The 113941-nt window shown below is 40.7% G+C and overlaps 4 protein-coding genes across 6 annotated transcripts; 1 reads left to right on the forward strand and 3 right to left on the reverse strand.

The window, feature by feature from the left end:
* Nucleotides 1–20144: 20144 nt before the first annotated feature.
* CPM (carboxypeptidase M) lies at nucleotides 20145–50561 on the forward strand. Of its 2 annotated transcripts, XM_063396497.1 has the most exons (9): nucleotides 20145–20276; nucleotides 20375–20531; nucleotides 35605–35702; nucleotides 43155–43327; nucleotides 44791–44975; nucleotides 45224–45394; nucleotides 46214–46366; nucleotides 47413–47561; nucleotides 48211–50561. In XM_063396497.1, exons 1-9 carry the CDS (start codon nucleotides 20157–20159, stop codon nucleotides 48448–48450), a joined length of 1446 nt encoding a protein of 481 aa, XP_063252567.1. In that variant the 5' UTR covers nucleotides 20145–20156; the 3' UTR covers nucleotides 48451–50561. The 2 variants fall into 2 exon arrangements, with proteins under 2 accessions (XP_063252567.1, XP_063252568.1); XM_063396498.1 differs by lacking the exons at nucleotides 20145–20276; nucleotides 35605–35702 and having other exon boundaries at nucleotides 20391–20531.
* On the reverse strand, nucleotides 50144–68386 carry MDM2 (MDM2 proto-oncogene). Of its 2 annotated transcripts, none has more exons than XM_063396495.1 (12): nucleotides 68071–68386; nucleotides 67798–68012; nucleotides 67205–67277; nucleotides 64575–64649; nucleotides 64079–64212; nucleotides 63870–63919; nucleotides 62557–62624; nucleotides 62315–62408; nucleotides 59595–59755; nucleotides 58450–58605; nucleotides 57029–57106; nucleotides 50144–55532 (listed from the first exon to the last, which is right to left on the reverse strand). In XM_063396495.1, exons 3-12 carry the CDS (start codon nucleotides 67271–67273, stop codon nucleotides 54963–54965), a joined length of 1455 nt encoding a protein of 484 aa, XP_063252565.1. In that variant the 5' UTR covers nucleotides 67274–67277; nucleotides 67798–68012; nucleotides 68071–68386; the 3' UTR covers nucleotides 50144–54962. The 2 variants fall into 2 exon arrangements, with proteins under 2 accessions (XP_063252565.1, XP_063252566.1); XM_063396496.1 differs by lacking the exon at nucleotides 68071–68386 and adding an exon at nucleotides 67369–67450 and having other exon boundaries at nucleotides 67798–67848.
* A 15278-nt stretch (nucleotides 68387–83664) lies between these two features.
* Nucleotides 83665–89990, reverse strand: SLC35E3 (solute carrier family 35 member E3). Its single transcript, XM_063396500.1, has 5 exons — nucleotides 89515–89990; nucleotides 89316–89426; nucleotides 87603–87761; nucleotides 86618–86700; nucleotides 83665–86167 (listed from the first exon to the last, which is right to left on the reverse strand). The coding sequence occupies exons 1-5, from the start codon at nucleotides 89902–89904 to the stop codon at nucleotides 85981–85983; spliced, it is 930 nt and encodes a 309-aa protein (XP_063252570.1). The 5' UTR covers nucleotides 89905–89990; the 3' UTR covers nucleotides 83665–85980.
* A 799-nt stretch (nucleotides 89991–90789) lies between these two features.
* On the reverse strand, nucleotides 90790–112372 carry NUP107 (nucleoporin 107). The gene is made up of 28 exons (XM_063396501.1): nucleotides 112228–112372; nucleotides 111417–111502; nucleotides 110325–110414; nucleotides 109482–109597; nucleotides 108495–108630; nucleotides 107850–107953; nucleotides 107252–107379; nucleotides 106880–106928; nucleotides 105607–105678; nucleotides 105042–105130; nucleotides 104206–104284; nucleotides 103162–103275; nucleotides 102162–102252; nucleotides 101055–101131; nucleotides 100477–100536; nucleotides 99982–100127; nucleotides 99822–99870; nucleotides 98655–98724; nucleotides 98097–98215; nucleotides 96439–96477; nucleotides 95850–96000; nucleotides 94745–94851; nucleotides 93753–93855; nucleotides 93413–93573; nucleotides 93095–93220; nucleotides 92313–92426; nucleotides 91862–92029; nucleotides 90790–91141 (listed from the first exon to the last, which is right to left on the reverse strand). Exons 1-28 carry the CDS (start codon nucleotides 112233–112235, stop codon nucleotides 91034–91036), a joined length of 2760 nt encoding a protein of 919 aa, XP_063252571.1. The 5' UTR covers nucleotides 112236–112372; the 3' UTR covers nucleotides 90790–91033.
* Nucleotides 112373–113941: the final 1569 nt, after the last annotated feature.

Below are 113941 nucleotides of genomic sequence, written 5' to 3' on the forward strand. Positions count from 1 at the left end.
ATCCCATAAAACCATGAACTTGGTTTTATACTGATGAACAGGGTTTTGACACTGTAAAAGAGCCCTGGTAAGAGTGAGGCTCAGGAGTTTTATTCCACCCAGATCAATAGCTTCTACAGAAGGATGATAATTAAACTCACAGAAGCTAAGGCATGAGTTTCTGTTTTTTATTAATAGGAAACTCATCTGAGAATAAAGCTGATGATTTTGTATGAAGCACCCCTCTTTTCTAAGTCATGTAAAGGGGCCATGAGAAGACGGGTGGGTCTGACATGGACAGTCTCTGCCTGCTACCCTGCACACCCTGAGAGCTTGCCTGACATCAGTGCTGTGTGCTACAACTCTAGTCTGTCCTCGAAATGCCCTTTGCACTGTGATTTGGTGGGATTACTGGAAAATGGTCCTACAGCTGTTTTCCTGAGCGCCTGTCTGTGCTCCAGAAACCATCTCAGTTACAGAGTGTTTAAGACTCTTCCAAGATACTTTTCTTTTTTTTTCAGGGTGTAAAAGTTTTAGGGTGCCAGTGAAGATCTTGTGACAAAGTAAATCCTAATATCCTTCTTCAGATGTCATTTAGATCTGACTTAGTCAAAACTCCCACTGAGCCATTTGAGATTTGGCGCTGGGACATTAGCACATTGCAATCAGCTATGAAAGCAGCAACAGAACTGAATCCCACAGAGAAACATCAGAGTAACATACATTATTTCCATCCAAGTAAAAAGGTCTTCCATGACTTCCTTTTCTGGCCAAATCTAAATCTAAACACATTATTCATCTGTGCACAAGTCTGTTTGCTTTCCAAGCCAAAACTCACTAGAAAAACAGGAAATAAGATATAAAACTAGGTTGCTCTGCTCTGTTAATTTGTCAAAGCCACAAAATGTGTTTTTCATTAGCTTTCAAGTATGGGGTGAAATGTTTAGTGCATCTGTCTGCCCATCCATCCATCCATCCATGCATGCATTCATCTTATTTTTTCTGAGCAGAGCAAAAGTTCAGCAATGTTTTCAGCTATATTGCTTAGCATCTTTTGTTTAGAGAAAGCAACTGTTTTTGATTGTGTTTTGATCTTACAAATTAGTTTCTCCTTGTGAAAGGGGTGCAAAACAGAGTCAAGAAACTCCTGCTGAAATGTGTGGATTTGTTGGTGCCAGTCTCAGTGGTTCAGGAGGCACAATCCTTCCTAAACACCTTCCTGAGGGCAGCTGAGAGCAAAGGAAAGTCATCAGAAAAATCCCATCCATTTCCAAGTGCACAGCATTATTCCCTAGAAAACAATGTTCACCATTTCCACACCCCTTAACTTGCAATCCCTTACCAAACCTCCATGCAGTAATACACCCCTCTATCTCTTCATCTTCTTACTGGGTTTTCAAAATGGAATGAAATTATTTGGTGGTTGATGACTTTTGGCAGTCTCTTATAGAGGTTGTAAAGGTATGTGTACTACATTTAAGCCTTGGAAACTGTGGCAACTTTGGCAGCCTGTGCTGAAAATGGAACTCCATAAATTCAACATTGCTGTTTAATTTTGTAAACTCCAAAATTGTATAGATGTGGGAAATGCTCATCACCGAGTCTCAAGACACCCTAATACTCCAATTTTAAACAACTAATTTTACTATAAATATGTAGGGATGTTCCACTTATACATCTATATTCACTATGTTTGTAAGGACTATATGTGAGAGTTCAGAAAGTCCCATTTACTTGTAGGTATATTAATCCTAACTATAGACCGAGGCAACTCTAATTCAAGTTCTCCTCTTAATTTACTCAACTGTGTGTTGCTAAATACCATACACTCCAAAGAGTGTCCAAAAGTCTTAAGCAATTCCACTATTCTTCACAGAAGCAGAGTTTCAGGATAGAACCCAGGAGCAAAGCCAAAAAATATCCCAAATTGTACCTAATTTCTGTGACAGAAACATATTCTTTCAGTCATAATTGACATGAGTCCAAATGTGGTCTTGTACTTTGCCCTGGATTTTTCAAATCTGAACCATCATCCATTGAAGACCACATCTGTTCCTAAGGCTGGAGGACCAGATCATGTGAAGAACTTTGATATTCACAGTTGACCATGAGCACCTGCTAACCCAAAATTGTTACTCTTCAGATCAGGGCTCACATATGACCTCAGCTGGGAGGCCTCTAAAATCCTTGGCTTTTCAAATGTTCTGAAGGTTCAGCCTCTGGACACTTGCAGAAACACTTCAGTTGTAACAGAGCTCAGCAATTTGTTTTCTGTTTCATGCATGAACTACTTGTACCTCACCAGAATTCAGAAACAAGAGTTTCTCTGTCTGGTGGTCTGCTCTCAAAGCCTCCTCTCTCATGCACCAGTAGACACAGTCTTGGCTTCTATTTCCGCTTAAATCATGGTGACACCATCACCCCTTTTCCACAGGACTGCCCCAGAGCAGCAGTTCTCTCTTGGGAGTATTAGCAAACCCCTGTTTCACATCTCTTTTAGAGACTGCCTAACCACTAATCTGTGACTTACTCCACCTTCCAGTTGAGTCTGTATTCCTGTGAATATAAGAATTAATAATTTCTGATGCCTAAGAGAATACCCAGACAGAGCCTGGCTTTGTGGGCAGGATGCAACTTGTCTGTCTGTTGGCTGTACATGAGCAATACAGGAGCCAAAACAAGGCCAGCATGAGAAGGGAACCTGCCCTGGAGGCGACTCCTACGATACTGGAGAGAGACCAGTCCTTGCCAGCTGCTGTTTCTCCAGACAGTGGCTGAGACTTGCCACCAGCAGCAGTGGGACAGCTGGAGAAAGCTGGGAAGAAGGACACTGAGGGGTGTGGGAGGATGGGGGGTGGGCACCAGCATCAACTGGAAGCAACTTGAAGAGGCTATAAGGAGACAGAAAGTGTACCAGAGGCACGAGTGTGCCCACCTTCCTCCCCATCCTCTGCTCCTTGCAATCTCTGTAACAAAAACAACAATCTGGTTGAACCTGCTGACTAGGGAGGAAGGATATCAGAGTCTTGCATGTCAAAGAAGGCAGCATTGGTGAAAGCCACTTGCTGTGGCACTGATTAAACCACAAACAGCTTTCTGGGAGCAGCTATTGGAGCTGAGGTGGGTGCCCACCTGGGCAGCACTCCCCCTTTCCACTGGCATTTTTACTGCCCCTGGATGCTTTCTGCCCCATTGGATGCTGAGCACTCGGGTGGTGAGCACACTGTGCAAATGCATCCACACTTGTCAGGCATGCTCCCTAACTGAGGATGTGCCTGGCCATTACGTTGTCCCTGTGATTTATCATTTTCCAGACTGAATACCCTCATCAACATCGTTGTGTTCTCAGTGAGAAGTTATGTGCTGGGGGATTGGGAGGCTTCATCAGAATCCTTCTTCCACATTCTTCATAAACAGGCAGCCTCTTTCCTTTGGCCATGCAAAACAAAGGTTCAGCTATCAGGGGAAAAATCTAACTTCTGGGATAAATTGTAAACTTTTGCAGCAAAAAGCATGGACAATTAAGTCCGTGACTGATTCTTTATTACAGACTTTTCATTCCAGGTTCATGCATGGGAGGTCTGGATTCATGTGGTGCATGAAACTGAGCAAAGAAGCATAGAGAATTAGGGATTAAATCAAAGGGAGGGCAGGGTGGTGGAAACCGTGGGAGGGAAGAGCATGTGGGAAGAAAGAAGGGAGAAAGAAAGAGGAGATAGGAAAGTACAAGCAGTTGAAGAATAGAAATAGGTTATTAGGTGATTGTACAGATGGTGTGAATCATCGTGTGCTGATCTCTTCTTCCACTGTGTTGACTGCTGGAACTGTCATTTAACGTTGCTTCATGATGTCTTACTGAAAATAGAAGTAACTCTCCTGTTTCCAGAAGGTGAGCTGTTGAAAGTTAAAGACTAGAAACCAGTAGCTTTTGGAAGAGATGCAGCTCCTCACTGATCTGAAAGTAGAGCTGAACTGGAAAGTTCATTACAAAGTTTAAGTCCCTGCCACCTGGCAGATTTCCTAGTTTTTAAAGAGGTGATTACAGTCCCATAATGTGTTTTGCTAAATTGAAGGAAATTATTATTTTTAATGTAGTGTCCCCAGAAGAATTCTTTTGACTGATTTGTATTTTTTCACTCTCATAATTTGAGATGTGAAAATATCAGTACATGGTATTTGCAATTGGAGCCAGGTGCAGAGCTTTTCCTGATTTAAATTCACCCTCTACAAGGCATCTGAGCAATTTTGTAAGGAACAGGAAGACAAGCTTCAAGGGTTTGTCTTTCCTTGTGGGCTGCGGGATTTGGCTAGTTCAGAGGATATATCTGTCTGAAGACTTTTCTGGGTCTGGGCACGGACCTCTTGTACTTCATTTTCCACCACAAACATCCCCCTTGAGGTTCATTCCTCTGTCCCAGTAGTGTTGCCAAGAAGAACTAATTGAAGTAACGTCTAACAGCATTGTTGGACACTGTTTTTTAAGTTCCAAAGTGACTACAGTAATTTTTTTCAGCTGGGCCTTGCTGCTCTTGTTTGCAGCCATCTTGTTTGAAATGATGACTCCCCATTCTTCTTGTTGATGGTATTCTTAAGTCTTGAGGCACCAGCTGTTCTAGTTTGGAGGATTTAGATGCAATCTTTGGAGGTAAATGGGTATCCAGAGGCATCTGACCCAGGATATGTCTCTCAAGGCCACACAGCCCACCTGGAGTTCCTCCAGCTGTGCATTGAACAGAAAGTGGCTTTATTTTGCTGTAGCAGCAGCCTAAAGGCAGGTTTTACTATGTGATCACATAATTTCCTGTATATTATCATTTAGAGGAAGTTCTCTTTACCTCAGTTTTGCTGATGAACCACCAGAGTCAAGTCAGGCACTACAGAGAGAAAAAACCCATCCACTAGATCACCATGACTGTATCCATAACACAACCATGTGTTAGAAGGAGCTATATATGTACACTACAGGGAGATCACCAGGAAAAGCTCCTGGACAAACCAAAACAAGCCAAGCCCACCCAGGTACTGCTGGTAAGGCAGAGCAGAAACAGCCTCCACAGTCTGTGTGTGTCACATTTACCTCCTTGACTTTGGAAGGGTTCCGGAAACCAAAGAGATGTGTGATCACAGAAGCACAGTTCATGGCATATTTCCAAAAAACACAGAAGATTCATCACATTAGAGAATTTACATTATTTATGTCTTCTTCATCAAGTTAGTTTCTCTAAGAATACATTTGATCTGTATCTCATTAAAAAGGATAAATAACCTGTAGTCATGACTGGATGCATAATGTTGCATGGGCAACATTCTCATGACTCCAACATCAATATGTAGAACTGCTGTAATCCAGACCTGGAACTGTTCACTAAACAAAAACAGGCCCTGACTTTGTTCTTGGTTTTTAAACCTGATTGCAAATCTTTTTTTTTTTTTTTCCCTTAATGCTGCTCATCATTCCAGTAAGACTGGAAATCTTAATTAATTTATCAGTTATAATTTATCTCCTGGGAACAGTTTCATGCTGTGAAATTTAGTTCCAGGGAACAGTTTTACAGTTATGCCTGCTGTCAGAACTTCTCAAACTGGAGATGTATCAACTTAAATGATAACTTATGTTCCTGATAACTGGGTGTGTTGTGACAAAAAGATAAAATAGGAAGATTTATTGGAAGAAGATTGCCAGATGCTGTCCAGAGAGTACAGAGAGCCATTAGCTCTGAGCTGGGTGAGCCCCTGTTCTTTACCAAGCCAGTGAAGTACAGGCATTGTAACAAATGCTGCACATGTATTTGAAGATCTGAGAGGGAGACAATAAATAATAAAATATCTTCATTGAATGGGGATAGAATTAGCTTTAAAAGTCAAAACATAAGAGTTTGGGGGGATTTTGTCAAATAAAGCACATCTCATTATATATTAAAAATATATATATGTGCACCTAAAAAGATCTTCAGCATTCTTATTATATATTAAAAATGTCTTTCATAATTTAAGGAGACTGTGAGTTTTAGAAATCTGTTTCCCATTTATCCCCTTGCTGCTGCTGGAATAAACTAGAAACTTTGAGTTCCCAGGTAACAGCTAGCTAGCGATCAGCTAGTGATCAGTACAAGTAGTTCACATGAAAGGCCAGGCTTGTTCCTGAGCTGACAAGGTTGCTGTCTTCCACAAAACACACAGACCTTTAAGGACAAGAAAATAAATTTTCTACTCCCTATTCTTGGAGTAAAAGGCACAAGAGGGAAACCCTGTGAGAAACTACCAACAGGAACACAGAAAGCTGTACCAGCCTGGAGAAATATGAGCATGTAAAAGAAAACCTCCAGAGAAAGGAATTATCTAGAATTTGTATGAAGAGTCTGCCAGGGCCTTCACAGTAAAAATTTAATCACTGCTAAGCGTCACCATTCTAGTGGAATTTTGGGGTGAAAAGTGAACAAGAAGTTCTTGGAAGCTGCTGCAAATCAGGATTTTTTTCTATTAGCTGCCAGATATTGACTTATTCAGCAGCATGACGAAGGAATCTGGATACAATACATAGATTCTGATCTCCAAAAGAAAAAAAAAAGAGGTAGATGAAAGAAAGAGAACCGTTTACTTTTACTGGGGTCTTTTTTTTTTAATCTTTGCATTTGCTCATTTATTTTTGCATTCATAGAGTTTGTAACATGGCTTCCAAAAGGTTTTGGAAGAGAGAGCAAAAATGTTCCCACTTGTTAGCAAATTGCAGGCAATTAAAAAGAGAGGTTCAAAATAAGCAAATCTGAGAGCTATCACAAAAAAAAAAATTGTTCAGGCTTAATGACAGTAGTGTTATGAAAACCAGTAATATGTTTTCAATTAAATATGTAAATACATGCATAAATGACATCTGAGGGGAGTGTGTACATCAGCTACACAATAGCCAGTAGAAAGGCAAGAAAGCGAGACATTTAAAATGAGAACCCAAATAAATGCTGTTGATACTGTAGTGGTTAAGAGCTGAGAGGACCGTGGGGATAGCACTATGAAAAAGAGAAGGTGACTCAGTTATAGAAATGCTGATTATGGTAAAAAGTGCTTGGTGGAGCATCATGTGTAGTTTTGTAGTATTGCAGTTAGAAAAGAAAGTCACTTTGTACAGGGCTATATTGGGGTTGTTTTAAAATGTTTATGGGAGGAAACTGATGGAAATATATGATCAAAACCAGAGTCTGTGTGTTTTGGAGGATTTTTTTTGGTTTTGGTCAGTTAATTGGTTTGGGTCCTTGTTGTTTGGTGTTTTGTTTTGTTTTTTGGGTTTTTTTTTTTGCCAGAAGAGCCTAACTGTTGTTAGAAATCTACAACAATATTAAAAGAAATGTATGTTACCATTGAGGTCATACAACTGAGAATTGATCGCTCGCTCAGGGTGTGGTAACCCAAAATATGTATTGTTTTAATGTTATTGTTTATCTGACAAGATAGAGCAAGAGAAAACTTTCTGGATGGTTTTACTATCCAGATACTGCTGTCTTAAATTGCAAATCAGTGTAGAATATCTGTCAAGTCCCATACCTATAGCTCTCAGATGATTGCTTGTATTTTAGCTTAACTATATGTGGTTTTATAGATTGTTCAGAAATGGATGAGTAGTGTATGTCAGTCTTTGCAATGCAAAAAGTGACAAGTTTTTTTTTATTTGTAGGCTAATCTCCATGAAGGATCATGATTACAGTTACAATAGGAATAGAAATTACCATCAAACTCCATCAGGTAAAGGCAGTTATTTGTTAACTTTAATGCCTTTGCATGCCTACTGAACTCCTGAGGTACGTGCTAAAACATCCTACTTTTACTGGATTCATCAACTAGGTAGTTTTCCAGAAATTATGGATTACTCATATTGCGGCCATGGTGGGAATCCCTGGAATCTCTCCTAATGGTGGCTTCCCACAGCTGCAGACATTTTCAAATGGAGCTTTTTCTTTTACAGTTGTCATTTTAATTGCAATAGTGACTTTGTTAACTGTGCAAACTGTTTTGATGATGAGAGTGGAATGATAACAGTGGCAAAAGGAGAAGTTGATTTTGATGCACCGAAGCTCTTTGTTACGGGCCATCCGCAGGTCAGTGACATCATTACAAGACAGGACCAAGCTGGAAATAGCAGATAACTCCTGGGAGATCCTTTGCTCAGTCCTCATCAGAAGCTTTTAGCTAAAATGGTGTTTGCAATATCCCTTCTGTTCTTGTGAGTGAGAAAGCTTGCAGTTTGCAGACTACCAGAAGGGGAAGCTTTGGTTGCCCTTACTAACAGTGTGTGTGGAATGTTAGAAATAATGCCTGCTCTCAGATGGGGAACAGTGAACCAGGTGTCATGGGCTGTCCCTGCAGCGGTTTCTCTTGGAGTCACAGACTTCTCTGATCATCCTCACTTTTCAGAGCAGCAAGTTTGTGATGCAACAGGACAGATTTTGTAGAAATTTCTCTTCAACTGAAAAAAAATTTCTAAGGCCAAATTCATGTGTACCAGAATGGAAAGACAGTGATGGTGGGAAACAGTATGACAAAGCATATAGTCAGAGAAATTGAAACAAAACTGCAGTGTCCCAGACCTCAGAGCTGTCCACATAGCATCAGTGAAAGGACAAGATTGGCTTGGAGTGATGCGCATCCCAGGAAGACAGGACAAAAGCCCTACTGTAGCTTATTTCTGTGAGTACAGAGGACTAACACAGTAACAGCCCGTACCAGAAGGCAATAGTGCTGTGTTAGTGGCTTACAGACAATATTAAATCTTTCAGAACAGAGATAAATACCCCTGCAGAGCAGGGTGATTTTGAAAAGGCAGCTAGTGAAGGGTAAGGGAGCCTCATGTGTTGGTCTTCTCAGGAAATTTGTTCAAAAGGCTATCTCGAGAGTCCTCGTCATTACAAAGATATGCAATACCTAGGATCAGCTTGAGGCAGCCCACAAGCCACCACAGATAGAGATGATTATTTTGTGATGAGGGACAACTGTTGTGTGCCTCTTCACTCAATGTGTTCATTATTCAGAATTATTTGCACCATAGTTTGCAAAAGCCTGGTGTTGCCAAGTTATTTTCAGCAGTCTTAGCATGACATAACAGTGGATTTAACAGTCTGTTTCACAGGAAAATTGAAGCACCACCTTAAAATTCTGTGTCAGGGCCTTATCCTGTACTACTGGGTAAATAGCCTTCTCAATTGTGGCAACACTTTTTGGCAGTTGTAACAATATTTTAAAACTAGTAAATCCTCCTGATTGATATGTTCATACATTTTAAATCCCCTGTCTGCATTTTTCTTTCTTTGCCTTACCATTTGTTGAGCTACAGTAACATCAGCAGGGCTACAGCATTCATTACAGAATAAAATACAGAGTGTCTGTAAGAAAAGACCAAATTGAATATACTGCAGTTTAGGCAAAACAGCAGCATTTTCAGCTCTTCATGCAGGGCTATAGTAAACTTACTCTCTTCTTCTGTGTTTGTTTGCAGGATGTCAGAGTCACTCTATGCTTCTTGTGTATTATAATTTAGTGTCTCATTTTCCCAAACCATTGGGCAGATAATTTTCAAATGTTCATAAAACATGCATTTTAAGCAAACAGAGCAATTTTGATCTTTGCTTAAATCTACAAGTTAAAAGAGCCAAAGGTGAAACAAGGCTGCTTCAAACTCTGTTCTGTGCCCTGGAGCAATCTTGCACCTGTGGGACAAGCAGTTTTTCTGATGATTCAATTTAAAGTCTTTTCTGAGCACAATGAAGTGACAGTATCATTCTGTGACAGGAGAGTTTGTTATAGGAAATTTTAATGAAAGGCTCTTTTGTTCTGCCTTTCCTATTTGCAAAATCTGTCAATTTACTTCATGCACAGCCTGAGTGTTTTAACTAGAGATGAATCTAAGGTTCTGTTTTTTGAGTCTTTTTGAAGTATGATGTATTGAGTTTGATCTTTTTACAGAGAAAAGGATGAGTCAAGATAGCCAGTTCCAAGAATGCATTTAGTCTCAGGGCCTGAATTCCATGACTTGCCAAAAAATTTATTCTATTTCCCTTTAATTTTAACATTCTATTATTTTTCATTCATTAATATTTACTTTAATATCCTGATGTCATTTTTCCACATACATTCAGCCATTCTTTATATTCTAGTATTTAATATAAATACTTTCTACTCCAAGTATCTCCTTCTTTATGAAACTTATGCCTAATCTGTATCAATTTACTTCAGGCCTTACATAAGTGTGTGTTATGTTTGAGGAACTTGGGGACTCTTGCTTTCATTTATGGAAACTTGAATTTGACCAACTGCTGTCTTTGCAAATAAGGAATAAGTAACAAGGAGCTTAGGTTATTAGTCATGAACCATGTCATCACAGGGTGAACTTCACAGGACAGAACACCTGTTCCTTGTTTTGGATTTTTTGTGTGGAAAATTAGATTAAAAGTCCCTTCACTAAAAAAGTAACATTGAACACTAAAGTGTCTATGCAGCCTTTTCATGGACTTTCCTTCACACTGCACAGGAGCCATCTCCCAAAGGCTGAGGACTTGTGGCCCTTTGCCAATTGCCTTGGAAAATTGTCACCTTCCTTAGAAGGTGATCCCAGCTGCTTGGTGTCCCTACCCTCCAATTCCAGGCTCCAGCCCTGTTACCCACCATCCAAGCAGCCAGGTGATCCCCTGCTCACCTGGCTGATGGCTGAAATCTTTTGGCATCTCACACAGCTCTCTCAGGGATAGGGACTGAGTGGTTCCCTCCTGTTCTGCCTCTTCCTCCTGTCCTGGTGATGGCCCTGCTTTGCTCTCCTTTACTGAACAAACTCTCTTGTGTCCATTTCTCTGGTGAAAAGGGGTGACTGATACTGGCAGGGGTTGGTGCTCTGGTCCAGCCTCAGGGCCTGGGGCCAGACTGGAGCAGCTGCAGTGTCTGTCACTTTGTCATCAAATCCAGGGAGATTCTTTTCCCTTGAGGATCCTGAATAGTGTTGAACTGGGCTTGGTAGGCCAGGACCCAGCATGTTGCAGTGATTTGGGTCTCTGTGGAATTGCCAGGCCCATGGCATCTGTTTCCAAGTATTTTCCCAGTTTTTCTGGATCTTGCTCTTGCTCAGGGGGAGGTTCCAAAAAGCAGGAGGTGTCCCCTGTCCTAGGCACTTGCCCACACCATCCCACACACCCATCCACTCAGAGCTGTCTGATCTCAGCACAGATCTCTGGGTGGTTTTTTAAAGTAGTTGTTCAACAAGTCCTGGAAAAGAGTCAGAAGACACAGCAGTAAAACCGTGCTGCTTTGAACATCCCAAGGATATTTGGAATTTGCAGGAGTTGTAGTAATTAGACTGGAGGAGAAGGGAGAAATCTCCCCCATGGATTAAGTCCCCCACAGTGGGAAGGAGCGGAGAATTAGTAAAAAGGTAAAACTTGTGCATTGAGGGAACAGTTTAGTATTTGCAATGAAATAAAAGATTGATGATGATGATGATGATGATGATGATGATGATGAAGATGATGAAAAGGAAGATAAGAAGAGGGAGAGGAATAAATCCCAAAAAGACAAGTGATGCACAATGCAATTTCTCACCACCCATTGACCAGTGCCCAGCCAGTCCCCCAGCAGTGATCAGCCCTGCTTGTCCAATTTCCCCCAGTTTATATACTGAACTAGACATTCTGTGGTGTGGAATATTCCTTTGACCAGTTCAGGTCACCTGTCCTGGCCATGCTCCCTCTGGCTTCTTGTGCACCTCCTCACTGACAGAGCACAGAAAACTGAAAAGTCCTTGACTTAAAGTAGGCACTGCTCAGAAAGAGCTAAAACATCCTTGTGGAATCAACAATATTCTCATATGAAATCCGAACCACAGCATTGTACCAGCTACTACTTGGCCATGGTCTTTGCAGAATGCCAAATGATAGGTAGACATATTCTCTGCCCAATCAATAGATCACTGCCAAATGAATGGAAAATGCTGATTTATCACTTTTGCACACTCTTCAATTATTCTATATACATAAATTACAACATAGGATAAGGCAACATCGAGTCTAGAGACTCTAGAATCTTGAATGAAGCAAAAGAAAAATCTTTAATTCTCAAAAGAGACTGGATCAAGATTTTTTTCCATGTTAATCAGTTTTGAATAGAACATAAACAGAGAAAAGAAAAAAAACCTTAAAACAAGAGTAAACTATGATATTATATTTTAATCAGATAGTATGTTCCTATGAGACACCAAAAGTTCATAAATCTCTACTGGCCTAGCCACTCACTAAACTTTTGTTTCAAAAGAGTATGGGAGAAAATAACGGTGATCAAAATTGTGAGCCCAAATCATTAAAAGAGAAATAACAGAAATTACAGATGCCTACGTCCATGGATCCTCTCTGTTTTAATATAAAACTATGTAAACTTTACAGGAGGCAGACGTTTCTGAAACAGCAGAAGCCCCAACTATGAAAGCTCCCAAGCCTATTCCATCTCCTACAAGATAGCACATATTATCTTAACTGTGATTGAAATCAAGACAATCTTGGCATAAGTTTAAAGTTGTTGAACATATGGTTGCTTGATTTACTGGCTTAGTTCCTCTATTTACAGCTGGGTAAAGGCTGGACAACACACAGAGACAGAGATCTTTTTTGTAACTCTAGATCTAGACAAAAGTACCAAAATTACCAAGGGTAATTAGGACAACACTGGCTGGAGAGGAAGAAATAAATTTGGGTCCTCTTATAAGGAATCATGTCCTAGATATAAATTTACACAAGGGATAATATATTTTGTGTTTTCACAGGCAGTGAAAAGAAATAATTCTTTTTTTAAAGACAAAGACAGAAGTGACCACACATTTTGATTACATTTAGACTACAAGACAAAATGCAGATATCCAGCCTCATAAGTTATGAATCTAAGGGAACCAATAAAAACAGAAGAACTGATTTTACATTAATATAATTTACATCATAGGATCAGGAAAAATGCAAGTTCTGTCAACTGAGATTTTCCTATAAGTTTAGTCTAGTTTTTAAAATTACTATAGTTAAAACTAAAACAAGAACTCTCTTCAGTTCACATAAGAACTGGCTAACATTCCTGTAAAATATCTATCTGCCACCATGAATCCAAGATTATTACTGTGACTCTGTAAACCAGCAATCACATTAGGCTTTTATTGTAATACATTTGTAATTGTGAACAGGTACTTTGCAATAATGCCAAATTCTGGAGCACAATGGATCTATGAATATTAGGACAAGGTGAAATAATTGATGTTCAAAGAAGGCAAATATGGAAAATGTAATTTTTAAAATAATAAATATCCATATCCATGGCAACCTGTGGAAATGTTTGTAATATACAATGGAATTTGAAGTATCAGCCCACAAGAAGATAGTTTTAAAGACCAAATACTTGCCTCAACAGTTCAATCATTGATCAAAGACAATCACCCATTAAGTTAGGCTTGCATGGGAGCAGCCATGCAGAGGAGAGGCTCAAAAAAGCTACTTTGTATGTAATGAAAACAGCAGATCCAGGCTCCATAAATATCTATTAAAAACTCTGTAGGATGAATAATAATGAAAATTATATTTAAAACAATCAACTACTGAAAAGGTTTTTGTCCATCTTTGCAGTCCATGCAATACTCAGCCTTGCCATCGTTAAAGGGATTTGAATACATGCCTTGAAATGAGGATATCTTTCCAGTTATCTTAATTTAGAGATCTCCTTACAGGCTCTCTGGGGAATTAAAGTTTTTCTTGTGTATTTTCAGGCTTCCTGTGTGTGAGACTGCCAACAAAGAGTACTAATGGAAATGAGATGAGTCTACCCTTTCTTAAACACTTGAAATCCTCATTCCCAGGAGAAAATCTTATATTTACACAGCCATATATTAGCAGAATAAAAATGAAGACACTGATACCCATTGAAGATTTTTTTCCTCCTGTAGCTGGTTCCAATCTGGGGCTTGCTCAGATGTCAGCTTGATGCCTGATGGCTCTGCTTGAGCCTGCTGTAATGTATGTTGTTTTGAAACATCCATTCCAAAGATGTACCAAAAATGCTGAAGCATCCCTTATCCTATATATCTTCTCTGTGTGTGAATTTGACAAGAAAAATTGCTGAGGGGTTACTTTTAGGAAAGCATTGTTGTAAAAAAGTTTTTTTTTTCATGATCTAGTTTAAGTACAAAGCATTCTAAAGCAAGAAAGCACTTAAAAGCATTTGTAAACCAATAACATTGGAAGTTTAATTGTATACAAATTCAGTGAACCAAGACAAAATTAAAGCTTACCTGGTTCTTTCTTTCTTCGTATCAAATCTTGCCTACTTTTTATATTTTTCTAATAATTCTGTAAAAGATGAACTAGCAGGGAAAAAATTCTCTGTTGTCAGCAAAACAACCTTATTCATCCTGATTTTGGATTTTCTGATTAAGATATTCATGACCTCAAATAAACTACCTTCAAATTCTTAATATTGAAAGATCCTTGCTCTACAGGTTCTGTCTTGATAAGGGCTGCTGTTTAGCCAGCCTCCATAGCCATCACAGGAGCAGCTTTTCTTTCACTTTTGAGTGTTTGTGAATAAAAGTTATTATTTCCAGTGCTATTTATACAGGCTGTTGTGTTTGTAAATACTGGCTGTATCAAGATAACCTTAATAAGGTTTCTGTCACGACAGTTGCCTTGGAAAGCTCATGTAGATGGAGCAGCTATTGATATAACATCATCATTTTATATGCCAAACAGGCAGCAGTATCAGACTAAAGGTAGCAGAGGTTTCCACATCTGTAAGAGGGCTCTCTTTCTCAAATTTCTGTTTAATTGGCGTTACAAGACTGTTTGACAAGCACTAATTAATCTAGAGTTAAATTCAGCATTAATAATCCCATATCATTAGTGGGGGAGGAAAGTAACTTCATATGTCTCTAGGGAGTGAGCCATTGCCAGAAGAGAGGCAGAGCACCACAGTCTCTCTCTTATAAGCTCAGCTTATTCTTCCAAAGAGACTCTCTTTTGACCTGTGGCATCCCACAGGTACCTCCCCTTAGCCAGCAGCTCAGTTCACTCTCCTTCTCCAGGAGCCATCTGGCTCTTCTGCTCCCCCAGCAAAGCCAGTGCCTGTATGGATTAGGCAGCTAAGCCAGGTGAAAACAGAGGTTCTTTCAATGCTGTGTGTGTGTGTTTGGGTTAGCTTCCAGACGCACCAGTACCCCAGTCCAGCTGACCACACAGCTGCTCGAGTGCTCACACTGGCAAAAGGGACACAGCAAGGCAGCCTCTCTCAGGGACAACTCAGTTTGAGGTTGCTTTAAGCTGGTTACAAACCCATACCCTTATCTTCAGAGAAATGGAGCCTATACAGAGCAATATGGTTTAATAAATGACAGTCTAACCAGTGCACAGCCAGTACAGACTAATCCAAGAAATCTTGCCATCTGCTTTCACTATGGTCAAAGGAGTGGCATCTTTGTTTATTGCACCACTAAACATTCATTTTTAAACTGCCAGTCAGCAAATTCATAGCTATTGTATATCTGGAAAGCTCCCATTCATTTCTTTCCCAGAAGAAAAAGGTTAGTGCAAAACATCGTAATATGTACTTTTCATTGACAGGAGATTTCAGTGCACACTGTTTACTCAGTTGTCTGTGTAAAGGCCCATTATACATAAATCAGTGCAGAGAAATAAAGGATTGTTTTATTACACAATGAAATTTTCCAAAAAGGGTCTTAAGTTCCTGTTCAAGAAATGGCACCATTGTTTACTTGAAACAGATATGCTAAGTGGTCTGGAGGAATTTTGTTTTTAGGAGACAAACTTGCCATCACTGTGAGTAAGAGTGTTGCATTGTTCTTGACAATGGCAATTAAAACACATTTTGATTTGAAGGTAATTAGCAAAAATGGCAAAATGCTATTTCAAAACTTGACAAATTTTCCAAATGGCTAAAGCTGAAATGATTCCACTTCTTGAGATAATTTTCAGATTGCTCAAAAGTATTGCTTAATATCAACAAGGAATCAGCTATGAAGAATCTCTGTAAATTCCACAGCATTAAATGCAATGCATTTCATATACAAATTAGCAGACCTGACAAGCTGCAATGTCAACATCTTAAATCCCTCAAATTTTGTTACCCTGAGATCAAATTAGTAAGATGTCAGTGAGCAGAAAGACTACTCTCTATCTTTTTCCATATGAACTCACCTGCCAAATCTTCCCAGTTGCTTTTTCTCAAACACAGTATCTGTGACCCTTCCACCTTCCAGGCCACTCTCACCTCCTAAAGATCTCTATGGCCATTCCTCACTCTCCTTCTTTTTGTTTACTTCCCTGAGATACATCTGTCCATAGGCCACTGAACTTCCCACCAAACCCTTTTGACTTTCCCTATTCTTAGTCTCATGCTCTTACCTACCCAGGGACACGTAGTGCCTCAGGTACAGAATTAGGTCATGCCATTCCAAAGATAATTTATTTTCAAATGACGTCTAATTCTGTGTGGACTGTTGACAGGTCAAGTATAAGCCAATTTAAGAGGAGAAAGATAAAGCTGAAAATATTACAATTGTATTACAATATCCAAGACACAACACTCAAGAACTTTGTCTTGAATGAGATCATGTTGCCATTTTTCAACCCTGTGTGGAGCAGAACTGACCTGTTCTACCATAGCACATGACAACTTGTTGTCACACAGTAGCTCAAAATCTCTGCTGCGTGCAGATTTTGCTGTTTGCAAGATGGGATGAGTGAGAGGATTATCAGGCAGCTGGTTGTGGTTCCAGATTCTCCAGCTGAATCAGTGCTTGTCTGGACAGCTCTAAACAGTACCAGCTGCTAATAGTTCCCCTTGGGATCATATTCTAATTGCAGATTACCAGACACAGCAGGGCATCCCTTTCTTCTCCAAGGGTAATTCTTATGCTGGGATAGAGGGGAGGAGATTTATGAACCAAATATGCTGAGAACTGTCAGTGTTGTAAAGACAACTAACCAGTTGGTCAATGAGAGATTTCTGATACTTCAGTGCTCTCTCTTGCAGGGAATCTATCTTTTGCCATACTAATATCAGCCTGTTAATTCATCAGTGCAGATATTATACACCAGAATGGCTTCACTGATGTTTATTCAGGTGATTTGTATCTGGTTTTATGCTAATCCAGGATTGTCCTATCAAGTTCCTGTGTCTGTGTCATCACTTGTACTGAACTCACTTGTCTGGTCCATCTCACTTGAGCAAGCCTTTATCTTGCGATTTTCCCCCAGAGAAATCTGATTGTCAGGTCCTTAATGTTACATCAATGTAAAAAACACCTCGCTGTAGTCTGTATGCCCAGGACATGATTTCAGATAAGAGTTTCAATAGCAGTGGTGATTCTTCAAAGCTTAATCTTTGTTAGCGACCTCTTTTTTAATTTCTAGCCAAAAATATTTTGACACTTCAGTTATAATGTGGTGCACCTATTTTGTCTTACTGATCTTTGGAAAGTGCAGGAATCCTGCATGAAAGATGACAAAAAAACTGATTAAGATTTCAAATTCCAAGGTCTCCTCTGTGAATGGCTCTCCAAAGCCACAGAATTTTCCAGAAGATCCTTTTGCTGCCATTACCTATCTCAGCTGCCTCTGTGAAGCCCTGGTGTTGGGGTGGTGCCCACCTGTTGCGTGAGTTGTTTTTGGTACCGAGGCTTGCGGCAGGGATCTCCGTGCCTGTCACTAGAGGGCAACGCGGCCGCGCTCCGCACGGCAGCGGCGAGCCCCGGCCAGCTCCTGCTGAGGGCACCGCTGCCGAGCTCGCATCAGGGCTTGCGGGCTTTTCTCCACAAATCCCATGCTCAAGTGCTAACCCAAATAACGAATACATTTGAGTGGGCTATCCAGAATGACGCTGGGAGGAGAATAATGCTTCTTACAGCAAAAGGAGTTGGCTTCTCTGTGTTTGTCACTTCCTCATATGGGTCACTGCCAAGCGCAGTGCTGAGAACCACTGCAACCAGTTTCAGACACGTAGTCCCTGATTTTGAGCTGCTGATGCTAAGGGGAGGTTTACTGCTGGTTTAGTTTCATCCAGGATTTGATCTTTGGTACTGACTTTTACTCACAACTGTGTTTACCAGACTATGACTAGTCCAGGCTGGCTTAAACTGACTTTGTGGAAGGCGATTCAAGTTTATCTTTGAATTTTGTGCAGGTTGGAGAGGAAAAAATCTTTTTTGATTCTGTCACATGTAACTCAAATATTGCCAAACAGGCTGGCTTGTTTTAACTTGCGAGCACCTGGCACAGAAACAATCTATCATTTTGAACACTCCTATATGCAATAATGCTCTCATTTAGCCATGACTATCCTGGCTACATTAGAGGGTGGTGTAATTTCCAAATGAGATAACACTGTGTGATAACCCAGTATCAAAAATTACTTTAGCTATTTCACCGAGATTAAGTTTTTACACCCCTTGTGATTTTTACCCTGTTGCCAACACCCTACTCTGTCTTGAATTCAGAGCTCTCTGATTTCATGTGATTATCTTGGGAAGGTTTCCAGGTATGTTTATGTGGGATTACCACCTGAGTGTGTTTTCTTCCCTGCTTACTCAAGTGGTGTGTCCAGATCATCTTTCAAGGAGCCTATAAATATGAATATTATAGCCAAATGAATTCAAATAGGAAGCTCACATACTTGAGACTTCCCCCTCCTGGTTCTCTGCAGATATATTTGCATTGTAACTCCACAGTTTCTTTCCCATTTCACACAGTAAGTATAACCAAAATTACCAAAATCAACTATCAACTTTTTTACTTTTTTACAGAATGTAGGAGACATTCATGTTTAAGTCTCACAAGAATTTTGTTTTGTGAATGGGAGAGAGAAGGTTTTTTAAGTTATAAGAGTTAAAATGAGGTGGAGTCAGTGTATGGGAGAAAGGCTCTGGATCTGTCCCCTCCTCCAGAATACCATCCTGGACCGAACCCTATGCAATGGAAATACAGATCTCTTTTAGTCAAGAAGCCTCATAATTTGCATACATCCCTTCTTGTATGTCATATATGATATGGAAATCCTTCTCATGAACTAAGAGGGTTCTGGATGTGGACATTTAGCATTTTTAGATATATATGCCTCTGGTACAATGGGATACTACAGGTAGTTGCATTAAAATACAGTCTCAACATTTTTTTCTCAAAACTTCATGTTAAAAAAAAAGGTACTTTTAAATTTAACAGTAAGTTCTTGTTTAACAAGAACTTTTGTTAAATATGGTGTATTCTATTTGGAATACAGGACTTGTTATTTGGGACTGACTCATAGGTTAATTTCCTTTAACATCCTTTTCTGACATTACCCAGCATAGCAAATTTCAGAAGAAAGCAGATGAAATCCCACTAGTGGTTATAACTTTTTTCTTAGTAGAATTATACAGAATTTACCAGAAGCTGTATTCTAATACACAGCTATGTCCACATTCATAGTTTAAAATAAATGCAGACACTATCCTAATTTTTGTTGCTGCAAGCCAGCTTAACTTTCTTTCTCTTAATTCTTTTCAATCTTCAAGACAACAAAAGGTGATGAAAAAGTCTTTGTGGTGAATCCCAAGACCAAGATATATCCCCAAGGCAATGTGGTTAGTGGAGAACCAAGAAAAGCACTTAATTCTGTAGACAGAATCCAGACCTTTTAGTATGTGAATACAAGCCTATTAAAAACTCATCTTTAAACAAAACAAGCCAAAGCAAAAATAGCGCTAGGTGGAGATTTTGTTGGATTTGCAGATAAATTCTCTCACGGCTCATGCAGCAGGCTTTGTCTCTGGGCCCCAGGTGTTGCCGTCCTGAGCACACGCCAGGACCACACGGGTGCTGAGGAGGAGCTTGGCTTTTATTTAACAACCCTTCTTGTGAATCGGAACAACACCAAAGGTCAGAACATGAAAATTTGCACCCCTCCCCGGTTTGTTGTTTGGGGTATTTTAATCCCTACAGACCGCTCACGCCCTCCGGTAAGAAAAACGAGGAAAAACCAGCAGGGACTGACGAGAAGAGGGCAGAGCTGAGGGCCGTGCCCCGCGCAGGTGAGAACCTCCGGCGAGGCGGGAAGGAGGGAGGGACAAGGGACAAGGGGAGGGCCGTGTCCCCCCGGGCCCCGACCCCTGGGCGGGCCGGGGAGCTGAGTGGATGGAGGCGGCGTCAGGCAGGGCGGGGCGGGGCGAGGCCGCGGGGGATGGCGGCCCCCGCCCGGGCGGGCGGCAGTGGCGGCGCGGCGGCGGCGGCGGCAGCATGAGGGCAGCGGCGGGGGTAGGGCGGGCAGCACCTGCAGGGCGCAGGCTGGGGGCCAGGGAGGGCTCTTCGCGGGCCGGCCGGCCGCGGAAAGAGCCTCATCTGTTTCTTTCCAGGACGTGGTGGGCATCCTCATCCTCTGCCTGGTTTCTGCGGGGGCCGCGCTGGACTTTAAGTACCACCACAGCGAGGAGCTGGAGCAGTACCTGAGGGGGGTTCACGCCGCGAACCCCTCCCTCACACACTTGCACAGCATCGGGCGATCGGTGGAAGGTAAGGGCGGCGGGACGAGGGAGGAAAAGGCTTTTTGTTCTAATTAAATCGGGGCAGGTGTGGGTAAAGGTGGCGTTTTGTGGGCTCTTCCTGGCTGCGGGGCTGCTCTAACAAACCTCTGTGAAGTTTCGTCTTCCTCTTGCTTAAGCGTGAATAACACACTCTGGCTGAAGCATCATCCCTGTCATCAGGGAAAAAGTTCTCCCAACCCTTATATTTCTGAGAACTGGAAACGTCCTGAGTGGCAATTTCAGAAAGAGGGCCGTCTTTATGGAGCGTAGATATGTGGGACCCCTTTGCCAAGTGCCCCTTCTGGGTGGGACTACGATTAAAGACGTGTGTTTTCTAACTTGTGGTTGTGTTAAAAATACCTTTGCGATACAAGGTGCTGTGCTGTAGATGAAGAACAGGATTTCAGTCTCAAACCTTACAGGAAAATGTACTCAAATCAGTAATCACCTTTCTAACCTTATACTGATATTTTAATTTATCTCTCTATGATTGCTACTTTCTTACCATAAATTTGGGGGGGAAGTGGCTAACTTTTAAAAAGAGATTTTAAAGATTAGTGCTTACTAGCATATGGACTTTAATGTACATCTGTTTAATCTGTTTATTTTTAAGCAAAAAAAGAAAAAAAACCGAAAAAACCAACACACCCAAAAACTCAAACTGCTTTATTAGATTTTAGTTCAAAAAACTAAATCACTCTGAGAAGAGCTATAAAGCTAGATAGAAAATCCATTCTTTAGAAACATCGTCTGTTCCTCTAATCCCATTTCTTACCACTGGAAGGAGACACTTGTAGCATCTATTATCAAATCCATGCTTGTGTTTAAAAGAATAAAAATCTGTCTTCTTCTTGCTAGGTGATCATGACGACATTTTCGTGCCTTCTGCCTTGAGACAGACAGTAGACAAGGAGTCTTAAAGTTATATAAACTGTGTTGGTTTTGGTTTCATCAAAGGCAGAATTAGACTGGATTATGTTATTCATCCATGCAAGAGATTAGTTCCTGTAAGTACAGTTCCCTCCAGTACAAACTAGCAATTATCCACATCCTCATTTTCATACCTTTAGAGAACTTAGCTGGCGTTGTGATGACAGGACTAGATTATGACTTTTCTGCCAGGAGCTCAGCTGGCTTATCTTTGTGCGGGTAGGCAAAAACCTTTCATCCAACCTGAGAGATTGAAACTCTGGCTTTTACATATCTAGATACCTGAAAGCTGATAACAGGAGGTGTTCAACTTGTCTGAGTCCCATCAGCATGAAAACTGGAAAAGCATCATCTCTTGATTGTGATTGAGCTATGCACTGAAACATCAATCAGATTTTGATATATTGCCTTCTGCTTTGCCAGACTGTGAAAAGAGAACTGTGTGGGCTCTCCTTGTCATTATTCTCAGTGCCATGTAAAGCAGAATGGCAGTGAAAAGTGTTTAGTGCTGCTCTATTCTTTCAATTTTTTCTAAATATTAAGATATTTCTACCTTTGTTGAGACTTGAGCCTTCAGAGTCACCTGGAATGAGGTATGGGACAGTATTGAATTACAGTCTAATTTGAGGGGGTTTTTTTGCTCATACTAAAAGAAAGTCTTATGAAAACAGTAGTTATAGAATTTTGGTGAAAATGAAGTTTCAGTGTTGGTCCATGGGTTGAAGTTCTGTTCCTCTATTCTCAGTTAAGCTGACGAAAGTGAGACTGTCTGTATGTGCATGCACTTGTATGGGTTTACTAGTGTTGTCCTCCTGCCATTTAGCTAAATTGTGATAGCAAAATGTACTTCTTGATGATGAGAAACAGAAATTAATTTAAGTATTATAAAACTGAGATCAATGTGATGTAGTAAGCTGATATTCCTGATATGAAAATTCTTGATGAGGAATACAGTATCCCATGGATCAAAGCAATGCCTATAAAGCCAACAGACATTATTTTACTACTACCATTAATGGCTATTGTTCCCATGTTACTTGTTAATCTGTTTTATTCCGATTTTATCTAGCAATCTAGTAATTTATACTGCCATGTAGGCTTGGACTATGAAGAATGTGAAGTAAAGGCCTGAGTTTTGGTCATTATGTGTAGACCCAGAGCTCTGCAAAGATACAAAATTCCACTCTTAAAAGCCCAATTGTGGAGGGTGATAGGGACCTGTGTATTACCTCTTCAGAAAGTGATTGCATGTAGTTCTTTAGGAGAAGTATCTAAATGCTCTTCATGTCAGAAGCCTCACCTGCTTCAGGCAGATAGTAAAGTCATTTAGGTCTGCAGGCTATCAGTCCTAGTTGCTGTTCAAAGCCAGGCTCACTTGAAAGTTAATGATGCTGCTCAGAGCCCTCTCCTCTCTCCTTCTGAATATGGGCAAGGGTGGAGGCTCTACAGAGCCTCTGGGTACCTGAGCCACCTTGCAGCCCTTAGGCTGCACAGCTGCAACCCGGCCAGTCTGCAGTCTGTATCTGCATGGGGTTATTTTCTTGAGTTGATAATCCAGTTGTGGGGTTCTTCTGTTCCAGGTGCAGGATTTTGCATTTTTCTTGGTCAAACTCCTTGAGTTTGCTGTCAAGAAAATCCTTCATCTTACCAGGGGACCTCTGAATGGCAGCCCTGGCTCTGATGAAGATATTAATCAGCATCAGGCCCAGTACTGACCCTTACTGACACTGAGGAATGCTGCTAATAATCTTTAGTCTCTTGAACCACCAGTTGTTCAGTCCAATCAGCTTCTGACCTTACTGTACTCTGTTCCTCTAATCCATATGTTCCCAGCTTGTTTTCAAGGACACCATTAGGTTGACTGGACACTGGGACAGGCTGCTCAGGGAACATCCTTGGAGATGTTCCAGAGCTGTCTGAGCACAGTCCTGGGCCGCTGCCTGTAGGTGGCCCTGCTTAAGGAGAGCAGTTGGACCAGGTGACTTCCAGCAGTCCCATGCAATTCCTGAATCTGTGATTCTGTCGAAAGCCTTGCTAAGGTCAAGACTAAAGAAGTGGGGTGCTTTGCTCCCTCTCACCAAATCAGTTATTTCTGCATAAAACTCAAACGTCAAGTGTGATTTGTTATGGATAAATTTGAAGTGAGATTTACATAATGTGTTTATTTGATGCATGTAGACTATAATAGCAGTGTGCACAGCAGAATCTGTACCACGATCCTCAATGGAAAACAAATGAAAATACACCCTACTTGTTTTGTGGTGGTTTGCATCACCATAAGGAAATTCCCCACTGCCAGGTTACTTGGAGCATCTCTGCCAAATTACTGGGAACAGTGTGTTCTAGACTGGCAATGGCCTGTTCAGTCTCCAGATCTGATTTGGAAGCTATGATATTTAATTATGTATCTCATCTGCTAAGCTATTATCCTTAAATGAGGGGAGAAATGAACTTAAAAGATGTAGCTCATTGGTTGACAACACTGAGTGTTACCTCTTGGTCTAATTTAATAGGTATCCTCAAATCCCTCAAGATTTATAGGTGATTTGTCTGTGAGAAATCTGATAGGGTCTTAGCAGCAGATAGAGATGTGTGATGGTCCAGAAAATACCTTAATTTTTTTATATTGTTTCAGGTGTGTTGTTGAATAAAGTTATAAAAGCTTTTTGTCAGGAGTTCAGTTTTCTAACATGTCCAACATCCAACCTCAGCACAGTGTGTGCACTCTATAATAATAGAGGAATCTGCAGAGCTGCATCAGTCTGGGATGGGAGAATGGGACCTGGTGTAATCATATGAACACGTCCTGCCTAATGCCACCCCAGTGAAAAACAGACTGACTCTTCAGCAAGCAAATCTTAGAGTGCATTACCGAAAGGAAAATAGTCAACGTACGTGTAAGATCTGTGGCTTTTCATTGCTCAAGATACAGTGCTGCTGTTATTCTCTGAAAAGAAAATGAAGGTGGTGGGAAGCTGACTTAAGGATTCTAACAGACCTGATGAACTCCTTAGGAGGACAAAAACAGCCAGGTACTGGAAGAGTGGAGTAACTTTTGTAGTAGATCCACACTCAAAAAAGTCTTTTCAGATACACTCTGGATTGAGATAAAGTGATAGCATGCTAATTACAGCTTGGTTTAGATAGATTTTCTGGAGGCCAGTCTGCATTTTTAGCATTCCAGTCAACTTGGGACAGTTGAAAACATCCTCAGGCCAGATTCTGCTCACTGAGGGAAAGGTTGTGTACGGTAAAAGTCCCCCCTGTCTTTACCTAGTGAAGTTTCAAAGTCAACTTTATATATTAATATCCATTTGGCAGATTTTATCACTGGAGAGACAAAAACCTAAAACAAACTGGCCAGATTTTGTTCTGGTTCCACTTGAAGTTCTTAGAATTACCTTGCAAAAGAGGTGTCCTGAAAGCTTCTTTGGTTGAGAACTATGTGGCTTAGTTATCCGATTCTGATGCTTAGTGACCACCAACATTCAGTTGCTCTCTCTCTTGCCCTTGAACGGACACATTCTATCCATTAATCTTAAACATTTTGCTAACTTCAGAGGAAATTATTTTTATTTGTTTTTAAGTAGTGAGTCTTGCTTATCAGCATTTATTATTCCTGCTCTGTAAACAAGAGAGGCTGAAATGTGCAGGGTGTGTGTGTGGTTGCTGTGGGTTTTATAGTTCATGCAGGACTCACCCGTGGCTGTGTGCATGGGTTGTGCTGTGGACTACAGGGAAGGTGTGCTCAGCGGGGCTCCCAGCAGGCCAGGCTTCTCAGTGACTCAACTGCCTGTTGGAGCACATTATGCCTTCTTCCTGCCTGCGTTCATGTGTTCTCCTCCTTGGAAAACAGGAGGGAATGAGCATGCCCAGGTTTCCATCTGATAAGCAGCTGTGACTTCAGCAAAAGGGTGTGCTAGGGATCAGGACTCAGGTAGTGCTGTGTGCAATGGGTAATACAGTCAATAGAAAACCTAGGCAATTAACCTGTCCAGCATTCCTCTCCAACATCAGTGGAATGCGTGCCCAAGATGTGCCAGAGGTCAACTTAAATCTTATGATACAGTGTCACTGATACCTTTAGGCATTTATGAGTGGCTGTTGAAGAGGGGAGCACTGATTTAAGGGTCACTGCACTTCCGTGAAAATATTTAATAATAAAAGGCCATTGTACTTGTGTCACCTACACATTAATAATCTGTGTATGTAGCTGGGAAAAAATAGGAACTCATTTTAAGTTATTTATTGTGACACAGTATGGAAGAAGCCTGAGTTACTACCGTCAATAGTAGAGTGCAATTTTATTGAATTTACATTATAGACCTCTATATTTTGGATGTTTTTACTTTGTTTGAAGTACTAGAAAACAAGTTTTACAGCTGGAGAAAGCAAAACTGAAATATGTTATCCATAAAATGTTTGTATTCTACTGGAATTATCATTGGGTTGGCTCAGGGGTTCTGGTACTGCACAAAAATAGAATGAGAAGGTTGTATACAACCCACTGTACTTCAAGGTAAGTTTCTCAGTGTTACCCGTTATTAAATGCTAGTACCAGTGTTTATGAAAGAAGGAAGAAGAGTGAAAGGTAATAGGATTCTTTTTGTCTTAAAAATAAACAAATTATCTAGATGAAAATCCATAGCAAATATCTTTAAAGACTATATTGTAGTTATTTTTTCTGTGGTTACATTATGTGAGATATATTTTTGTAGAAGATCATTACCTTAGGTTTGTTCCATTTGACTGCTGCAGATGAGTTTCCTCCTGTCTCCAATCCTCCATATCTCTTCCCTTCTCTCTTCCTTATCGCCCGCCACAAATTTCCTTACCGGATCATCATGCAAGTATGGTGTATATAGATAATATAAGCATTAAGGTTTTTCAAAGTTCATTTTTAGAAACAAGAATGAATGAGACATTTTCCACTCTGAGGGCCCCATGTTTCAAATCATAGTAAAGTTGCTTGGCTCCAGTCCAGCGTTCCATGTAAAAATGGGCATTCTAAAACTTATTGTGATAGTCAAATTCTTATCCTTGCTTGCCCACTTCTGAAGACTTTTTCCTGTTAAGTGTCACTTGTTCTTTTTGCGTCTTTCCTCATAACTATCTTTGTTCTTGTCTTTGACAGTATGCGTGGCATGTAAATATATATTAACAAGATTCTAAGTAGGTTTACATGTTCGTGTTGTTATTGAAAGGTGTTTGGGTTCACAGGTGGGCTTGATAGTAATAGCCTTGTAAACTCTATTTGCAGCACATGATGTGAGTCACTGGGATGGAAAAGGGAAATAAAACAGAGAAGAAGTACAGGCTCTTTCATGGTTTATCTAGTGAAAGCTGAATCATGACGTTAAAAACAAGAAGTGTTAGCTTGTATTCTTTAGTCTTCAGCTCCCAACTGAATTTTGCTCTAAATCATGTGTTTAAATAGAATTCACCATTACTGTATTAGCCTTAAATTCTAGGTCTATTTGTTCTAACTGAAGATAAAAATTCTTTCAGTGCTGAAATATAGATTCATATTTCATATAGATTCATACACTGCATCCTCTAGCAGTTTGAATCCTGTGATGTGACACAAGTAGTTTGTGTGCAATGAGTCCTGCAATAGCCAAGTACTAAGATTTTATCTGATGATAATGATTTAACTTTGCTTTCCTGTCAGTATAACTATGATTTTTACATTAATCATTTATAAAAAGTGTGTTGTTTGGTCAGTGACAGATGGTAAAAAGATTGATAACCTTAGACATTAGTCTTGGAGATGCAGTCACTGGCTCTGAGCACATTGCTATTTTCTTGCAGTGAAAGTAAAATTATTTGCTTAAACTTTCTTTTCTTTACACTTGCTCTGAATTGGTCAATCATTTTTGTCCTGCCTTCTATGATCTCTCCTACTTAAATACATTTCTTGAAGAAAATTTTGTGGGAAAGTTTGTTTGTTTTTTCCTGTGGAACATGCTGTATCAGAGATTTCTGTCCCAACCTAAATAAATAAATAAATAAATAAATAAATTTAAAACAAACAAACAAAGGCCTGAGGGGAACCTATCCTAGCAACATAGATCAAATGTTTTTCCTATAAACTGTTATCTAGTATTGAAATTGTCATGTTATGACTTCAAAATTGAAAGATCTGATCTGTTTAAAAATAGTACACTGCTCATGTGAGTAGCGTTTATTTAGAATCAGACTTATGGGAAAAATCTCTGTTCTCCTGCTTCCTCTCTACCTTTTGCTTTGTAGTTGTCTGGTTGAAGCATATATTTGTCAACCTTTTTTTCAGAGTAATAAAGGTCTTAATGCTGCAGCCATCCTGTTTTCCATCAACAAGACTTCGCAGCTTTTTGTGTTTGTTTAGAAATAGGCAGAATTGATTACTGGGTATTGTAATTCACAGCAGTGAAGTCAGAAATGCTCTGGAGCTCCTGTAACATAGAATCAGCAATTTCAGCTGGTGGATGCAGTATCCATATCCTTTCCTGGTGCTGAGGAAGTAAATATATAAGAGATTTTATGTTTGGGGGTTTTGTTTGTTTTAAAACTACCTAAAATACAGAGCTCAGGATACTAACAATAGTGCATGATGGACATAAATGAATGATTTCCTCCCACCCCCCCCCCCCCCCACTGCTTGTAGGATTCTGCATTTTGGAGCATTGTGCATACATTTTTAGCCCTGTAAATGAAATATGATCCTAATCACAAACTTACTTAAAGGAATAAAACTCCTATCTTGTGCCTCAGTTGTACCCAGACGGTCAATTTGTCTGCATTCTCCTTTTATCTTGAGGAGAACTTGGTAACACATCCCTCCTACCACTAAAGACAATGAGACTTTTTAGTAGAAAAAGTAGAAAAGTGTTTCTAGTAGCTTTCCAGTCACTTCCCATGAAAGAAGAGCAGTGTGCCCTGCATCCCTTCCGCCCAGCTTTTCTGCCTAGGACCTCTGGCTGTAGATCCTTGAAGGAACCAGCCCTGCTTATTTTCAGAGATACCTAATTAAAGGTTTGCTGTATGTAGCTGTGGCATATTGTGTTCACATAAGTACATGGAGACCTACTTATAATACATTAATTAATTGTTTGCAAGACTTCTTACAACGAGGCATTTGTTCATTAGACAGTCGTTCTGTACATGTTTTTATGTAGAAGAGAGATCTAGATGGATTTTAGGGCTGGGACTTTTCTTGGAATGAAATCTGAATATGCACATGATTTCTAAACTTTCTGAAAGTTCTGCTTTTGGAACTTTTTATTAATTAGAAGATTAATTTTATAAAATGGACGTAGAAAAAGATAACGCATTGGACTGGCTGTAAATCTCTTCCTCTCACAACTGAGAGAATATCCTCCCTGTAAAACTGTTCACTCTTATAAGCTATGCAGTGGCTCAAATGTGAGAAAGAGGTTAGAGGATGTTTCTAAGCAGATGATTCTGCAGTTTGATATCTAGGACTTGTTGTTATGGGAAAGGTCAGACCATGGCAGTAGGAGTTACTCAGTTAAATTACTGTAGCTAGTATGTAACATGCTGAGCTCACAGTGGATTTAGGACAGTTGAGCTACATTTCCTGTTTGTCCCTAGCCAGTGTGTTCTACATCCGTGGTCTTGCAGTTACCTGGGGCATTTAAACAGAGCTTGAGCACATCTGAAAAGGTAACACTTTCCTAAATCTAAAATAAAAGCTATTTCTGTTCTCAATAAGAAATGTAGTTCTACTGTGCCAGTTCAAAAGTTCAGTCTGGTCCATTATTCTGTTTTCCAAAGAACAGCTAGAGAAAATTACAGAAATAAGGTAGGCACAGGTGCCTTCCCTGGTATGCACTTCAAGCAATGTGCAACCAGGATGACTCTGATTAAGCACGTTTCCTGATTGTGGAGTGCCTGAAGTACAAAACTTGCTTTGATACATAATTTCATTAGGCTGATCTCAAAATCCCAAGAACAAACAAAGGCCGTGGGAACATGTTTGTTCAAGAGACTAAGGACCAAATTACTTGTAGGTAGTAAGTAACACAGCCTGCTTCTTAGTTGTTGCCTTGTGTCTTTGTTACCTTTCCTGGAAGCCAGTTGCTTATGTTTCTACAGAGACATTTTGTTACCTGTTTTAGGAGACAATTTGAAAACAACAGGTCAGACTAGTGTAGCTTGTTAACTAAATCAGAAACAGATGATCACGACAGAGACTGGATTATTTTTAAAAAATTAATCTAGCCTCCATTTTTTCCTCCTTTATTGAGTTAAAAACAAACAAACAAAGAAAAAAAATCAAAAAAAAACACCGGAAAAAATAAGGGTGGGGGGAACCACTCAGTGTCTGGATTTGTAGGAGTCTGCTTGTCAGTGTTGAGATGTGTATGGTTTTGAGCTTCCTATTCTTGAGGCAAACATAATGTCTAAGATCTGACAAGGATTTTTACAGGGTAGGTGTAGCAAGTCTCTTGGTGAGGTGCTTCAGTGAACTGAAATCCTCACAGTGCACCAGCAACTTCTCAGCCAGGTATGAACCACAGCCTGTAGTGTAACTCTGTTACCTTCAAGTGGCAGAAATAGTTCTGATGTCCTCTGCCTCTGGAGATAAAAGCATGGGCTAAACAAAACTGTTAAATCTGGATAAACAGCGCTTTAAAACAAACCACTCCTCTCCTTTATGGCCAGCTTGTGTTACAAGCAATCACTTTATTCATGATGAGTCAATGGTACTGCTGTGAAGGCTAATATTTATTACTTTCATGTATACAATAGCTTTTCTGAAAATTACTAAATGCATACCAGTTTCATAGCTTTCTCAGAAAATGAAGTACACCTTTTTAGAACTAGGTTTAAAAACCCTGTGGTGATAGAGACAAGAGTTAGTGGAAAGGAAAAATAGTCTATTTGGTTTCTGGGTGTAAATATGAAACCAGTCAGTGTAAACAGTAGAAAAAGCCTGCTCAGACTGTTCCTATGTGTCTATGGTCTTCTCATCTTCTTATGAGCAATACTGAATAAGGTTAGCATACCTTAATTTAAAACCAGTATTCCCTCTGGTTTGTTTTTCTTTGGCTTTTACAAATTTATTTTTATTTCTTGATTTTTTTTTTTCAAATAACGTATAAGGTACTGTTGTAGATACTGTGCTCTGCATTGGCAATTTTTCATGGTTTTGTGTAAAGAGTGTGTTCAAATTGATTATGAGAACTGGACATAGTACAGTGATGACTCACATGTACATAGGAAAGAAAGGGTTGCTGTTCTCATAAGATACAAGCCTTGTGAAAGTGTCCAAAACAGCTATGGATGTCCCAACCAACCAAAGGTTTGTAAACCTTTGGGAAGATAAGCAAGCATGTGAACCATGAATTGTTTTGACTCCCTTCCTTTCTCAAGTGCTTTGAATACAAATAAACAGTGTCTAGTGGTTTTTAGAGTCATTGTTTATTCCATCAGTTCTGCTTATATGGTGCTGACTCTAATTTAGAGTGACTGGTACAATCTCTTGGAGTAGATAGGAACTGATTAAATAGTGGGAAAATGATACTTCTATTTACTTTTTGCTGAGAGAGAGTGCCTTATGCCTGTAATAAGGGATCCGTGGGAGGAGGCCAGATATTGAGTTTAGCAGTGGCCCCACATAGTGACTCAGTGGCTGTGATAGACCTGTAGCTGAATGTTACCTTGGCTTCTTTTGGCTTTTTTTCTGCTTACCCAAGCACCATGCTGAATACTGGCAGATATGCCTGGTGGATATATGTGATTGATCTATATCTATTTATTCTTTAAAGTACCTTGAAGACTTTCTTATATTTAAAGTGTCCTAGCTCTTCTTGGCATATCAACTTTTATTCGTTACGGTCAGTGGACCGTGGTATACCTGAAAGTAAGGATAAATGCTCACAAAAGAGTTTGATGTACAGTTTTTCTTAGAGATGTTTGTCTGATCTCAGCTTCAGGTATGTAGCTTATTTTGGAGGTGTTTTACTCAGTCTGGCTAGATTAAAATCACATATTTATTCATATTTGTAAGGCTACTTCTGCAGTACTGCTGTATCAGTCATTCTGATTAACCATTTCTGGTTATACAAATAATGTACTGGAACTTCAAATTCTGTTAGAATCTGAATCAAGCCATGTGTGTTGTTGGGCAGTCCCCTTGCAGAAGAAAAGTTCCAAAATGGATTTCGATTTTTCACCTTGAATAGGGGATGACAAATCAGAGTGCCTCAGGGCAAGGGTGCTGCTGGTGATAGCTTAGCAAAAGGAATTACTCTTGAAGTCCTTCATTGGCTGTGGTAGTGTTTTACTGGAAAACAATGTTGCCCCGAGGAGGTTCATCTGCCTGGAGAAGAGAATGCTTAGGGGAGAATCTTATCACAGAATTCTAGTACTTGGAGAGTGGCTACAATGAGGATGGATCCTCTCTCTTTGCAAGGAGCCACGTGATAAAAAGCAAGGGGTAATGGGTACAAGTTGCACTATGAGAGGTTTCCTCTCAATATGAGAAAATCTTTTACAGTGAGAATCATTCACTGGAATTACTTCCTTAGAAATTAGGCAGAGTCCTCTTCACTGGAGGTTTTAAAGATGCAATTGAACAAAGTGCTAAATAATTTTACCTAGGTTTCCTTTCCCATGTAGGGCTGGATCAGATGATCTCTTGAGGTTGCTTCTGACCTGGGCTGTTAAATGATTCTGAGATTGGTTCTATTCAATTGCTCTGGGACCTTGCATTCTAATAAGAATTAATCTCTCCCCCTCTCCTCTGTCCTACATCTTTCTAGGTAGGGACTGCCTCAACACAGATCAGCATTACTGCAGTTGCTGCCTGTGTGCAACTCATGGCCAGCCCAGGAGGACTGTAGGCACTCTATGGCTTTTTCTTGGTCAAAGTGGTCTTCCCTGCAAACTCCTCAATCAGTACTCTGGCCTGACTGGTACTGAAAGTTGGTCTGAGCCATTCCCCAGTCATTTCCCTTCATTTTCTAGCCATAACTTTCTTTGAAATGACAAGTTTTTCATAAATGAAGCTCTAAAGAACAAAGTGAAGAAAAGCAGAAATAAAGTTCAGAACAAAGACAGGGAGCACAATCCAGACTCCAACATCTACAAATTGATCTGGTTTCTTTCCCACTAGATCTGAAGGTCAGTTTCAGATCTTCATTTTAATTACCGTGTTTTGTACATCTGTTTAGAATACTGACACTTGTTGCAAACTAGTGGCAATGCTAGAAAACATCTTAAAAAGTTAAAAAGGCTTCTCATTCCCCTAGAAGTTGTGTGGTCTGGCTCTGCTCCAATGCAAGTCTTGTTACTCGTCCTGAGACACACAGTTAGAAACACACGTTTGTCTTCATCACTTGAAATATAATTCACTAATTAGTTGACGTCAGTTTTGGTTTGGCAATTTGGCAGTGAGAAATGGGTTTTCAAAGCATGAGAGGAGGCTTAGCTATTTCCTTCAGGTACCAAACTAGAGTTTATCTAGGCTTTGCTGATTAAAGGAAACTGTCCATATGCTGAAACTTTTTATATGCAGTTAATTACAGCCGTATGGAAAGAAATCTTACATCATCCCTCATAGATACACTATCCAGTACTGCAGGCTGAGCAGACCCAGGAATGTATTTTAATTGTTAATTGAAGGTTTAGTACTTCTTACAAGCTGGAAATGCCAGGAAATAACAGGTATCTCAGCTCATGGGAGTGTTTATCGTGTAGATGGTCCTCACACAAACCCTAAGCACTTAACACTAATGCAGGAAAGACCAATTTACATAAATACTTAATGTTAGTCTATACTTAGCTCTTCCCTGTGTTTCCCATGAGTGTAACTCTCAGTGAGAGCAGTACGAATGAGTACTGCTGATGGCAAGACACTGCCAGTATTGTTTTTAAATCTGAAATCAGAAGACACTATTATTTGTAGAAAATCTTAAATGATGGAAACATCTAGAGCACTTTAGCCCTACTTGGACTCTTTGCTTGAGTACATACCATGAGCTGCCACCTTTAGGTTTGGGCCGCGGCGGAAAGGCTGCAATTGCTGCTGCAAGCAGGTGTGTTCCTCCTGGTGCAGAAGCCCACATGGCAACTGATACCAAGGAGGGATGTCTGAACTTGCCTTCCAGTAGAGGGAATGAGGGCTGGGAAGCAGGGCTTAGAGGGCATAAGGACAGAGAATCATGGGAGCGTTCTGGAAGAACTTTCTTGGTAATTCATTGCAAGTTGCCCCAGGATACAACTGTAGAGAGAATGACACATTGCAGAGTTGGAAAGTAAGTTGAGTTTGTTGTCCACATTTGATTATGAGTAATAGTTTTTTCACTACTAGGATTGTTTTCAGTTCCAAACATATGCTAGTACAGCAAGACTTGTCATCTCTTTTCACAGAGCTGCAGGATGGTTGAGATTAGAGGAGACCTCTGGAGGTCTCGGGGGGGAGAAGGGCTAGGATGATATGATTTGTGTATTCTCTTTCTTTCCATTTTGAAGAAGAATGTGATTAAAAGCTAGTATCTTTGGGTTCTCCACCCTGCAGCTTCTCTAGGCTTACAGAAATCAAGCTTTTTCTTTTTTTATGAAAGAGTGGCTCTACATAGAACAAGGCCACATAACTAGCTTTCTTCCCAATCAGTTGCCACAAAATTCTTTTTAAAAGTATGAATTGCTTGCCCATGTTGTTCTTTAATGAAAGAGTCAGTAGCATTATCTCACAGCTTTGTGCTTAGCATGGTTACAGTGGTTGAACAAAGTCTTCAAGAGCAGATGTAAAACCAGGGGATACTGAGATCACTCTTTGTTGAATCTGTCCCCACTCATCACTGTCTTGCTGCTTCTTGATCCTAAGACTCTGATTCTGCTAACTGAGAATTTAGTTTGGCAATATCTGTCTTCAGTTTTACCTCTCTTACAACTATTTCAGTGCATCTTGCAGTGTTGCTTCAGTCCTCTTCAAGTTTTTCTCCCATTCCTGAAGTCATGACCCTTGTGGTATAGCTGCTGAGAGTTAGTCACATAGCTAGAAAAGAAAACAGAAATGCTGGGGCATGTGCATGACTACAGGGGTCGTGCCTTCAGGAATGGGAAGATGATATGAAACAGAGTTTGTTTACTTCAGATTTGATGATCCACAGAGATTTAGGAAATAAGACTTTTTATAGTACTGCAAATAGCACTTCCTACATTCCTTGTTCCTGCAAGTAGCAGTGATAGCTGGGCTCCTCTCAGACAGATCCCAACAATCCCCAGTGGAGCTGGGGACAGGTAGCACACTTGTGAGGTCTGGGCATTAGCAATCTATAGCCTGACACTGCCATTATCAAGGAACTGGTCCAGTTTCATTGCTGCCATCTACTGAAACTTGAGTTTTCCACTTCACTGAGCCGACTAGTGGGAAGCACAGATTTGCAGATGAGGTCTGAAATGCCACAGTATCACTAAAAATAGTAACAAAAAATGCCCTCTCCTCTCCCTCTCTGCAGCACTTAAGTGTGGAATTCTGAAATATATGTATGTTCATTTTGTTACTTAAAGTTCAGCTTCTTTTGCAGCTTTAGTGGTCCTAACTAATACTCTTTCTGTAGCTATTAATTCTTTCCCTGCTGATGTATTTAAAATATGTCTCTGATACAGCTCTTTCTGGTACCTCCTGTTTTCTGAGCAGTAATGCATGAATGTGTTTAGCTTTTTTGTGTTGTCTTTAGTACAAAACCAGATGTTCTTTCTTTGTTATAATAAAAACTTCTGTATATATTTCAAAAAAGTCTTATAATTTAAAATTTGGGGGGGGGGGGGTGAACAGTGGTCTTATTTGCTAAATTTAATTTGAAAAATGTTTATTACCAAAAAAAAAAAAAGAGCCTTCTTTTCTAGACCTGATTAAATGCTTTAGTAGTTGCAGGAGTTATTACATACTTGGGCAGAAGGTAAAGCATATTTATTCTTATAACTAATATTGCAAATATTCATAGAATAAAAGAACCGCACAGTCTACTTTGATATGTTATATATAGGACTGAGTGGGCACCAATGAAATATGAGAATTTGTATAATGGTCTTAATGACCAACTCTTTTTATTCTTCTAAGGCTTGTATGCTTTTACACTTGTTTTAAAAAAATGTCTTTTCCCCTTCCCCTCTTAAAGGTAGAGACCTGTGGGTTCTTGTTCTGGGAAGGTTTCCAACCCATCATATGATTGGCATTCCAGAGTTCAAGTATGTTGCTAATATGCATGGGGATGAGGTACGTTTCTGTTTTTGCAATGTCGTTTATACAAAATACACTTACCAGAGGTTTAGAGTGAGCTTCTCTCAGGCATGTCCTTCCTATTACTGAGGTATGTCATAACTCAAGGAAGACAAAATATGTGTGTATTTATTGAGGAATTTTCAGAAAAAAGTTCCCTTGTTTTGGTGGAAGGGCCTTAGGAGACTTTACATCATGGTGAAGAGTCCTACAATCCTACACTGAAGACCTCTCTTAAGAGGAGAGCTTTGTCTTCTCCAAGTAAGTAAACCCAGAGGCTTTAAGTTTCCTGGCAATGAGTCAGATGCAGTAGTTTGCTTGTACATTGTTATTGCCTAGGCATGAAATATGACTGATAGAACTGTTCAAATACATCCTAAGATTAAATAATAATTGCTGTGAAGCATCAAATTATTTATTGTAGGAAGAAAATTTATTTTGGGAACCTTAAGCTAGGAACAGCTAGATTCACCTGAGATAACAGGGAGTACAAAAGAAAAAGCAATGCCAGAACAATAAACTTGTTCTGGGAAGAATGCCTACTTATTAATGATCAAGGAGAAATGGTGATTATGAACCTGCCTGGTGCAGTACTTGAATCTGAATCAGAAAGAACCAAAGCTTCACTGTCCTCTATAGTCCTTTTTTGCTTTACATTTCTTTTATTCTTTAGCTGTACGTGATTATATTAGTCATCTTCAGGATAAGTTTAAACTGCACAATACGTTTTTATGCAGTGTTTCATGTGAAAGTTAAATAATTTAATAGGAGTAGCAAGATACATATATATATATGTGTTAGATTGTGAATTCCCCAAACTAAGGAAGATAGAGCAGAAAGTGTATCCTGTGCAAAGGGTAACGTGTCACGAGTTATTGCTGTTAACAATGCAGTGTGTGAGCACTTGCACGCCTACAGGCACTTGTGACATTATGTGCCAAGAATTTTCCCCAAGTTAGACCAGTTTCACCTTGTTCGACACTGGCCTTGCTCACAGTGTTGCTGGGAGTCTGACTGCTTGGGAATGTAGCTCTGTGTGGGAGGAAGCTGATTCATGGTGTCAAATGGGTACATTTCTTACTGGGTGCCCAAGACAGGGTTTGCAGCTCCTGGAATCTGGTGTGTGTCACCAAGGCATCTAGGAGCTGAGGCTGCATCCTGCAGTCCCTGCAGACTGCTGACAGGGATTGCAAATCTGTGACTGTAAATCACCCAGCTTTGATGGGGAGGAGGTGGAGGGCAGGATATGATCTCATCTGGAATGGACTGGCTTGCAAATCCAATATTTCTGGGCTGTAAAGGGCCACACATGCTGGAAGCACCCCTGTCATTATCACTGCCCAGCTGGAAACGCATAGAGAGCTTTGACAATAGAAACACACTGTTTGCACATCCACAGGGCTGAGAATTGTTGGGGATTGGAAACTCAGATCACTGCCTAGGATCTAAGTTTTTTATTGACTTCATGAGGAAATGAGGCAAGATTTTCTTTTGAAGTCAGACACAGTGCCAGACAGTCTGAGCAGGGTTGATCCTGGAGCTGCCTAGCTAAGTCATCCCACATTACACTGGTTTGTCAGACCAAGCTCACACCTAGGAAACGTGCCAGAAATAGAGCTATTCCTCCTTTTCAGGTCCTCATAATGATTTTTGTATGAGTTTTTTTGGTACATACAGGTAACACACAGTTGGTGTTTGGGTTTTTTTTTTTTAATTTGATCATAAATGTATTTCAGATGGCAGGAAATTAATTCCTCATATAGAGAAGTGTTGGAGAACTTGAATTTGTTTCCCATAATCTAAGATTCTGCTGGACTAATCACTGGGGATAGATTCAATACCCCTACTGTATATTAAGCAGATAAGTTTTGCACTGATGATACAACAAGCTTCAGCTTGTGTGCCAGAGTTTTTCATAAATTGAAATTGCGGGACTATGGCTTCATTGATCCAGTCAGGTCTTTTGTGCTTCAGTGACATTTTCTATGAAAGGTACAGAATAAGCTGTTCTCAAGTGTTGTTTGGTGATGCTGCCCTTCTAACCTGTTACCATCACACATATGACACTTTGACTCAGCTGGCCTACTGCTCCAAAAACACAAAAGTTGGGGTGGAACCTGAATTACATGTGTGTGGGCTGTTCACACATGCTGCTGGAAGAAAACCTAGGTTATTTGGAAAGCTGCCCAGTAGGGAAGGTCTAATAAAATAATGTGAGTACACAATACCAGGAAAGGAGTATTTTTTTTCAGAACTGAAAGGATTTTTTTTTAAGTCAGTTCATTTTTCTTGATACTCTAAGACATAACCAGCCAAGGTTTCAAAGATTTTCATTTGTGTTCACTGTTGCCAGACAGAGTGAACTTTTGCCCCAGATCCACTGAGAGGCAACAAAAGACCTCTCCCATTCTTTGTGTTGCCTGTAGGAAGCTGGACACCATTTTTAACAGTACTTTTTGTTTAAACTGAGCTAAATTAAAACTGATTTAAGCTAACTTTAATCAAGATGGCAGTAATTGCACAAAATGCGTAAGCCTGTGAAATGTTAATAAAGTCTGCAGGAGGAAGGTGAGGGAAAGGTTGCCTGGTCTTCTGGGGAAACTCCCATTCTAAATTCGACAGCAGCCTCTCTTGTCCCAGCCTTGTACTCTTCTCTTTCTAAGTCACACATTTCTCCCTGGGGAAGAACTCCTCCTGCTTAACATTGACCACAGCCAAGCCCTAAATACCCCTAAGTCATAAATGGAGTAGAACCATCACCTTTGGACCCTCTGTGCCAGTGACTGACTTCAGTCCATTCTATACAACTGAACAAATGGGATCTAATTGGAAGGCTGTTCCTAAATCATGTATATCACTGCAGGGAAACCCTTTAAGGAAAAGCACATCTGAACAAACTGTAAACCTCTTTCTGCTTTCTGCTTTCCCCCTTTAGTGTTTCTGTTTTCTGCTTTCCCCCTTTAGTGTATCGAGTATATGGCTTTAATTTCTGCAGCTGTAGTGTAACTGGACCATCACAAGATAAACTCTTTCTCAGTGCTGATTTTCTCCTTTTCTCCTAAAGTGTCCACTTCTGATCTGTTTTTCTCACAACAATGCAAATAATATTAAATAATACAATAGCTTATTCATAATGAACAATATTTATAATAATATAAACAAAACACTAGTACACATAATATAATAATACAGTAGTATAAAATATTATTAAAAAGAGTAGTATTTTTCCTCTTTCACTATGTGAAACTGAGCCTGTACTGATAGGTCTGGACTAGCCTACATGTTTATCTGCTGCCTTATCTTGTGAAATAAGTTAAAACAACTCTATCCTGTTTTCAATGTCATCATAGACATAGTCATATCTACAGTAGGGTTTCCTGAAATATTACGGCTTAGGTGAATTAGGACTGGGGTAGATTTATTTGTGATCAATATAATGGGGTCTTAAAAAAAAAAATCAAACAATTAGTTAATGAGTCTTGTGTAGAATTTCTCACTTTTATTTCTAAAAAATTAATGGAAGCTGCATTTACACTATCAAATTACCACTGTGGAAAAAAGGCTGGTTTTTTGTCATCCAGTTGCACAAAAAGAATACTGCATATACTGCACAGCTTGCTATAAGGAAATGTCCTATGTCCTCAGTCCTGTGTGATATATTATTGAAGAGATATGCAGGGAAACAGTATTTGCTCTAGGACCTCCCCCCCCCCATTTATAAAAATATTTATTGCATAGTGAACTATTTTCCACCTAGCTTGAGAATTAGCTGATGTAATGTGAAAAAGGTCAGAAGCGCCACAGATTTCAAAATTCAAAACAAACAACTCTCAGTGCTAGCAACAGACTTTGAAAACAGCTGGATTTTTCTGAGGTCTGTTTCAACATATTTTGACACTGCCTTACTGCAGTTGCTTTTCTCCTCATCTTTCTTCACACTCCTCTGAGTGGGAAAAGAAAAAGCTATCCATGTCTCGGCCAGGTAAGCCCTGAAGCCAGTGGAGTTTGTCCAGGTGGTAACAACTTAGACCGGTTACTAGTTCAAAAGCAGGCTTTATGTTGTCGTTTCCTTCAGTGATAAACCGGAGAGCTGCACTTCCCTGTCATAGTGTGGTGTTTCTCAGGTGTCTGTGGCGATGGCTGCTGTAGAAACAAAGGGATGCGTGCTGGACTGTTTGCACAAACAGTGACTTTAGCACTGGCGTGTTTTAGTGCAGGACAACCCCAGCAGGGTGTGTCCTAGCAGTGTGCGGTAATTAGTGCTCCACAAGTGTTAAAAATAACATCTGCAACTGTGGCATTTCAGGGGAAAACCAGGATGGCCTACTGGTTTCTCTGCTCATACTCCGCTTCCTGAGGTGGGGTTGTGCCTGGAATGCTGAACCTGGCCTGTGGAGCAGCCAGGGCTGGAGCAAGGACATGGGCAAGACTGTGGTGCCCTGAAACAGGTCCTACCTGACGGTTTGGATCTTTCTTTCAACATCGTTCAACTTAAAAACCAGGCCATGTTTAAAGAAAGAATTTTAATAATAAAAATGGGCAGAGTCCATCCACCCATAGTCCCCAGGTATTAGGTCTCTATCATGTGGTAACAACACTGTTCTAAACCCAGGGCTGATGCAGTGCAGTGTTACAGTACAGGTGCAATTGGAGCTAACCTTAATCTCCTAACTGGCTGCCGCTCGGGCTTCTTGAGTAATCCGTGTGGTAGCTGAGCAGGGTGCTGACACAGCCCTGCCAGCAGGCACAGTCAGGAAGTTTAAAGGATTTGTGTACAGAGGCAGCAGTCGCACCCTTTTCTACAGCGCTGAAATGTCCTGACACATGCCCGCTTCTTCCTTCAAGGCTTCCCCTGAGGATCACTGAAAGCCTTTCCTGCTGACTTTCTCCCTTTGGGGCACAGCAGGAACCTGACATCTGAAAGTGCACAGAGAAACTTAATGTCTAATTGTATCCCTAGAGGTGGGAGAAAGGGATTTCCTTGGCTTCAGTCACCCTCTGTGTGAAATAGTGTAGCACAGTCCCCTTTGGCATCTCCCTTGGGATGCTGCAATCAAAACTAAATGGTCATGTCCTCTCAAACCCCAGAACACATACGTGCTCTTCTCTCTATCTTCGTATTAAACTTGGGGCAGGTAAAGGTGTCTGTCCTCAACTTCACTGTCAGCAACCTACTTTCAGTGTGTCCAGATCCTTTATTTGAGGCTCTAAAATAAAACAAAGTGACTCATAACTCTTATCCACAGACACACCTGACCTCTATAGTAACAGGGTAAAGCTTGACTGAACAGCAGATGATTTCCAAGGACTTGATCAAAACTTGACCTTGAACTTTCCCACAAACAAAAACTTTCCTTCAGATACTTCCAGATGTTCTTTCCCAAGCAATGCAGGGTGGTCTGGACCAAAAGAAAACTACCCCTTGTTACCACACCAAAACAGTGGTAATAAAGATATTCTCCCCTCACTGTGCAATCACCAAGTGCCAACACTCTTATGATAATCTGAATCACCTCATGTCCTGAGTACAACAACAGCCATACCAGGAATCCTATGAAATTGTTTGTAAAATACTGTACATGTAGGCAAGCCTGGGATTAACTTTAAAGTGCAAAGTATGTCATCTGTGAAAATCTGATCATCTTTTATTCTTTATAAACATTGTTCTTTTCTACCACATTTTTTTATTACTTTTATTTTTCCCCTTTCTGCTCCTGCTTCTCTACCCTTTCTTTTTGGGATTTCTTTTGGGCAGGTACTGAAGAGAAGTACGGTAGGAGAAGAGCACTTTCCCAGTTTCTCCAGACAGCAGTCCAGTCTTGTCTGGAGTTTAGCTGTCTCTGTGGTAGAACTATTTTTGCTGATTCTTAGTCTGGTAACTTCATCTCTCATGCCCAGGCCTATGATTCAGCTGACCCCTCTCCCTCTCCCTCTCCCTCTCCCTCTCCCTCTCCCTCTCCCTCTCCCTCTCCCTCTCCCTCTCCCTCTCCCTCTCCCTCTCCCTCTCCCTCTCCCTCTCCCTCTCCCTCTCCCTCTCCCTCTCCCTCTCCCTCTCCCTCTCCCTCTCCCTCTCCCTCTCCCTCTCCCTCTCCCTCTCCCTCTCCCTCTCCCTCTCCCTCTCCCTCTCCCTCTCCCTCTCCCTCTCCCTCTCCCTCTCCCTCTCCCTCTCCCTCTCCCTCTCCCTCTCCCTCTCCCTCTCCCTCTCCCTCTCCCTCTCCCTCTCCCTCTCCCTCTCCCTCTCCCTCTCCCTCTCCCTCTCCCTCTCCCTCTCCCTCTCCCTCTCCCTCTCCCTCTCCCTCTCTTCCACCCTTATATTTTTCCCAAGATGTCTATCACCCTTTTCAAGAGCTGCCTGTACAAGACAGGTTCTGCTGCATCCCTTCTTAAATTTCACAGAGTATATTTATCAATCCTGCAGAGCAGTCTCTTTTCACATACTTAGGTGCTGGTTTAGATCTTGTTCTGATATACCAGGCTTTATTCCTGGAGATAAAGTAAAGATAAGTTATCTCTAGAACTCTTCTACTTGCAAGTCTTGGTTTGTTCCCTTTCCAGACAGGGTTTAGGAACCCTAAAGCACCCTTGAGGCATGGGTCACAGTGCTGTGGAAAGTGCCCCTGAAAAGCATGGTCCAGTGAACACTAGCAGTGGTTTCTGAGGTAGAATAGGATTGTCCTTGACTATGGATCTAGTACTTGACACTATTTTGCCTAAAATCTAGATAGACTGAAGAAAGATGTCAGCTTTCATGACTTACACAAACTTATATGAACAAAAATGTGTTTAGCTTTTTCTCTGCCACTGCCTCTCCTTGATCTAAAGTCTATCCAAATGTCTTTCCATGTCTTTTTCTATAGATTTATTTGCTTTTCCCAATGCACATGTTCATGACATTGAAACAAAGCAATGAAACAAAATTATCTATGTGGCCTCTTTGATCTTGTATTAATGTTGACTTCCCATAAAGGAGAATGAACAAGAAAAAATCCTGCTCTGTGGCATCCTAGAAAATGTGGCAGGGTCACTTGGGCACCAGCACAGAGCTGGGGCCCTGCTGTGGGACTGAGGAAATAAATGCACTGGGGTGTTCCCAAGCCCACATGATGTTTATCAGGCAGCTTTAGTTTTTGTTGTAGCTGTTTCTTATCCATGCAGGATTTAAGCAGTGCATCTGACAGAGTCAGTTTCCCATTATACAAAACAGTCTGGTTGATCTGGGTTTAAAGGCCTTGTGAAAACTCTTCAGTGATTCCTTTAATCTGTTCAATTGCTTTAAATATAATTAGGGGAGAGCACAAAACAAAGTAGTGTTGATCAGTGTGCTCTCATATGCCTTGCAAGTCTGTGTAGTCCTTAAGAAAAACTTGGAAGTTCAGGCTGTTGGATCTTTATTTATTTATTTTCTTCTTCCCTATCAGACTTCAAGTAAAACCTATGCTCTTTACACAGACTGTTGGCAGAGAGCTCCTGCTCCATTTGATAGATTTCCTGGTGACCAGCTATGGACGGGACCCAGTCATTACCCGCTTACTCAATAATACCCGGGTTCACATCATGCCAACCATGAATCCTGATGGATTTGAAGCTACAAAAGTGCCTGATTGTTATTACACACGTGGAAGGTAAGGGTGGCTTAGGAGGGTGGGAGAGCGAAAATAAATGGGTGGGGAGTAATAATAGCAGATAGCCAGAAGACTGAATCATACTTGGTGGAGAGCAGAGGCTACTGGATGTACTAGGGCTAATTTTTCCTGTGCTCTTCTGAAGACACATTGTTATGGCATAGAGTTTCTGGAAGACTGAGTCAGACTGCTGTTTATATGTGGTGTGGCCAGAAAAAATTGGTCAGAATGGTGTAATGACCTCACCTTTTAGGCAGCAGACTCAGATTGCACATACAAGCACAAGTCCCTATTTTGTAGCACCTTTTGAGTGCCACAAGACAAGAAGGAAAATTCCACCCACGGGGATCTATTTCAATTGGAAAATTGTGTAACCCTTCTTAATGAGAAAAAGTGTGTCTAAGCTCATTGAATGGACAGTAGTAATGTGTTTAAAAATCATGTTGAATGTAGATTTAGTAAGAAGGAGGAGTTACACAAGCAGAGCTGACTATAATAGATTCTTTACTAATAGTGGTGGTAGGAAAAAAACTACTCAGGAAAAAATATACTTGAAATTGCATCCCGTGCTATTTTTGCATTCTTTAATGTGACTATTGCAGAGACCAAAAAGGGGATGAAAAGCTTAGCAAGCTAGAAGAGGGAAAGAAATAGTGAGAGAATGGGGAGAAATGCACAAATGACAAATTTGGAATGTGCAGAAAAAGCAAACCCATGACCTAGAAGTTCTCTTGGATCACTGGCCTTGGCAACATCAGAAACAAGTGAAAAGGAAGTTTAGGTAGTTTAGTTCTTTAGGTGACAACTGTAGGCCATCCTTTTTATGAAGAAAATATTTATTCCTCAGCAAATAGATGGAACTTGTGTGGAGGGGGGTACTTTTTATCCCCTCACTGTCAAATAGACAGAGTTTAGCAGACTGAGTTCAAAAATTAACACAGTCAATGGTGCATACCCTCTTTATTCCTTTACTGACCTATCTGAATGAAAAAGCAAGAGAGCGTTTGAACAGCGGGTGTTCATGTTCAGGGAGAAGAAAATGCACTCTGTGTTCAATCTCATTTTTTTCTGTCTGTTCAGAGTGACAACAGCCCAAGGGATACAGCCATTCACACCACACCTTGGTCTGCTATACAAGCAGGAAAAACACATACAATAGCAGGATAAAGTCCTTCTGATATGGCTCTGGTTTTTCTAGTTCACTTATGAGTAGGTGTGCATTTTACGTGCATGTTAAATATTCTCTGTTTCCACTTAGAATTGTTTTATTGTGGCCTATGAAAATTCCAGCACTGCCAGAAAGCAAACTGAAGTCCATCACTGTAATACTTGAGAAATAAAAAATGGTTGCCTTGCCTGTTCCCTGGAGATGCTAGCACACCACAGATCTGAAGTGCTGGGACTGGTGATGTGGAAGTACCCACAGGCAAAACAGTAATGAGAATGTCTTCTCTCTTTCTAAGGTACAACAGGAACGGAGAAGATCTGAACAGAAATTTTCCTGATGCCTTTGAAAATAACAGCGCCAGCATTCAGCCAGAGACTCGAGCAGTAATGGACTGGATAAAAAATGAAACGTTTGTTCTTTCAGCAAACTTGCATGGGGGTGCCCTGGTTGCCAGTTACACCTTTGATAATGGTAACCCAGGTAAGCTGGTGACAAACTCTGTTCTCCACAACTGACTGGGTTTAGAAACTGGCTGTGCCAAAGCAAAATTTATAAGGATTCCTGCAAAGTTCTTGTAGCTTTTGAGCTGAGATGGGCAGAATTTGATAAATCTCATCAAAATTCACAGCCTAATATGGCCATTCAGGGGATGTTTATCCTGCATGTAAGCCAACACTGTGTGTTTTACCATTAACGAGAGTTGCACAGTGGCTGTCTTTGCTCTGCAGTTACTGGCTCTTTGGAAGGCTACAGCAGATCTCCAGATGATGATGTCTTTATTCACCTGGCAAAAACCTATTCTTCCAACCATGCCAGCATGTACAAAGGGACGGGGTGTGACAACAGGCAGACCTTCCCAGGAGGCATTACCAACGGGTACTCCTGGTACCAGCTGGAAGGTAAGAGTGGCACCGATGGCTTTCTGCTGCTTCTGTTAGGTTCTCGCTTTCTCCTGCCATCTCTGATGAGGAAAGGGCAGGGATTTTAGTCACAGTAGAGGGCTGATGAAGGGAGCAAGTCAACTCCTTTGTGCAGATTCTGTGAGCAGGACCTGGGTGTTTTCAGACACTTCCAGCCAGTAATTACACAAGTGAATGAGGCAGTCACTGCTGTTTGCCTGCTCCTGTCCCCTTGCTTAAGGCCTGCAGTAGCTGTATACATTACACATGTGTGCACACACTGCTTGGCATCACGATCTTCTCCTTTCAGAAAGAAAACCAATCTTCTATTCATATGTTGTCCATTTTTAACGTTTAATTAACGAAATAAATGTTTTCATTATTGTTTATGTGTAGCCAAATAGAATAGAGGGCTTGTGCACTGTGTGTGTTGTTTTCATTGTCTGAATTCCAAGACTTAAAAGGGGCTTGGAATGGCTTTGGCAGTGGCAAATCCTGTGCCAGCCTATTTGTCCCTTTTCAGTTGGGAAAGCTTGAATGAAATTAAGTCAAAGACCCGCCCTTTCTCAGCCACAATCATCATCATTTCCAACATGAAGTATTCTTTAGAACACAATATTATGAGTAACTAGAGTAAATAATTAAGTTGGTTTTTTCACAGGAGGCAGTAAATACAAGTGTGGCATTGAGGAATAATTTATCTGATTTACTTTTCCTACAGGTATGATGCAAGTACCAACATTTTAACTCTCCTGTTTGTTTTTTAGTTTGACCTTAGTGTTTCTTTGCAGCTGAAAACCCTTTTATTTCACTTTTAAGGTGGAATGCAAGATTACAACTATGTCTGGGGACAGTGTTTTGAAATTACACTGGAGCTGTCGTGCTGTAAATACCCTCCAGCAGACCAGCTGGAGAAGTTCTGGAGAGATAACAAAGTTGCTCTGATCGAATATATCAAACAAGTACACCTAGGTGGGTATGTGAATGGGGCAGTGAAAACTGAGGCAGCTCAGAGGGAACTCCTCAGCAGCCTGGGTCGGTGTGATAGCTCACAGGGGAGAGATCTGCTGATAACCTGGGGGCTTCTGAACAGGAAGTGCTACACAGCCAGGGATGGGTAAGGCAGGAGAACTTACAAGTGTGTCAGGCGAGGGGCCATGGGTGCTCCTACAGGTGTGCAAGGGGCGTAAAGTGTGCTGGGGCAGGAGCAAGGGACAAGCCCTGGGGGCTGTCTGACCATGCACTCCCCCCCTCCTCTCATTTTCCTGAGCAGCCTTGGGACAGTCATTTATTTCAGAGGTCTCTTAAGTGTATGTGTGCCTCAGCACAAGTGTCATGGGTCTTTGCTGCTTGGATTTTGTAGATTTGAAAGGTTTCTCTAGGTGTGATCTGACTTCACATTTGGAAGAGAACTGCTGCTTAGTGAAGCTGTGGTGCTTTACAATGAGTTGAAGGATTTGCACAAACCTGTTGCTTATCTTGTATTTTGTTGCCCTAAATATCTGACTGCTATTTTATCTCTGCTTAATGCCTGTGCTGCCTTGAAGGTGGTGTGTGGGAATTAAGGGAAATGACTTCATAAGCAGACATTGCTCATATTCTGCCTTTGGAAAGTACTAGACAAGAGGCTGACTTACTTTAAGTCACAAAAAAGAAGGGTGGGGATGTCTGTGTGTTTTTGTGCAAAGACTGCCAAACTTGTACTGAAGATTGAAGCCCTTCAGTAAAGGACATACAGTAAGTGCATATGATGGCTTCAGGAAATGAGATTTAGAAGAGGAGATTACAATACTGCCTTCTTACTTAACATGAGGGTAAACTACTAACTGCAACAGCCAAGGAGTTTCTGGTTTAATTCCCTTGAGCAAGGCTGAAGTGACTCGTGATGATATTAGATGTGCTACAACGTGGTGAAATTGCCTTTGAGTGCATCCAGTGACAGAACAGTCTGCCTTTCTCAGAGAAGGAGGCTCCTCAGCTCCAGTTCATGATCTTTCCCTCCTCTCCCTTTTTCATAGGTGTCAAAGGCCAAGTTACTGGTAAGAATGGGAATCCTATTCCCAATGCCATCGTGGAAGTCAAAGGAAGGCCACATGTCTGCCCCTACAGAACAAATGAACAAGGGGAGTACTTTCTTCTCCTGTTGCCTGGGACGTATGTGATCAATGTGAGTACACAGCCTTACTGAAGAATTGTTTCTTATTGCACTGAGCTCCAGAGCACAGTGACACTGCAGCCTTAGGGGTGGGTGAGCTCAACTACTCAAGTCATAGATAGGAGGTGTAAAAACTTTAGAAAACCCTATGTATTTAAATATTAGTCAGCAGAAAGGAAATGTTTTTGATACAGTCCTCAATGTGCAGAGATAAGCACTCCTTGGACCTTGACGGTGGAGGCAGCTGGGATGAGCATCTGGAGCACGGCAACAGGAGCTCGAAGTGTTTGAAACAAACCGCAGAGCTCTTGCAGGGTGAGGGGGTGGAGCCGGGGAGGCGGGCAGCGCCGGGCTGACACCACCGGCGGCACTGTCATGGCCTTGTGGCAAAATGGTTTCTCTGTGGAAGTCCAAAGAACCTCCAGCCCTGTAGGCTCTGCCTGCTGCCAAAGGCTTATGCTTAAGCATCACTGCAGGATTTGACTCTTGTACAGCAAGAGTCTTATTGCTATAACATTAAAACTTGACACTTTTCCCATTCTGTGTTCTCAAATGTATCTTTAGAACATTTTCCCCTGTACATTTAAAGTATAAACAGTGATTGTTTCACAGTTGAACTCGATGTTTCAAACCAAAGAAGAACTTTTGTGTTTGCTCCTAGGCTACTGTACCAGGATTTAAATCGATGCTGAAGACAGTGGAAATACCTGACAACACAGGAAATTTCAGTGCTTTGAGACAGGACTTTTCTTTCCCAGAGGTCTCAGATAAGATCAGATCAAGAGTTGCTTCATGTCCCAAAACTCCCCTCTACCAAGAGCTCACACGGGCTTCAGCTGCAGTCAAACCAACTGTACACATCTTGGTTTTAATGACTGTCATACTCGTAATTTTCAAATAAAGGCAGGAATGACAAAGACAAAGGCAAGATCTTCCTGCACAAATGTGGCTTTTCAGAGAAGGAATTGCATATGCAAAAGAATGTATGTTTTTATAAACCAAAATCTCAGATCCACACTCCTGTTTACTGTATTTTGTAAAATACTGGCTTGACATTTGAATGTTTTACTGTAGTTATAGTAGATGTATTTTTAATTGTAACAGACTATCATATTTTTCTATGTAAGTATTTTACTCTGAAGAAACTTTGTACAGCCTATGGAGGTAACTAGAATTTTGATGCAGAAAGTACAACTACATTTTGAAGAATTTTCCCAAATTCAAAAACATTGAGGATTGTACTGCAATGTTTCATGCAAGCTCAGGTTCCTCACTGAGCCAGCAGCTCAGGTGCCACACAACTGTAAGTCATCAGCTCAATACTAATTTCTCATAATAAAGCCACTGGTATAAATGAAGAATGACATTTTTATATATGCTCTTTCTTACCTGGAGAGATGAGACATGCTCAGGGCTCAAATGAGGTAAAGACCAGTAACCCAGACCTCTTGTAAGACAGGAAGATGACAGTGAATTGTGGGTATCTGCCAAAGGGCCATGCTGTGGAAACTGGATGGTAATCTGCACCAACAGGGGAAGAAGAGGGATTTGTGGCTCTGAAAACACTGTTCTCCCATGGCAGAGCTGCTGAAAACAATGTGGAAAGAGTCCCTGACACCTTTATACCTTGTCCATTTTTTAACTGGACTTGCTGTGGCACAGAACCACATACAATTCAGAATTCTTTGAATAGTTTTAGCTATGGTTTTATACTGTTCCAACAGCTTCACAGCCCTGCCACTCCACTGTTGGGACTATCTAACACTCCTGCCAGGAGCAGGCAGGCACACTCAGCAAGGCACAAGCAGCTCCAGTTACAGAGGGTGGTTTCAGAGCTCCCCTGGCTGGGTTGTACTGCAGGCAGGATTAGCAGATTCCTGTTGCCTGGCCAGTTGCAAGTCATCTTCAGAGCCCTTTGAAGTTGTCCAATAAACAGAAAAATTATCAAGAAATGCCAGTTAGTACCATCTCCTGTGTTTATTTTAAAGCTTTATCTGCCAGTAATTTTCTTAAGCAATTTCAAAAGTAAACCAGCAAAGATTATCTTTGGAAACATCAATCTTTTCCTGTATACAGTAAATAAAAAATGCAGGAATGCAGTTAATCCTTTAATGCCTTTTAAAATCTCTCCTGAGGCTCCCTGTCACCCCAAGCCTTACCAGCTGGACTGTGGAGCTTGGGCATCAGCCACTTGTCTGCGGGATTCCACATTCAGTGTGCGAATCCACTTCAGAACTCAAACAGCAATGCCAACAGCCATGAGGGCTGTGTGTACCAGAGACTGGTTTTTCAATGTCTTCCTTCTATCCATTTGCATTTTCTACCTTTTCTCACCCTTTGCTCTGCTGTGGGTTGTTTACCACACAGAGAAGTAATTGTGCATTAAATCCCACCACTGATGTAGCAGGAAGAATGAGAGATTCCTTGAGTTAAAATCTCCCAGACCGAAGAAATCTGACAGAAGTCAGCAGTCCAGCAACCGAGGGGGGGAACAGAAAGAGCCTGTGTGCTGGCTCACAAAGTAAATGCGTGTGAAAACAAAGCACCAGAACTTCTAACAGTCAAGTAATTGACATGAAAAAAAAAGCACCATGGAGTATATAAACAAATCTTTATTTAAAGCTTTTAAATGGAACACAGTATTCAATTTTCATCAGGAAAAACTGAAAGATAAATGCAACACACATGAAACTTACTTTAAATGGGTCTATACTGTGTGCAACTGGAGTGGATACTTGCATTTTAATGGTTACTGACTGCGGTCATACGTGCACTGGGTAGCTGGAGAGTAATGCACCAGGTCAAGCTCTTGGATGCGTGTTGCATAGTTATTTAAATTCACTATGAACTACTCCATTCAACAGTCACCCCAGCTATGTGTAGTCAGACAAGATCCTGGTCTTAGAAAACCTATTGGTATTTTAGGTGTTCAGTGATCATCATCTTGTCAGCCACTACTGTGGCTCAAGACCAAGAACTGTCCTTTAAAAGCAGGCTGTAAAGCTAAAACAACACCTACTCAAAAGGGGACCCACCACCTTTTTAAGTATCACTGACAAATTTCACATGTATAACATAGCTACAGATACACTGAAGAAGCATTCACTTGAAGCTTTCAGTGCATCTGTGCTAAAAACCCCTAACAAACCCCCACACTTTACAACAGTAGCTCACGTTCAGTAAGTGCCACTGTCAAAACCTCACTCTGGGGTTTGTGCTTGGCTTGTGCAACCTCTACAGAACAGGATATGCCCTGCACTCGGGTCTGGGGGAGCTGCACGGCAGGGCACGGCAGGGCAGTATCCCCTGAGGGGGAGAGGCTGCTGCTCCAGCTGTGCCCTACGGCCCCTCCAGGACAACGCACGTGTCCAATGCTCCTTCCCAAGGGAAGCCCCACAACAGCAAATGCCCCTTTTCAGGCCCAATGTTGCACAAAAAAAATGCTGTCTCTTCCTGGGATAAGGGCTAACTCCTGCCCCCACCATGTGTGTGGCAAGTCAATACACTGAATAAATTACCTGCTTAAAAATTATAAGCTTTACCTAAAGATATGCCCTAAAACACAACAGCAGCCTTACATTAAGATGGCAAAGAAAAAAAATCTTCCCCCCTACTTTCATCCTATTTATTTGGTTTATTCGGTTTCATTAGGCTCCTAATAATTTTCTGATCTCTTTTGTAAGCTTTTGTAAGATACGATTTTTTGAAACAATTATTCTTGTTGACACTTTAAGAATGAGGAATTTTCTCTTCCTCATATTAGTAGTAAATGACAAAAAAATCTGCCTGAAATCCTGCAAGCCTCTTCATACCCACAGACACTTCAGAGACAGCAACATTTGAACAAATGTACAGCAAACAGAACTCAGTGATAAAAATCGTACCACACTCTTACAAGAAATGTAAGCTTTTCACCAGTGAGCATTTTGAAGCACTTTAACTCTTTTTCAATCAGCTGCTAAGGGGAGAGGAACAGGACGGCAGAGCCCACGATCCTGCTGGTGTGGAGTGCATTTCAACACTAATATAATGTCAATACTAACAAACAGGAAAATAGTTAAAGACTTGTATTTAAACAAGTAAGCTTATTGTACTTTTTAAAAAAGAATAAATGCAAGTTCTTGCACCATTTGTACATAACTGTACAAAATTTGTACATATTGTCTACCTGATGTGCAAGAAGGGAGAGACTAAGAAAATCACTGAAAATCGCACCCAGTCGCACCCTGTGGGCATCTGGCCTCCCCTGCAACCCTCCTGGCCACGTGCCCAAAGGCGACGGGCACCTCTGCCAGCTGACCCCAAAGCCTCTCCTCTCCTCTCCGTCCTGCGCCTCCTGCCCGTCACCCCCAGTGTCACCAGCACCCCGGAGCACTCAGTCAGCTCCCTGCCAAAATATTCCAAAGAAAAGCAAAACACCACCAAAATATTTTCACTATGTTAATGCTGCACCAACACCTTCTCAATGCAGAAGTTGTTTTAAGGGAAGGAAAAAAGGAAACGCAGCCATAAACCTTCCTGTGCCCTTCTTAATCTGAATATGAGTATTTCTTTGTATTTTAACACTACATTTCTTAAAATATTTTTCTTGTGCCTGTGATTTACTAAACAAACATATTTATATAACTACACATGTACCAGTAGACTAATTCAATAAATTAGAGCTCAAAACATCAACTGTGAGCACAAGGATATTTACAAACAACAATAAATTAAAGATTAAAATGTGTGCAATATTAAATAAGGATCTCAAACATCTCACCGAGGAGGAACAACTTTTGTAACAAAACTTCACTGACTTGTGCCACCAGCCAAGGCCAGAAATGTGTTTTAAGTGCCAGAACAAGCAGGGTGCTCAGTGCTCATGCCCATACACAGAGCACAGCCAGGTGGGGAGACAGGAGGGAGGCAGAGCCCAAGGCCACAGCCGGGGGTCACCACGGGGGGCACTGTGACAGCCCCTGCGCACCCGGCCTGCACTCGCACTCGCCCACCAGTGTCCCCAACAGGAACAGCACAGGCATCAGCACCCATCGCTCCCATCAGAAGGCATTGCACCCGCACCAAATACACTAAAGTTGTATTAGAAACCATTAATAATAATATTAAGCCACAAAATGTAACTCAAACCTCAAACCCTTGATACAGTGATTTGCAGATGCAGAAATCGAAATTCCCCCTCTCCTCACCACTGCAGTGAGAGGAAGGGATTTGCAGGGCTATTCTCTGCAACAGAAGGCATGTGACTGGAAAAAAAACGCCACGAGTGGGATGGTACAATTTGTCCCAACAAGACTTAGATAAGGACTGCAGTTACACAGCCAGGGCAGTGGCTGCAGAGAAGGCATCATGCTGAGAAAGGGGAAGGCATGGGAGACAATGCAGTGGACAAAGCTTCAGAAGATGAAACCTTTTAGGTACAGTCCCCATGTTATTGATGCTTCTGTATATACACATCTACAGTTCTCTCACCATCTATTAGTAACCCTACTTGAAAAAGTTGACCATCTGCCCAAAGGCCTTCTCTATCTCAGGCTGAAGGATTACCAAACCCTATAAAACCCGTGAAAGGTTCTGCTGATGAAAACACTTACAAGGACTTCCAGCTACCTGCTGTCCCTGTACAAATTGCAGGTAGCAAGAAACTTGCAAGTAAGAGTTTGAATGTACACAACTGGAGTTTATATTTTGTTTAGATGAAATGAACTATGCTGGAACTTCAGGTACACCAGTATCTTTTAGTGGTATTTTTAAAGAAATAGCTCAAATGTATGAACAAAATGTGAATGATCCCAATAATTCAGTCCTTACCTATGAAGTTATTACTTTTCAACCAAGCCAAACCAAGGATTTACTGAGTCTCTCCTGTACATCTTTATGTCCTTTTCCTGGGTACTTCCAGGCATCTGCAGCCCTGGAGTTATGGAGAGCAGCAGAAGCCTCTGTGCCAGTACACAGGCATCAGCAATTTTATACTGCTGGTGTTAGGGACGCTGCTGAGCCTTGGCCTGGCAGATGGTAACAGCACAATCCCTGCACTTGGACTACATCTCCACTCGTGGCCCTCCCCTGACTGTTTATCTGCCATTCCCTATTGGGCAGACAATCAGCAACTACCTGTAAAAATAGAAGCTGCCAAAAATATCCAACTCCTCTGGTAACATAGTTTTCCAAAGGAATAAATATCACTCACTTGGTACAGAAACTCCATGTGAAAAGCAGCTGAGTGGTCTTTCCTGCATCCTGGTTCCCACACTCGCGCTACCTTGGCGGAAGGCCCCCAGAACTTGGGCAGACTCCTTGGGCACAGAACTGCTAAGTTTCACCAAGTTTTTGACAAAGTACAGGGAGGAGGCAAGAGCTAAAAGCAGTAAAGAACAGGTCCAACTTTGAGTTGGCCAAACACTTTGCAAAAGATTTTCAGCATTCCTGCGATACAGATAAGAAGAGTGAGTTGGAAAGACTACTGTGCCTAAGGAATGTGAACGGGAACTGCACAGCTTAACTGTTTCTGCAGATGAAGGTTGATTTTTTCTATTTTTATTACAGTGACTGTAGCAAAGCAGCTGAGTGTATTCTGCTAAGTCAAAAATAAGCACAGAAAAAGAAAATAACTGCCCCCTAATAGTGCCTGACGTGCCCAGTTTTAGCATATCCTTCATTTATCTTGTCTGCCCGAGACTTGTTTCATGCTGCTAAATTAAATCATCCTCACAACCAGTACAGACCTCCAAACCCACAAAAGGCAGTTTCTCAGGACGTTGGAGAGAGAACTGTCTGAGTGAGCTTGGATCAATGACTTCTCAGGGGACACACAGCCCTTAAGTTTACAATGCACACTATAAAAATAAAAGATGCACAATCCTCTTCTCTGCTTCCAAAGCATTATTTTATACCACATCTTTCCTGGTAATGTCTCCCACAGAATTTGGTTACTTGGAGAAATTTAAGAAGAGATTCTATTTATTCATTTTATTGACTGATTCAGAGGGGTCCAATTGAGCCTTATGTCTTCACCAGGCAACAAAAACTGGAACCTGGATAATCATTGATTTTCTTAAATGAGGAACTGGCAGAAATAAACACTTAAACATGTCTCTCCTCCAACAATCATTGAATTTGAGATTTTAACGTGTGTATTTAATTCAATAAAACACATGTCACTAACTTGCGTGGAACATTAAACACTTGGAGAGGCAGGTGGTTTAGAAGAGCTGGTTACTGAATTTAAAATCTCCAAGTTGACTTAAGAGTATTAGGCAAACCTCTTAGTAACTCCAGTGCATTTATGTCAGCAATTATTTTTCATACAGAACACCAAGAGACACAAAATATTAATTTTCCAATAAGCATACAAAAATAATTTCTTACTCTCTTAATCACTTTATGAAGTTTCTTTTGCAGCTTTCCAGTCTAACTAAAATAAGTTAGTACAATCATTTGTATGGGCTGCCTGCACACTGGGCAGGGTTTGTTCCTCTTCTTGAGCTTCTTTGCACACGTGAAACACGACATGAGGTGTCCCGTTTTGCCATGTACTATGCAGCCGTTTTTGGGTCTGCTCTGACATATGACACACGGCTCTATGCTGGTAACGGGCAGACTGCATTCCATGCTTTCCTCTTTGTCTTGCACTTCTCTCTTCTCGGGCTCCTTGAAGTCCTCCTGACTGCTGCAGAACATGCTGCTCGATGTTGATGGCTGGGAGTAACCTTCACTTTCCTGCGACTCAGAAAGCTGCACTGCTTTATCCTCATTCTCGTCCACAGCTGCTTCTTTATCTTCAGACATTACTGTCTTCTTGCAGTCAGGGACATCAAAACCTTCCCCAGACTCTGCAGGAATGGAGGCTTCTAATTTGCTCTTTTCCAGTTTCTCACTCTTTTCATCTGGAAGCCAATCCTCTCGAAGGGCCCAGCATCTGTGGCAATGTCGTGGAAGCGGAGGATTCATTTCATTACATTCGGGACACTTCCAATAATCCTTTAGGGAATCAAAGGTTGGAAAAGCTTAAGCTACTTGGAAGACTTACAGCTGAAGGATTCAGAAATTATGAACAATTTATTACTGCCAAAATGATTATTATGTTGAGCTATCAACTTGCTTACAATTTTCAAATTCCAGTCGGTGGTTTTGGCCCCATTTTACAGTTCTAGATTAATATGGTTCTTATTTTAAAAGGACTCTTTTGTTTGACTTTCCTTTGTTTTGCAGGAGGTTTGTGAACAGAAGAAAATATTATTTCTTATGCAAAACTGCAGAAACCAGACCACAAAATTCTTCAGGGGCCCTCATGAAAAACTTGTTAAAAAGGTCATAATTGCCCTTCTTTTCGACTATGGACTTCTGCAACGGGAGCATTCAGGACTGGGGAGCTGTTGGTGCCCAGCACGGCCGGGTGAGGGCGCTCCCACACAGCCGCAGGGGACAAAGGCCTCGGCAATGCAAAATCACACGGGAAGGGGGGAAGGAAAAAATGTAAGGGAAAAAAACAAGTGGTGCATCAGCCTCTCAGAGGTTACTACATATACTACAATGAAAATAAACCAGTATTTCGTTAAAAATACATTTTGTTTTTACGGACAGAAACCCTTCTTAGAAATAATCAAAGCTGTAGGGGAAACCAAAATAAAAAAAAAATAAAACAACCCCCAACTTACACGAGTCCTGAATAACATCAGTAACATCAAAAGCTTATCAGGCCAATTTTAAATACTAACAATAATGTACAGGTCTCTTTTCTCACACAGAAGCACTGCTGTGTTTTTAGAAGGTGGCCAGCCCTGTCTTCAGCACACAAAGTCCCTCAGTCCTACAGACTATCAAGGGACTGGAACACTCCACAGTTCCACAAAACAGCTTTAATTCAAGTGTCAATTGTGAAAAGCACATATAAACAAGGGGATAGCATACACTAGAATTAAAATGCAAAGTTTCTTCACAAACATTTCCATATTTGCCTCAGGACTGTAAATTTCTTCCCACTCCTCAAGGTCTCACAGAATGTAGTAAAGGCCTCTTTCACAGTACTGCTCTCAAAAAAGGCTTGCCTTCACATCTGTCTCTTACAGATACCTTCACTCAAGCTGGGCAATAAAACTAGGTATTCTGATTTACAGGGAGAGTTTTTTAAATGTACGTGACAAAGATCTTGATTTTTTTTTCCATTCTGAGCAGAAAGTCAGATTTAGGCTCCGAACAGTTTCCTTCCTTTGAATCAATGAAATGGTAAGTTAGCATAGATTTGGTGTTTTTTAAAAATGGATCAGGAAGCATATTCATTATTTAAAAAACACTCCCAAGATTCCTTAGTAATCACATGTTCAGTAATTAAAATACTGTATTGGAACCTTCACTCTCAGAAGAAAAAGTCAATTCTTAAAAAAATCACTGGTAGCAACAGAATTCATCGTACTTCTTTATCTATTCCATGTCAGTTTACCCAACTTAAGATACTTTGCCACAAAGTTTTTACTCACAGCTAGAGATATCTCTGGATCTTCATCAAATGAATCAGCATCACTATCTTCGTCCTGGTAAATAGTCAGCTGGTAAACCTGGTTTAAATTTTAAAAACATATAACTAGGTTTTGGCATTTAATTAAAAACCCCAAATAGTTTTAACCTGCAAAGATTTTCAGATAGCAAGCTAGTGGAGAGTCTCCAGGGATGGGCTACTAAGATTATTAATGGATTAGAGGAACTGTCATGTGAGGAAAGGCTGAAAGAGCTGGGACTGTGCAGCCTGGAGAAGGCTCAGGGCAGGGGGTGCCTGATCAATGTGGGTAAATACCTGAAAGGAAGAACACAGAGCCATCAAGAACACAGAGCCATGCGCTTTCCAGTGGTGTCCAGTGGCACCACACAAGGCAACTAGCACAAATTAAACACAGGAAGTTCCTCAGAATATCAGGAGACACCTTTCACTGTGAGGATGCAGCACTGGCCTGGGTTGCTCTGAGCATCTATGAGATGCTCCATCCCTGGAGATATTCCAAACAGATATTCTGGGAATGGACCTGAGCAATCCGCTCTGCCAAGGCAGGGCGGGTGCGTAAGAACCTCCAGAGGCCCCTCTGAACACCAGGCATTCTGCAATTCCCAAAACTACTGTCTGGAGCAGAGGCACTCTTCAGTCTTTATTCCTCCAAATCACCATCCTCTCAGGGTGCAGCTCTGCACTGCACTACAGCTGGGTGTACATCAGTACAGCCAGCCCCATTCAGCCTCTCAGGACCACAACCATGCACGTCCCTGGAGAATTCTGCCTGTGCTACTTACCCAATCTTGCCAATTTAAAGTAACAGAAAACTAACTCGGAAAGAAAACCCCACATACATTCTCACTTCATCCCCGACATTCCAGAAATCTCTTGAAAATTGCAGGAATCTCAGTTTTTCTGTCTTCTTGCCTACTTACAAAGATTTTTAGAACTTTGATTCAGCATCTCTATGAAACATTAACGATCATAGAGGCAAAAAACTTGGACATATCCCTTTGGAAAGAGTTACTCAGAAAGGTTTCCTTTGGTATTATGTGTTGTCAAAGTTCAACACATACTTCTAGAAGTAAAAATGCAGAAAGACTGAAGTACACAGGCTCCCATGGACTCCAACAGCTGGTGAGAGAAGTTGAGCACCCAAGACTCTCCTATGTAGCCCGTTCCAGAGCCTGCAGAAAGCCTCAGCACTGTTTCAGTCACTGGCTGGTGAGTTGTATAAGTTGACCCAACTGCACCAACATGTAATTTGATTTAATAAACAACGGAGCGCAGATTGTGACACCAGCACACGTAGCTGGAAAATATACCTGAAGAGTTCTCCTTGGAAACTTCCAGAAAATTTTCATGTTAAAATTCCTTTCCTCACCCTTCCCTCCAGGCTCAAAACAAGGAAAGTACCTCATCATCTTCATCTGTGAGCTCCTGCCCTTCTTCATTATGGCTGTAATCTTCTGAATAAATAGACTCAACTTCAAACTCGACACTGAACTGATCTGATACAGAACTGTGGTCAAACCAATCAGAGTTTTCGCTTAATGAACTAGCATCAAGATCCTGAAAAAACAAAAAATCAGAAAGCACACATTCAACCTCACCAGCCCATACACATAACATTATTGTTAAAACAACTTTCAGGATAAAACTGTGCTACTCAGTATAATTACTACGGAAGAAAAAGGACCAGCTGCTGTGAGACACAATACTTTTCATGAGATAAACAAGTCATAGGTGGGTAAAAATAAAGCCAGTTCTGGAAGCCTTTTGCTGGCTCTGTAAAAAGAAACTGCACTCAGCTTACAAGCAGCTAAAAGGCTGCAGTTATTATTTCAGAAAGTCCCTCCCAAAAAGGGAAAGAATACATGCAAAATGTCATGCATGGCTGCATATCATTACATTCTCTGTTCTCATAAACTTGTTTAATCTGAGACCATGTCTTAACAATTACAAAATAGGACGACCAAAGATACTGTATTAGTTCTGCCAATTCAGAACACAGTATGTGACTAGGAATACTGTTAGCTCAGCTCTCCATGACTTAATCTAACCACAAATCATTTCCCTTGGTGTTTGCTAAAAACAATATAAAACTTCCAAGTAGTGGCATGGCAAATGAATACAATGCACCATCAACATCCACTCCATTGGGTACAGTTACCAAAGCTGTACCAGAACTACCACCTAACTCTGAATTATGGAATGTCTATGACTCTTTTTGTCTCTTAGCATCCTAAGAAATACTTTAAAACACAAAATACGTCTGACATTTTTTCCATACTGTGCCAAGCAGTGAGAATCTTGATTTTTAAAGACTATTCAACATTAATATTTTAAAAAAATTCACTTCAGCTTTGCCAGCAGATCTATGAATAACCCCATTCCACCCACACACCTACTTTTCTTATAACCTCTTTTCTTTCCTTAGACACCACTAAAGGCACTGCTGCTTTTAATTAAGAACATCATGTTTTCAGATGCATGTTTGCACTTGTGGCATCTGCAAAATCTGTACCACAAAAATATTTGACATTTCAATTTTGACTTACAGGAATGGAGAGAGAATCTGTTGAATCACTGCTATTGCTTCTTTCACGGCACAGACCACTGACTACACACCATGAGAGACTTTCATCGAACGTCAACGAAATGCTGTCTGACTTGTGTCGCTTCCTTCTGTCACTGTGCACATCATCTGAAGAATTGTCTTCTGGGCATAGGCAAGAATTTTTTTATTACTCAAAAATATCTGTGCAACATGCAGTTTTGAACATTCTAAACAGAAGCTTAAAATAGAATTTACTATAAAGAAATCCAATAAAGTAAAATATTTTAGTATTTTTTAATGGGGCAAGAAGGCACTAAGACTTACTTAAAAAGACACAATAACACCTATACACACTTATAGTGTGAAACATTTCTGAAACCAATATTTCAGGGGCTGGCTTTCCCCACTTGTCCCATCAGTATAGATTAGGAATGGCAGTCTCCACATGGAAAACTGCAAATTTGAAAGAAATTTTACTCCACACATGACATGTTAAACCCTTCCTAATTTCAAGAAATACAATTAGAACTGTATTTCTTGTCCTCGCTCCCTCTAGCGGCAATAGACAGAAAGGCACTTTCAGAGTGCTTCTGAGTCGATCCCAGAATTTGTAGGGAGATAAAGCTCCCAGGCCACACGCGTACAGAACACCTAGTGCTAAACAAGGTAAGTTCAGGTTCAAGTTTCAGACACCTCAACAATTTATCAGTGAACAGCTGCACCATATGTAATTGTATTTACTCAACAAGTACGTTTTTTGTTTTTTGTAACAAACTATTAGAACTTTCATCCCACTCTAGCAAGAAATCTTCAAGACATACTATGCAAAAATCTGAACTCTGGAAACATTGCTTTAAGCTCTGCTTACTAAGCATGCTTGGTTTGAAGGCAAAAAGACTTTGTGAATACACTGTGTTTTGGAACAATCACCTACAGCAGCACAAGGATTAAGGGTACAGCATTTTAGGAGTAAATAAGTGAAGATTCAGCTCCCCTGACTTCTAGAGCGTTTGGTAAAATACAATTTGATATAAAAATGTGTTGCAAATTCAGAATGTCAGTGCAGCAGAGTGAAAACCTCCCAAGATGCCAACAACTTTTGGTTCAACAGGTCTCAGTAGGAGCCTGCTGCCCCCCACAGGTGCCTTTTGCACCCACCCTCTGTTGCCCAGCTTCTCCCTCGCCTTGCAAATCCCACTGTGACAATCCACAAGTCTTCAAGTCTTGAATTGTTCATTGTACAAAAAAGAAAAAAACAAAAAAAAGAGAACAAAACACTTGTACATACTTTGAGACTTCTCTCACTTTCCCTTGGTGCTTCTTGGCTCAGCCCCTCTCTTTTCTTTTTTCCGCCCTGAGAGCCCCACAAAACTTGGTGCCCCCAGGCCCAAAGGGTGCTCCTGTCCATCGTTGTCCTCATTTAGTTGCCATGGCTCCATGCCGTACTGATACTGTATCACCACAAGGTCTCTATACACTAGTTAAGGGGCTCCAAAGGAGCCGCTACCAGCCCAATTTAACAAGAATAGTGGTTTAAAAGGAAGATTTCCTATAAATTAGAAAAAAAGTGTATATAAAAACACTACATTAAAAGAACTCTTAAGGTTGTAACAAACTAATAAATGGATGCAAAGACAAGAGTTAATAATCAAACCTACAATAAGTAAGCACAACACAGGGCCTTATGTGCTCTGTGCCATGCCTAAATATTACAGGTTGTGATGTTTAACTGAGACTTTCCATCCTTTCATCAGTTTTAGTTACAACATTAAAGTGTTCTTTTAATTTAGTGCAAACCGCTCAGCAACGCAGCACTCGTTTGGGACTGACTTAATGTAACAGTGGCCTATGAGGGACACTAAAAATACTACTTGAAAGCTGAGGAACTGAAAAATGTTCCTAAGCAAGAGAAGAAAAGAAGTTTTACGCAGTGACAGAAGGTTATCACTGCCCAGGTAATTACAACTGTCAAGTCATGAGGCAAGACAGTAAGTGATGGAACCAACTAATCTAAGAAATTCCACAGAACAATATTTAAGTAGAATTGTAGAGAACAATTCCATTGAGAAACTTGCTCCGGTTTATGCTGACCAGATTGTAATTGCTACTTATCAGAAGAAACATTTTGTGTTGTGAAAATGTATTTGCCAGTGATTATAGAATAACCACAGACAGTAAAGATGAAGGGGAGGCAAATATGATGCTTAGGTCACCAGATGTTTTAACATTAAGCATTAAGTGCTTAATGAATGGTGAGGTACCTGAACATATCCAAAATCATCCTATGTTACTGCCACGCCTTTGATGCCTCACACCAGTTGAAATCCAAAGAGAAGTGGCTTTAGTGAACAACTAAAATGTCAAATTTTGTGACTGTCTACAGAGGGAACTGAAATGAATTTGATGGTATCAGTTGACTACAAACAAAGGTGTTCTCATCATGAAGATAAAACAACTGATAAAAAGTCACCCTGCTGATGTGAAAAAGTTTAACAGAGCTGTGGAGCAAGTTATTCCATCATGTTACTAACAATTCTAGAGATCCAAACTGTAACATGACATTGGAGCAATGCAAGGAATTGTGGTTTTCTTTCAGACTGAACTTTTTTTTTGGGTAATCAGAGAAACATGAATAATATTTGTTAGCATGGCAAGAGAATGTAGCTTTTCCCCCTAAGTGGCCATGCTACTGAAAGCTGTGCATCACAAATCTGCAGATACCAGATTCACTGTGTGTCCTCCTCCTGGAAGATGTAGTTGGCCGGGAAGTCACGCTGGACGAAGTCTGCTTCTCTTCTAACTCTTGCATGGACTCCTGATAACAGAAATACTGAGTAAGCCTGCGCATGAAGATGAGCTAAGTGCTAGAATCAACTTACTACATTAAATCATTGACACTATCATGCAAAACTCAATAGAATGTACAGCTCAGAAAATTTATTCAAAGAAAATAAAAATAGCACCTTAATAACATTTTCTCCTTCAAGCTGAGATGTGGCATCATCCTCAGGTGTGTCACCAAGGGTAGAGTCTGAAACCAAACCAAAATAAAATCTGTAATACAATATAGCAGGAAAAGTCAATTTCAGGCTCAAAAAGTAAATCCTAGAGTAAAACTTAAAATCCAGATGTTTTGCAACAATGGAAAGAAACTGCTCCTTTATTTTTCAGGTGTGTGCAGCACCGTCTCTGTAACATTACTGAAGCAGAAATGCAGGGAGAAAGAAGAAATGTCAACTGAAAGCAGCTCAGAATTGTATTACAAATGGCTTCAAATGAAGTCTGTGCATAAACTGTGATTCTGCAGATATGAAAGAATATAGGCACAAAATGTATTACTTGCTCCTCTCCAAAGTGCTTTTTACTACTTATTATCTTATGGGAACCCTGAATTAAAAAGACATAAGAAGAAAAATTAGCTGTTGCTAATGATACATGGTTGCTAACAGACTGATCCTGAATTAATAAAGAGTCTTTCATGAAAAAAGAATTGAAAGATAAACTCAAGTTTGCAAGCTTAACAATGAGGATGACAAAGAGAGCAAGTTTCCCATCTTCAGCAGCTGAACACTTGCCTTTAGGAAAAATTAGAAACAAAGGGTGTCTTTATACAGAATGAGAGGTCAATTTACAAAATGGATTCCATTGTTTAACTTACTCTGTATTAGGCAAAAATTACAGCTATAGTGAGCATTTTTATACTGCAGGACTGTGTATAACAATTCTCCATTCAAGGAGTGGCTATCCACAGCATCACCACAAAGCTACTTTAAAAAAATATACAGCCCATTTAAAACACGGCTGAGTATAGCTAAGAATGACCAGTTCACATTCAGTTGTGAAAATTAAAATAGAACTTTAAAAATAATTTAAAAATAAGAGCCTTTGCCCTCTTTTCATTGCTGGCATAACTTCAAGAAGCTAATTTTTCATATTAAAACTTCATATGCTGTTGAGAGCTTTATCAGTAACAAATACAAGCAAATTACTTAAGTTTGTAATTTAGTGGCCTTTTTGTTCAGCTCTGGTTTTTTTCCTGGTTCTAGTCCAATAAAACCACTCAAATGATCTGTTCAGCATTTTTTGCTCCTCCTGAAGAAACAAGTGGTTGCTTTGATTCACTATTTGTGACTGCTCTGGACTAGAGTGAGCAAAGCCAAATAGCTAATAACGGAGAGCTTGCTGTAGTCTGATCACTACCTGCAAGATACATGATGTAAATTATATTTTCCCTACTGCTGTTTCCCAAACAAATCACCCTCCTAAACTAGCTTACCTTGTTGATTGATTGCTATCAGATTTCTGGAAATCATTGAATATAGTCTCCTTAAACAGGGATAAAGAAAGAGATGATACAAGTTAGCTACACGTAACCATCCAAGAGAGCTTACCATCTCTGAAGACGCGAAGAGTTAAGAAAGGGACATACGCATTACGTTCTTCATTATTGCCCAACCAGACTCTCAGAAAAGAATCTCATTTTACCTGTGTTCTTTTACTGAAAAGCTTGTTACTCCAAATAAATCCCCCAGGAGATCATTTGCACAGTGTACAATATGCTGCTGTTTTTCATCATATAATTGCTTAGACATAATATATTGTCCAATATAGAATATTACCTGTGAAATAAATGAAACAGATGTTAAACACCCAGGTTGTTGCTTTAAGTTTAAGTGCAAAAGACAAAGCATACGAAATACATTGAAATTTGCTCTTCAAACTCTGCCTAACGAACTCTCTTTGAGCAGACAGATTTTCATCTATCATTCCAAAAGAACACTGCTATTCTACTGATCAGAAAACTTTTGTTCAGATTTTTGAGAAACTTGGTAAATACCAAGTTATAAGTCAGCAGGAAAATAAATAGTATCTTATCTCAATTTTAGACAAGCTATGAACAACACTGTCCCCCCATCTACCCAATCCAAAACAATCTATCTGTACCCACTGTAGTCTACCTTTAGTGATTAAAAGTTCTCACCTCCTTCATAGTAAAAGTGTCCTTTTCAGCACCAGCTAACTTTAACAATTTCAACAACAGTGGCTTTGGTTTAACCTGTGTGTGGAAGGAGAAAAACAGTATGCACTGATTATTCACAAGAAAACCATTATTTATACAGGTTGTCTTCCTCCTTCAGTATTAATCTGATATGCAAACATACAACTACATTAAAACCTATCTTCATAAAAGAAAATAATATGAACCAAATCATACTAAACTTCACATACACTGTACATCTTAGCTCAACCCCCAGTCTTTCATTGTCCCCTGGTTTCAGCTGGGATAGTTAATTTTCTTCCTAGTAGCTGGTACCAGATTTGGCAGGAGAATAATGTTGAGAACACACTGATTGTTGCTAAGTAGCTACACTAAATCAAGGACTTTTCAGTGTCCCACGCTCTGCCAGTGAGGAGGTGCACAACAAGGCATGAGGGAACATGGCCAGCACAGCTGGCCTGGAGTGGCCAAAGGGATGTTCTGTACTGCAGAATGTCAGGCTTAGTGTTCTGAACAGGGGAGCTGGCCAGGAGGTGCTGACTGATGCTTGGGGACGGGCTGGGCACCATCATCAGGTGGCGAGCAACTGCACTGTGCAACACTTGTCTTCCTCGGATTTAACTACTCTCCCTTTTCTTTACTATTCCGCTTATACTTTACTTCAGTTATTAAACCCACAGGTTTTGCCTTTTTTTCTGATTCCCCCATCTCACCACTGAGGGAGCTGGGGGGCAAGGGAACAAAGTGCTCCATGCTACTTAGTTGGCAGCTAGGGTTAAACCTCAACACATTGGTAAATACAAACTCCTTAACAGGAGCTGCAGGGTTTGTTTATTAGCTCCAAGTCCAGGGCTGGGTCCTGGGGAATTCAGCTTCACTACTTTAACCATTACCACAACTCCCAAAGGGGAGGGAGGATGGAAACAGACCTCTGTGACTGTCACGTCCAGAGTGCGAGCCATAAAGCTAAACACTGGTCCACTTCTTTGTTACTCTCTTTCTGTGACAGTTTCTGGGGTTTTGGTTTTGCATTTGCAGCTGGGCTGCTTTACCTCTGAAGACTCTTCTTAGCTGGAACAAGCACACCCTGTCCTTTCTGTCATACTTCACTCACTCCCACCTCTGCAATGGGCTGCCACCCACACACCATGCCATGCCAGCAGTTTAATCTGCAGTCTACGGCAAGTCCCAAGGCAGAGAGAAAGGAAAACCCAAACAAGAAAAATCCCTTCCCCCATCCACACAAAGTGCACTATCCCACACAGCTGTGCAGCACCAGCACAGCAGAGGAGAACAAGCTGCAGGGGCTGCCACGACAGCAAAGCCTGTGGAGCCACTGATACCCCCAGCACAGCATATTCTAGTGTCACCCTTTAGCCATAGCCTAACCATTCTAAAACCAGCTATATATAGCTAATATTTAGCTATCCCAATATATTACATAAAATAAAATGTAAAAAATAAACACCGAAAGAAAAACAAAACAGGGAAGTGTGAATAAAATATCATGAGACAAAGAATAAATGTTTGAGGGAAGGGTGGAACTACCCTACACTACATTCCAAAGATCTGCTAAAACCAACTTTAGTTTTAGCGAGTTAACAAGATACTGTTTGCAAGAATTACACATAATGGAAAGAATAACTAAGATCGTGCACAATATTAGATGTCCATTCACCCCTAAGCCATCCATTCAGTTCCTAAAAACCGAATTACTTAGAACATGCAGCATGTATGTTAGTTTCATAAAGAAAGCAAACAATAATTTATTCAAGTACTTCTGACAGCTAAGCGTAGCAAGGCAGTTTCAGACCTCTGAATCCACAACTAAGCCCACTTTAAATCCCCAGTCCTCTCCTCCTGACTTCTCCAAATATGAAGTTCTGCAGCCTTGCAGATGTGACAGTAGATAGTAATATCACAATATGATGACGTAAAAAAAAAGACACAAATGAAAAAAATCAATTTTGAATAGTCTGCTGTTCTGCAATTTCACTTTTTTGAAGTTCTACTGTCAAGTGCACACGTTTAAGCTTTACCCTTCTACACAAGATAATCCAGTTCAACCATCACTGTATATATGCAGTTTTTAAACTTGCATTTCAGGTATAAAAGGCTTCCATCCTCAGGAAAACTAAGAACAAAACAGCAGAACTGTCACTGTATCATGGAAAGCCTGAAAATGCAAACCCATAAACACAAATGAAGCCTCTTCTTACAATCTTCTTATGAATTCCAATAGAGGAGAAAGTCGAAAATCTTCAGACTATTTCACCAACAGTATGTATTTTACACTGGAGATTTCCCACAGCTCTTCAGTTATCTGTTAACAATTTCCACCCAAAATACTTACCACGATCAAAATCGGATAATAGGATCCTTTTTATTAGAAAACAAAAAACATCAGACGTTTCCAGGAGACAGTCTAGACCTACACCATCACCCTGTACTCTCAATTATAATTAAGATTCGCTTACTACAGAACAAGAGAGAGACGAGCTTCACTTGGCTGGATTTCCTGGCTTTTCTCCAACCATCGCTCGCTTCTGAATTAGCCGCTAAAAATTCTGCAAAAAGCATGCAAAGACCGCGCGCCCAACAGAGCTACTAACCAGCGCCTCTTGCTCCGAAGCGGTGACAGAGGAGGCATCCGCGAGGGAGGACATCTTGGTATTGCACATTTGCCTGCAGTTAAGGGGAGAACAACCTCAGAACGCGGCACCCGGCGACACAACCCGGGCGGCCGGCAGCCGCCACGCCGGCGGGGCCCACTCACCTCGGTGCCTGGTCCAGCCCGCACGCTGGACTCCGGCGGCCGTGTCTGGGCTGAGTCGGGCCGGGCCGGGCCTTATATAGCGCTGCCAAGAGGAGGCAAGTCAGGGCTTAGCACCCGCGCCGGCCCGGCCCGACATGCCTGAGCATGATCCGCCGCGCCGCCGCCGAGTCACCGCGGGGGGCGGGCGGGCGCGTCGGGCCCGCCGCTGACTCACCGCGGCCGCCCCAAGCGGGGGGGTCCGGCGGCGCGCAGAGACGGCCCTGAAGGAGCGGCGGCGTCCCCGCGGCCCCCGCCCGCCCGGCCCAGCGCGGCCTGGCCCCGTTTCCCCCGCGGGAGCCCCTCCCCCAACACCGCGGGCCGCACGAGCCATCAGCGGGACCCCCGGCGCCCCCTCGGCCCCCGAGAGAGCCGCGATCGATCCCCACGCACCGCCAGCCGCGCCCGCTCCGCTGCCCGGCCCGCGGCGGGCGGAGCGCCGGGACCGCCGGGGCCCTGCCCGGACCCTCTACCGCGGCCCCGCCGCGCCGCGCGCGCCGCCCGCCGCCATCTTGGTGCCCGCAGCGCCCCCTGGCGCGCCGAGCGCCGGCAGCGCGGGCAGAGCCGCCGTGGGAAGGGGCCCAGGGGGAACGGCTGCCCCCGGCAGCGCCAGCGCACGGCAATGCAGTACAGCGCCCGCCCCCGGCAGCGCCAGCGCACGGCAGTGCCAGCGCACGGCAATGCAGTACACCGCCCGCCGCACGGCAGTGCCAGCGCACGGCAATGCAGTACACCGCCCGCCGCACGGCAGTGCCAGCGCACGGCAATGCAGTACACCGCCCGCCGCACGGCAGTGCCAGCGCACGGCAATGCAGTACACCGCCCGCCGCACGGCAGTGCCAGCGCACGGCAATGCAGTACACCGCCCGCCCCCGGCAGTGCCAGCGCCCGGCAATGCAGTACACCGCCCGCCCCCGGCAGTGCCTGCGCTGCTGCACCGCCCGCCGGCCCGAACAATGCCTTGGACCACCGCTTCCGTTCCCAGCGCCCGCTCATGCCTTCTCAGTTGGGTTTTTTCAGATGCTTAAGAGTTGGAAGTAGAAAACTCTGTATCCAAAGATAATTGGATGTTGTCGTCCTAGGTTCTTGTCTTTTCCCATTCTGTAATTTTCTGTATTTTAAACGTAGGGCGTTTGGACCTATGTAACTTTCTCAGGTACTTACTAGTTGCTACACTTCAACTCGAACAAGTTAGCTTTTAGTCTGACTGCCTTTTCTAGTTCTCAGGTTTTTTCTCTGCCCATGGTGATGTTTTCAAATTATTTTTGAATAATGAAAAGCTTTGTCAGAGAACATGAGTGCTGCAAACAGTGTTTAAAGATAGGCTAGAGCAGAGGGAGGGTAATGCTAGTTTTCCATGACAACTAACTTGTCCCAACAAGCAGTGGATAACTGCCTGGGCTTGTCTTTGGCCAAATACAGCTTCTCAGCAACCGTGGCACCTTGTAAAAATTCCAGCAACCGTTTAAATCTAGATGTTTGTGTGAAGATGGATTTTCAAGATGACCTTGTTATCCCTCTAGAGCATAATGCTGAAGGTCTAGTGAGGGACAACCGAGAAGCTGCCAGAATTTTGCAAAGCCTGCTCACACCTCCTTTTAGTGCTGGGATTTCAAGGCAAACAGAAATCTGTTTCAAGTGGAGTCAAGAATGTCCTGGAGCAGGCAAAATCAGATATCTGCTCTTTTCCACCCAGCACCCCAATTCCTGAGACCCTTAGCTAGCTAATTTCATTGTTAGGAGAAAACCCAACTACACAAAATTGCAAGAGGATGGAAGTGAATGGCTACTAAACAAGTCTACTACTGATGCTCAATCTTGTCTTCATGCAGACAACACATATTTAATTCCAATGCAAAATATATTACTGAACGGAAACCAAACCAAATAAAACTGTTTATGTAGTTTTCCCCAAGTGATCACGTTTTTGATCCTCATCTTAAGCACAGTATCATTTTGCCATGGATGTGTGGAAACTAAAGAGCTTCTTTAAATTAGCAATAAATTTTCTGCAGTCCAAAACATGCCAAGCTCATAACTATGACTTTCTTTTTCCACTTTTCTACCAATAAGCATCTTGTGACCAATGACTTTGAGACAGATTGTTTAAATAATAATTTCCCCTACAGATTCATTAACTCCTAAGGATAAAAAAAAAAAAAAAAAAAAAAAAAAAAAAAAAAAAAAAAAAAAAACAAAACACCAAAAAACAACAGTTTCTGTCTAGAATTTTTATCAGTCTTCAAGGACAATCTTATCTCTTTTGTCCAACAGACTAATCTTGAGTTAAGGGAGACTGCAAGTAGGTAAAATTTGCTGTCTGTGCTAGCTTAGGGAAAGACGGGGATATTTTCTGATATGCAGTGCTGCAACACTTGTTTGTCACTGATACAGTTAGTGAGTTACAGTTATATAAGCTTGTATAGTTGGGAGAGCTAACTTTTCCACTATTTGAGGGTTGTAAAAAGAAAGGGAGATGTCACTACACCTGTGTATTTTACTTATAATGCTACAGAAAATATCTAGAGCAGTTAAGGCTCAGCTGCTTTAACTGCAGATACTCACTTTACATTGTGGTTAACTAACATATTATGAGACCCTTTTTAATATAAATTCAGATTCTAACTGTAGATATTTCACTGTTTAATATTTACAAGTGAAATTATTTCCTGAGATGGATCTGGTCTACCAACAGACATATGTGCCAGAGGAAAGGTGGGCCCCTGTACTGCAGGAGTGACCAATTCAAGTGAATGGATGGACCATCAAAACACATCAATTTCTGATTTTTGTTCCTCACTGTAATTTCTTTCCCCCCAACATGCCCCATTTACCCTTTCCTGGCTGCTGCCTGTTCAGCACATACACAATATGGTCTTTGCCAGATGCTGATCAGAGGGCATAGGTGGCCAGGGCTTGTCAGATCTCATCTCCAAGCCATTTGCTCCAAATCAGGTAGAATAAACTCCCACTGTCTATGAACTGCTCCCAGACAAAAAAGAAATAAATTCAAAGCAACCCTCCTGGTGCTGAAGTATGCTTTCTGAAGCCTTAGACTGCATCTCTATTATTGTGACATAAAGCTGGGATCCCTTGCTGCAGATTGTCAGGCATGACAAGGTAAAAGGACAAAGGAAGAAAGAAGCTGAAATGCAGCTGGGGCATGTGTTGCTTAATGTGGCTTTCTGCCAGGGCTGCCTACTGCAGCTGTGACCCCATGTGCCAGACAGTGGGTCAGTACAATCCTGGACAAATACAGGAGAAAGAATTTTGTCATTTCCTTGACACTCCTGTTGTGTAGGAAAAAGCACAGTAATAAGAAATCCTCATGCCAGTAATAGCATATTTGATTCAGGGAAATTATATTTCCTAACACCTATCCCAATGGAGAGGTCTGTCAGTACCTCTACCATAAATTCTTACTAGAAATGACACTCAGGTTCTACTAAATGAAAAGGAGGTGCAGCCTTCCTGGGAGCAAGTTTGAACAGACAGGCAGGAATCAAGAGCACAGCTCATAGCAGCAGTGGGAACCCCAAAGCCACAGGCAGTGCTATTGCAGCGGTCTCCCTGCTGTCCAGCTTGTGTTTTCCTGGTGTGTAGGAGCCTGTTTGAGCTTCCCAGGGCTGCACTGCCCTTCCCAACAACCTCAGTTACTCTGCACGCTGGGTGGCACAGCAGGGCTCTACAGCTTCACCTGGTGCACACCCTGAGCTGTGGTGTCTTGTCAAAGAATCCCAGAATATTCTGATTTGGAAGGGAAACCAAAAGGATCACCAAAGTCCAACTCCTGGCCCTGCACAGGACACCTCTGAGAATAACACCATGTGCCATGTGGGTGCTTTGGATACGAGATCGTCGGTTTCCTACATTTCCATAACTTCAGATGTTTATTTTGAAAAATGTAAAATTACTTCAGGTGTACTGGAAAAGAGGGTCTCAAAAAAAAAAAAGTTTTTCTAGCAGCTGTTCATGAGTTCTTACCTCCCTCCACAGGCACTCAGTTCAGGTGTGTCTGCTCTCAAGCACGTTAACTACAGCTGCTTCAAAACCATCAGGAGGTGGAATAACCCCACATTAGAAAATGACAGCACTTCTGCATTAGTTTAATTGGTGTATTTATTCTTTCATCCATCTAGGAGACACTGGTAATCTGCCCAAATCTGATTCCTGTTTAGTAGTAGTGCAGTCAGCCACAAACATAATTAAACAAAACAATCCCTTCTGAAGAGAAGCCAACTGGCAAAAATATAAACCAATTATTTTGAACTTCTGCTCAATATCTAACACAAAATGAAAGGGTTGGGTGTTTTTCCCCCTCTAGTTTTCTGTTTAAAAGACTTTTGAAAGAAGCTCATGGGACTATTCTAAAGAACTAAAAGGGAGAAATCTCAGGAAAAGACTCCTCTTACTTTCAAATAGATTTGTTAAGCACATCACTGAGTGAAGAAACATGTTTTTCTTCTTAAGCAAGGGTGAAGCATGTGACTAGGTTGGGATCATATCCTGCTTTACCAAACTGAAAATGAAACAATCCAGTGCTCTCTCCTTTCCTAGAAATACTTGATTGTATGCAATTAGATCAGAAAAGTCCCAGTACAATCAAGCTCATCTGTCTTATTTAATCAAACTAGGATGATGTCAATTCAGTTTAGAATTGTTCTTTTAATTCAGTGCTCATTTGTCATTCAAATGTGCTGTTCAGTCCGGCACAAAAAACCATTTCTTTTCCAGGGAGTGGCCCAGAAGGGTGTGTGGGGTATGCACAGGCTAATAGGACTCATGTGAAACACTGAGATATCTTTCAGTCTGAAACTGGAATGTATTCAGGGACAATCTAGATCCAGGATTGTGAAGCTGAGAGCAAACACAGCATGCAATCCAAATCCAATCTGTTTGGAATGCCATGCATGGAGAGAGATGGAGAGAGCTGATGATGAGGTCAGGCCTGAGGTACTATTCAAGCCAGGCTGCTGCCTAGGTTAGAGGAAGAAAAGACAAAAAATTATTTTAAGTGTCTGTCTGTTACTTGAACTGTTTGTTTCTAACAACAAAACCCAGAAAGGATTTTATTACACAATGAGCTTCTTAGCTCAGACCTATTCTATGTGCCTGGTCATTTATCTCCCAAAATTGTCCCAGTCCTGCTGACCCAGTTGCCCACATCTCCTCTGCATGCTCCATACTTGCTTTCTAGCTGCCTGTTATACAAAGAATATGTGCTTTGCTTTGGATCACTTTGCTTTGGATATTATAGAAGGATCTATAACATCCTTCCTTGCAGACCTTCTTGTAGTCTGTAGTCCACTACACAACTTAGTGTTTGGTTGATACAGTCTTACTGACTGGTGTATGATTTTACTTGACACAGGATGAACCATCCATTCCTGAAAAAAGCCTCAGCCCTCTTCCTTTCCTAATACAATTGATTTACTGATGAATTACAAAGTCACCTTTCTGCTGGCTCTCTGTGTTTGAGAGCATACCTTCTTCAGTACAACTTTTAGCCAACAGTTGTAGCACATGCAGTTAAACAGTACAAGTAGCTAGACAAGTAGTCTGGAGAATTTACTAGAGGCATTAGTGTCTGATGTAGCCTTGATCTGAAACACTTAAGGCTTATTTGAGTAGTTTCCCTCCAAGAGTTCTTTGCCATCACAAACAGAGCTAAGTTATCAACCCTGGATGTAAATTCTGAAGCCCACCGTGGAAGTAGAATTGCTGCAAAGAGTTTCCTTGAGATTAAATGTCCCCCAAATGAAGCATAGATCCATATGCCTCCTGAAATAAACTGATTTATCTTGCTGAATCATCCATCTGAAAAACCACATTGCTTACCCAGCCTTTTTTCTTTTGCCCATGTGCCCTCTCTTGATTCACGTGGATCCAGATTGCAAGTCACCCAGGAGCTGGTATGCAATAACTTGTTGCCAAGTGAGAGAAGTTTTTTACAGTGCCCACTTGCCTGTCTGTGAGTTAGTACCTGTTTAAGCACAAGTATGAAACAATGGCATGTAAGTAAGGAGCACATTCATGAGGCTGAAACAGAAACTGTTGTCTCTGTGGAGCAAGGGAATAGTAACCTCAGCACAGCGCTCAGCAGAGAACTGGTGTAGAACTGGGTGTTCCTGGGAGGAGTTTTGTGACCCACAGAGATGCAGTACAGTTCCACTGTGACAGCAGTGATGGTTTACCAGCTTGTTCCAAGCTGGGTTCCAAGGCCCTGGAACATGACAGTCACAGAAATCAAGGGAAAATGTCATGTTTTCCCCCTGGGTCAAAGGAAAAGCTCTCACACATGTTTTACATTCTCACATCTGCAGTAAGAAACACTAAGGAAGTGGCATCCTGCAGTTCAGGTGCCAGACACTGATTGGGATGACCAGCACTGTCTTGAGCTTTTTTTTTCACATTCACCTCTGATTTTCTCCACTTTGCTTCCAACAGTGTTTTCTTCCCAGTGCTTGCATATTCCTGTATCCCGCTCTCCTCCATGTAATTTCTGCTTTTCAGATTTTGTTAATATTTCCACAGAATATTTATATATATATATATACACATGCTCTAGAGATATAAAAAGTAGTTTCATACAAAGAGCTCACAATATATTCAGCAATTACTCTCATGTGTCCTGAGTTTTGGTAGTTATATGTGAAGATATTTGTAGAATTGGATCAATAAAAAAGCATATAGCAAGAGGGTTTGCTCCTTTTAAAATGTGTTTTAATATCCATATATTTCACATACTGCTTTTCTTCTTTTATTGTAGAGTTTTAATTCTTCAGAACTTCCACCTGAAAGCCAGCTGGTAGCAGTTTCCAATACGTAGCATGCATTAGTCTGAGGAGGACTGTGATGGGCCATTTGCGCTAGAGACATTTGAACAACAAGCAGTTCTTGTCCAAGTCCATGACTTGGTTTTGTTACCAGAATATTTCTCTCTCTCTCTCTCTCTCTTTTTTTTTTTTTTTTTTTTTTTTTTTTTGGTTGGTTGTGTTTTTTACTAACTATGAAACAGTAAAGTTAAGGGAAATCCCCCAGCCCAGCTGCTTTACAAATTGAAACCTCTTTTTAAGTACCAGTGGGCAGTACAGATCAGGGTAACATCCAGAATCTTTATCAGAAAGGCAGTATTTGAAGAGAGGAAGTATTAAGCCAAATGGTACACGAATTTTTGAAGGCTGTATGTACCACTAAACTTGTTTTTCTGTCACTTGCCCTGATTCCATTAGCCGGTCTGCCAGTCACCACTGCAGTTGTGGAGCCCTGGCCCTCAGAGCCCCACCCTGCTGGCCTCGGCACGAGGTTGGCTAGGGGAGCTTCGCTGGTGGTTGCGCCATCTGCTGCACAAAAGGTGTTTTCCCATCCACAGCACCCCAAAAAGGCTCTTGGAATTAATGCATAAAAGTTGCACCCATTGATGCCACTGGCAAAGCAGGACACAAACCAAGCTCTGACTGCAGATGATGAAGCCATGCAAAATACTGTTCTGTGCTTTGTTCAGTTCCACTGAAGCATTAATATCTCAGTTATCTCTTGTCTCTGCAAAAACCAAGTGCATGGACTTTTCGGTATTCCTTCATTCAGCTGGTTTTGCAATATCCATCCTAGCATCTTAGTTTAAATCACCTTTGTAGTTTAAAATTAATTTGGCAATTTCTTCTGCGTTTGTTTATGTATGTGGAGAGATATGCCGGCACTGGTCTTTGAATTCTGACTTACCTTATTTATCTTAACAACATGTTGTTCAGCTATGAGCCAAGGCCAAAGGGTAAGACACCTTGAGAGAAATATAGCATGTAGTGCTACTCACAAGGGAAAAATCCCAAATCCACTGTTGTGGGACTGTAAGATATTACTGCATCATGCCTTTGCTGTCAAAGGACAGGCTGCAGTTTGGTCACATGAGCAAAACAAGCTTCACACCAACATACCTTGTAATGCACTGCAGTGAGACATCTGAGAGCACAGATCTGGTTTTCATGCCAAAATACAGTTTCAAAAAGATTCTCAAAAACACTTGTTTCCCCCTCTATCTATTGAAGAGAGTCTGTTAGAATAGAGGCTATCTTTTTTGGCAGATAATTGCCAATCCTGATCTTTAACTCATTCAATGCAGAGGATATCACAATAACTAATTTCTTCTTTTTCTTGGATGGGGTACAGGTAGAGCTGCAGTGAGTCATTGACTTGGGCCTGTCTTACCTTCTCTCTGATCCTTAATCAGTCACATTATCTGCTCTGCTCAAGAAATATAGCAGTTGTGGGGCTTACTTAGCTGCACAGCCACACTAAAATAGTTGTGTTTAATGGCAAGACAATGAAGACTCAGCATGCATCCCTTTGTAAAGGGGTTGGTGGTATGTTACTTCAGAGAGAAAAAGTCCCAGCCATTTCTTCCATCCTCTTGCTGCTCCTTCTGTTATTTGTGCACTTATGGTATAAAGTGGATAAAGTGACCTGGCACACCTGAGAAATAATGCAATTTTTTTTTCTGTAGATCAGTTCCCTGAGGTAGTCCTAAGCAGCTACACAGCAGGACATCACTGGAATGGCAGCAGACAGATAGGCAGGGAAAAGGTGAGATCTGTGTCAGCTATCTTAGCAGCATTACTGGGGAGGAAGATTACATTAAGCTTGGCTGGTTTCAGGGCACACAACTGCAAGAGAGGTGTCCCATTCTCCTCCTTGTCACCTCACTTATGGCTGCAAGCGGATGGTGAGAATGATTTTGGAAGAAGTGTGGTGTTGGATCACCTCAGCCTCCTTGGACTGTTTGGTGATGCAGCTGAGCCCACCAAATACCATCACAGAATATCCCGAGCTCATCTAATGCCCTGTTGACACAACAGCCTTGCAAGGAGCTGTGCATTCCTAGCCAAGTATTTCTTTGAACTGGCTTTGGTCCTTTGACCAGATTTATCTGATTCAACAGCAGGATATTTACTTGTATTTATGAAGCTGGTATGTCAGCTTCATAAGCTTATGCTTATGATAAGACATCATAAAGAAAGCAGCAGGGACACACAGCTGGAAGCAGAGAACTGGAGATGGAAGTGGGGAAATAACTCCTTCTGAAGGCAGGGAGCCATTCAGTGGTCTTTTCCTTATCATCTAACCACACCTTGCATGTTATCTCCTGTATCAGTCACCTGGGTTGATAAACCAGTTAGAACTGGGACCCTATTCCTAGAAGTCTCCCTCAGGTGTTACTACTCAGGGAGAAGCATGTTAGCACTGATAATTACTTTAGCTACTCAAAGCCAGCTTTTCCTGTGTTGCAAAGGAGCTGAAAGGTTTGCAGGATGAGTTGTGTTGATGCTACCAAAGAAGGCACTTCTGATGGCTATTTGCAGGCCGTTGTGTTATATAACTCATTTTCTCTGTACTTCAAACTGAAAGTGTTTTCTGTGAAAGCTGATTTAAAAATATAAGACATCACCCCCTTCTGCTGTCGTTGGGATTTTGTAACAAAAGTTACTAACTTTGCAATACAATTTGAGTTGGAGGGAATTGCTGGACATGATACAACTTGTAACATATTTAATGTAACTTTAGTCAGGGGCTTGTTCGCCTTTGCCCAGGGGGAGGGGAATTGAAGTTTCTCTTCAAGAGACGCCGTTTGTCGGGTGGGGTCTGACGAGTTTAACATCTACAGGCTGGGAGTGGCCACAAGATGCACAGGAGACAGAACAGCAGCAAACATTACCCGTGCCGCTGCTGTGAGAGACACGGGTCAGGGAAAAGATCGCTGAGAGAACTGGAGAATGAGGACCAAATCAGCGTCGAAGGTGAAGGGATCAATAACCAGTAGGAAACAGAATACTAAGATTTATGTCATTTAAGACCAATGAACATGAATTTCTTCGGGATTAATCTGTATAAATATGTGGAATATGTGGTGAAAAACCGTTTGTGACTGAATGATTTTTACTGTACAACCGGGGCATGTGTGGATGAAATAATTTCTATTGTACATCCTGGCTGAAATAACATCCCGGTGAATAAAGGACTGCCTTGATTCCCTTACGATGCAGAGAAGTTAGTTTCTGTTTTCCCCGCAGTCTCGATGGCAGGATCGCTACCCACATCTCAGTTCTCACTCTGGCATGTTAAACTGATACTCCAAGGACTGTATCCAAGGGAGACCACGGCATGGGCACACCTTCCTCTTTGCTGACACAGACAGGAAAACGACATTCGTCTCTGGAAAAGCAGAAGCCCGAAGTAGCTGGGGAGCAATACTTCTACATACCATTGGCAACCTCTGCACACAGACTGAGTCCTTTTGGTTCATGTAGCCACACGATTATTTTATGCAACACTAAAACAAAGACTGCACTAAAACTAATAAAACGATATGGTTTTATCTATGTTTTATATATGCATATCAGCTCTCCATTTTTACTAGATTCTGGTTCCAGTTTCCAATGTAAGCAAGTCCTCTTTAGAGCCCAGTGTCTCTGGCTTCTACTACAATCCAATCCTGCCAAACCACTTTTGCAGCAAAATCTTTACATAAGTTTTTCTTTGTCTCAGTCACTTCTAGCACCACAAATTTAAATCTCATTAGACAATAAGGACATCACATCATAAAATAATTTCCTCAGACATCTTTGCATATGCTGATTTACATTAATTTTTAAAAGGAAACTCCAAAGATGAAGTGACTTGCTTATCTTACTTATACACTCAATGAAAATACTGAGAATACTTAATTTGAAGATATTTAAATCCTGGCTTGCTTAGGGATAAGTAACTGATTAGAAAATTAACCAGCCTTTATAAATAATATCCCAGTGATTTGTGATTTGTATGACACCCAGTGAATTACTAGAGGCGACCAAAAAGCAGAAACAGATGATGTAGCACAGACTGGTTCAGCTAAATAAAGCACATTGAAAAATAGGATCAACATACAATTTACCTCCAAAGGTCTTCTCTTTATATGGGGGACAAGGGGAATAGAGAACTGCCAGTACACAGGAGGCTGCAGAAGCTGGGAGCAAGCCTCTGAGGCTCAGGACCAGTCTCCCAAAGACTTCAAGACCACTTAAAAGGCTCATAAATATACTGAGTGCTTAAGAAGGTCTTTGAGGGCTTCTGTCTGAGAGGCTGGTAGCTGTACATGAAAGTAGCGTTTTCTCACCATGCCGTTTATGCGTGACACTTCCTCCTTCAAGCCCATCTTCCGAGTCTGGGCGTGTGGACGTTCCACCCGGAGTACGGGCAGAGGCGCCTCCCGCCCCGCCCCGCTTCCCTCGATCCCGCTTCCAGCCGTGTGGTGTCACCCTTCCCGCTGTCTCAGCACGGAAACTGCCTGCCTGCCTGCACAGGAAGGCTCTACAGCCAGTCGTGGCTATTCTGCCTAGCACAGGGCCAGATAAACTTCCCAGTTCTGATAGAAGCAAAAGCCTAAGCCGAGTCCAAGGGGAGACACGGGACCTGTGCTTTAAGCAGGAACATGACATTCCACTGATGCTGCCATCTCGTATAATGTGTGCTAGGAGCGTGTCTTCAAGTACATCTGCTAATTTCTCAACGTTTCTGAATTTACATTTCTGTCTTCAGCATCCAAGATGAGGTTTGAATGACATCCAAATACAGCTGGTTCTGTAAACTTGAATCTATTTGTATAAAACCAACTTGGTGCAGGTGCTCAGCAATCCCAGCTCAGTGCCAGTCCTCCACATGTCCAGTCACACTGGTGTCAGCTAGAGCTCTGAGACTGTAGGTTTAGGGGTATAGAGTGAAGGTTTACATGTCCATCCCAATAGAGACAAAGCTATTAATGAACTGGAAAGTGCTTTGTGGAAAAGTTTTGCTTAGGCTTTGTTTGAGAAAAAAATCTACCGCATCTCTGGGGAATGATACCGGCTGAAAAACATTGGTACATTGTTAATACTGATCAGAGGAACAACCTTAACAGTCAGAAAAGCAAGAATGTGTGTTTCCAGAAGTCATAATTTCCTGGAGGGCATATGATCACCACTGTCAGTTACTGCTCTCAACTGGATTAACAAATAGGAAACCAGTTTCTGACTAACCACCACAAGAGATGCACTGAACAAGTAAACCACTTTGGATCCCAGACCTTAATATTGCTTTGGATTCTCCGGAGAGAAGGATCTATTTCACAATAGTTGATGTTTTATAATAGGAGCTGGAGAGGCTTTTTCCATTCAGCTCAAAGGCAGAAGCTCGATTAAGAAGATCTTAATCCAAGTTTTAATGCACAACTTCGGCATATTGTAAAACAAAACCCATTCAGTCCCTCTAGTTAGAAAAAAAAGGGCACAAATAGTTTCTTTTCCCCAGAAAGTGAGGAGGATTAAAAGCATTGTGGGCAAAGTAAGGAAACAGAACAAGGACTCAGTTTCTTGGTTGAGTGTGATACCTAATTTAGTTGGAGACAAAAAAAAAGTCAAACTAGTCAATTATGCAGCTTCCTTTCTGGAAGTGCAGAGCCAATGCCATTCTCTATCTAAAGTTCTCTTGAAAGGGGAGTTCACACTGACAAATCTGGTCCTGTTACTGAGCTGCCTAATTGTGGAGTTAAACATCTAAACTCAGATCTTATATTTAAAAACTTGCCTAGATGTGCATGTGCTATTTACTCTTCTCTGTTGTTTCTTAATCCATTGTCTCACTTTATTTTTTTTCTTTAATGACAACCACCCCTATTCTATGGTCTCAGTATCCATAATTATTCCATGTGCTTCACAATACAGCTCCTTTACAAACCAAATTTGCTTCTCAGTCTCTGCTTAATAAGAAAGTAAAACACAACAGTTTTTTGTGCCAAGGTCATTAAAAATTACATTCTTATGCTCTGCTTCAACCAGAGATCTCCTCCCTGTACTTCCTGGATGAGACACAGCCATCTATGATTCTAAAAATAATCCTGCTCTTTTCTGACACACTGCTTAGCCTGCATGTGCATCCTGCACGTGCGTGTTACCCACACAGCCATGCTGGACTTCTTGGAGCTCCCTGGATATAACCACATGCCTTCAAATGAATGGCTTGTATTCACGTTCTAGTGAAGCCACAAAGAGATCAGAAATATCTTCGCAATGCCAGTCCTCCAAGCAGCCTTTGGATTGTTCCCCCTACTTGCTTCTAAATATGTAATTTATTTTAATTACATTATGTTTCATCTGCCCATGTCTGTTCCTGCCTATCCATTATAAAGGCAGCACATTGTGCCTGTTTGATACTAAGCAAGGCACATGCAACTCCTGAGCTGACTAATTACCTCTTAATTCAGGTTAACCTGACTCCTCCTGTATTTTAAGCAAATATTTTTTTCTGGATTGGAAGGCAGACAAGGACCCCTATGTAAAAAACCAGCAACAGCGGGTGAGGTCAATGTATTTATGTGAGCAGTGATACAATTTCTGTATCAATTCCAGAATTCCATAAACTGTGTCATAACTATACAGAAAGGACAGACTGCAACAGGAAAGGGAGCTTATTTATGCACCCATTAAAGGGAAATGACAAAGACTAAAATTGCGAAGTATTAGAAACTGCGAGACAAGTAAAACAATGAAAAGGGATCACATTTCCTCCTCTAGTCCTTGTACTGCAGATTGTAACTGTGACCCCTTGGGCTGGGCTGGATTCTCTACTGCTGACTGGAGACTGCAGCTACACAAGGCAATGGAGTATGTTCCCCTCCCGGGGTCACAGAAGCACAGGACAGAATTGTTAGATCCATTGGACCTTTCGGGTCGTTTTACACACATAAGGAAGACAGGAGAATGATCCATGTCAGGCGGATGAAAGCAGAAACAGCAACTTCAGTGACACAAGCCCTACAGGGAGAGGTGATATATTTTCATTGGACCAATTGATGCAGCTGAAAAAAAGCAGAGCACAAACCCTCCTTCACCAAGCCCAGCATCCTTGGAGCAGGGGAGAAACAACAATAGCTCCCTTCTCTCTAGGAAGATTATCACTGCTGTAGAACAAGCTTGGCAAAGATCTTTTACTGTCTGAACCCAGCTTCCTTTTTTTTTCTTAAATGGCATTTATATTTTCAATTTTATATTATTAAAAACTACTTTATACTAAATTTGTCAACTACTACAGCACAATAAGAAAGCAAACAATTTAGCTCTTGCATTCTTGGCAATACCTGCTTGGAGATGAACCCATACCTCTCCCTGCTGCTTAGCACAGGCCTGTTTGGTAAGATGTCTCTGTGTCTTACAGTAGGATTTCTTACCACCCAAGATTATATCAGCTCCTGCTGATAGAGTGAAAAATGATAGTTTTTCCCTTTTGTTCTTAACTCTCTGCAGCTGACATCCCAATCATCTTTGCAAAAACTGAGCTGTCAAATGGAAGGCTGAGACTGTGATCAGAGGGAGAGCACCTACAGGAAGAGAGTGAATTTATATGAAGCAGAAAAGCTGGTGCTTCTTTGCATCTGCCTGATTGTAACAGTAGAAAAAGAGCTGCATATTCAAAATTAGAAGAGTGAAATTCTTTTGCAAAACAAAACATATTTTCACTATATATACACAGTAGCCTTTCATTTATTAAAATATTTTTCCCTTTTTTGTTTTCTCATTAAACAGGGAATTTGAGTTTTGACAGGCTAAAATAAAATTTTAAGATGAAAAGAACCTGTAACACAAACACCTACAGAACTTCAATCCAAACTCTGTTTCCTTCATAATTTAGGTAAGAAATAACTATTTAACTGGAAGCAAAACTGACATCTTGGAAGAAAAATCTTAATATGAAAGGTGCTATGAGGGACTAAGTCCTGCTCTCCAAATTCCCATAAGCTGCAAGCCTATTGCTAAGAGCAGGAACATAAAGAGCAGGAAGTTAAAAAGCTCTCCCCAATCAGTGAGCCCTTTTCCTTTCCCAAGTACGTTGGTGAATTTGAGGCCAGATGTTTCTCAGTCACTGCCAAGTACCTGAACAGTGTGCCAGTGTCCAGTATTGCTCAAGAGCAGGCCTCTCCTCAGCAGCCCAACTGTACCCATACACACAGCCAGCTACGAAATCCAACATCTTGGATAGATTTTGCAGATCTGACAAACTAGATGTGGCTTAGACATTAGCTCAACTCCAAAATGTTAAAAACCACTCTTCTGAAACTCTTATATAATAAGACATTACAAAACGAGATTTTACCTGGATATTTAACCAGCATTGACTACCACTAATATTCTTTTAAAAGTTTAAGAAAAAACTATGGGCAGCCTAAACAAAGTTTTAATGTTGCTTTAGCCATCGCTGGGCATTCATTTCATTAAATGAGACAGAGAGAGGATACAGTCCTGCTGAATTGCAGTTCTGTCCTGAACGTTGTAGACTTCCTGCAAGACAAACCTCCTTTTCATACATCTAACAGCAGCAAACCACACTCCTTCAACCTCAAGCCTGAGAGAGCAGCTGTTCACCCATCTACAGGAAAACTCCTCTGGCACTCTGCCCCAGAGCCTGCAAGAACTTAGCAAGTTGTATAAAACCCGAGCAAAAGCTGTCAAACAAGCACCAAGTTACCAAAGTTAAGGCAACACAAAGCTTTACACCGAGTGTCTCTTAAATGAAGACCTAATTCCTATTGCTTTGGGGAAAATGGGAAAATCTTGAGAAGGCTGTTCTTAAGTGCTTTTGGGGACAAGGCTAGAAAACTTACCACCAGTCACTCACACTTTAATCAGAATCATCTGCTCTCATTTTTAAATGCCATCTTGGTATCTACAGATCCATTTGAACTACATCAATGGTAGCTTTTTAAAGTAAAGAATGCTAATACAGCAGCAAAGCACTGCATGGCAGAAAAGGACCAAAGCCCATCCTGTTACCACAGTTTAGTCATATAAAGTATGGATATAAAGTAAAATGAAAAGCAGAAAGTGAACACTAGGGCCTGTATGGTACGGCTTCAACTGCAACAGTTCACACGAGGCAATGACTACACGTTGCTGAAGATGGCAAGTCTCTGATTTCTCTTCCAGGAAAGTCAAAACTGATTGGAATACACATAGTTAGCAGGAAAACACATTCAAGTAGTGTACTAAAAAACTAAAATAAGCAAGTAAGTATCTGTAATTTTATACCTCAGGATTTAAAGTTTCCCTCATTTGTGCCATGAGTTCAAAATGTTCAAACTCCCTGCCGTATTCATATGGACATAAATCCATGTGGTACCACTTTGTCTGGCACACATCTAGACCCCCAAAGTTATGTAATTCAAACAGAAGATGAAAAAAGACAAGAACAACTACTCTCTTCTGCAATAAGCAGGTATCAGACAAATGATTAAAAATTTATTCCCACCCTACACACGGTATCCAAAGAAACAGTACATACAAAGATCTATCCCACAATTACACAAGCATCCTGGATTTAATATTTTGAACGATATGACAAACTTCAAGATACTTCATTTATTAGATACAACAAAATCTCAAAAGAGAGTTCTTGAATGCATGAAAAAAAAAAATCACATCACTTAAGTGACTCCCACACACACCTTCCAGCACCAGATTATATTTATAATGTACTTTTTAAATGATGCTAACTTTCTCTTGCAGATCTGCTCCTCTCCTTATGGAGTCTTTTGTATTTCCAGGCATGATTGTTTAGTTAATTCTACCACTTTATATATATATTTATATCCATCTCATCTCAAATATTTTTGTCATACAGGCATATAATTCAGTTGTTTTCTAGCTGGTTTTTTTTACAGTCTATCTACATCTCAAAAGAACTTGTGCACAGCACAAATTAATGCAAATGGCTCTCTCGGTGTATATACTGAAGGATATGCATCCAGAGCTTGACCATCTGAACACATTTTTCAATAGTCCAGGCTGTATTTTTAAACTAATTACACAGATCTACAAAACTGTATTTAAAAAAATTATTCTTGGAGCAGTACAATGTCCAAGAAACAGTTGGTAAAGAGGTAAAATTATTCAGGTATTTCTAACTCTGAAATGATAGTGTTATTGTATAAACTTAGGTTACCCAGAGGAATAAATGTTTCTTAAATCAAGAACTCTGTAACAGAATAAATAATTTATATGCTTGAGAAAAATTGCATTGTTTCCAACACAAAGACTTCTTACCTCTATTGTAAAAAACGTAGAGGAACTAAATATTATTTCTGTCAGTGGCTGCACAACTTAAACACTTGTTTTTTCACACAATTCCCATCTTTAAATCTGATAGAGGTAGATGAAGACAAAACAAACCCCAACATGTAAAGATTAAGATACTGCAATTAAGTTCTAACCCTGCAAATCTAGTGAACATATGTTCTCACCAGATTTATGGAAAGCAGTTATTTTTTCTTCCCTTTTTTTAACTAGAACAGCACTGAACTTCTTTCATCCATGTTGTAAAACTAAGTGCCTGATACTGTCATAAAATAATTTTCAAAGCATTTTTAATTAGAGCAGAAGCAGGTGCCACCTTGCACTCTTCAGCCATCCAGATACATTTCCCAGGACTGTCTGCTGAGGAAATGCTGCCTCACACCCAGCATTGTTCTGGGCCTCTCCCCTAAAACAATGACAACAGACAAACCTGCAGATCCCACCCAAAGTAACTCTTGGGGGAAGGCAGGGGAGCAAGGGAGGTGGTGCTGGAGGCAAGAGAGAGAACTGGGCAACCTTCACACCCATTAAAGACAGTGACCTTGCCGAAGCCTTCTCAGAAGGATTTTTTAGCATGGGTATCTGTGTGCAAGGGCTGCAGAACATTTGGTTACTACCACAAAACCAGAGATTTTATTAGGCTCACAGGTATTTACAAGATCTTGTGTAAAGTCTTGGTTTTGGCACAGAGAAAATTATAAAGCAGTGACAACATTTTTCAAAACATCAATTGCTTCATTAATGTCCTGACTAATTAAAACAAAAAACTAAGATGAACTGTTTAGATCTGATTTCCTACTTTTCCACAGCTTGGCCTGTGGCTTCAAGTTTTCTGCTTTCCTCTTCACCTGTAATTTTATCTACTTTCTTCATCTAAAATTCTATCCCTGTGTTGAAACCATAGATAAGAAAGTATATATAAGAAATAGGAATGAGTCTGGCAGCCTTTTTTTTAAATGACTGGACAAACTGGACATGTTTCTGTCTTGATTGTTCATCAGACAAAAATGAGGAAGCATCACTATGCACCAGAACATCTGCAAAAAAGTGCCTCCAAGTTTCTTCACAACAGCAATACTGGCTTGAAAACAGACAGGATTCTTTTTTTTTTCCTCTCTCTCTGTATTATAACTGTAGCCATCACGATCTCATTTGGTATGCAAAAAAATATAATTACTTCAGTACCATTTCCACAGCAATTTGAAGTGTGCCTTCTTCTCTTGTAAGTTATTATTTCAATTTAATGAAAACGATAGGACAGACTGAGATGGCAAAACCCCAGCATTTTACATCCTTCAGTTGGTTTGGTTTAGTTACAGAATAACAATCCTGGCAGTAAACTAAAACCATAGATCTAAGTGGATGAGGCAATTTTGTGCATTCTAAAATCAATGCATATTTAAATACTTGTTTTCCTTCACAACAGTCCTCAGAAACTCTTGCTCTATGGACGCTGGACCAATTTACTCTTATTGCTTTCCTGCTCACTAAGCTTGAAGTGGGTGTAGGCTAAAATGCCAAACAGCGTGCACAAAATCCCAAGGCCTTGGTTAACAGACAATGGATCCTTAAATAAGAGGCACCCTCCCAGGAGGGTGATGCAGAACTTGAAATGTCCAAACATGTTATACCTAGACATCTGTTAAGGATAATAGCCAATACTAGTATTACTTTTTGTAAAAAGAAACACTTTGAGTTTTCATTAGTCCCACCCACAGCATGCAATGGTACACCCTGTTAACTCATACAGTTTTCCCCATCTCTGTGGCTGTATTAACCTCCACCTAGAGCCTTTCACCCCTTTTCACTGCAGTCTGATGGACATGCCAACACTTCCTCAAGGCCAAAGCGTGAGGTAATACTCCTTGCAGGTATGAAGGTCAGCGAGTGAACAGCCATTGCCTATACAAATCCCAAACAAAGAAACAAAATACACTAAAATACAAATATGCTTTTCCAGCTTCGTCATTTAAAATAAACCAGGAAAGTTATCAAACAATTTTCCCATGTTGATCAGCCCAAATGAATTCCAACATAATTAATCTGGAAACAGGAGAAATGACCAAAGTTACAAAGGATACGTGACAGGTGATGTATTTCCAATGATCCAGTAAATGGACAAGTTTACCATAAACGCTATTATTCCAGACAGCAGAACCATTATCTGTGGATTAATGGACACAGTCAGTTATCTGACTTGCTTTTGGCAATTTGTAGGTACATTCCAGGTTATTTATTTAGTTTCATTTACTTTCAAATGCAAAATATCAGGCAAGAAAAACATATGGAGAACAAAAATAGGGACAGCTTCAAATCAGTACAGACACTGGTGATGTGTATAAGCAGCTCAGGGTATGACATCCATAAATATACAGTGATAGAGGCACAGGCCTCTTCTCCTTTACTCTTGGTGAACATTTAGGGGTGATTTAGAAAATCTGGACCCTCGTTCACATGAAGGTTGTATTCTTTAACTTTGAGATAGTCTTATTTATGGTCACAACACAAACTATTTTAGCAGAATATCTGATTTTATTACTGTGAATACTTGCTATCCCATTCCTAAAATGCAATGCTACAAGAAATGACCCATCACTGAGGGGCACAATCAGCAGTAGTAAGAACATGCCACTGGCTCTTTTATGGACAGAAGATATGGAAAGAAACTGTAGCCTTCTTGGTGAAAATAAACTACTAATTCTACAGAGCAACCAATGTTGGCATCCTTCCACAGAAGAGAAGCTGAGAGTGTCCTTGAGTGGACAGTCAGAGCTAGAACTAGAGCACTTAACACACTAGGGGAAGCTTCTGGATTTTGATAGATTTTGCTGTTGTTCAGATGCCCTCTAAATAGAAATAAGAATAAGGAGAGAAATCAATTGACAGACTCGCTCCTCTCAGAGGAAGTGAGGCAGACTCAACAAGAGGCTTTGTGTCCTGCACACGCCCCTCTCATCTCACCATAGCCAACAGCTGTAAAACACTGTTTCACAAAGAAACAGATCTTACTATCAAATTAAACTACATCAGTGATAATTATTTAAATAAAGTCAATAAAAGCCTTACCACAGCAGAAAGCGTCCAGGGCCCAAATATTCCCCCTTCTCCAAAGACTGGCTCGAAGAAGGGTATGATGAACAACAACATAGCTGAGGACATGGGTGCCTGATAGTACAACAACTGCATGGAGTTTACCTGCAACTCATGCTGCTTAGCGCCTACCCACTAAAACCAAAAGAGAAAGCTGTTAAACATGAGGAAAAAAAACCATAAATTGAAAAACCTGAGCAAAAGCAAACTGGCTACTAACACAGAGGGAGTCTCACATGGACAATACTACTTCAACAGGCTGTTGAGCCTCACCTCCTCACTGGAGGCCCCATGTGTTTGTCTCTTTCAAGTGCTAAAGCCATGAGACGAGAAAATCGTATGCAGGGGCAGTGAAAAGAGTGCCTAAACTTTCCTTTTCCTATAGCACTTGAGGAAGAACAAACAGGTTGTGGAGCTGGGAAGAAAATAGCAGCTCCCCTTTATTTTCAACACAAATTCCAGATCCTGCATGTGTTGGAGCTGAGCATCCTTGCCTAAGCAGGGACTGGATTCTGTTCTTTTCTTCTTATTTTCCTGTACGCACAAGCTAACAAAACCAGTAGGCATTTGTCTTTTGTCAGTTTATTCCAGATTTAATGGATTTAATTTCAATACTGATTATAATTGACTCTAACTTCAAATTTTAAGCTTGCATGCTTTCATAAATATTATTTGGCTACAAATATTATCTATGGCTATGAAGACAGACATTACACCCAAAAGGACGCATCTTTGTGTTGTGCTGAAAACTGACATTTAATACTCACTTAAATCACATTAACTGGTAACATGGATTCCGGCATGAAAACTTGCTCAGGTTTTTTTATCTATATATTTTTACCCAAGTACCATTCTCCAGTACACACATCATCACTTAATGCTATTATTCAGCACCTCTTTCCTTTGCCCCAAAAGAGGTGGGGCAAAGGTTCAGCACCTCTTTTCTCCTCCTGCCCCAAAAGAGGTCAAGAGACCATTATTTATCACCTTACACACTACCGGTCAAAGAGCCTCACTTTTTTTTTTTGAGGCACAGTCCACCTCATACAAAGAAATTCACGTCTAAATCTATCACATCAACACGACAGGAGTTTCTAATTTAGGAGGCTCCTACAGTCATGGTCAATAACAAATCCGGTGAGCTATTAGTACAATGTTACAGCAGAAAGGGGCTGAGGTAGCTCTTGGACATATCACTTTTTAAAATCATAATTATCCAGAAAGGTTGTATTGTGTGTTTCTGTATTAATCCATCCTCTACAAAACCACCTTAGAATGTGTATAGTCGAAACTGAAGAAGGATACTGAGAAAATGTAAATAGCTCAAGGATAAACCATGGGATTGAAGGACTGGAAAAAATCCTTTCTAAGAAAAAGCTCAAACGCCAAGGCACTTGCTTCAGCAAGGACGAACATCTGTTCCCTCTAGAAAAAAAAGGAGTTTTACTGCTAAAGCAATCTTCGCCGCTTCAAAATAACTCTCACGTTAAAGATTACACCCCCCAATTTTTAGCAGCAAGGACGATCAACTCCTTAATTTATCAAGGGTTATGGTGGATTATCATAATTTGGTGGAGGTTCTGAAAAAGAAATAACGGAGCACGGAAGGTTCCCTGGGAGGCTGGGCGCTACCTAAAGGCGAGCAAAGCAAGCGGGAGCCCCAGCACCGCGGCTCCGCGCCTTACCCACCACTTGGTACAGCGAGGTCACCAGCACGCCCAGGGTGGCGAACGCCATCCCCAGAACGCTGAACTTCACGTCGTAGTAGGAGTTGAGGAAAACACCCAGCGTGATGGGGACCTGTGGAGGGGGACACGGCGGTCTTAGGCGGGGTCGTTGCCCTCAGCGTTGCCCCTCCCCGCTCCCCTCGGCCCCGCCGCCTCCTCACCAGGGTCAGCTTGATCCGCAGAGGGAAAGTCTTGCCGTAAGCCACGCTCTGGATGACCACGATGACCGGCGTGGTCATGGCCTTGGCCAGCTGGTAGGTACCGATGGTGTTGCTCTGCAGAGAGAGGTTGGTGAAGACGACGAAGCCGCAGAAGCTGAGGGCCAGCGGCAGCACCTGCGCGGGCTGGAGGCTCTTGGGGGAGAAGGCGCCGAGAGCCTGGCACAGGTAGAGGCCGAGCCAGGTGATGGCGAAGTGCACCAGGGTGAGGCTGAGGTTGGGGAAGCCCAGCCGCACGTAGAGCCACTTGTTCAGGAAGACGATGCAGATGGAGGCGGCCAGATTGACCAGCAGCCCCGCCGCCAGCCGGCCCTGCGCCGGCAGCCAGCCCATGGCTGAGGCAGCCCGGCGGCCGCCCGCGCACCGGCCGGGCCCGCCGCCGCCTCCCCGCCCCGCCGGGACACGTGGGCTCGCGCCTTCCGGTGCGCCCGCCCGCCAGAACGGCCCCGCCCGCCAGAACGGCCCCGCCCGCCGCGGCGGCACGGAGGGGCGGGGGGACAGGGCGGGTGTGAGTGTGTGTTTGTATCTCTGTGTGCCTGGGTGTATGTCCATGTGCCCCACCTGCCCAACAGCCCCGAGGCGCACAAAAGCATCTCGGCTCCAAGCCACAAGGACCTCTCCGCAACTGGACTGGATTTCCGCAGACACAAACACGAAACTGTACCTACAGATGTACAGCGCGACGTACGTTCCTTGTCAGGTGTCAAGAAACACCGGCTTGGTTGAAGGAGCCAAAATTCTTGCCTAACTGCACTAGGTGTCCTCTGCACCCTGTCTTGTTAGGGGAAAGGCAGCTAAACGTGTGTTTACACATGTAAACGGGGGCAGAACAAGCTTTCAAAATAAACTACAAAATCTCAGACAGGGCAGGTTTCAATTTATGATCATTTTTCCTCCGGTTCAGGATTTCATCAGGGTTTTAGCAACTCCTTCCTATACCGGAGAACAGCAGAAACCATGAAGCAAGGCTGCCTTCTCTTCTCAAGGGCTTGAAGCAACCCCACACTTCTTTTTGATTTTACCTTCCTCCAGCGTGTCTGTTTTCTTCTCCCCTACTTTCTCCATACACCTTCCAGCAGTCTCATGTTTCTTCCCTCTGTATCCATACACATTTTACTGCTAAGCAATGTTTCCAGTCTATGGGATGGATTAGATTAAGGAGGTTCATACAATCACCAAATTTATATAATGACATTTTAGATTGGAATGAACAAACACTTTCTCATTTTCAAGCACTTTTATTAGGAAAAAAAAAATGAAAAAGGTTGTATAACAAATAACATCTCTGAAGTTGGTCATACTTTTTTCAAGTTTAAATTGAAATCTGAAGGTTGGGGTTTTATACTCCACAAAAAGAGAACACTTTGTCCAAGTACATGATTCTGTTGGGGTCTCTTGTTTGTTTTTTTTAATAACCAGAATGTCCATGCTCGGAAGCTGTTGCAAGTATCTACATGAAAACTTATGACTGAATTTCATATCCCAAAGGATCAAGATCCTGGTCCAGAAGTATCAGAGAAGATTCCCTCAGCTTCTGTAGAAGCTTTCTTAGTTCTTCTTTTGAAAATACCTAAGAATAAATAATAAGAAACCAAACATCATAAAGTTATATTTATTTGCAATGAATAGCATTGATACAAAAAAGTAAGCGGTGGTTAATTAAGTTACTATTTCTCTATTTGATTATTTATTTCTATTGAAGATAGTGTGACAATCAGGCATTTCAGAAGGACATTCAGTAAGAAGGAGAGGTTAGTGGCAGCATCCAAAACCTGAAGGTAGGCTCAAGATAGCTCTGTCTCATTTTGGGGTTGTTTTTCACGCTTTTGGAGGCAAAGATGGTCATGGGTAAACCAAACACTCTAAACCAAAACCTGCTTATATAGCATATGCTCTAAACCAAAACCTGTTTGAAATGTAATGGAAATAAAGAAATCAATTACAATTCTACAGCTAAACTTAGAACCATAGAATCATTTAAGCTGGTAAAGACCTTTAAGATCATGAAGTTAAAATTCAACAGCCCCTACCCAATAACTAGGAACTGTGGTACATAGAACTGGTTTTCAGAACACCGGTCATTACCCTTAATGTTTCACAGTTAACTCCTTGATTCCTTAAGTCCTAACACAAGGAAACCTTTTACTACTGCAGTGAATGGGAAACGATACAGAAACTTATGCTGTTAAGGAACATATGGTGTCTTCCTCTTTATATAGAAGCTTTTTCCACAGCCAACCCACAGAGCTTTTGCCGCTAGCCCGGCTGCCCGCGGCCGCGCCTCGCTCACCGTGTACAGCTTGTGGCGCTCGGAGGCGACCGTGTCGGCGAGGCGCAGGCACTCCTGGTGCTGCCCCGTGCTGTGCAGCACCGTGTGCAGCAGAAAGCACATCATGGGCAGGCATAGCTTGCGCAGCAGGATCATCTGGTGTGCTCGCTCAGGGTCCTCCTCAGCATCCTGACACAGCAAAAGAACGTCTCGGTGTTAGGAAAACGTACCTTTAACCCGCAACTCAGCACAACACACAATTAGTGCTGTCAGAGGCAGGAAACTGGCCCGGGCAGCCTGGAGTGCACTGTCAGATATGATCTGTGTGGTAACCAAGGGGAGCAAGCTCTAAATGCTCACAGCAAGGCCAGAGCCAATTAAACAGGAACACATGAAACTAAATGTCACAAAGGTACAACAATGCATCATCTGTGCTTTGTGGTCTGCGTTGTGACATAAAAATTCATTTTACCTCTCTGACATCAACCATCCATCCACCATCAACGAACAGCAACACATTGTACATTTTCTCCTTAACATCAGCTGTAAGAGCATCCAAGAGGCCTTTCCAAATGCCATAATCCATCTGGCAGAGAAACAAAAAATAAACTACTGCAGAACAGGATAATTTCCAAGGCTATTTTAAAACAGACTGCAACATGCAGTGCAGCTCCAATTCAAATTAGAACCTTCAGTCAGTGGCTAAAACTTAAAAGCTTGCTGCTAACAGCTATTTCCATCCTTGCTTAACATCCTGTCCAGAGAGCCAGACAGGTTGGTCAGAAGCAAAGCCACTAGAGGAAGATAATTTGCAACAACCTATTCTGCCATGCTTATAAAACAAATGTTTATATTAACTGAATACAGTATATTTTTACTGGCCAGACCTGCAAAAACAACTTCAGTCAAAACAAAACTGCAGCATCTTTTAGAAAACAAAAGGTGATAATAGAGTTAACAGAGTTAACGGCAAAATCAAGTGTTCACATTTATTAATAACAGTGACAATCAACACAGGATAACATTTACTATTACGTTACAGTATTTTATGTAAAGCTGAGTCATTAAAAATCAGAATTATTGTGCAGTGGCCTTATTATTCTTTTGTCTCATACTCTCTTAAATAAAAATAATTTATAACAAGAGTCCTTAAATAATATGAAATAGCACTCTTTTACTCTGTTGCATTAAATTAGACTGCTTCTAAAGCAAGAACATAAAACTTTACAGTAAATAAGATGGACTTCCACCTACCTCATACTTCTTCTCTTTATGTTCATGGGCCACTTTTTCAGTGAAACTTGCTTGTGGTAACAAGGAAGGCTTCTGTGGAGCTGAGTTCATGTGTTTAAACCATTCATTAAAGGTTTCATGGGCTTCCTGAATTGCATTGGAAACAGTGTTTGGGTATTTTTGACTCATCTAATAACCAGAATGTCATTTCATGCACAGGTTTAATGCATCGAAGAATCAGAAACTAAATCAAATGGACAAAGCTAAAGTTTCACCACCAAGGGAAAGCCACCAGTATTTCTAAATAACCCCTTGGAATATTGCATATTTGAAACTCACCAAATATGCACGAATACATAAATGTTCCCGGATAGCATTGTCATCTTCAGCTGGAAGCGGAGTATCCATTCCCTGCTCTTCCCACTGGTTATAGATTTCTGCTATAGAGTCTTGGGGAATCTTCACAAACACATCTTTTGCAGCTTCATGTTTCTTGGATGCTATGAGAATGTGAACTGGTTATCAGAGCTTTGCAATTTCCATACCTTATCTTCTTCAGCTGGCAAACCCAGCTTTTTAATAGACTAGATCCAAAATGATATCAAATACAGTGCCAAGAGCCAACGAGAACAATATTGACATTTAAAAGTAAATTTACAATATTTGTAAAGCTTAGTACCCAAGAACTTCCTCATGATTGCATTGCTTTGTTTAAGTGCTTCTGCCCTCTGTGCAGGATCGAATACGAGCCAGTCAATTACATCTATTTTCAGCTGATCTGCCTGTAAAAACCAACACAGAGATTCACCACCATTTCAAGCACACAGCTGAGGTAACACAGGTTAGGTCTGGTCAGGGAAATACACAAGTTTGGAAAGCATTACAACACAGTAACAAGGACTGCTTTACTCAAAAGCTTAGAAAATCTCTGCCATCTGGAATGATAAAAAAATTAATTTCTAAGTGTTTCCAAGATATCCACCATCTCGCAACATTTTTTATGGATTATGATGCGTTTTCCTCAAATTTTAATACAAATACACTGCACCAATACGTTTTATGTTTTTTTAACTCTTATGTCAGATAAACTATCTTATTGTCTTAAGGAGCTTAAACTTTGTACTCAACAGCAAAAACACTACCACAGATTTGCAGATCATCAGTCACTTTCTAAACACTACTTTGAATAGAGCCTATTAATATTACCTTGCTGTCTCTAAAGCATTGAATTGGATCTAACCAATGCTCAATAGCAGTGACAAGGAAACTGTCAGCAAAAGCAGTGTCTGCTGTAGCTAGAAATGCCACTTCAGCATCTTAAAAGGTACATCTGAGATACAAAATATTAATCCTCATAAACTGTAGAGGCTACAATAACATCCTACTCCCAGCTACAACAGAGGATGCTGCAGTCATTTCAAGGGCCTTATCTTCACTTAATGTTTGTATGCAGGTAGAGCTGCTGATAAGCACACACACAAAGAGCAAGGAGAAGTAGAAACAGTTAAAGATTTGTGCAATATCCTCACTTGGCCACATGAAAAGTGCATTTCCCTCATAGGCTTTTTCAAGGCATTTTTCAGCATTGTTGACAGAAAACTATGGCTCATACACAGTCACAGACTCTGTAGCTGACTGTGAGCCACACTATCTGCTCTGCAAAGCGCTCACCTGTGTTGTGCCTGCGTCCAGCACGTGGTCGTGGTGGCTGAACTCCCCAGCATCCTTCTTGCGGATGTTCTCAACAACAGTTTTTGTTATGGTTGCAACGTCCAGACCTGGGTTAAAAGAGAACTGTGTAAGAACTATGGTGAATTCAAACTTGACACAAATTGAATTTCAGACTTCAGTTGTTGATCTTATTCCTTACTATTGGTAATTCTTATCAGTCTGTTCAGACACACATTGTCAGAATAAATTATAATCTTTTGCACTATGTAATTTATTGCAGGTATTTTACAGGAACAAAATTTGATATAACAGAGAATATCAAATATGAGAATAAGACAACTAGTAAGCTTTTCAGTCTGTGCTGAAGACAGTATACAGATATATCTGCTAAATCACTGATTCCTACAGTTCTGACAGCAAATCTATGATTTGACAGGAATGTACCAGGAAAAGCTCAGAATAGTTCTTTTACAGATGCTTAAGCAGGATGTTTTATTTTTGAAACCTTAGCTGAGTTTAAAAGAAAATGACTGCAAAATGACTGAAGTTAAGACACTGAAATCTGCAGGAAATCTGCTTCTTTGTGTATTCTGAGTGGCACAGAGGCATTGTCAAGCGATGAACAGTGTGCTGCTTCATTGTAATCCCTCCTAGTTTCATGTACAGGCCTGGAAGGAAGTTTACAATTAATGCAAGCAACACGCCATGGCTAAGAAAAAGCACTATAAATAGGACAAAAAAATTAAGATACTCATAACCTTCCTAAATCCACATAGAGTTATATATTTTTATAATTAGTTCTCTGAAATAATATGATAAGGTTCAGAACACATACTTAAGACAGGCAGCTGGCATTTCCTTCCTGGTGTGTTTGGACATAACCCAGAAGCAGTGATATTTAGTTTAAACAATTCCAGGTTAATGAAAACACACCTATATACCAACTTGAAGATGTGATCAGCAAATTAATTTTATTTAGCTGAAAAACAGAGAGACACATGAAGGAAAGAGTAACACATTCATAGCTAGCTTTTGGAGCAAAAACTACTGAAACTCAAAATAGCCCAGGATATAAAATGACAATGGGACTATCAGGGTCTCTCACCTGCTTCTTTTGCTAATTCCAGGCAGTGGTGGCGTTGATCGCTCTCAGTAACATCTTCAAGAAACAAAGCGTACTGAGCCACAGCGAGCTCCGGGGGCAGGTGGCTGACATAGAATGCTATTAAATCTGTGTGCTTCTCAGACACCAAGCGCTGCACAGCACAAAGCAAACACACAGAATGAAAAGCAAAGATATAAGAAGCAAATATACAGAAGATATCCACTAATATATAAATATATATAACAGATATGCATGCTATATCCCCTAGTTTAAACACCTAAGTGTCTACACTTAAGTAAAAACGTTTACTGGGTAAACCCAAAAATGTGTAACAAATTTATGATTAATTTTTTCTGATACAGGAAGACTCCACTCAGCTTCTAAACAAGGATCAATAAAACTGTCTTTTATTTAAGTAAGAACTGCTGACAGAGAGTTTGCATACTAAGCCAGCTTCCACGTTATCTCCTGAGAAAAGAACATTGGCTGCATCATAGCTCTTATCATCCTGTAACCTTAAGTCTGCTTTTCTTCCTCCTTTACATCTAAATTACATTAGAGAAAACAAACAATATTTCTGAAAGCTTACCTGAATGTAGGTCTTCAGGACTTCAACAGAAACTTCCTCCTTATTGCAAACAATTATAAATTCAATTTTAAATCAGGTAATAAAAAAAAATAAAATAAAACAAAAGGTACTTGACAGGCTATCACTATTGAAACAAACACAAGGTTATTTGCCTATTCCTGCTTCAGTAATCTACGCAAACAGGCTCAACTGGAAGAACTGTTTCTCTTGGAGCATGATTAAAAAACCATATCTTCTGATTCAAAGATTTAGTGTTCCGAGGATTTCCTTTTTAGCAACTGGATAATATGGTCTTTGATCTAACTGGAATGTTACTTCTTACATGATTTTTAAATCTTTCCATTTTACCATTTTTTTAAAATTAATAAAATGTCAGGTACACAGATTACTCCTGCAGTGTACTACATGCCCTGTTTTATTGTAGAAAATGATAATGTAATAGGGTATAAATATCACCTGACTCATCTGGAATAGCCTAAACTAAACAACCACTATAGTCCAAGTACCTGAAACTGCTTTAGCCAAGACTCAAGTGTTTGTTGCTCTCAGGAATTATCATTTTGATTTTATATGTGTACATGGAAGACCTTCATCTAAGCATATAGATATAGGAACTGTATATAATCAATATACAATAAACATCATAAAAGCTTGCACTTCTGCCTCTTCCCTGTGAAGTCTACTGAGGATTGATCAAGTAATCATGCAATAAATTCATCTACTCCAAAACTGTAAAGGCAAATCAACTGTTACAAATTCCCACAATGGAATTCATGCAGGAAATTGCACTTCTTTTTTCCCTTCTGTCAAACGTATGCTAATGGCTAGTTCTACTGCACTTTAGCTTGAAGACCTACCTCATAAAATTTTGATTCTGGCTAAAAACATTAGTATCTACACATACATACACACATACTCCTCTTATTTAGCTGAATGTTAACTGACATTAAAACAAATTTCCCCAAGGAACACAAGCAATAATTGTAAGTATGAATAAACAATAACTCAGAGCTGTATTTAAATCATCTCATGAAAACATACATTTGTGTTTTCACAAAAGAGGTTACATTCAGAAAGTTACTTGATACATAACAACTTCTAAATTTTAAAACAGTAGAAAAGGAGAGCCCCAAATTACTTGTGGTATTGTCAGAGGTTAGTAATCACAGCTGTGTGACCCATCTGTGTATTTAGCATAAACGGGCCATGTAGGTTGTAGGCTATATTTACTTTGCACTTGGAGATAATAAGAAAGTTTCAGGTGGTACTCATTTCCTCAAGCAAAAGCATTTATGAACTTAGCAGCAATAGGTACCGTTCCAGTAACTGTCTATAAGGACAGGTTACATTCGAGACATCTTGGCTGCTATGAATAAGCCTAACACTGAAGTTTGACTCAGGATCTTCTCAACAAAGGCCTTCTGAGTAAAATCCACCATCCTCAAAATCCAATTTTGAAGCTCAGCTGGAAGGGAGGAGGATACTCTTTTCTCTTTTAGGCTCCAAGATCAACAAATACACTATTTAAGCATGCAGTTCCTCCTCAGCCTGGTAGCAATTTACCATCACTCTATGTTGTCTACATATTTACACACAAGCATTTCTACTTCAAAGCCTGGCTGCTGCTGTGACAGCAAATCAAGTGCAGGTGAACTGACCTTAGTCTGCATACCCAGAGTGCGGAAAAACAGAATAAGATGTGTCAGGAAACGAAGGAGGTGTCCTGGGAGCACACTTCTGTCTTTGGAAAGCCACTTGCTGACTTCTTCCATTAAACCTGTAACCACCAAGGAAACATCTGCATTAGCCATACTACGGAGAAAAAGAAAAACCACCTGAGAAATATTTCAAAACTATGCATTTACTCAACAAATGTAATTTAGTCTCAGAAGTCCAACAAAACAGAACAGTAACAATTTCGGAAAAATGTGGCTGTTTGGCTTAAGGATGGACTGGATGTATCCTATCATTTCTCAGAAGAAGTTACAGCTATAGCCTGGCATGTATCCTGACACATTTACATGATTTCATTACTTCTTTGAAAACTACATTGTAGGTCAAACTGTCCCTACAATTCTTGATTAGAGCATGGCTTTAATGCAGAGCTTGCCTACTGTGTGCTTCTAAAAATCCATTCATACAGAAGTTTCTGGAAAGGTCTCTCAAAATAATGTAATCAGTTGACAATAAAAAAAATCACTTAGAGAAATGCTTACCATCTACATCTCCAAGTATAATGAATTTTTGAATCACATGATAGTGTTCTTGATTCTCCTCTATAACCCTCTGGAGACAAAAAAAAAGAAAATTCAAACTTTGAATAAATCTTCTGGCATAATGTATGAAGAAAACAAACTCATAAATAAAGTAAAGGTTCCTCAGGGGGAAATAGCTATCCTATTTCAAAGGGTATTCTTCATAAAGAGCAAGAGAAAAGGCACTTGCTGTCTCCGTATCTAATGACAAAAACATTGACAAACTAAAAGAAAGAACTGGAATATAGATCTGTCCAGTTAATACTTTCATGGAAGACATCCAACACTAAGGGCGTTTTGCTCTGAAGAGGAGAATAAATAATGATGTTACAGATAAGATATAAAAGATCACAGAAGAAGTAACAATGTGCATAAATCCTTAAAGAAGGGGCCTGTGAAAGTTACTTCAGGAAGAAATTCCACCCTCTCCCCAGAGAGGAGATTAATTCATTAATGCATGAAATGCAATCCAAACACACCTGTAAATCTGCTTTATGGTGAGGACTGCACTGTTGCAATGGCAAATACAGCTGGCTGTATCTGCAGCTGACTGCATGTCTTTGTCTCAGCAATATGATAAATGCTATGTGTCCATTCCATCAAACAAAAGCAAGTGTAGTTTCAATTTAATCACCGCAAAATGAACCTGTAAGTTATGTATCCACATCTCACATGAATTGAGTATTTTGGGTGCTAAAAGTAACAAAGTATCTCAGGCTAAGCAAATACACTTTTAAATTTTGAAATGCCTGTTCTGAAATATGCAGAAAATGGAATGTAATCGATTTTGAACATTTTATTCAAGTGCTGAATAGTTGATTTACTCTGTCTGCTTTGCATGTCTGCCAGCATTTGACAGTCACCTGTTTCTTTAGCATACCCAGCTAGTTTGGCAGATACAGGGCAGGGCAACACGAAACCTGTATCACTTTCACTGTTAAGAGGTAGTAGCACAAAGAAAAATCTATTTGAATTGGAAAATCACACATTTTTGGGGACTGAAAATATGAAACAAATCAGTCATTGTGCATATTTGAGCATTTCAATAAAGATTGCAGTAAAAAGTAGAACCCAGTGAATAATTAAAAATGGTAGGCAGTGAGGATAAACACTGCAGTTATTACATACCCTTTTGTCTGTTGCTTGAAGTTCTTCAAAAACTTTTTCTGAAGTCCAGCTTCAAAGCAAGAGAGAAAAGACAGAAAATGTTACCTTGAATATTCCACGCAGATTCCATACAGGATGCTTTGTTGAGTGCAGTAGCAGTGCAATTTTACTTGAAACTTACTTTGTTTCTAAATAATCTCTAGGGAGCTCTTCCATCTCCTCTGCAGTTACTACTGAGGTTCGTATTTCCTGCTCCACTAGAGTGTCCACCATGACCCTGAAATATGCCCAAACAGTATCTTCCCAGGTATCACAAACTGGAAGAAGCTACATATTAAAAAAACAGAGTAAAAATTATCAAGAGATGGAGAAACATCAGAACCCAAACAGAGCAACTATAATTTAGGATCAGATTTTCAGGCACCAAGGCAGTGCAGTAACCACTTTAAACAGCAGCCTTTCCTTGACTGAAAAGTCTATCCTGTATTTAATTGAGACATGTCAATATTACAAACAGCATGTCTACTAAAGCAGCAGTGTTTGCTATTGTTCTGTTTACTAGGTCTTTAAAAGTACAGAAACCAGTAACTGCAATAATTCTGATGATATCATTGTCATATATGAGAAAGGAAATGCACAACTACCAAACACTGCTTAATTAGGGGGCTTGACATACCTGTTTGAGGTTTCCACTTAGAGCTGCATATATTGCTCTTTCATATCTATTAAACTGCTCCTAAAATAAACAGTAAAAACATCCAAACTTTAAATTACAAAGCATTTAAGTTTTCTAGTCACTTTACATATTATTAGAGATTATTCGATTGCAAAATGTTACATCTAACAGATTCCAAGTAAAGTTGGAAAATCAGGATACACAAAGAGGCAAAATAAGAACAGCAAGTGCCTTTCCCTTCACTAGCATCCCCTTGTAACTTAACAAAAATTTACATTGACCTGGAAAGAAAGCAATGTTTTCTCTTTCCCATTCAATTAAGCCAAGATGAAAGTCAGTGTCAGTGATTTTACTTTCAACTAGGAAAAAAAGGCAGATGTTTCCTGAAAAAGTGGTGCTGATTACGTAGATTTCTCACAATACATAAATATGATATTTCAAAAGTCCTCTTAGAAGCATTAATTGTGAATCCTCTAAGCAACAAACACAGAATGGGTATGTTTACTTAAATTCCCATTTCAGAGTTCAGAAAAGTTCAAATTTATGTATTAATAGAAAGAAAAGCAGTCTTGTCTTACCTCCTCAGCCATGCGCCAACAACTTATTTTCCAAATGCACCTGTATGGATTGCCTTCAACAGGCTCCAGCTCTTTTCCTACATGCAAAGAATAATTATAAAAAACCCCCACAAGAATGGGGAAAGGAAAAAGAAAGTGTTATTAAAAAAAGAGAATCCAGTAATGTCTAAAAAATGGTAAAGTCTATTTTCTTTTCATAGCCCAATTTCAATCCCTTTAGAACTCTTCCTAAAGTATTTTGATGCTTTTGACTGCACTGCACGATGGCTTTTCTGGCTAGTTTGGTGAATTTGCCTCTATAAGTTACAGTAATTTAAAAACTTGGCTGCTATCTAGCTTTTAAAAAAATAATGCTTTTGACTGTAACATACCTATAGTGTCCACATTTGGAAAAAAACAAAGTTAAGGGGAAAAAAAGAATTTTTATAATCAAAGCTTCTTAAAAATGTCACTGCTTCAGTGCTACCATTTTTCATGCATCTGCATGGGCATTTATACCTGTGTAACAACAGGCAGACTCAAAAAAAGAGCTAGGACACTGGTGTGGCATGCAGATAAAAGCAACAGGCTATCAGGATTTGAAAAGAAGGAAAGCATTAAGCCTTTCATACCCAGTTATAAACAACACTTAGACTCATTCTTAAATTCCTTGCTATATCCTGCAACGTACTGAACACAGAGAGAAGCAAGGTACTGTGTTATAAATGGGGAACCACGTGCAAGGAACCAAGGAGAAAGGTACTTTACAATTCTCAAACATTTTTAAAGCATCTCTTTCTCCTGCATTTACATTTGCTGAACTCTAGTCCTACTACATTTTTCTGAAACTGAGTATATAGTCCAATTTGAGTCTGTAAGCAACAAAATGTGATTAGGTCTGACTTTCTTTCTTAAAGTGGCTTTAGCATGGGTAAATGGATTCAATGAACTCATCCTCAACTAAAATAATTTCATATTCGTTTTTACATGTTCAACAGACATGGTAAAATATTCCAGATACCAAAAAAGGCTCATCAGGTGAAAAGAGATATTTCTCTTAGCCACAAACACATGCTACAAGATCTTAGTATTTTTATATCTGTCTCAAATGCACTTTGGAGCAGATACCTCCATTTATGTTAGGATCATGATACAATTTCCAGCCTTCCAAAGTTGCAGCTCTCCAGGCCTGACCACATCGTTTGCATAAACGCTGTGCCTGAAAAAGAATGCATTTTCTCAGCAATATACTTCAAGGTAGGAAAACCTCCAGCTTCTTCTTCTAATTTAAAAATGTGAATATTATTAAAGTAGTTAATTTGTATAGTGATTCTACTATCTGAAAAATAAGCACAGAGGATCTTAAACTCAAAACAACTGAAAGATATCAAAGTAAATGTCATATTTTTTCATTGAATTTTTTAGTTTTTCAGTATTTACAGCAATGTAAGAAATGTGCTACAGCCTCATCTTTGTTAGCTAGACAGCTGTTATGCACAATTCTGGTAAGTTTAGTGTGAAGCAGCCCTTTTGTTTAATCATTGTCTTCATGCAGCTCTACTTTCCCAGTTCACTTAGCCTTCCCAAGCCCAGCTGAAGTTGCAAATTTCTACTCACACTGCCCTGCAGCAATAGGCTCAATATGTTCCCACACCATCAGAAAATGAACAGATGTGCACCATAGTGGAACAGAATATGAACAAGTAACCATAGTCCTCAATTAAGGTCTCTGGCATGAGAATCTCAAATCCCCTTTCCTCCCCATTACTCAAACATCACTATGTATACATGTCTGATAACCCATTGATGATTAGAGACACAACTAGGAAGCTCTTTAAAACATTCTGTGTGTTTGTCTTGGCAGTATTTAGTATCAAAACACAACAGTGAAAAAATATTGTCAAACAACCCAAACACCCAAAATTACGTTTTTTCCGTAACATCTATTCTACACCCAAAATTACTTAACCAAAAGCAAGCTTCATTAAAATGTTAATTTGGCAGTGAGAACTGACAACAAATTGAAAACTGAGTCACTACAAGGCAAATTTAAACAGACATTTTAGTACACAGCTTATTGGTTTTAAAAGTAAGATATTTATGTTTACGTAATTAAAACTTACACTACCTCATCTGTCATTCCTGCTCTGATGAGAGTGAAGAGATACTTCAACAGCCTGGCATCATCTTCTTGGTCCAAATCATCAAGTGGCAGTTTCTGTCGGATAGGAGCATCTGGATCCTACAAGCAAAAAAGTCATTACTCATCTACACAATACCTCTATGTCTCTTCCATTAATGTCCTGCCCTTTTTTATAATTAGGAGTCACTTTTTTCATGTTGGCACAACAATCCGTACAACCCATGTAATATTGAACACAATACTTCTGTTTTTCCTCTAATTTCTTTTATTCCTCTTCTTCACTGTTCCTATCAGGAGTCAATGCAATTTATTTACTCCACGGCCTTGTTATTTGCCCCAGATTTCTCATCTTCCAGCTCTTCTCACTTTCAAACATCTCTTGCCCTTCTATCTGCCTACCAGACTCTACCTTCTATCTGAGAAGGTTTTTCACAACAGCTGCACTTGCTTCTATTTAATCCAATGAGATTTTATAAAGCCAAATAACAACTCAGACCACTCCCCAACTGAATTAATCTTCCACGGCTGCTTTGCTGTCACTGAGGCAGTTCATCACTTTGTTCTAATGGGCAGTCCTTTCTTTCCTTGACTTCTTTCCTATCAGCTTTAATTATAGAGTAATTGCATTAGGACTTGGCTTCATTTTACTAGTTACTGCATAAAGACAGCATTCTCTTATCTGCAAGGGCTCCCCAAGAGTTTTATAACCTTTTCTGGTTAGGAACATGGGTTTGTTTCAGACCTGAAGAATCATAATAAAGCCATTACTTCACCAAACAGATCACCACTACTTGTGAGGGGGGGTGGGAGTATGGCTGAAAGAAAACACATGTCCACAGTCCACAAGTCCACAGTGATCCCAAAAAGAATTTTGGATGTGCTCTGCCTCACAATTTCTGTAGCAATTTTTAGATACTACAACTACTTTTAGACAGCACAACTATCTAAGAATTGGTGGGAGCCTGTGAAGATAGGATAACCCTCTCTAGCCCATTTTGAAGCAAAGCTTTATTTTTATATAATACTTACCAATTCTGTTACCAGAGGACGAGAACTTCCCATGTATGTACTTGACTGTCGCTGCTTCAGGGCGTGTAGTGTGTTATCCCTGAAAGCAGTGAAATGTTTTACAGAAAAATGGCTTTTTTAGCAAGCACCTTTTAATAAGACAAAAACTGAAAGATACATTTTGTTACATGGACTATGTTTACAGAACAGAGGTTTGGTTGATATATCAATTGACTTTGCTAGTTGCAAATTTGTTGTGAAAATGTAACATTTCACAACAAATACAATATTAGAATTAATGAAGGCATATTTGTTTTCTTTCAAAAACATCCATTATTTCAATCATTCATGTATTAACTATTCACTGATTTCTGCATAAGTGAATTTTCCCATTAGCATTCACTGCAAAGTCAGTCTAGGACAGAAATTTAACCAAGGATAAACATATAATTCCAAAAGCCATTAAAAGCAGGTTTATTCCAGGCATCTAGCATGAAAGGTATCCTTTGGTCCATTCTGCCATAAAATCCATCAGTGATACTCAAGGTGACAATAACAGCTTCTGCTGAAGGGTCAATGACACAAAATGATAAGAACTTAGGCAAAAACTAAAGCTAGACAAAGACTAAATTAAAATGGTTTCATGTTTTTTCCTTTCATCTTTGCCTCCCAAAAGGCACTAATTGACTTCTGAGATTTACTTCAGTGGATGGGTAAGAAGTTTCAAATTTAACATGTATAAATTTAAAGAAAAGAAATGAATAAAGAGAACAACCTAAAAAACCCACTTCTTTTCATGAGTGATTCTGTGACTCTGAATCTTACACTTGCTGGGAAAATCTATATAAAGAACTCACCAATATACTGTTTTTGCATAGAACTCAATATTGTCAGAGAAGTCTCCAATTTCATCCTTAGCAATGCTCTCTAGCCAATCCACCACCAGCTGGAATAAATTTAAATTGCATTTTTAAAACAAACATATAACAAACAATACTTTTACTGCCTTCCTCTCGTCTCTGGATCCACTCGTTATCCAAGTGGCAACCACAGGGCTGAGAGATCCAGAAGACAATTCATTGCATTTTAAGTATTCAGTATGAAGGTGGCTGGCACTGGAGCTCTCTTTCTCTGGATACTGCAATTTAATACAGTGCTACTTAACAATTTATCAGTCACCATCAACAGTAACACATGCTGCAAACAGGAACAGCTCTCAGCCTTTCATCCTCTGCACAACAGCCTGAAAAACCTTTCTGGTCTTTAGCAACTTAGGAGCATCATTTTTATGCATATAATTAATACACACTTGAGTGAATATTAAAAAAAAAGTATTAGAAACAGCCCAAAAAGTGCATAGAGCATCAGAGTTATGAACATTTAATCTATTTTCATTCTCATATTAAAAACTTCCCATCATACCTGACTTTGTCGAACAAGTGAATCTTTCTGAAACAAGTTGTCTACAGTTGTTTTTTCACTAGCAGTTAAAGCCTATTTAAGAAAAAGCTGATTATTACTTCATGGAAAAAAAAATCACAAAACCAGAAATAAAAAGTTCAACACATACTAATTCAGAAACTGGCTACAAGTTCAGCATGCTATCTTTCCCCTCCCTCTTTTAAAAAAATGTCTTATACATTGTTTTATCTGATCTTTTACATCCAGTTACACTAAAAACTAAAAATGAGACTTAGAACATAATTCACAAATATATGACCACGGAAAGATTCCACACAGCAGATTCCTTGACTGCCTGAATATTATCTTAAATCCAACTTGTTACTTTAAAATAGAAAATAACATTTTTCAAGGTCATACACACATTTAACATTAAAAAGTGTGAAAAAGAAACAAAAAAGCCACTAGCCCCAGAGCCCTGATCCTTCTATCTGATCTCCTGCGTTAATTTAACTTCCATTAGACTTGCAACAAAAAGAGAACAGAAGATGTGTTTCCCTAAAAAACACAGGTGGGAGGAAGCTGGGTATTTTTGGCACAATAGTTTTTAACACTGACAACTTAGCAGTGGGAATTGTAGAGGAAGCTATTTTATGACTGAGAAAAAAGATCTGCAATCATAAATTTTACAAAGGCAGAGTCACTTTATTTATTGTTTTGTTTTCCTAAGCATATTCTGGCAGCAAAGGCTGGAAGCACTGCATTGACACAGACAAGATGACTACAGCTGTAACAGCAATGCTGAAAAACTGAATTTCTCTTGAGATGAATTGGAATCAGGACTGCAAAGGCTAGACATTTTGAGACCAAACCTTCTCCTTTAAGCAAAGCAAAATGATCTCTGACCTATCACAGAATGTCACAGATACTGATGCAGCCTTTAAAAAGAAATAAATTTCTAGTGAATTTAGGGTTGTCTTGTGCAGAGCTAGGAGTAGGACTCAATGTTCCTCGTGCATCCCTTCTAACTCAGGATATATAAGGAAACAAAACAAAGAATAGTTTACAATAATTTTTACAGTAGCATTCTCTCTTTAGAACCAAATACTTAGATTTACTCTTCACAATAGATGAAATAATAATTGTCTTCATAAAAATCAGTCTCATTTTTCACTTTTGAATTTTGAGTGATTGCCACTTTGAGATTGTAGCAGTAAAATACAGGGATTTAGCCTATATTTTGCTTATTTAGCTTCTTATATCACTTAAAAAAATGCCAAGAGTCCATGCTTACAGTGATATCAAACGCAGTTTCATCTTCCAGTGCAGACTGTATTCTGTCTCTAGAAATAAAAGTGCAAAACACTAAAGATTAAAACAAAAGCTGAGAAAATTTAGCAAAGTGCCTAAGTATAAATGCTTTAAAAAACTACAAAAATGCTCTTAAAAATACTAGGAGTTGCAAAGGTAATAAGAACACTTCTATTTACAATTTCATTTTTGAAAATAGATAATGAATAGACAGAGTTTATATCAGAACCTGCTTTAAACAGCATATTAATAAGTACTTAATTGCTTGATTCCCTATTTATATACTCATAAAAAATTTATCTAAGAAAGTCATCTCAGTACAAAAATGTAGTAGTGTGCTTATCAAAGGAATTACCTATAAATTGAGGACAGCAGTCTCCAAGTTACCATTTCCTGCTTGAGCAGCCACAAGACACTGGCAGTTTTGGAAAACTTCTGCTGCCCAGGAGTTGCCCGATAAACTATTTTCCCTAATATATTCACCTGAGGGAAATAAATTTATACAGAGTTAATATTGCCCATGGGTGTATTTTTTTCCTAAGCCATTACAGCAATCTTTTTATTATCCTGAATGCTTCCAACAGACAGGTTTGACAACCATTTCTTCAAACAGTGATTTTATATATAAAATAATAATATGATTTATTTATATATGAGAGAAATAAGCACATTTGAATCCATCTTATTAATAAAAGCATTTATACATCTGCTGATGTTTATTGCCACTTGACCTTTGGAACAGCAGCCAGATGACAATTTTAGTATTCAGCAAGCTACACCACAGGTATTCAACCAGTGTTTGAGGAAAGTGAGATGCTACTCAATGCTAGTGTTCAGTGATTCATAAGCCGGAAGATTCAAAGTATGTATGTTAAGCACTGTGACTGCACAGCAACACTGCTTTGGGAAGGGAATGTAAAATAAACGAAATAAAAGACCAAGTAACTACTTACCTGACTGTTACAAATATTTTCATACTCATCCACAAGATCAAAAATGGTAGTTGATGTGTGCTTCAGAAAGGAATGCAAAAAGTCTGAGTACATGCTCATAGTAGCTAAGACAGATATAAGAAAAAACAGCCATATTAGTGAGGCATAACTCAGTAAAAAAGCCCCCACTGGACAATGGAAACATCCTTCTGATGACAAGACTTCTCATTTTTGCAAATTTAGATGAGTACAATGATGATATGAACTATCTCACGAAGTCAGAAGTATTTACCAGCTAAGATAGTAACACAGACAGAAGCTATGAGCTATGTCAGTTATAAAACTTTTGTTGTAAATACACCACTTGCAGGAATTTCAACAGCAAACTCATTTGTGTATCTCCACAAAACGAATCCAGTTTGCTTTTGCTTCCCACATCACTGGAGCATCACATTTACTTCATCAGAACAGGTTCCATAGAAAGCACAAACTCACAAAACTCCAACAAACTGGAACAGTGTAATTATCTGAACTTTTAAAACTAGACTGCTTTTGACTAAGAAATACCAGCAAAGTAATATAGAAAGCTTTTAAAAAGGACACATGTATTTATATCCCACGAATCAGAACTGGAATCATTTATTAGTAAACTTCAGATTGTCTCACCAGCTTCCCCAGGGTCATCCTCACGCAGCAGCACCGCACTCATCGTGACATCTTCTGTCATATTGGACATGTCTGCATTTACAAACATTCCTGTCTGCTGAGGAGACAGTGCCATGGTCCAGCTACTTTCATCCAACTAAAACCACAACAAGAACATAAAGAAAATAAATTGTAATCTCAGATATTACAAGCCTAGCTACATCTTTTTCCTTCTATATGAATGGTATGTAAACAGAGAATCCTAAAAAACTAATAGTGAAATAACTGCCTTTAGATAAGGTGCAACCATGCCTTAAAAAGTTACCAGTGCTAAGAGCTCTGAATACACTTTGATCAACTAGGCCCCAGAAGCTGATAATTTATGAAGAAACAAATGGCCTGTATCAAACTACAGAAACAACTGAAAAGGAGAATGAATTAAAATGTAGATAGAGAAAAACACATTACCTTCTTTTGAGTTAATTTAAAAATAAAGGGAGGTAAGATACTTCAGAGGACCCTACTGGTAACTTTTCCAATCACTGTTTTTCCAAAGTATAAGATAATCAATATCATCTAAAAAGTCATCAGAAGAGCTTGTTCTTTGAAGTCTAAACTTCAACACTTTAGTGAAGCCTAATACTGGAGAATGCTAAAGTAAGAAAAATCCCCAAGTTTTAACTAGCTAGCATAAAACAATTATCTTTGAAGAATTTATTAAAAAGCATAGTCAGGATTTTTGAAGTCACAAACCAACATTATGAGGACTAGCTTAACACACATGGTGTATTTGGAAAGTTCTTGTAAACCTCTATTATTTCTCCCTGCATCATCTCAAAGAACAACACAGTAATAAATAACACCAGCAGTAAACAGCAATAGTAGCAGTACTAGCGAGCTTGTACCACTCACAGCTTGTCTTTGGAGCAAACAACACACAAACACTAAACTTGTAGTTTCTTATGTTTCACAGGGACAAAAGAGAAAAAGGTGCTCTAGCCATCTTACCATTGACAGACTGCCAAAAAGTCCAGAATTTGGTAGAATGAGAGGAGATTTCCCTCCTGTTCCCAGGATGGCAGACATATCTGATGGCTTCATGGAGCTGCGATGTAATGCAGCACCTGAAAGAGAAAGAGGCTTTTCTGAAAAGAGAAAGCATTTAAAGCCACTCTGCTCTGTCCAGAAATTCCAGAAGAAATTTTTAACAGAGACTGAAGCACTTATGACTTGCAGCTAGAAGCCTGAAAGCAGGTTGTATATATGCACCAAACAGGCAATACTCAGTTACTAGAGTTCACTGTAAACACACACGAGCATAAAGAGCAGTACAGCATCACTCATTCTTTCTTGGAAACTGGTCTCCAAACCTTTAAAGCAAAAGACAGCCCAAAGGTGGGTCAACTAGAAAAGATTGCTCAGCTTTATTTATCTCCAAGGATAGAGACTCAATAGACTATCTGGGCAACCAGTTCTAGCATTCAACCACCATCAGAGTAAAAAACGGGGATGTTTTTTTATATCCAAACAGAATTCCTTGTATATGCTGTTGTGCCTATTGCCTCTTGACTTTTCAGGGCACCAAGAAAAACTTGGCTTTTTTTACTCCCTGGCATCAAATATTTATATATATTTACAAGATCCTCCCCCAACCTCTTTCCCAGAATAAACAATCCCAGCTCTTCTCAGTCCCTCCTCATATGTCAGATACTTAACACACTAATCAACTTTGTGGGCCTTCACTGGATTACAGCACATTACCATGTCCTTCTTATGGATTGTTATTAATTATTAAGTACAAGCACATAAATCCTTCAGCTAAATAGTAAGCAAACAAGCAAGCAGTCTTACCTGGCTGGTGAAGTAATGAATTCGGAGTTCGGGAAAGAAACTGGCTTTTGGGTGTCATGTTTCCAATAGTGTCATCCAGGGATGTAAGAACTGATTAATAAACAAGTTAAGAAACACTCTCCTAAACACACTTTTGGATCTATTCCAAATGACTGTGACTATTTGGAAAGGAAAAATATTTTGTCATAACTCAAACATTATGAAAATTACACATCTTGTCTTTCTGAGTAAACCAGAAAGTTCCATAAAATATTTCAACAGAACCTTAAAAGCTGGAGGGTTAAAAGGGACACCACAAAGTGAAGTTCAGAAATATGAACACAACAGATCTGGGACTCCTCACAGCAGCTCAGATCAAAAAGAATCCTTCTGCCCCATGAGGAGCTGCTTCATGCTACACCAACCATAAAAAGAAAATCTGAGTCTGAATGCATTTTTAAAAATGTTCCCTCTCTCGGTTCCAAGTGCTCTGTTGCTCTATTTTCTTATTCCTGTCAGCAACCAGATTCAGTGCTCTAAGTATGACTTACTAAGAAGTATTGTATAAAAGTTTCAGTAGCTTGTATTACTAGCATTTAGGAACATTTTGACTCTTAGGCACAATATAATCAGGGCAAATATCTCATTACCTTTATTTCAGACGCAAGAAGAATAAGCAAACATACTGGATTCATTTGCTATCATAACCATGAAAATAGCATTATCTTAGCTGTCAAACTACATGGCGTGTGTGGGGGTGGTTCCTCACTGTAAAAAAGCAGGGGGAAAATTTCTATGAAAATTTAAATCTATGTCTGTGCACTACTCTTGCTATTACAGTGGATGGAAAGTTAAGATACACTAGATCATCATAATACTCTGATACTACAATACCTGCAAATAAGCATAAAACCATAAAATTAGGATATAATGAAGAAAACTTATTTTTCTTTTCCAAAAGCTCAGAAATGGAGTCAGCTATGGTTCACATAGTTCTCTGTGTGGACAACCACCTGAATTCGTACACCCAGGAAAATCAAAGCAGTATTAAAAATATACACACCTGGTGAACATAGCAGTTAAAGACAAAATTTCTCTACAGAAAAAGGATACTAGAAACTCTTTTCTGAGAGGCTTGCTTCCGTCCAGGTCTGATCACCTCTGGGTCATGGGGGGACGGCATGTCTTCAAAACCATTTCTACAAAACAGCAACACAGAAAACAAGCAAGTGAATTCAAGCAGGACGTCCAAGATCTTATTGTCATGCCAAAGTAACTCCACAACCAGGAAACTTAAAGTGTTAGGTCATCTCCAATCTTACTACTTGTGTCCAGCGTCCTCTACAGAAATTTAGCAGTGCTTATTAGCTCAGGGAAACGAGCCTTCGTGAAACCCAGACTTCGTTCCTCCTACATCATAACTAACATTTTACTATTAAAAAGAAAAGAAAGAAGGCTAGTGAAAGATGTAACAGTAGGAAACTCAATTTTGAACCGAAAAATAAAATTGAAAGAACGGCATGATTTCACGACACGGTTTTTTCCTTCGGATACCGCGGTCACCACAGGCTGGCAAGGCTCACGGGTGCTCTGAAGGGAGCACACCCGCCCCCGGTCCCTCGGGGCCGAGCACCCGCTCCCGCTGCGCTGCGGGGCAGCGCGGCCGCGCCTCAGCAGGCCCGGCAAGGGCCCGGCCCCGTGACCCCTGAGCAACCCACAGCTCCCGGTTAATCCAAAGATACTCAAGAAGCAGCAGCCAGACTTAAAGCTCCCGGGAGACAAAAAGCCTCCGGTACGCTCGGAAGCCGCTGCAGGCCCGCTGCATTTCGCAGCCCGCACTGTCACACCCGCTCCCCGCTGCCCGGGCGCGTCTCACGGCAGGCGCGGCCCCGGGCCGGGGGCTCCGGCCGCCGCCGCCCCTCACCTGTCCATGTTGGCGGCCCCGGCGCGGCTGGGCCCGGCTCAGCCTTCCCGCCGCCGCCAGCGCCGGCCCGCGGCCCGGAAGGACACGGGCTCCTTCCGCCCGGCCGCCCCGCCCGCCCGGGCCCGCCCGGCCCGCGGGGAACCAGCGGGAGCGGCGGGGCCGGCTGCGGGCTGCTCTCCTCTCAGTGCGCGGCACCCCGCGTTGAGGGTCAGAGCTGGAAAATAAACAACCCTTAGTGTAAAAGTGTCGGGTGCTGTTGGGGTTATCTCGCCGCACAGAAAAGGCTGATCAGACGCGCAGCGTGTTTCAGACACATTCGGCTGCAGCAGCCTCCGTGCCGGCCTCAGCAATGCCGAGTTCGTTCTCACGGAGTTGCGAGCGCGCGTCTGGTTCGTTCCCGTTTCTCCCAGTCTAATTCAGTCTACTGGCATCAACATTAAAGGGTAAAGTAAGCACCGTGCAGGATCACTCAACCCTTCAAAGCTGGACAAACTTAACAGAATTATGAAATTACCTCTCCCTTTCCTTCTCCAAGTGAATTCAGCCTACTTTTTTAACTACAGAAAAACATTATTACTGCTTTATAAGTACAACCGATTGTTCAGCTGACCGTGGTTCGTGTAGTTGCGCTCTAGGACAAGGAAAACTGTCCGATCTTGTCATGTAGACAGGCAAGTTCTGAAATATGCTTGCAAGTACTTGGGTATTTTTAGGGCTACAGCTACAATGGGGTGCTTCAAGCAAATTAGACAGGATACACCTGACAACAGCTGCAAAAGGCAGCAGAAGTGCAAAATACGGTCTGAAGTCCTCCGGCTTGCTTGAGATACTGATAAAACACCACGATGCCCAAGCACAGGTCTCACTGAAGCTGCCAGAGAGCCTAACTTCAGAAGGCTTCACAAGAAGAAAGCTGATGAAGACTGGGTATGCAGAAACACAAGCAAGCAGAAGACCTATAGAGAGTAGATTAGTCACTCAGGAAATGTAATTTTGGATTAAAAAAAACCCCCAACAACCAACCATTAAAAACAAAGGTCATCCTTCTGTCTTGAAGACTACCAAGAAAGCACAAGCAAAGGCAACAACATCATGACAGAAAACAAGAAGTGTTAAATGAATTACATCTTAGTTCAGTACCATATAATAGAATTCACCTTTTCAACATATCCCACTGAAACAGTGTAGCATTATGGTCTCCAGTGCAGTGGGAAACTCAGAGTAATGCACAAATCAGTGTCTGGTTCAATCGTTTGCTAACAGCTCACACCCTCAGGCTAGCCCTGCCTCAGGGCAGAGAGTAAACAAGTGAGAAATGTAATGATGATGGAGAATATGCTTCCTTTGTGTGCCAGCTCAAGTTTATTAAAATCAGTGACAGATGAGAACAAAGCAAAGGAAGTAAGTCTGAAGAGAAATTAAGAGGGCAGGATGCATACTTTTTTAAAAAACCCAAACCAAACAAACCTGTAAAAGATTGAAAGATTGGGGCCTCTGAGAGAACTTGTCTTAAAATGTACAGCCTCTCAAGTCCAGACTGCAGAAGCACCTTAGGGGCTCCAGCAAGGGTAAAGGCAGGGCGAACTGGGTAAAAACCTGGAGGTGTGTTTCAGTACTTCTTCACTGGCATCCCATTTCACATTTATCTACCAAGATTGAAAATCTCATGAAAGTGTCTTATGCTTCCAAGAAGCAGAAGGAAACGCTTTTTTTT

Source organism: Prinia subflava, chromosome 4 (genome assembly GCF_021018805.1).
Source record: "Prinia subflava isolate CZ2003 ecotype Zambia chromosome 4, Cam_Psub_1.2, whole genome shotgun sequence".
NCBI classification, from domain to species: Eukaryota; Metazoa; Chordata; class Aves; order Passeriformes; family Cisticolidae; genus Prinia; species Prinia subflava.

What these genes read in the sequence shown, in the direction of transcription:
- CPM (XM_063396497.1), top strand. Translation starts at nt 20,157, where the DNA reads ATGGAGGCGGCGTCAGGCAGGGCGGGGCGGGGCGAGGCCGCGGGGGAT. An exon ending in GCATGAGGGCAGCGGCGGGG is followed by an intron (nt 20,277 to 20,374) that starts GTAGGGCGGGCA and finishes GTTTCTTTCCAG; the next exon opens with GACGTGGTGGGCATCCTCAT. An exon ending in CTGGGACGTATGTGATCAAT is followed by an intron (nt 47,562 to 48,210) that starts GTGAGTACACAG and finishes GTTTGCTCCTAG; the next exon opens with GCTACTGTACCAGGATTTAA.
- MDM2 (XM_063396495.1), bottom strand. Translation starts at nt 67,273, where the DNA reads ATGTGCAATACCAAGATGTCCTCCCTCGCGGATGCCTCCTCTGTCACC. An exon ending in CTTCGGAGCAAGAGGCGCTG is followed by an intron (nt 64,650 to 67,204) that starts GTTAGTAGCTCT and finishes TTCCACACACAG; the next exon opens with GTTAAACCAAAGCCACTGTT. An exon ending in TCACAGATGAAGATGATGAG is followed by an intron (nt 57,107 to 58,449) that starts GTACTTTCCTTG and finishes AATTTAAACCAG; the next exon opens with GTTTACCAGCTGACTATTTA.
- SLC35E3 (XM_063396500.1), bottom strand. Translation starts at nt 89,904, where the DNA reads ATGGGCTGGCTGCCGGCGCAGGGCCGGCTGGCGGCGGGGCTGCTGGTC. An exon ending in TGCGGATCAAGCTGACCCTG is followed by an intron (nt 89,427 to 89,514) that starts GTGAGGAGGCGG and finishes CCCCCTCCACAG; the next exon opens with GTCCCCATCACGCTGGGTGT. An exon ending in TGACCTCGCTGTACCAAGTG is followed by an intron (nt 87,762 to 89,315) that starts GTGGGTAAGGCG and finishes TTTTGGTTTTAG; the next exon opens with TGGGTAGGCGCTAAGCAGCA.
- NUP107 (XM_063396501.1), bottom strand. An exon ending in TTCATTACTTCACCAGCCAG is followed by an intron (nt 109,598 to 110,324) that starts GTAAGACTGCTT and finishes TTTCTCTTTCAG; the next exon opens with GTGCTGCATTACATCGCAGC. An exon ending in AGAGATTATTTAGAAACAAA is followed by an intron (nt 99,871 to 99,981) that starts GTAAGTTTCAAG and finishes CTTGCTTTGAAG; the next exon opens with CTGGACTTCAGAAAAAGTTT.